Below are 144,179 nucleotides of genomic sequence, written 5' to 3'. Positions count from 1 at the left end.
AGATGAAAGCAGTGGAAACGTGTTGAACGCTGATGTTTCCAGCTGGGCGTTTTCAGAAGAACGCCTCACATTTGGCGGACACAGGCCCTAAGAGATGAAAGCAGTTGAAATGTCAGTTGAAGAGTAAGACATGAAAGCAGTAGAAATGTCAGTGTACGTATAGCCACTGAAAGTAGTTGTACTGTCAGTTGAAGAGTAAGATATGAAAGCAGTTGAAGTGTCAGTTGTAAGTTGTCACATGTAAGTTTTATAAACATTTGAAAAGTCAGATTGGAAAAGCTAGAGGTCGAAAGCTTGGGAAAAAGCTAATGTGTGAACCTTGAGCTTGGATTACTTTGGCAAACTATGTCCAATGTAAATAATCAACTTTCATGCTTAAGAGATCCATTTCCATGGCAACAGAGCAATCTTCATACACTGACGGTGACTTTCAGCACGGTTGAAAGTGTTGATGATGATTGTTTTGCAGATTTCTTTCTATCCCTCATGGCCGTTGAAAGTAAGATGAGAGGAAAAAACGTTTTAGCGATGACTGCCTTTGATTCTGGACCGTCTTAGTTCACCTAAAGCTAAACTAACAAGCAGAAGTTGCACTTGTTGGCTCCCTTCCAGGCTAAACATTTTGAAATCAGCTTTTCCAACAATTAATGATGAAACAACACGTTAACAGAACATGGCTGAGTATGGATGGTGGCTAAACTGAATTTTTATAGAATGTGGTCTTGCTTGAACAGAGCCGCAGAGCTTTTAATCATTGCCAAGTCTCCAGGCAGACACACAAGATTCTCATGTAAAAAGAAGAAGAAGGGGCTACATTTTGATCTCCTGGAGAGGCCTGGAGGCTGTGACACAAGAAGCTGAACCTCACCATTCTGCCCCTCCATAATTCCATTGAGACCCAGCAAATGTGTCTCCCACAGCTGGCCTGTTCTCAGACGTGTTCAGACAGTGGATAGAAAGAGAAATCTGCAGGCTAATTATCCCTGACCTGGGTGGATTTGGAGGACCTGCCAGGCATCTTCTGATTGGTCCTTTCACCGGTTGTCAAGACCAGGATTAGTGAGGACAGCAAGGGAGGTGGACAAACCCCTGCGGTGAGCCAGTCAGACCTCCACCCCACCCGACAAGAGCACCAATAGGCCTCTTTATCAGGGTGCAGATGGAAGTGCCTGCAGAGAGGGCAGAGTGTGGTATGTGGCTACCTATTATGCTCATCTTTTGTTGAAAAATGCCACTGGTGTGGAGAGTGATGGGGGATTTCATATTTTTCTAAGGCAGCCTTGCAAGCCTCAGAGTAGAGTGTGATCAAACTCTAACTCCAGCTGAGTGTTTGATACCAGGGGCCTTCAGAGGTCCAAAATACTACCTGTGACTTATCTAGGATGGGCCTCATCCAGTTTTGGGGTCTGAATGGACCCGATTGCAACTGGAGCTGATCTTGAACAGAGTTAGAGAAAGGATTCTGTTGATAAGGTTCATGGTGCAACATGTTGGGATCTAATAAAGACCTTTATTATTTTGGCTTTAGAGTGCCTCAAATGCTTCACTCTGAATGGTTAAAGGTCCTGATACACTCCAAAAAAACGCCACGAAAGCAGACAGTAGACATACACACAGATGTCTGAATTGGTGGATAGGTTGACGTATGTATGTGCAGCTGGTACCTACAGTCCATGTGGTTTTAAATGAAATTACATGAAATTTATGTAAATTGGACAGAGCTATTCTACAGCCCAACATATTTCAATTGCTTCATTAGATTTAATGCAGGCTTGCTGTAACTACGTATGCACCGTGCGGCTGTATTGGGGAAAAAGAACAAAAGCGTATTCAAAATCTAAATCTCAGCAGATACTTGATGTTAAAGGATTAGGGTAAAAATATGGACTTCCCCAGCTTGTAACAGTGACTTCAAAAGGAGGCTCTTGCTTAGGGGCCCCCTGACTCGTTGGGACATAGTAATCCAGTTGGACTTTGTTGTAATGATGTTGCCGTGCTCCTACAGTAGAGCTAAGAAATTACTTCAGTCAATATATTACATAGCAGATAAAAATGGTGGACAAAACTACAAAAATGAGACCCATGTTGTAATAAACTAGACATTTCCTATAACCTCTGTTGTCATCGTACTTCAAATCAGCAAAACAAAAATTTGTAATTTGAACTGAACACTTTGTTTACTGGCCGATTAATAATGGAGCCTGAGGTTGAAGGAAAACGTTTGTATTTGTACAAACCTAAGACAAAATGAACCTTTTGGGCTGTTTGGGTCAGGTCAGGTCTTTGGTATGACCCTGCATGTATACATAGGTATTGGCCAGCCTCCATTAGTAGACGTCCTGTCCCAGTCCTCAAAACTCCTCAGAGACTCAGCAGGGTAATGAGCGCGGCCCTCAAAGTAGCAGGTTAATGTGTTTTTATAGCCGTGGTGAAGCTAATAGAGTTGTGATGACTCCACACCTGCCACAGGCAGACATGGGGGGAAAGGAAAAAAAGCCACCATGAAGTATCCCACAAGGCCCAGGGCTGTCTGTGGGCAAGAGTGCGGCTGACAGATAAAGCATTTGACAGTGACACATTGCAACGAGATGACAACAAAAATGACTAGAATTTTAAAACACACATTGTCTCTCCCCACTACTCTCTCCTCCCTGCTAGCTTCTTCCAGTCGTTTCTGCGCTGGCTTGAATTTTGCATAAACAAGTGGAGAAGAGAGGAACTTACATCGAGACACAGACATTAAGGGTCTGTCTGTGTGAATTATTCCATCCCTATTTCCTCTCACAGACATAATTTGGCTGATTTTCTTCACGGACGACTACTTTTCACTAATCCACCCTCCATAAATTCTCCAATTATTGAAGATTACATTACCCTAAAATGCTCTTCATTAAGGTTATATCCTATTGTTCAAAATAATCTTAACACCACTGGCAACAAAGTAATACCACAAATGAAAAGGCCCAGATTACCTATATGGCTTCATTCTCTTCCAGGCAGTCACAGTGAGGGTTAGGAAGGGTTACTTTCATAGTGTCATCTGCTACACCACACTGAACACCTGCTTCAAATGATAATTAGTAATGGAATGGACTGGTGAACTAAAACTCCAGGGTAATCTCATTACTTTCTGCTTCTGTTGGATCACTTTTGTTCCAAAATCCATAGATATGCAGTTAAAACAACATTTAATTCTAATTTACAGGCCTTATTGTGGAGCACATTAACACACTCTACGACCACTATCAACTATTAGCCTATTTCAAGATGGCACACTTACCATCTTTTCAATTAGATTACTAAGTGTGCTCATACTGCTAATACAAAAAAGCTCTATCTACCCAAACAGCAGGCACATACCCCCCTCCCAAAAAGCAACAACATGCAAGCATTCACTGTTGTTATCATGGCGTGCTTACAAGAGTACATTTATATATACCTGCACTGTATCATAAATATTTAAGACAGCTTTTCAAGCAAACATTATCATCGTGTGTAACTAGAATTATAAAACAGAGGGGGACAATAAACACAAAAATATCTAAAGAGCAATTCCTGAAGGGGACACCAAAAGCACCACCAGAAGCAGTTAATAATATATTAAATGCATATAAAGAAAACCCCAATTATTACTGTAGTGTCTCCTGCGGAAAGTCTGAAACCTCAGCCAAACATAATTTGTTAGAGAGGTAAAGCCTCGTCTGTAACGTTTTGAATTTGTTAAATGGTACAAATTTTCATTTTTTAAAGAAAAAAAATAAACCACGACTGTGCATGTCACTCTCCAGCCACCTGCATGTTCGGCGTTTGATATTTTTCATTATGATTTAAAACAGTCTGTTAATATCTGGGTAACATACAATCAGTCTAATGATTTATTTAATATTAACTGATGGCGCATTGTGTACAATGACATGATGACAACATGCTTTCAAGCAGAGAGGTCATTTGAATTGCTACATAGATATATTTAGATATATATACCAGACCCCCCTGTTTTACAAACAATTTTACAATAAAAAATAAGACATGTTTCAAAACATGACCGAAAACTCCACAGATCACCTTTAACAAACATTATATAACTATTAATTGAGGACATTGAATCAAAGTAACTTTTTTTTACATTTTATTTTGACAAAATAGTATTATCATAGTAAGTTTTACCAGTTAAGCAAAGTCAGAGAGGGGAGAGGAATGCCTGGAACCATCAAAACCGCCGTTTCATAGAGCAGCACAGTGTTTTGGGTTGGAACTCCAGCAGTGTGCAGGTGTGTAACATAGAAGTTAGTTGTCAGATTAGTTTTAATTCCATTCCAGCCCAACTAAGCCCTGTATGACAAATCACTCAACAGTCGCATGACAAGGTTAGTTTTACACGGCACCAAAGCAATGTGAGGTTTCAGCGAAAAAAGTTTCTCTTGCCAAAATGTAATCAGGTTGGAATTTATTTAATCCCCGATTCATAGGGCGAATAGTAATATGTCTTTTCCTTAATCATTGTGTCTCCTGCAGAGTTCAATAGCATGCTACATTCCTCCTCCTGACGTCTCAGCCTGTGTGCACAGAAAAGCCTTTCATTCCCTGTCACATCACTTTGAAAACAGTGTAAAATGCATGGAACATCTAAGCACAGCCCAGCAGTCCTACACAGTGTTGGTTCAGCCCCAACAATAATCCACCTCAGATCCTCCTAATTCTGTTAAAACAACAGATCAGGGCAGCCACGTCTGACGGGAAGATTTCAACAGCTTATCTTCCACCTTTCCAGTGATAGATTTGAAATATATTCTTCTCTATTTTGGATTGTTTGATTATGTATGTCTGTGTGTGAGGACTCGTGTATAGAGTCTACATGTTCTGCATACATTATATCCACTTTTACAGTGTTTATCCAAAGATGTCTTGTTTTTATTTTGGCAATGGCTTTAAGCATTTTATGATTGTTTAGTTATGGTGGCATTTGCTGTTAACTCTTGCTAACTTTGTTGTAGAACACAAATGATGCTGACATATTTTACATCAGTAAAATATCAAAGATGCATTCATCGTTTCTTTTTGGCCACTTGGAGGCAGCAGAATAAGCTGACAACACAACAATGACATATTATCATTTGGAGTATTGTATGTCATCATCAGTGTAAGTCAAATATTCACTTGCCTTTTAACTTGTTTTGGTCTCCACCAACTGCTGAGAAAAATCTGGTTCTTTAGCTGCTAAATTCTCCACAATGTTTTCCAGCTATTTGCTAACTTTGTCTGTCTGCTGTTTGGAGTTGGGCAGATATAGTACAGTCAGTTCATCTGTGCTTTTTCAGTGTAAACCGCTGGCTGCTCCTGCTGGAAACAAGGTTGAAGAGAAACTAAACCAAAACAGTAAAGTTGAGTAAAGTTGTCAAAACAATGAGCTGAAAGAGGCTTGAAAGCTCCATAGAGCTGAGGGGAAGCAGAGTTGGTAATGATTCTTTGTGGGTCCATGAGAAAGTCCATGGGTGTCCTTTACACATTACACGTGGTAGCATCAGTTACCAAATATTAGATTAGTACAGCTTTAATGCTTTTATTTTGTAGTACCAGCTTTCTTTGTGAGATCACAGATACAATGACATACTAAATGATTGGATGTTGAGACCAGCAGACATTTCAGAGACAGATATCCCACGACCAGGACAAATAAAACCAAAACTATCTGCACAGACAGACATGTATGTTTTTGGGTGAACTGATCATTTAAGTTGCTAGAACAGAAAATTCAAAGGCTGTTATGAACAGTTGAGTTATGTCAGTCATGGTTGTTGCTTAGATTTTATACATTTCATACAGGAGGTAAACAGAAATTAAGTTTATTTTTTGGCCTACCCTTCAAAAACATACTGCAACCTGTACTAACCTGGATCAGTCTAATTAATTTGAGTGGTAACTGCAGGTAGATCTGCATGTAACTACCCTAAACACACATACGCACAACACACACTTACACCTGCCTGTGTTGCAGTCATGAAATCCGCTCAGCTTAACCTGCATGTGCCCTGTTGGTTTAACAGATTGCATTCATATTTTGATTAGAAGCTCCCGGCATCCTGGCTCCTCTCCCCTGGTGGAAGCATTTGCATTGTCTGTATTCAGTCACGGAGGATTCTGGATCCTGGATCCTCTCCATGCTGTTTCCATCATGCCCTGCCTTCATAAACTGGGCCTCAGTGCTGAATAGCACCCCATTGAACGTACTGTGGTCAGACAGAAAAGCTGGCTATTTATCTGTGTTTGCCTTGAATTCCAGCACTGTTCAGAACCCCTCCACTCCTCTGAAAGTGGGATTATTTCTCCTAAGGGGCCGCTAAGTCTCTAAACCCCAATTACTGTGCTACCATTTGATTTATGGGTTTATTTTTAATGACACATTAAAATGCAATTAGCATCTGTATCCAGAACAAACTGTGTGCATCCAATGAAGGACTTTCAGAGAAAAAAAATGACATGGATTCCCTTTGACTACATCTACAACAGACTCCTGGCACACTAGCCTTGCAGTATTTTAGCACTTACTTTAGATGAAACAGCTCTGCTTTTAATGGGAGTCTATTAAAGCCTCATATATTGACTTCTTTAACAGTACTATGGTATAGAGAAGTTCATCAGATGAGAGTACTTTCAGACTGCAAGCTAAAAAAGAAATCGAGTGTGATTTACTTGGCCAATATTCCTCCATTTCTTTGTTTATCTCTTGCTTTGCTTTCCTCAGTAACACACCCACACCCAAAACCTGTAAATAGAAAATCAACCACACACACACACACACACACACACACACACACGCTCACTCACACACGCTTGGTACACATTTAAACTGTAGTAGTGCAATTGTGTTGAATGAAAACTCCAGTCCAACATGGATGCAACAACTTCTCCAACCCATGACCTCAGGAACTATCAGTGGCTTTAATATGCCTGAAAACACTCTCAGTCAATACTGCGACTGATCTACTCTACCACGGCAGATGATAGTATGCTTTAGAAAGTCCGCTTTAGACACGGTGAAAGGCAGAAATAGCAGCGAGGTCAGCAGCTTGCATTCCTGCATGCTGTGCTGCATGCTGATTGAGTTGCCAGTATTGTATTCTCATAAAAAATGGATTGGCTTTATACAAGGTAGCAGACGGACTATGTTTGATAATCTTCCTCCTCTCTGGTTTTAGAGCTGTTTTATAGGCCTCTTGGTACTGCTTTGATATTCAGGCTAACTAACTTAGGCTAACTTAACTCCTTAACAGCTTCCAGGAACCTTCTTGGGCCCAAGCACATGAGTTTACATGAAAATGGTGATTGACTTAACATTGCTCCATATGGCCCCTAGTGGTCAAAAACTGCACAGTGAACATGAATTGGTTTTAGTGTTTATTATTTTATTATAATAGCATGGTTCAGGGAAAACATAAAGAAGCTTGGAGAACTATTAGACTTACCAGCACTAGCATGTTCCTGGTTTGCTTTAGCAGCGGTTCAATAACTAGCCTTGCAAGTAGTCACTATGTCACCAAGCCTCAAGCACTGCTTGGTTTGAGAAGAAGCATGAATTAAATTCCTTAACACTGCACTAGCGCTTTACTTTAAAGAACAATAAAGCAGTTTTATGTCTTTATATTAGCTGAGGGCAGAGAGAGACCACAACCACATCATAGACCCCTAGGCCACCAGAATTCCCCAGGAAGCTTACTTTGTCGCATCTTTCCAAGGGAGGTCTACCTGGCCTTGCCAGCATACTGCTTGCTACGTTGCAGAGAGGGCAGGAAGTGCCAGCAGATACAATGTTGAAGCTCTATCAGCTGTGATCATCAAACAGGAGCAGTGTGGCTGTAAATGTGGTAGCAATCTTAAATAAGGATGAGTTGTACTAACGTTTAACCTGCTTGATACAATCAGGTATGTGAACATATAAAATGTGTTAAAACTTTGCACTTTACTTTATTTTCTTGCTGGACAAGCTCTTGATTTGGTGTCTTTGTGCTGAACTTCATTTTATTACATAAAATTAACAAACATGGAATCTTTGAATGTTTGCTAACATCATGTCATATGAGACAATACAGGAAAGTGGGAGGTAGGAAGTGAGCATGGGGTGAAGCATCGCAGAGGTAGCTGGTTAAATGGACAATGTTTTTTATGTTTGTGCTCTTTCATAGCGCGCACACCCTTTGAGAAATGATCTCCAGATCTATAGTGATGGTGAAAGGTAAAAGTGGAGTCTATCCTTTGATCGGGGCATACTGAGCCATCTTCTCTTTGAGTCGTCTTCTTTTCTACTTGCTTACACTGTTCATCGATACTGGTCCCAGCCGAGACCTTAAGATGTAAACCTCCTGTTGAGATAAGTTGGCTGTTCTTATCTGTGTAAAGTATCTCCTGTGTAATGTCACAGCACTTTCTTTTGCTATCTCAGAAAGTGTCCAGTCCAAAAGACCCTTTCAACTGAATGAGGATTGTTTTTTTAGATATCTCCAAATATAAATTGCAAAATGCAAACCAACAATTACTAATATATCTAAACTGTAGGGAAATACTGGATAGCAGTGTTTGACCTCTCATTTACGTTGTGGACGATAAAGTTACCAAATGTTCAGATACCATTGATTTGTTCTGCACCTCCCCTGAACTGCAGAGAGTGCATCTGGCTACATCAATATCAGGTCAGCACATTATTTCATAAAATGAAGCGTATCATTCCTAAATGAGATATCCACCATTAGAAACTAAATTACTCTTACAAAATAGCTTTATGGGTCACAATTGGGGGAGTTTTTATCTGAGTGTCTAAGGACAGAGGTTTTGATTTGTGATATTGAGCTAAACCAAATAAAATTGACTTGGGTTGATTTGAATTAAAGCTATGACTCAGCTCATGACCTTTACTCAGCTGAATTGAGGACTGAATTGTGTGTGGATGAGGCCTTACTGAGCTGCTTTACACACTGGCAACTCCAAAATGTGACATTTTGTGTATATCACAGATGCTTTGTTCTTACATAATAAAATAGTTGTAAAATACAACTGTAGGTTGATAATAACCTACTTAAAATTGCATTTAAGTCTTATTAAGTAATATGACCGAATTCACTTACTTTTCCACTAGAATCTGAACCAGATTTAACCGTATGATGAACTAATTTCCTATAACATATTTGTTTTGGATGCTTCAGAGTTTGGTATGTCAATAAGGATTTGAATATGTTAGAATCAGATTTGGAGGCATCATGTCCAGTTTTGCAACTGTACTACACAACTACAGATCACAGTGGGAGTAGAGATGCAAAAAAAATATCTGATGGGTCAAGCAGCATGCTACCAGTGAAGGCATCATGCTAAGTAGCTTAACATATTGTTAGTTGGTTGTTGTTTGCTACCATTCTGTTACCTGATGATGTCTGGAGGGCTTTGTTGAGTATATGGGTGCAGGTAGAGAGGGGGCTGGTTCTGCACTCCCACACTCACACAGCTTCATATGGAAACCATGGCTTTCAGATGCAGTTGCCAAAACATAATTTAACATGAATACTGGGCTTCCATAGGAATGCTCACGCAACTTTTGGCACATTTCATTGTGTATTGATAAAGGTGCTTGATTGCCAAAAGATTGGACTGTGGTTGTAAAGGTTATCTTTCAGCTGTGAAGGTTGCTGGAAATAAGCATTCATGTTCAGAAAATCTTCCCTGGTTAAAGGATCAATTCACCCAAATTACATCAAAACATTTTCCACTTACTCCTAAAGGATTCCGTCACATATTTGTCTTAGAGGCTTCTGCAGCATCTGTATGTATGTATGCTGTCAAACAGATTTGCTGTAAGTTTCTAATTTTAATACAGGTTTAGTGTAACCCAGGTATACATGGTGCAGCTGCATTATGATGGAAAAAAATAATATTATAGAGTAACGAAGTGGGAGGACTTATTTCAGATGGCTCTGATTGCAGAAGTAAACGTCCCATCCACTCACAGCCGGAGCACTTTGATGGCTTGGGTCGGCATGAAACTCTCCTGGACCTCTCATCAGTCCAAAAGATTAACGAATGTGTTAAAAAATATGTGGTTCTTCTAAAAATTCAAAAGTACAAGCTTTTGTACGTAAAACTTTAGGGGAGAAGTTAACTACGCCTCCCAATGTGCATTTCGGCAAGAAACATCCAATCATTGAGCCTAAAATGATGTCAGCTGTGACACTAACAGTGGGTGCAGCTTAGTTCACTTATCATTTCTGGGTCAGTTTTTGATTAGAATTAATCAACCTGGGCTTCATGTTTTGTTCTTAATTGTAACAACAAAGCATTTTGAATTTGCAACTGCTTCTATTCATGCCTCTCACTGGCTTCTTCTTCTCCAAAATGACGGACAAAACCTGATTTTTTAGAAACAAAGTAGAAATAATTGAATGACTGCTGTGACTACTGTGTTCCAATGTTAAGTAACACTGAGGATATAGTTGAAAGAAACATTTAAAATGCTAATGCAGAATGGGGAAAACTCTTTAGGAACCAGCGGTCTCTGACTTTTCCAACTCTAAATTATATCACATCATTCATGGTATCTTCGGATACTTACAAGTACTTGAAGCAAAAAAGTCATGATCATTTTGGAAAGTCAAAAGCCCTTTGAATTTCATAAAATAATTTATAACACCACGTCAGTATTCATGCGAGTTATGCATACATCCCATCCTACTCATAAAACATAAGGCTGGCAGCTACCATCAGAGTGCTCACAGCCCACAAATGTTTTACCCAAGGACACCAAGGAGACAGCTTGAACTTTGTGAATCTCACTTTTTGGGACCAAATCCTACAAAAAAAAGCTGCAATGACAAAAACTGATTTCTCTTTCATATCTCAAATTATGTCAAAATACACAGTCGTTTTTTAATGCAGGGGGGAAAATTACAGTGGTTATGTTTAGGAAATCAGAAGCAACAATGAGAAATGACCAGGGTGAATGTGTGGGAGATCATACGACTGAGTTAGTGTGTGGTGACAGCTCGAGTGAGAGGACTGACCCGCTGCAAGACAGCACCGTCAGCGGAAATGACATGAATACGATTGATTTTGGCTCCGCCGTTGGTGCGACCTTGTATATAAAGTCTGACAAAGGTCAACAGCTTCTTCCAGAGAGGGGCTTCTCTGCTCTCAGCTCCAGATGTTAAAAAAAAAAGGAAAGCCACTTTAGATTGGTGACAGGAGCAGGAAGCTCTTCATGCAAGTCCTAAAGTCCCCCTGTGCTACCATTAAGCAATTAACACAGGTGGAACATATGGGTGCTGCAGACTAACATAATCACTTATGCAAATGCACGAAATAAAATTTGGAGGATTAATTGCAGCCCGAACACGTGCCGTGAGAGATGTCACGATTATCTCATGTCCAGATGGAGATCAAGACGATGTTTTCGTCAAGCGTGCTTGTCTCACAGTTTGCATGTTCACTGTCCCCTTTAAAAACGTGGCTGGCTTTACATTTGTGATCACATTTCAGATGTATGCGAGTAGAACTGTGATTCAGTTGCAACACCTATTTGAAACTCTCTTGTAGTAGCTATTCCTGACTGAATGTAGACAAACACTACATATCCAAACTGTATCACAGCAACATTTTTGGAGGGAAAATGTTAATATTGTAAGACATACCAACTTTAAACAACATGGCTGTAAGCGCTAAGACCCACTGTTACATGTTCTCACAAAATCCTCCAGAAACCAAAAAATGAAAGAAATATATATATATATTTTCTTGATCAGAGGCTTGCTAAAAACTGTTTAAAAAGTGGAAAAAAATCTACATTAATAAAATCAATTTCTGGGTTTCAGAGGGATATAGCGCTTTTAAAAACATGGTTATAAAGAGCTTTACAAAACACAAGCTAATAAAACTGATGTCACCCCATTTAGACCCATGATAGAGACAGAGCTAACGTCCCTCAGGGGACAAACACTGATTGCAGGAGCTAACAATGACTCAGCAGGTTTTAAATTCCTATCTTTAACAGAGGAATTTAACACTGCATTTTTTCTTTGACATTCAAAGATTATAAGAATGCACCCAGACTCCTACGAACTCCAAAGAGTGTGTTTAGCGTTACTCTTTAAATAACACTTAAACCCTTCTGAATGTGGGTGACTCATTCCCAGCCAGTTATTAGGATGATTAGGATGTTATCCCCAAATCAATATATGAAAAAGATAATGTTTCAGAGGAAGTGATATTTGGAGTCTTTGGTCAGAGACTCCTTCTATCAATCATACAAATTACCCCTCACCTTGCAATATTTATGATAATGCAGCCAATGACACAGTGTTAATTGCATTCATTCCTCACCTCTTCTGATGGTCTGACACACAGATCAGGAAGAAGCCAGTTTCCTCTCGCTGCTGCTCACACTCAATCCATCATCTTCTATCTTTTGTGTGTGATGAATGCTACATTTATGGGGCATTATTTCAGTTGTTTGTACCCCTCTGCCGTTCCAGTTCAGCTGTTCATGTGAAATCTGAATTCTGTTTGGTAAACAGATACAAACAGCAACTGTTGTGTTCAAATGGAACTATTTTTCATCAGCCAAAATCTGTTTTGGTGGGAATGCAGCGTCGCCTGTATTATGTTTTGTACTTATCTGCAACGACATTTCCTATAATCTTCAAATGTATATACCTGTATGGATATCTAGGTATTGTTAAGAAAAGGGTAAAGTCAGGCTACTAGGCACTTTAGGAAGACTGCGGTCATGATTAAATAATAAAAATGTTAACGTGTAAATGCAAAACAAGTGGTGTAACGTCCCAATCAAAAGCATGTGTGAAAATATCAGTTCATAAGAAAGCAGCAGACACAGCTGCTATTTTAAAATTGTAAGGAAATGTGATTTTACACCGCACTACAATATATAAACTTGATGCTCCTTCCTGCATTGGCACTGAGTGTTTCCTCTGAGGAGAGGTTGTTACTGCAAAGAAGTTCATGTAAAAGTAAATCTTATGCAGCGGGTGTAGGGGTAGGGATAGAAACAAATGACAGAGATCCCAGACCATTTTTAAATCAAGGTAAATAAAAATATGCACAATAATGCTTATGCTCATTAAAACACTCTTTTCCTGTAAAACAGTTTCCCCTTTTAAACTTATAAAAGTCAAAGAATGGGATTTATGAGGTTTTCAAAGGCATCATTCTCATTGAACATTTCAACACAGACAGATAGCAGGTGGAAAGAAATCACTGGCTTTGTGACGGTCAAACTGGGGGGAAACTTTCACTAATCCAGTTATTTCATGCTTTAAAATCACATCAAGTATAAAACTTACATGAATTATTGCCTGTCTTGCAGTAATGTTGACTTAGTCTTTTATTGGTCTAGGAAAGAAGAAAGCAAAACTTCTGCTTCCTGAGCCGACTCACTAAACATCAGCAGAACAGCACTTTAATCTTCAGGCAATCATTTTATCATGCATTTAGTTGACCTTTCCCATAAATCACAGCTGAGTGATCTAGTCGAACTCTGCAGGATGTGGAAAAGTTTGCAGTATGATGCGGAGTATCCTTTTTGTGTTGGAAGGCATCTCTGTGCGGCCTGCTGCGTGTTCTCTCTTCCATATACTCAATTTCCCTGCAGATGTGCACTGCAGCTGACAGCTGCGCCGGTGGCTGAAACAGAATGAGCAATTGCAGGCAAACATTTCTTGTTAACAATTACAGTTGAATAGTGATCTGAAGGTTAATTTGGTAATCAGTGAATCTGCAGTAATGATAGCTGCAATAAATTATGACAGGAGACATCTATCAAAAGAAGAGTGCGTTTCCCAGCTGAAAGTTGACAGAATATAAAAGTCCATTCTTTGAAGCTGAGGATGAAACATGGAAAATACTACATTTCATTAGTTATTTTGAAATTGTATCTCGTTTTGATTTATTTTTATTATTTTGTCTCTGTTTCATGTCTTTCATTTCTCTTTTATTGGTGTATAAATAATGATAGTAAATTACCATTCTAAAGGTAACAGAGGACACCCTGTCGGACAAAATCCTGACTCCCTGCCTTTGAATTGTGAAAGTTATAAGTCACACTATTACACATTATTCTGGGATATATATAATCTCTGTTAACTCCCCAAGAAGACTTAAAGTATTAAAGTATGGTAACTTGATGCAAAATGTGGTTTCCCAGATGCCCATCCACCACCCTGACCTCCACACCCTTATTTTCCTCTTTGCTATATAAAGGATGGACTAATTCCTACATCGACACTGAATGTTGGTACTGGACATGAAATGCGTAGAATAGTCCAATATGAAAGTATGTATGTACAGAAGACTGGGCTGATATATGCCCAGCAGAAACGCCTTAATTAACCTGCATCTTTGCCACCCAAGCCTGATCCAAATCAAACCAGGGGCTGCCTGTTTATCTGGCCTTAAGACTGACAATGACCCTTTAGCATTATGTACCACGCTTTATGCGCAAACATACTCTGAAGCCTAGTTTACATTCACTATACCCCATCAAGGTCATTAGGGGACATGTAGGCTGTATATCATAGCTGGTGGCTGTGAGCACTTATTCAAAGGGGGAACAAAGCACTCAAGGGCAGCCTGGTTTTCCAGCATGAGCCTCCTCAGCTGCTCTTGTACTGTACTGGCTCACCTCTGCGCAACAACTCTCCTCACAGCTGCTCAAATAAACATCTTCCAGAACAGTTTTGCGAGGGCCGTGACAAAGTGAACACTTCTGCCCCAATGTGTGATCCAAATTCTGAGAGTGAAGAGCACTTTTTCCTTTTTTTTCCACTGCAGACTTTTCCATTAGACCCATGGGGTGAACACCATGCTAGGATCAATACAGGCCCCATTAGGGACCCCTATTGGGTCTGGCTTCTGAGCATCGACCCACCCACCCCGGTCGCCCCACAGGCCCCACCGGCTGCTGCAGCACTCGTCCATCCCTCTCCCATTGAATTGCAGCTCCTAAAGGTGCATCACGCACATTACTAACCTCTCATGCATTCTAGCTGAGCAATGTTATTATTACAGTGATTACTGGATACTGTGCGAGGCATGTTCATCTGCTGCGTTTATCGAAATCAAGCTTTCTGCGAGAGAACCGCCAAGCAGCTGTTTGCCAGCAGGACCGGACCATTATTCGTTCAGGGTAAGAGTTGCAATGAATTTTGGCTGATTTCTGAGGCGTTCAAATGTTATCTGCAAATGTGTGCAAATAAAGAAAGGAAGGGACAGATGTTAACAATAGCTGTTCATGTTATGAAAATCTGCACAGTCTAATCACTCCTAAAGGGATGGCATATCATGCGCGTTATATATCAGTCTGTAAGTAATCTCCAGGCGGCGCTTCTACTACAGCGACTGCATAAATACTCATCTATTGTTTTGTTTTCCCGTCTCCACTCACCCAAGCCTTTTAGATCCCCCCATCTATTCATTTGCCATGAATAATGTGACACATCTCATGTCAGATGGAAAGATAATAGTGACACAATACTGGCCCCATATCTCCGCCATTCGGTGATTTCCCCGCCACTTCATGCCTCACAAAGCTGCCCAGTAAGAGGGTGATTTGCAGAGAGGCATGTCCGACCTTACACAGGCTTACACCCACACAAATCACTCTTGTTGACCTCTGACTGCTGGGATGCTACTGATCAGTCCTGATTGGACTGGTTTTGTTCACTTCCTGCTGCTCTGCTGACAAGGTGCTGAATACAGTGTTGCCTTAAGGGAGAATCACACTGGCTGTTTAGTACATACAATGCCAATGAACCTTGCTCTTGATGAACCAGGTGTTCAAACGGTTCTGCAATGGAAACAATGAAATATTGCATGAATCATCCTAGACTTGTCCTTATCTTTTTTTTCATATATTATTTGAAGCATTTGACCTTCGGATCAGCATGGGTGACGTAATATCTTGAATCAAGGCCTACTTGCAAGCTTTTTTATGAGCTTTCAGTGGCGCTTCTCTGTCTTCAGCAGCAAATGGAACCAGCTTAGGTGACAAGTGTGGAAAATCGGCCATGTGATAACAAGTGCTTGCATCAGTGATGAAGAAGATAGAGAGGAAAATAGATTCAAATTACAGGGGAGCCAGGGGGGCTTAGCTCCCCCAAAAGAGCCCTAAACTCCGAGTTTGGGGGGTCTCGAAAAACTGATCAACCATTAGCATTTCAATGCTGGAATGAATGATATGAGAAATACATACATTCAAATTTAAATCTTTCGTCCTGTTGGTAAGTTTAAATGTGTGTGTGCAACAGTGTATCCGGCTTTATCTTCTGTCAGTAATGTGTAACATGATTGATCTGAACAATGTGCATACATTTTGTATGTATCATGGCTCATGGGCTGCTCTCATGTATTGTTTTGTACGCCTCTGTGTAATTATTATTGTGAATTTGGTGTCAGATTGGCGAATCTCAACGTCCGGTCCGTGCAGTGTTGGCTACTGCAGCGTACTTCCTGACAATGCATCCAATCAGCAGCCTCTCTCTTATCATTTCTGTTGCGCATTAAAGCTGAGTATCCCTTCTGTCTGTCAGCATGCATCCTTCCCAATCACAGACCTTTGTGAAGCAGATTTCTCCCTTATGTCAGACCCAAAAAAAAGATTTCAGAATGTATGTAGGAAACACACTCCTATAGCAATTTTTCTACGCAATGACAAAGTAGTTATGTAGAAACAGGCCCAAATTTCTCATTAAATGGCGAGTTACATTTTTTATTATTATTTGGTATTAGAGGTGTTGATGGCCTAATAAAGTCTCTCTCATTGTCCACCTCCCCCCCTGAAGCTGTCCAGAGTTCTGACAAGTTTTTAATGACGGATGTATCGTCTGTATCTGGAGGTCAAATCTGACCGTGGAATAAAGTTACATTTGAACCTTAATTAAATGCCGTATTTCAGCTATGTGGGCCTATCAGCTATATTCTTTGTTTTTGTTTGTATGAGGGCTGTGTCCACCCCCGCGCATGACAAGAGACCCCTAAGAAAGCCACAGTGTAATTCGACCACTGGTTCAGACATTCAAGTCCTCCCTCAGGATGAACTGTAATTACTTTGATGATCCCTCACATCATCAGGTCAACATTTTAATTTGTCCAATACCTGCAAAACTAATGACATTCCCTACAGCCTTAGCTAGACTTTGTGTTTAGCACTAAATAGGAAATGCTAGCACGTTAACGTGCTAAATTAAGGTGGTAACCATAGTAAACAGTATACCTGCTAAACATTAGCATGTTAGCATGCTGACGTTAGCATTTAGTTCAAAGTACAGGCTCACAAAGCTGCTAGCAGACTGTGAGCCTGTACCATGTAGTGGGACTGAGAAAGACGACCATCAGCCCCTGACACACCGGCTGTACTGTGCCTTTAATGTATGCATTGTTTCTAATCCCACATCATATCGTGCCGCTGGCCACAAAAAATACCAAAAGTACATCAGCTCGCCCTCAGTGCAGTGGGCATGACACTCATCACACTTTACCTTAATTCACAAAATGTTTTAAATACCATTTACATGTTCAATATAATGGCTTGGCTTTGTTTTAGAATTTGTTTGCCAAGTGATAAAAACCAATGCGCCCACATGTATTAGGAGGGATGTAAAATCTTTTCAGTTTTTATCTTGAAGAGGTGTAAGTAAAGACTTTTACTGTATCATAATGTTAATGTATCTACAGAACGTTACTAGGATTGTTTATCAATACCAATAACTTAGCAATTACTTGACCAGGTCTGAATTGTCCACATATTTAGTATGTTGTTATTGGGTATTACTTCTGAACTGCTCCTGTGTGGTGAAAAAAGGGATGCCTGTGCCGCAGAGACCTGACAGAGCTGTTACAGATGAGGAGGGTTTTTTTTTTTTTTTATGAAACTCATTCAATCCACTTTGAGTTTGAATCCAAACACACAGCACTTGTAATTACAGTTAATATCAACACACAAACTATTCAGTTTTTTCCAAATGTCACTGCATTGTTGCCAAACCAAGTGAATCTGTTGAACTTTTCCAAAAATCACTCTGTGGTATTACAAAAATCATTCAGTCCGATCATCAACAGACTGCTCTGCAAGCTGCTGAAGTTGGTAAAGATACAGTGGCCTAAGACTGCTATATATTTGTACTTATTGATAATACAGCAAACATATTCTTTTGTTTGTGCAGCTACAGTACAAGTGCAGTAACTGTATTTCTTGCTGCTTACACTGTCGGGCCCCTATTAACCCCCCATTTCTCCCTCTCTTTGTACCATGTGTTTTTCTATGATGGGCTACTATCTGGTCCCAGATTTGCTGTGTGGTAATTTGATTACATTTGCAGCATATTAAAAATAAGACTGGTGAAGGTGTTAAAACAAAATGTGGACACAGAGAGTCTCTTGAGGTCACAGTGTCAAGATTAGGTAATAAAATGGAACCCACCTTAAGGCCCTCATCGTGTTTGTTGATATTGTATTTTCGTGTTGCATATTCCAAAAACAGATTTTAAAATGAACAGAAACCAGTTGACACAAAATGGTATCATATATAAGCTACCAGTAACTCTAGCTTTATAAATGCTTCCTGTTTATATTTTACATGCCTCATATTTAATATAGTAGGTGGTCTAATGTATATTGTATTGTGTTTTTAAAGGTTACTAATATGTACCCTACCAAGCGCAATACTGCATCTGCGCTTGTATTTCCTCTTGCTGCTGTGACACTTCAGTTGGATCAATAAAGTTAAACTTATCTTATCTTAAATCATCAATTTTACGCTATTGTTCTGAGAGATTTAAGAGCTAATTTTCACGCAAAAATAATAACAAAAACCGTATGAAAATGTCCCACTCAGTACTTTAAGTATACATAATATCTATTTAAATACTGTAATACTGTATTCTAGTTCTGGTGGTGATTATTGGTTTGGTTTTATTTTATCAAACAATATACACATACGATACTTGTAAAAAATAAAAATAAAATAATGAGATAAAAATATCATGGCAATAACACAAACAGGAGGCTGTTAAAACATGACAGGTTAAAACGTTACTTTACTTATTTCCGTAGTGATTGGGGTTATAATTGTTATTGAATCTATATACTGTAATAAGATTTCCATGTCGTGCATCAGTTTATGTGGTGGAGTTTTTTAAGGAGCCCCTACTGAGCTGGAAGCAGAGCTGAGCTACTCTCAGCAAGCAGCACGCTAATAGCAGCAGCACCATCACTCATTCTGCTCCACTGTGTCTTTGAAGAAACCATTGTATCTGCCAAATCCATCAACCTTTCCCACAGAGGCATTTGCCAGCCTGTAAAACTGATCATCTACCTTAGGGATTGCGGACCATAGCGGGGAGAGCCATATTTTACTGCCTCCTTAAAAACTTAATGCAGGAAGGTGCCATGGGCCTGACCATAAAAAGGACCCCATGAATCTAAGGCGGCCAGGCCACTCTCAATCAGCCCGAAGCATCCTGAGACACTCTGAATACAGGCATTTGATGAATCCGACTATAGCTGCAACACTTAATCAAGATGAAATTTAGTTTCAGGAAGAAAAGCAGACGGGTGAATGTAGCGTTCTTCAAGGTACGGCGGTCAGATTTGCATTAGAAACACATTATCCTTTGATTTGCCCGGAACAAATTATTGTAATCAACTTGTGGTGTACTTATCTGTACTTTTCTTGGTGAATAACAATATCTACTTTAGGCAAGTTTCCCCTTAGGAAAAGAGTATATTCCCATTATTGTACATGGAAGCACATAGACTACAGTTATTATCCGGAGATTTGGATGATAAATAGACTTTAGATTTACTATTTAACACTAATTTCTTCACCAAGAGTTTAAAACCCCTCTTAGTCTGCTATTTCTTGAATGATGTGATACTCAATCTCTCTATAATAGCTGAATAATAACCAGGACATGCATTTTTGGTGAGAGGTAACTTAATTAGAACGATTATTCTTTCCACTTTAAGAAAGTTTTGAAAATGTGCAGGATCCATAAGTGTATGGGTAAGTACTTCGAATGTAACCCAAATGAAATAAAGTATTTTGATTTGGTCGGAAGCTTGTTTTTTTAACGAGTTGTGGGAACTGCTGTACCAGGAGGTGGCAACATAGTGGAAATGGCATCGAACTAAAGCCATAGCAACAATTTCAGCTCATTATCCCTCATTATGACCATATTGGACAATGATTTATGTGCCAACGCTCAGTGTCAACACAGGAGTTTGCAGAATTGTCCAGTTTGACGTTCTTTTGACGTCTGGCAGTGGGTTGGATAATCCTTAACAGAGCTGCTTTCTCAGTCAAGAATTTAGTCTTTTGACAGTTTTAGCTAAGAGCTTTCAGAATTATCCAAAATACAACCTGAATAATGAACAGTCGTTTTTGCTGGTATTACTGTCTGGACCCGTAACTACTTAACTGAAAAAGTATACAAATAAAAAGAATGGTCTCACGGTTAGGACGTATTTGGTTGGCATATGTTTGTCCAGGGGTGGAGATATCCCTGATATCACTCCCTGAGATTTCTTCCTCCACCCCAATACAATGGAGGTGAATGGAATTGTGGACAGAAGGGATTATTTCCGACATGAAAACAGCGCCGTCCGTGGATTATCCATTCACCTCCATTATACTGAGCTCTGAATTGGAAGGAGATACTGCTTCTCAATACAGTGAGAAGCACAAATTAAATCCTACTCACCTCCATTTCATTGCACAAATAGATACCACTAGAGGTTAGAGGAAAAAAAAATACCAGGAGGAGAGAGGCTGTGTATTTGAGGAACAGATAAGTTCACCTTAGTGAAGTCCCAAAACACAATAATACAACTCCAAATATTAATATGCATCATCCCAGAGATGCTGACAGGATCGATCCGGCTGCTGTGTGATGACTACAGGTATTTATTAAACTCAAAGGTGAGAATCATACTTTGAGTTTGTTGTTGGCAACAAACAGTTACATTAGCATTGATGTTTCTGAAAAATCTATCGATATATTTTTACATGGAGAAGTGGCTTCCTCTCGTTTGGTGTGAGATATGTTTGGGCAGCGTGAGAGTCTGAGACAGAGCCTGGAAGTGGGTGTCTCACAATAAAAGTGTGAGAGTTGGCAAGCCTGATTTACACATAAAGCAGAAACGGAGAAACATTAGCATGTATTTGAAGTTGTGCTGACAGATATAAATCCAATATTCACTTGCCTTTTAGCCTTGTTTTGGCTTCAACAACTCCTGAGAAAGAATAGTTGGCTCTTTAACCGCTAAATGCTCAACTATATTCACTAATTGTTTACTTTGTCTGTCTACAAAGTAAGCGTATGCTGGATTTATCAGAAACTTTGGGTGGGTAGCGTACAGCTGCTTATAACTTCATCTTGAATAATAATATTTATTGTGTATTTTTCCACCAACTCTTTCTCTAAAGATCTGATTATATGAACAGAGTTTCTGTTCAGATGCCCTTTTAACTGTCAGCCAGGCTTCTTAATCACCTCTGCCATAATCCTTTTTGTTTTGGGGCGAAAAATATGATATTTATCCTCCTAATGATGAAACCAGAGAGAAGATTAAACCGGGAGACGATGTTAGATTTTCAGATTATTTTGTTGACATCTGACGCATAAAGCCTGAGTAGCTTCTTTTACTCTAGATTACAAACAGCATTAAACGGAAAATCAAGGCAAAGCTCTGCTGTTTACCGAATAAAAAATCACCTCATCATCTTCAATACTGCACACACAGAAGTATTCTTAGTAGAAATGTACTTCCCAAGCATCCCATATTAGTGTTATTATTAAGTAATTTTACTGTTAGTAGTAGTGTCATTTGTAGCAGTGATCATATTTTTTAAACTGATGTTTTGAATATCTTAATCTGTAATGTAACTCTTTATCATTGTGTACATAGTATGCATGCATATACATGTCAGTGATCAGGGCCTCGCACCCACCCTATGTGTAGGATGAATCTTCCATAAACTGGGGGGGGGGGGTCAATGTTTTCTTCAATTTTAAAACATGCAAAAAACAAAAGCACTGTATTTACAACTTGGTCCAATTAGCAACAACTCGTTGGAATTAGAAACTTTCACAACATAATGAGAATGGATTGATGCTCTCTTCCCACAGGCCAGTCAATGGCTTAACTTTAGATGAATTTCTGAAGTACTAACTCTTTTTTTTTTTAGGATACAGGGCCCCTTTCCCCAGGAACCACCTCTATTTTTCATCAAGACAAGAGCAACAGATTAGGTGTGAAAAGTCTAGTTTGTTGCATTTGTAAATACCACATTATATTTCCCCAATGGATACCCCTGAACTGTGAAAAGCAAAGCCTTTGTTTTCTAAATGGGTCATGATCTGCTTTCCCTATGGAGTCCAGCAGGTAAACCATTAGTCAGGCATGCACGTTCCTCCTAATCAATTTACACAGTTTAAAACCATTCATCTCCATATCCCTGTTTGACTTCTATATTAGATGCAAAATGTCAGATACTGTAATAATGGGGAAGCAGGGCTCAGGATTATTGCAGAATTGCCAAATACAAATTATTTCTTCCCCTGTTATCTTCCTCTGGCAGTCTGCCAGGTTCCTCTGTTTTTCTGTGGCAGTACATCAGTGTATTGGAGAGATGTACTGTATATGAAGACATTTTGTACTCTGATATATAATATGAGCCATTACAGGGTGGTGATTAGCTAACAATTGTAACATAATTGATGTGAATCTAACCCACCATCTGAATCTTAAGAACATGACTTTTAAGATAAGATATATTGGGAAAAGAACCTGTTTGCTGTTTTACTGAGAGCCAGAGGAGAAGATTGATATGAATGTCTTTTCTGTGTGTTCAGTGCAGAGGTCGTTTGGGGATTTAGTTTAGCTTAGCACAAAAGCTGAAAGCAAGCTGCTAACTGTCTAAAATTTAAAAAAAAAGCTAAAATGTCCAGAATGTGAAATTATGACTAGCTTGATAGCTAACAAGCACAGGTATATAGTATATAAATGTTGGTGTATAAGTAAAATGAAACAATGTGCAATGGAAACAGACCTAGAAAATAATTTGTGACTTACATAAAGTATATGACTTAAACGTAACCGGTGGGCAGACGGAAATATCAGATCCATGTGGAGCGACGAGGAGACGGTAATGTTCCTAAAATGAATACACGAAATAAACATGCCAACTTTCCATCACGTTTGTCGCATTGGTCTTCTATTGTTCTGACTGGAGTTCTTTTAATTACGCCATGTTGTTGTGTCCCCCTCTGCAATGTTTTAATTGCACTGACTGGAGATTCCTAATATTCACATAACTGTAGTGGAAGTCACGACAGAGTCCATTTAATAGCTGTTCTGGAGCTTTCGATCATATCACATGATCTTCATTAGAAAATGGAGTCCGCTCAGTCATGGAATTGAACAACTGCTGTAGCTTTTCTTTCTCTCTGTGTTAGTTGCTTGCTTGTGAGAATAGTTTCCATTGGAACTACTTTCTACCAAAGAAATAGTCCCTTTCAAAACTGATGAAAGTGTATTTTGTTGATTAGCCAGCGTAATGGGGACCCTGTTTCTGGAAGGAGACATTGCTGTTAATTATTTTAAATGACATTGGTAATTTGGGTGAACCGATCCTTTAAGCTTCTTGCCTCCCAAGCAGCAGCTTGACTAAGTCATCTAACTTCTCTCACCCTGAGATTTATTTGACAGTAACAACTAAAAAGAAGGCACAGTGGTTCTAAAGTGACACATATTTGGTCACAGATTAAGAGTACCTCATTTAACTACTGACAATTAAGATAAGTATCCATCTTTTGATTTTAAAGCCAGGCCCTAAGACAAAGCACCAGAGCACAATTTTCTCCTGCACCTTCAGACTCTTACTGAAATACTTCTGCAGATGATCTGACCATTTAAGAAGGATCAGGCTGTACAGCTTAAGTTAATGGGAAGTGAGGAGTAGCCACAGAGAAATACATGGAAGGAAGACAAATCCATGTGAAAACCAAACTTGTGTTTCCAAGAGACAGTCGAGCAGGCTTGGAGACAGCATGTTGAGCCACTACTGGACTTACCAAAATAAATACTAAAACTGCTGAGAGATGTGATCAGGAGGAATCCATTCAAGCTCCTTCAACGAATTGGAATTTCTGCAAGATTAAAGAACAAAACAGGGAAGTTTGGAGGGCTGTTTGGACAGCTCTGTCTGTATTATCATGTATGCATGTACAAACAGGCTTGCAAGCATGTGCACACGGTCTCACAAGCGCATACACACACTCAATGGTAGCTGTAAATGTAATCCAGGATAAGATAAATAATAGAAAATACACTATCAGGTTTAGGATATATCTGCGAACAACCTTTCTTTGTGTGACATAGATAAGACGTTGACGAGATGAAACAAACTTCATGAAACAGGAACTAGCACTACTAGTGGTGAAAAACTACACAAGGTACCTTTAACCACGGTTTATTTGACATAACCATGATGTTTTCCTAACCTTAACTACACTGCCATTGGTGTTATGGAAATCTGGAAAGAGAAATCATCAACTCATCAGTGAAGGAAGTGGTCAGAAGCCTTGATGTCTTATGCTGGACGTATTTATTGAAGCTTGGCCAAGGAGAATGGAGAGATTATCAATACAGTAGTTACTGCAGGAGCCTCCTCACTTCTGAAGTTCAGGTTCCCTGTGGTCAGACTTAAAATCCTCAATGAACATGCCACAAACATCACAAGCCCAGAAATGGTCAAACTCTATGCACTAATAACAGGTGTACATTAGTCTTAATAAGCATTAGTCCGTCAAGCAAGAAAACATGTTTACCTGAAATAGTCGAGGTTATGTCTGCACATTCTGACCTGGAGACATACATCAACTCTGTCAGCGTAACTGCACTTCTTCGTCTATCTTCTGGTGTCTAGGGAGTTCAGGCAGCCACCGCCACTGTCCTCGGTTGCTACAACAACTTATTATCTGAATGGCTCCTGTCTTTCCCAAACACCACAGACAAGCTTCTCTGGAGCTCTCAAGTGAGGCAGGCAGTGGCTCCTCCACTGAGCTCTATCACTAACCTAGTACTGACCTCAAAGCTCAGTTTTCCACCCCTGCTTCTGACCCCTAGAGGACAGAGACGAAGATAAAAAAAAAGGTTGGTATTGGGTATAATTTGGGGTTTTGCAGAATTGTCCAAAATCAATGTTCTTGTCTGGCAACAGGGATGCAGTAGCACACCTGCAGTGCAGCACTAACAGTGCTGGAGCCTGGAAGTAGCTGCACCATCTACAGCCTTTGAAAAGAGTTGTGTGGCCAAGTGGGAAGGTGACAAGAAAATAAATCATAGCAAAAAGCGGAGCTTGGCAGGAAAAAACGGATATATGTTTGGACCCACAGAAAGAGCGAGTGTGTAGTAGTGCTGGGAAAGATCACGACGGTATCTCGGGTCTGTAACTCTGAAACAGAATTGGAAAGGTTCAACAAATGTATTGTACATAGTTTGATTCAGTAAGGCTGAACACAATGTTTTCAAAATTACACAAACAAAAATAGACAAAATGCAGTTTGTTAGCTAAACACTGTGGATGTCTGGTTTTGTGTTTCCAAAAAAATCTCCTTTTCATTGTCTTTAAATATTGTTGCCCATCTAAGAGCTGCACTCTTTAAAAGGAGTTAGTTCAGGTGTGCTTTTCTGATATAATCTTCTAATATTTTCTTATTTTCCTGTGAGTATTCCCTTTGCTGGTTTCATCTAAAAATAAATACGCTAATCAGAACAAGTTTTAATGTCTGGATGTGTTCCATAAAGCGGTACCACTTTCTAATAAGGTAGCCTTCAAAAAGGTTTTATGAGTTGTACCTACTGACTTTAATAATGGGTAATACATTATTTTCCTGAAGCTTTATAGATAATAATTGAGCACTCTTGCTAACCACAATATCTTACAAATATTCTACCTATGAAATTAAAGTGGGGCAAAACGTTTAATAGAGTAGACAGTATGGATAATTTCCAGTGAAGTAATCATTGTACACACAGTCTATACTCTTGAAGCAAGTACCTACATTTCATAATATGTTGTATTCAAATGACAAATCTCCATCATAATGTCACAGTTAAATGCCATGGTATCTGTTTCCATTGGTCTGATAACTAAACATTTGAAGTGAGTTTGGTTAAACTGAGTTGATTTGGGCTTAGAGACTTGTTGCTCTGGCAAAAGCAGTTCAAGATCAATTTTGAGCTGGCTTTGAAAAACTGAACAGAGCAGATCTATAAAGTCGCGGCTAACATCGTATAAACCCTTTATAAAGGCTGCTTTATTAGAAAGTGGTACCCTTAAATTCTGTGACATCAGACCGGACACCCTCTCTGCATTCTGAGAAAGAAGCATTCTTAAATCTGACAACCCGTAACTTTTTGGAATGAAATCTGTCGGGTGGATTTTAACCTGGAAGTCTCACAAAAATGCTCATATATGGTTCAAAACTAGCCTAAAATATATTAAAGTTTTTTGTAAACCTTTATTAATGACTAAAGAAAGGCTAAACTAGACTAAAACATTAGTGGGTTTCTTTGACTAAGACAGAACTAAGTTTTCATGGACAACAAATTGACTACAAATAAGAAAGATGTTGTTGACTATCTACGACCAAAACTTACATGGAATTCTGATCTCAAGATTATAAATCTAAATAATAGCTGATAAAATGAACACTGCCCGGGTATGAAAAATGATTAAAACACTGCAAAGGACACCCAAAACTTCTATAGAGATTGTATTATATTTCCAAAAATATATGTACAGTCTATTACAAAGGTTACAAAGCAAAAGGAATTGTCTATGTAACAAGAAATCGTCTAATTAAATGATCTTACAGTTCTACTGTTGGGGAAAATACTTTTGAACCAGTGAATATTCTCAATACTTTCATCACATAAAAATAAATAATAAATTGACAATTTGTATTACTGTACAACAAACTAAAAGGCAAAATCAAAACCAAGTCAAAGTAAAAGATGGAAATCCTATCAGCCGTCTTTGGTCCTAAATGAAAAATTATGTACAACTGAAATCTTGTGTGTGACAATAATTCATCTGCGAGATAGAAAAATATAGTGCATTTTCAATGTATTCAGAGCTCTCTACTGAGTAATATGTGTAAAAAACAATATAAATAAAATTTACAAGTTTTACAATTAGAACATATACAAAGATCCCCTCAAACCTTGGCTCTCTCTGACACAATCAACAGTGCTGCACTCTTTGGAATTATCCACCACCTTGCCAAAGCGGTGAAACTAATTTCCAACTGCTGAACCACAAGATTTGAAAAATAACTTCATACTCTATCTACTATTCCTGATTCCAACCAACCCTCTATATTCTGCAGGTTCTGTGTTTTTGTATTTTGTTGTTTTGTTTTTGTCTTTTTTAATGTTTTATTCTTTTTTGTGTTTTTGTGAGTCACAACAAAACTTTTTCTTTTTTTGTCCAGAGTTGACCAACCTGAAGTTTAAAATGTGGATGAAACAAGCTGAAACAGACAGTAAAGTGACTTTTGTTGGTGAAGGTTACAGGTGATTTGGACGTTGAATCGATTGTATCCTGGCCTTAATCTCAATTTGGCTCAAACTGCTGTTTCCCCAGCACAGGAAAAAAGGGGACAGAAGCATTCTACCCTGGGATGTGAGGGGCCTCCAGGGGCCCGGTTTTAAAATCAGAGCAGGGAGTGGGGGTGAGAGAGAGTGTGCTGCCTGTGAACTGCAGAGTTTTGTGCTGACTGAATGACTTCATGCCGGTATTCAATTCAAAGGTCTGGCCAAGGCCCAATTGCTGAGCTCTGCTGTATGGATAAAGGGAGGGGGTGTGTGACACAGGGGCTCAGGGCTGGTCAGGGCTAATTCCTGGTGTCTCCTCACAAAGGTGAGTCCCACAGTGGAAATGGATCGAAACGTACATCCACACTAAGCTGGATAATTCTGAAAATACAGTTAATGTCTAAAAATGACACGCATCCACATTAGCTTTTCAGGTAATTGTCGTTAAGAGCTCTGTCCTCACTAGGCAGCTAAACAACAGGAAAACAGCGACATTTCATTGTCTTGGTTGATAAACAGCGGTACAGACAGCCTGGTTAGTCTGCTGAGTCTCAAGTAGTTAAACCTCCTGGTTTCTGTGATCATTATTTTACAGTATTTTAATACAGCAAACTAACTCAACAGTTAGTAGTCCTTATTTACTTTTTTCTGTTTCTGTTGTCAGACCAATTGCAATTCAATTTCAGACATTTTATAGACCAATCAATTCATTGAGAAAATAATCGGCAAGAGTAATTGATAATCATGATACTATTTTCATGATAATCATGAAAGTTGTCGGGCAAAATAAACACAGATTAATGACAACACCTGCATTGTGTAATCAGCTGTATTCCATTTCAAATGAGTGATCACAGAGAGGGTTAAATGGTACTTTCCCCGTACCCCCGGACTGTCTGCAAATGGCTCTATCTATGACTATATGTACGAATGTGAACTTTGCAGCCGAGCATGTCTGCATCTCTACATCCATTTCAGGACTGTAGCTACCCCTTTAGAGGTGACAGACTTCACTCAATACTGTCTAAGCAGCCTTACATCTTCCTTGTTTCCCTTACTTTTCAGATTTTTCAAAAGGCTCCACACCAGCTTCGTCTGGAGGGCCGAAATGGAGAGAAAAAGATGCGTCTTCAAATGTAGCTGGCTTAATGTGGACGCAGTTTAAGATACAATGGCGAGAGTGAAGAAAGCTACAAATGGATTTCCTGCTCAAGGTTGGTTCCTGATGTACTTATGCTTTCTCTGTGCATGTGAGATGTGAAAAAGTGAAAAAGTGAAAAAAGAAATGACTAGCTGCGAATACATAGATTAATCTCTTACAGGGTGAAAACAAAGAAGTTATAATGGTTTTCTTTTTCTTCCGTGAACACCACCCCTCTTTACATGACAGCTGAATAACGGCATTTTCTTATCAAAGAATACTGCACTAAAACGTACTCAACATGGAAACTTGATCTTTTTTCTTGCATTTGAGGTGGAGACAGATGGCACTGAATAGGTTGATTGGCTTTTAGCACATCTTCTGCAAAGCCCCCTCATATCTGTTCTCCATACAAAGCCGTATGGAAGAAAAGAGGAGCACTCTTAAGAGACACTTTAATGCATGTTCCGTCACATCTACGCCTGTGAGGGATGAGCGGCGGAGACGCGTGAATAAACAAGGAAGCTGCATGGCTGCCTACAGAGCCGGGACGGCGGGATTTAACAGCATGATCTGTATCTGACTTGGGCTCCATCGTTTGGTCCTGCATTTTCAGACCCAAACCCTGAAGGGGCTCTTTGATTTCTGGGTGGCATGTTGGTGTCAGAAGATGATGTCAGCATGGCTAATTGGCACCTTTGTACTGTGAAGCGAATGGTGCCTCTTTCATCTCTGCAGCCACTCAATTCAACATTTCCATGCCATATTAGATTTCCATCAAATGTTTAGCATATCATAGTGGCAAAATACGACATGATTATTTCATTTTATGACTTGGCACGGCAGTTTTCCAAGCACTTTCCAAACCGTTTTTAGGTCAAAGAGGTACATTCCTTTCCTTTCCGGCGGTGACTGAATCTTTCCAAAAAGGTTTGTCTCAGCATAGCACACATGCGAGACAACCTAGAACCTGAAAAATCTCAGGTGAGGACCATTTCTACCTGGTAATTATTGCTCTGTGTAGTCCATCTCTTCTTCGCTGATTGTGTCACTTGTGGCATTAGACTGTGTTGGTGCACTTGATTTCACCAGTTCAAGTTCCAGATAAGAAGACATCACTCAACAAGGAAAAAAAAAAAATAGGGAGCTTGTCCACCCTTGAAATGAACCGCAGAAAGCATTACCATTGAAGTGCCTAAAATAGTGGCAATACTTAATCTAACAAATTTTAAGGCAATATTACGTCTACACCTTTCTTGGATCCACCCTTAAAAATTGTATTTGCAGCTGAACAATGCATCAAAAACAAACACTGTGTGCAACATTTTAGGCAAAATGATGGCAAAACAATTCACGGTGGTTTCAATTTCAATACAATCTTTCAACAGTGCTGCAACATTCTACTCAATAACCAAGTAACTGTTCTGCGTTTCCTGTAGTGAACACTAAGACAAAGGATATTGCTACTCTGATATAAAAGTCTGGTGATTTGAAGAACAATTCGCCTCCTGCATCTCCTCAGTGTTGCATCCTTCGGAAAATTCCTTAATAAAAAAACTTGAAAGGTTTAAACCACATCAAAAATCCACTCCTGTATGCTGCAAACAAGCATGTAAGGATTACATTTTCACTTCAACAGGACATGAAGGAAAACACGAGTCACTGCAAACAGTTCAAACAGTCCAGCATGTGTCAGCACAAAAAGTACCTTTGAGTCTGCACCTAAAAAGTTCACTCTGCGTTTGGATAAAAGAGTTTACCCTGTTGTCAATCCAAATAGAAGAGAAAAAAAACTGCTGTTTTGGCCACAACATGACAATGTGGCGGACAGAAAGAAAATTAACAAATTAGAAAAAGGAACAAGTGAAACCACTGCAAGTACACCAGTTTGTTTGTTTTTTTGTTCTTTTTAAAGGAAATCCATAGCCATGGTGTGCACTTAAATCATTCATTAAGTTAAAGAAACGTAAGCGTCAAACTCCTTTTCAATGCACCATTTGATATGTGGTTGAGTTCGTAAGCGCTTCTAAAAATATTTTTAAAAAAGTAACAAAAAAGGAAGTTGTCTCGTCCAGGTAGTTTCTTTTTTTGTTGCAGTTTTTTTTTTGCCCTTTTCCTCTCTTTCGTGCCCTTTGAAGAGGCGGACCACAATCCTTCACTGAGGAACAAAGGAATGATTTCACTCCAGACACAGCCGGAAGAGTCAGACATAACAGATGTCCGTTTACTTTGACGATTATCCCGGTTACGTCCCAGGCACTGCTCCAGATAAGTTCTGTTTTTGTTTTCGCCCTGTCCGCTGCGGCCTGTTGCAGTCGGTCACACCTGGACACCCGTGCCGTGGAGATGCAGCATCTGGGCTCTCATAGTCTGTATGCTGCTCATGATCTTTTTTTGATGGCCCACCAGCGTGATCCCCAAGCTCATCACGTCCCTGGAAGACAGGACAACACATCAATCAATGCACCAGACCACAGTAAGGGGCAAAACAAGTGAGATTTACAGCCTCAGCCTTTTCATTATTGTGAGAAAGGGGCACAAAAAGGCAGCTAAACACAGCAGGCTTGTCTGTGAATCTTAATAATAATTTTGAGCATCAACTTCAAGAATGATGTAGCAAAAAGTATGATCTGAAGTGGTCTATAGTTAATACTAATAAATATGTCTGTAAAGTATATTTTAACCCTTGAGCATTTTATGGGGATGTGGGGACTTGATGTCTGATGGTCACTGGACATTCTGAGTAACAACTCAAGGGCAAGCCACAGTTTGGGCTGATGCTCATATTCAGCTGTAAGAATGCAAAAAACAGCAAATTCTTGTTCACACAAGCTCATGATGCTTAAGATGGGGACACACAATATGAGAATGTTTGATATGAAATTGTGGGAGACACCATTCTTAAATGGGTGTTCCAGTTGACCCCAGCAAATCAAAACAGGAGCAGGATGAACAGGGAGGCTTCTTACTAAAATATGATGCACAGTAATAAAACAGGGAAGTAGTAAAGTCCGGTCTCTGATATAAACCTGTTTCAAATAAAGGCCTGGTTCTCTCTGCAGGTTGGGTAAATAAAGGCCCAGGCCACTATTTGAAACTTGTAAGCCTCATGGGATGGCAGTCTACCAAAACTCTACCATAATGCAAAATGAAACAAAGTCGATTTGTTTACTCAAGTTTGGATGGAAGGAAGTAAAGTGTAGGTGATGATGATGATGATGTGGCGGGTATTAATGTTCTCTACTGATGCTTAACCACTTGAGGACTTCATATCTACTTACTCGATTGACATCCTGGCCACAGATTCCAGGGAACTGTAGCCAGCTGCTGTAAAGTTGTCTCTGTATCGCTCCATCTTGATGGCTTCCAGCCACTCTCCCACTGAGCGGAAAGCAGTGAAGTCTGGTGTGCTCTGATCTAACAGTGGACTAATTGGTCTGCGGGATGAGCACAGAAAGATGTTTATGTCTTATGTGAAAAGGAAACGTTCCAGTGAAAACACAATCAAGCAGGAGACGAGACAAAAAGACAACGAAAGGCATCCAGCGGTGCAGTAAATTGCGAGAAGGGGAATAAACTCGTTGATTGGAGGCTTCAATCAATACAAAATTCACAAACAGATGCAGCATGTCAGCTTTCTACTTCTGAAAAATATTTTTGTCAATATCGTTTCAATATGAATACATTCACCCCATACAGTCTCCATATAATAAAGTGCTTCTTAACCAGTTGTAACCTCTGAGTCTCAATATCACCTCGAGGAAGTATGTTCTGACTGCAAATAGAATTCATCTGACAAGCTCAAGAGTGAGGTCTGGAGTTCCCACTGCACTTTAAAGTACCATGAACTCATTATAGAGATTGATTTAAAAGCCCTGCTATTGACCATAAAGCCATGGAAGCTGCTTTGGGGTATCGATCCCCCATGATTTATCTTTCATCTGTCAACTATAGAGGCTAAATCATCCACTGGACACTTTGGATCATCCACTAATGCGCTAAAATAAAAGTTAAAGTTCTCCATTGTATGAAGCTACATTTTAAAATGATTAATTTTATTTCCTCACCTTGTACATGTTCCCACAGGGGTTTTCAAGGTGTTAGGGTTGCGAATCATCTTATCAAGGATGCCAACTATCTGATCAAATTTGGGACGTTCGGCTCTGTCTTTCTGCCAGCAGTCCAGCATTAGCTGATGCAGGCCTGGTGGACAGTCCATTGGGGCTGGAAGACGGTAGCCCTCCTCTATTGCCTTTATGACCTGGAGAATGCAAAACAGATGGAGTCATTAGTATCAGCCTTTGGTATCATCCTAACACTAATCCCCAACCTCCTGACCCGAACTCTTTAATATCAGCATTTAGTTTCACCCAAACCCCTAACCCTTCAGTATCACAATGTACTACTCTTCATGCACATTTCATCCTTTAACCACCAAGTTTATAAACAGCAGTGTCTGAGTTTAATCATGTCTTGGTTACCTACAGCAGATGTTGTGCGTTGAGGAATAAAGGGCCTAACCTGATCTGATGGTTTTGTGCCAGTTTTGTTGCAGTGAATGAGAACAAAGCAAAACGGTCTAAAGTAGCTCCACTGATGAGCTTTGAGCAGTAATTGTGGAGCGACAGGTTTCTCATCATACCCCAATTCCATTACAGCAATATGCCTCTCAGATACTAAGTATTTCATGTCTAACAGCTCTATCGAAATGAGGCTGCTGAGATACTTCTACTGTATTTGCCCCTGCTAGAGTTATTAATGATTTCCATTTCAATCTGCGAAAGAACTGCCTGAAAGAAACTGTTTTAAAGGGCAACTTCACAGAGTTACATTTTATATCTAAGTCAATTTACTCATCAAGGGGAGTACTACTCTGTTTGTATAATGTCTTCTTTGGCTCTAGAGGACCTATGTCAAGTTTGAAAATAATTAGTCATGTGATATCAACCAGGTATTGCAGAGATCTTAAACAGAAGGTCTGTGTGGCAAACTGGCAAACTGGAGGCATGGAGTTTGAAACAGCATTTTCCAGGCTGGGAGAGTCTGAACAAAGACACTTTAAAATCGTATCAGGGAAGTGTAGGATCCAGCCATTTTGGAACATGAACCCATCGTAGGGACTAAAAGTCGGGATAGCTTTGCTTCTGCAGCATCAATTCTGACTATTTCTTTTAAAAATCCTCCTACAAGTTCCCCCAACTTTATGGAAGTGTGAGACTGAATTGTTGGAGAACCCCTTTAAGAAATTTTAGTCATGGTATCCATCATTTCTATTAGTTATGGCAACCAGTTAATTCACCAGTTTCACCATCGCTGAGATCTGGGGGCGCAATGACACCAGTAGATAGTCCAGAAGGGTAAGCACGAGCAGTCACACATTCTAATAAGTGTTAAACAAATCCCCACTTCATCCTAATTATTTAAACCCAAAGTGTCCACTGCAAATTCACTGCATAGTTAAACTGCATGTGCATAAGTAGCTATCTGAGATCTAGTTGAAGTTTACAGATTGACAGATTGGGTAGGGTCTGGTTATGCTCAAAGAGAACTAGTTCATAAGATGCGTTATCTGACCATGTCTGAAATCAAAAGTGCTCATAGTTTTTCTGAATGGCCACACTGGAAGGCAGAGTGAAAAGCCCAATGTCATGACAGTCTCCCCTGGAAGGTAGAGAGAGAAGTTCAAACCCTGCTTACTTTCGAATTGTCGGTTTTTATAAAGTTACAGAAATGGTTGGACCCTTCCCTCTGTAATCCAGTGTTGGAAACATGTGGGGTAAGGGGGTTTCCAAAGCCAACAAGCAGTTGTGAGTATACTGCCAGCGTAACTTTAAACTTCTGCATTCATTTTCACTTGGATAATATGGTTGAATTGTCAACTTATAGCCTGACTGTTGACTGTAGACTTTTGTCCTATGCGCTCTGTTGTCCTTACATCACAGCAGTGTTTGTGAGCAAAATGTTATAATAATTAATGGCCAAAACTAAGGATATGAGATCCAGCATGTAATAAGAAAATGAACTTTAATTTGATGGTCATGTTAAAAAGGTTGTGTAATTTATTCAGCTCAGGCACATCAGACCATTTCTCTCATTTACTGATCCTGAAAAGGTTATGCATGCTTTTATTTTGCCTTGATTATTGTAGCTCTCCTCTCACTGGGCTTAGTGGGAGAAAACAATCTCTCAAGTTAGTGCTAAAAGCTGCAGCTAGGCTTTTAAACAACTCTTTAGGAGAAAGGCTCATATTACACCCATTCCTTGTCTCTCTTTACTGGCTGACTGCAAGTTTTAGAATTGATTTCAAGATTTTACTGATAACCTTTAAGGCACTTCAGGGTCAAGCTTCTGATTACATTGTAGATATCTGGTATGTTATATGCCACGATGCTGACTAAATTGTTTCCGTCAGATTAATTTTCCACAGTGTTCATGTGTCTAAACAAAAAGCTGTATTATATCTATATAATCTTTTTCTATAATAGAAAAGCGGGCTTTCTGCAGAGCCTTCAAACCAAATTTCTTGTCAATCCGCATCATGCATGCAGTTTAGCACAGAGTTCGTTAAAAGTCAATGCAGTGAGAAAAGTAGGTGCAGCGGGCACTTTGATTTGAGCCCCTAGCTCCCCTTCCTTTTTGTGTGGATAAGGAGCTGTGTATGTTCATCATCTATTTCTGTCAGGACTGCTCAGACAAGAATGAGTCATGGAGGGAAAAGGTGTCAAAACACTGAAGTTATTGGGGAAAATGCAAATAATGTTCTTCCTCCATCCCAGGAGGATGTTTGCTGACGTCTTGACAAAGCGCAAAAAATTCTGACAGTGATGTCTGTCAAGTAGCAGAGCGTCAAAACACCACATACACCACTTTAATGCCTGGCCATCTTGTTTAGCATTTCTAACATCTGATTGTTTAATCAGCGCGCCTCTGCTTTGGAGCGCCACAGAATCTTAATCACGGGGCGCCATATAGGAATTTTAAGGCCAGAACTTACTCGCCTTCTACCATCAATCAAAATATGTCAAGTGTCCGACAATAAGGAACAGCTTCAAGTGGTCTGGCGCAGTTGGACTCCCTCAGTGGGAGTTGGCAGGAAAGCAGGCAACAGCACTCAGAGAACTGCTGGTGAGTCAATCATTATAGCAATTTGTGACATTTGTAAAAAAAAAAAAAGAAAAAGTGTGGGTAAATGTGTCCTTTGAAGAAGAAAAGTGTGTGCAAGGTCAGGAGTCAGCTCTTAAAATGTACTTGGTGGTAAGGCAGGATTTGTGCAAGAATCATCATCTTGATTATGAATCATGGTTAGTTTCAGAAATAAAATGAGTTTTCTCCTTCTGCACCTTAATGATACATTATCTGATTTGATTACAGGACCTAATAGAAATCTCCAAATTTCACTTCCAGTTCTAGAGCATTGAGTTTCATAACATCAGTAGTCAGGTGGGAGAAAATTCTTTGAGACTTTGAAGCACTGTGACTGCTTATGGTGTGTGTATTTTTTCAGTTTTTTCAGTTTTTCAGAGCTGCATTGCTGTATTGTGTTTTGCATTACTGTATTGTGCTTGACAGAGGTTTGACTTTATTTATAGTGACTCCTATTTAAAAGTATCATTGCATTACTTTGGGATACAGCTACACCCTGATGTTGTTGACTCATTTTTAGGTTTTGTGCATATCCAACATAAATCTTATTATATACAACAAGAAATATGCAAACTAATTCCCTTTCTTGCAGTAAGAGAGTGTACTGAGGCCTTTATATGTTTTACTGAAAGGTGTCAAACACCTATAAAAGGGACAATTAAAGAAGTACTCCGTTGTTTTGAAAAGCAATTCCATAAAGTTGGGGTTTTGCAAGACAGATAAAAAACAGACGTTATATCCTGACTTTTAGACACAAGCATGGGTCCAACTCCAACAACACTGGATCCTACGATTCCCATAATGCAACCAATAGCTTCTTTCATTGGACCCTCCCTAACTTTCGCACTCCACACCTCCACAGTGTGCTTTCTTTTAAAAAGTGCAGTCTCTCAGTCCAAGCTAAGATAACCTTGATGACATCAATATGACATCATCAGTGTATATATGTTATGTTGAATCCTTGACTTGACAAAGCAACAAGCGCAATGCAAACTGCAAAATATGCATGAGTTGCTTGCTGTGTAATTGGTTCAACACTGCTACTCACGATGGTAACATTAGCATAAGTCATTACAAACTTTTAAAGACATTTGAATTTAAAGCATACAGCATGACAAGTGTTTTCCACTGTTATTAATATTAATACCAGCATCAAATCCATGTTCTCAGGACTTTTTATGCGGGTCCCATTTCAGGACTGTTTCTCCTTCAAACTGCGTGATTATAGCAAGACTTCTTGAACTAATTAAGCCCAAGGTTACATCCCCGTCGAGCTGTTCTCATGAGGGTCCTGCAAGAAAGCCTCGAAGAAGAACCACAAACTGAGATTTTTGTCTGTGATTTTTCTGTGTTTTAGTGGGATGACTTCATTAGGGATAATTAGGGATGAATCTGGGGAAATCTTATATTTCACATAATTCATGCCCCCTTTTAGATGGTAATTACTAAGATAGTAAGATTGGAGGTAACCTCCACTGTACTGGCACGCTTTAACTTAGCTTGTTATTTGTGAGCAATAAATGAGATATATATGGTTTAGAAATAATAAAAATGCCAATTACAAGAGTCTGCCAACAAAAACCCAAAGATAATGAATATAAAATGATATAAAACAGAAAGAAATCATTTCATTTGACATGTTGGAACCACTGAATGGTTGGTGTTGTTGCTTGATAAATGACCTCAACATTTAATCAATTATCAAAATTGTTGGCTATTGATTTGTACATGTAAAAATCTACTAAATCTTGAGTGCAATTGAAATAATGTCTTTTTACTACAGATTATGATCCTTGGTTATGAGGTAGTCCATCAGCAGAATGACAAACTTATTGTGCTGGTAAGTTGACTTTATATCAGGTAGTAACTCACATCTTGATTGGACATATCCCAGTAGGGCCGTTCCCCATAGGACATGACCTCCCACATGACAATGCCATAACTCCACACGTCACTTGCAGAGGTGAATTTACGATACTGTATGGCTTCTGGCGCGGTCCATCGGACGGGTATTTTGCCGCCCTGTTCAGTAAAACAAAGATCAAATTCATTATATGCCGCACCTTCCCCTAAAACATCAATCACACCAAGTTTTACAATTACACACAGGGTCAAAACACAAACAAACAAAAATCCCCAAAAACGTGAGCAGGGACACTGGCACCACTTTCAAATAAGGCACCCCTTGTGGAATGGTTAGTAAATGATCTGTTACTGCTTTACAGATGAGTTATAGCTCATTGATAAGAACAACAATGTGGTGATACATCCCGGGTGTTGCTGCAGTCCTGCAAAGAATCTACACAAAAATTTAGTTAGCAGCTTTTTTACTTTTAAAACTACATATTTTATGGATTATTGTAAATGACTTAACAATTATGAATGCAAACTTAATGGATTATGAGAAAGTAAGAAACTCATAACCTTTAATGAATGCCATAAATTACTTACGTTTATCTTCCTTAGAAGTGCATTGAAATATAGACCTGATATTTTGTGTAATATTACTTGGGCTGTTTTTTTAAGTATTTATTTACTCATTTAAATGTCAGAAAATACATTTTTGCTTATTTTGTTCAATCAACTGTCCAAAACTCAAAATGATGTCAAATGCAAATGTCTTGGCCTTTTTGCCTGAAAAATGACTTACAATTAATTGATCATGAAAATAGTTGATTCATTTTCTGGCCATTGACAAATCATTCAGTTGACTATGGTCCATGATCCAAATGTTGTATTTGTAAGAAACTTACAATTTACTTACTTACTATTTTTTTACTGCACGTGATAACCAACCAAATTCTTATTGTTCTTATTAATGGCTTATGACTAATTTATGAAGCATTAGTAAATGAGTAATTACCCATAAATATGGCATTAGTTACAGCTTATAAACCCTTTTGGAAACGGTGCCTTGTCAGAAAGTTGTGCCGAAAAATAGCTTGTTTTACATATTAAAAATGGTGCAGACTACTTGGGCGTGCACCAGCACTTCTGCTCTATTTTCATGCACCGAGTGTGACTTGATTAAAGAATTCAGAGAGGGCTCTGGGTAGCGAGAGCAGGCGCTTTAATTGACTCACAGTTGTTGTGTAGACAGCCTCGGGATCGTCGTCTATCACCCTTGACAGGCCGAAGTCAGACACTTTACATACGAGATTGCTGTTGACAAGGATGTTTCGCGCAGCCAGATCTCGATGGACGTATCCCATATCAGAGAGATATCTCATTCCTGCCGCGATGCCCCGCAGCATCCCCACCAACTGGATGACTGTGAACTGACCGTCGTGTTTCTGCGCGGCACAGAGAAAAACAGGCAGGTCAGCCATCCTCACTGACCATGAGGGAAATGTAGGTCACAGCACTGCAGCAGCTCTAGCACAAGAGTTATGATATTTATGCGATGCACAGATCCTACTGCAGACTGCCTGCTGTCTGGGACACTTTACAGCAAATGCAAAGAAAAGTTACAGAAGATGCAGCTTTGAGCCTCCTGCGCTTCGAAGGTGATACTCACCCTGAGGAAAGCATCTAATGAGCCGTTCTCCATGTACTCGATGACAATCATCACCGGTTTTCCTGGAGAAAAAAAAGAATAAAAGAGATGGACCAAAAAGATTAATTGATAGCTGAATTTTGTTTGCTTACATAATGCTTCACAATAAATGGCTATGCCTAAACTGCTTCCAAGTTATTTTTAGCTGTGTTTCATTGGCTTTTAATTAAAAGTAACCATCTGCTCCTTTTATTACAGTGTCTAAATGAGAAAATGTTAAACAGGGAGTGTGGCTAATTTAATCAGATATAATGTCACTCTAACTATGGCGCTTTTACCTCCCAAAGCTAAATATACTATAGGATCTCCAACCTGTCTCATGGCCTTCATAGTTTATATTTTCACTTCACCTTCAAGTGTGTGATTACCTCTCGTTACGACTCCCTCCAGATGAACGACATTAGGATGGTCGAACTGTCCCATAATACTAGCCTCGCACAGGAAGTCCCGCCTCTGCTTCTCGGTGTAGCCCACTTTTAATGTCTTGATGGCGACCGACACGTCTCGCTTTCCAGGCAGCTTCAGCCGGCCGCTGCACACCTCCCCGAACTCTCCTATGTGGGATGAAACCATTCATGAGTGAGGGGTGGGTGAAAAAAAAAAAAATCAAGCACTTCACAATGACAAATTTATTAGTGTATTTTGAGACAAGGCAGCTGTGCAGTGGTGGAATACAAATTGGAGTGCGACATCTTGTTATACTCAGGGGAGTGTAACCAAGACCTATAATAAGACATGCTAGAGATGCATACATACTGCCATTGACCGCATCTGTAAAACCCATGTGGCAGCAATTTTTCAGCTGTGGAAATGTGACTGCCTCTACCACACGCCCCCCCACACTTTAATTGCAATGAACTTTTCCCCCTCTTACCCCCCTCGAAATTGCACTATCAATATACAATGCATAAAGCGGTGTCCCTATTCAAGGTGTAAATATGTGGCTGTCAGCGTGATATATGATAGCACAGAGTGACTAAACAGTTAGAGGTAAGAGACACAGGATGGGCTCACCTGCTCCAATAACTCGCTCAATTTTAATGCAGGAGGCATCCAGCTCCTTGGCAAATTGATGGACAGCCCTGTTTGGGTCCTCGTAGGTTTCAGGGTCAATGTAGGTTTTGGTGCCTGGAAATTTAACTGTAGAAAGGTAAGAGGATTACTGTTACGATTAAATATGCACACTGCGCACCAGCGGGTGCTTGACAGGCAAACGATTACTAAGACCAGTGGTTCAGAGGGAATTGCTGAACAGTCAGCGTCCAGTGTCAGAAGGGTTTTCACACAGGAAAATTCCTCACAAATGGGAAGCAAAGATTTGAATAACCCGTGCACGGTGGTTTTATGAGGGCTGTCGGTTACCTTTCACCTCCCTGCAGCTGAGACTACCTCACTGACGAATAATCTGTCTCACCAGCCGCGTTGGTTCATACTCGTACTTGGTGGTTTCATGACACATGTCATAAATTTGTGTGTCACATGCCATGTGTGTCACACATATTTATGACATATATATCAGGGATGGGGGGGTGTTGCCCTACATTTTCAAAATCTAACAGGAAGTATACATTTCTTATGGCAGCAAAGAAAGTGTAATAATTAGAATTTTACAAGCAGCTGAAAACCTAATTGTGAATCTTGTTGAAATCTTAATTCCAATTTTTAGCCTTAGAATATTAACTTCTATCTGAATGTTTGTGGTTAAAATCCCTTCTTTGAAACTTCCAGACGGTCAATTCAAGTTCTGCAATTACTTGATTTTGGAATTGAGAAAGAATATGTAAGTATTTCCTGTCTGCTAATGATCAATTTTTAATTTTGGGGTCTGAATTGAACCAATCCAATTTGAGCAACCTGATTTGACGTTGACTTGATGTGAACCTACAAAAGTGACAAGAAAAATGTGAGCAACTGGAATAAAGTTGAATTTTCTATCTGAATTTGTGAACCCTAAAAATATACACTAAATACTTGAAATAAAACGTTTTGAAATTGCACCACTTGAAAGGACCTTCTAGAAATGAAAAAGAGGTGAATTCAAACCACGCAAATTCAGATAGATTGGTTTTCAAAATAAAATATTTAAATGCTATAAATTCAGTGCTCATGAGGTTCAAATTCTTACAGAATTTCTTTTCATCCACATCTTTATTTATATATTTATTTATTTGTCCTGGGCTGTATACAAGTTGTCATATCATGACCTACTGTATATGTTAATGTTTCTGTATAATGTTACTTGAAAAATAAGCTAAAACATCAATCCAAGATAAGGTAGAAAAGGACACTGCTCTTTTACAGACGCAAATACAACATTTTCTATCATTAAGTATTAGGATTTTGTGGGGAGACTAATTCTTTTGTTAGACTGATGCCTCGGGCAAGACATCAGGGATTTTCTTATAAATAAAGTCCATGCAATTTCAAATCACACGGATGTGGTAAGAGTTCATGAATATCCATGAAGTGAGAGTAGAAGCAGTTGGTAGAAAATAAGGAAAACAAACAAGGTTAGAGGAAGGCCAGTAAAGGGGGTAGGGGGTTACCATTTTGCACAGTGCACCAAATTAACAGCAAATTACAGTATTATGCATTATTAAGTGAACAGACCACTCATGGGGGCAATTACACTGTGCACTGATAACATTATAACCTGTCAACTTTAACATTTAATCAGGTAGTGCACCCATAATACGCTGGATAAACACTGGAGCAAAACCACAAAATAGAAGTGCTCATCCAGCTGGAGAGACATTTATTCTCTGCATGGAGGACAGGCGTGGTGGCCAATCCAACAGTGTAAATACAACAAATGCATTGTGCTCCAGCGAGGGGACACCAGTTGAGATTTCCTTCCACTTGCTCCCATAATTGCTTCGTCCATCCAAGATGTCAGCTGATCTGATAGGAGATGTCTTATCACGACTTCCTCTCCGCTACATGGCAGACAAATTGGGTCTACATGTTGAATTTGCCTGCTATCTAGCTTCTGTCACACTGGCAGCCTCTCGTCATTTGATATTGCACAGCGAATCCCTCCATTAAGTCTGACACTAGCCTTGTTTGTGTTTTCTCCCATTTTTTTTTTAACAGCAGGTGGGACCTGTGAGCTGCTGAGGTGGATCTGTCAGGTACTTAGCAGTAGCCAACCTGGGCTCACCGGCACTGACTCTGCTTCAGCCCTACACTCTGTGACACCCCTGACCCTTTGTTTCCAAATCAGCAGTTTGCCTACAGCGCGGATCATTACGGCTCCACTTGGGGAAGCTGTCTGCAGCTGTATCTCCAGGGGCATCATTAGGGTTGGTGTATCAGTGTTAAAAAAAAATCCTCTTACTGATAGAAGGCGCCTAGAAGCAGCCCCCACCACGGAGCAAACTGTGTGTACACCAGATACTCTGTCGTTCTCTAAAACCATCTGAGTTACGGCTTTTAATTTTTTTAAGGAACACTCCTTCCTCAGGGGTCAACCTCTACTCCCTCCCTGACAGCTGTCACATTCATGCATTTGTAGCTTCCTAACTTCTTCATCTCCAAAGACTGTCTAGCCAATCAGCAGCAGATGTTAGCCTGATTGTTCCCAGCTTTGACTCAAATCAAATGAACTGGGATCAAACCATCATGCCTGTTGGTGCTAATGGGTTTTAAGGCACACTTCCTGTTCAGTATGCAGTGATTGAGATGTCTCTATCTGTGTGTGTGTGTGTGTGTACATATATACTATCTGCATGTGCATTTGGGATGATGAATGCAGACACTCACACTGGAAGTAGAGCTCCTCATCTCCCTCCTGGTCGGCTTTGCTGTACCCGCAGTGCCTGCATGGGGGGAGAGGGAGAGAGAGGCAGAATCAACTGATTGTGAGGGAGGAAATAAACGCCCTAAATTACAAGAATTTTAATGCAGCAACTAATGCCGCGCATGACAAATCTCTTAAGAAACCCAGCTGAGCAGCAGGAGCTGTGAACCAAACAGCCGATAGCCTGGGAAAGTAGCTTGAGTATTCATGTAACATATCAAATAATAAATGCAATGTAAAGGACTGTTCAACATGTCTTGTAATATTCATTTGTAATATTAACGTGTTGAAGAGTTGGTTTTTGAGCACAAACTGAAAAAACGGCTGACGGAAAATGAAATAAGCCACAATTGATGGACATGCACTTACTGGCCAATGGCATCATCACTATGTCTTAGCTAGGCACGCCACATGTTTACCATGCCTAGATATTCTGAACTATTTTGGGCTCAGAAAAAAAAAAGCTAGTGACCTTGAGTTAAGATGTTCACCTTAAGAAGACCTTTCATGCTCAAGCCATATATATTTTTTGTTTTCAGAATAAATGATACGACTGCCACGGTGCATCCAATCACAGAGTTTACAATTCTGTTACATGCAGAGCTAATCGTGAGCAGAAGCTAACAATTGCCATAAAAAAACCTGACAAGAAAATAATCAAAACTGATGGCCATAACATAAATCCATAATGGCATTAGATTTACAAAGAGACTCCTGCGTTTCAATGATGAAGAACACTGAGGGTATCACTAAAAAAAACTTTACTACATTACTTCACTTAAGTCACACAGTGATCACACAGGAAGTGTAATGTTCCCATGGAGTCAGTTAGTTAGCTGTGAGCTACACTTGAGCCCAGTTTCTGTAGCCTAAAGATGGTATATAACTGGGAGGCATTGTGTTTTGCTAGGTCTGCATCAGTTCCTGCTTGTAATAAATCGGATGACTGTAAGGCAAGATCTGTGGCTACAAATCCTGTCTCTTTTATATGATTTCTACACAGATTTATGTTTTTTTTTTTATCTTCGACTGGCTGATCTGTATGTTCTGGTTTGACTGAGTTATGACTCAGAGAAGAAGGGGAACAATTTTTGACGCAAAAGTATTAAAGTATTAAAACGGTGCCAGGGAAGGCTAATTCTGATAAACCCGCCATTAAAAGCAAGCTCTGATGAAATGCCATTCGTGCAGATGAAAACACAGATGAAGTATGTGAGGGAACGGTGATAATGACGATGGGCTCGGTGCTTTGTGATGGTGGAAAAATAATCGGTGCCATACTTCATCCTGCCCTCAGGATCTCCACACACTCACACACAGGAAAGCAGAGCCAGAGCTTTCTCGCTCTGGAGTACTTGTCTCATAATGGCTATGCAAAAAATTTTGTTGGGGCTGGGTGAATAAAAAGAAAAATGATGCATCACAACCCATTAGCACAGCATGCCACAAGATGATGGGTGCTCGTGTGTGTGCATGTGACGAGTCCACAGACGTGGAGGCCTGTGAGTGACAGAAAGGCTAATTGACAAGCGCAGACTCACAGGAGCGGAGAGTCAATGGGGCCCGCGAGAGCGTACCTTCTCCCGATGATGAAGCCGAACACCATGAACACCAGGATGATGGTCCCCGCCACGGCCACAACTGCAATGATGATGACGGGGTTCTGCTCGCTGGAGACAATCGCAGCTGATGAGACGGACACACACATAAACACACACACGGACAGACATGCAGAAAGACAGAAATGCTCAGTGTGAACTCCAGCACATCAAAGACTACAATCTGCAAGACATGATTGAGCCCAATGAGAGGCATGGAGATTGATAACCCCCCCCCCTCTTTCCCTCGGAGGGAGTGGAGGAGGGACGCTTCTATTTTTGAGCCATCCTTATACACACGGCTCTACTGTTTCAGAAAGTGGGCTTAATAGTCCCAGACGGCAACGGCAATGCCCTTCATCTCAAACAAAGACACATTCAGGTTGGATTGTTTCCCATTCAGAGCTCTCACAGTGCTCAGGCTGTTTGGAGCAATCGGCAGTTTGTCAACGCAAAGAATGGCTTTGCCGTAGCGTCACATAAAGTCAATGTGAGTTGTGTATGAGGGGGAAAATTCATGCATTTTAAATCAAGTGGATCTGCACTGTTTAAATGAAAGGTAATGATGTTATTGTGGCCTGTCTGGGGAGGAGTGGGGGGGTGGGGGGTTGACATTCGATCAGCTGTTACTCAGTCAAGCTTCAATATATCTCACCAATCGTCTATTTTGTCTTATAACACGCAGGAGTCCCTCATAGGCTGTCACAGAGGAGGCTAGTGGTTCACTGTGCTGGTCAAGGACACTTTAACTGGACTGCAAAATCTAACCTTGTTACAGGACACACTCTGCATGGGGTATGAGTAATTAACGTGTCCTTTTATGAAGAAACGTTAGATGTATGGTGGGAGGTGGTGGTGGGGAGTTTGGGTGGCAGGTTGGATGTCGGGGCTCAAAACTAAGGAGAAATTAATGAAACAGTGACTGGGGTTTTCACAAATTAGAAGGGAAATCTAATATAATAAAAATATAAAAAGATATCAAGAGTAAAAAAGATTCCATGTACAACTTTCTAATAGTCTGAAAGGGGTTAATACATTGGGAAAAAAAGCTTTATTAATGCTTCATACATTATTTACTAATGCTTTATATATCAGTTATATAGTTTGTGAAAAAACTTGACCCACTGAAAAAGTGTTACAAGAGTATCTGGACCAAAATCCATTTATTATCACCTCATTAACATTTACAACAAACCTGATTCTGATTCTGTGTGTTAAGTAGCTGGTAGTAGTCATGGTTAGCATAGCTTAGCATAAAGACTGGAGGCAGGGGGAAACGGCGAGCCTGGCTCTGTGCAAAGTGAGTACTAACATCCCTAAATCTCACCAATTCAGTACGTTACAATACGTGTTATTTGTTTAACCCTTGCAAGACTGAAATGACAGATTGTGGTTTCAGGGGGGGTTACGTGCTGGAACTATTTTTGGACCAACAGCAGCCGGGCTCTGTGTCCAAAATCACTCCCTCATTCGCTTATTCACTACTCCCTAAATAATAGACGCTGAACAGTTGACTTTGGACACTGATCATACAATAAAGTATCCCGGCCTTCATTTTGATCTTGACGACACACCTGTAAAGTTTCATGACTTGTTGATAGGTGGTGACGCTATCACATTGACAAAATCTGTCCCCAGACAGACAGACAGACAGACATATGAGCACCACACACAGACTCGCAAGGTGAAAAGCTAGACTAACCACATCCTGTCTATACTGCACAGATTGATATCAATCTTTCTTCTCATGGGGAAGAAAACTAATAAGTATATTCCCCAAAATGGTGATATTCCTTTAATGTAGCACATGTAGTATTATCACCAAAACATTTTATAGAGGAAGCCTTATTGGAAAGCTATACCAAGGCTCAGTAACAGTAGTTTCACTTCTGGAAGTCTGAAAGTTGATGAAGAGAATCATTAGACATTTTTGCCTAACCTCGTGTATCCCTGTTTCCAATATCTTATAATGTTAGACATTATGATCCATAGATCAAACACCTCACAGCAGCATCCCTCATCTAAACTCACAATAACACACTGAGACACTCAGGGCTAAAGCTAATGTAACTGATTAGATTTAAATGAGTTTATCGTCATGTCACTACAGTAGCTTTGTCCTTGTGCTTGGTGATTTTTCCCATGACGTGTTGTCAGCATAAAAGTCAAAGCAATCTCTGTTTGCTTTGCTCGAGAGCAAATAATTTCCCTGGGCTATTACTACAGTAGCTGAAAACATTACCAGGTTGTGCATAAATTTGGAGTCGAAAACCTGCGTTCCAAAATGATGTGCTGATATATTTCTGTGGTCAAACTCTCCCTCTGTTAGTTTCACTTTGTTGTGGCCAGTTGCACCTAACCTCTTTCATACAGATTTTACTTAAAGATGGTTTTAAGAGGTTTAAGATTAGAATCATATATGTAAATAACCTAATTACAAAATATACTATACATTAAAGGTGTACTGCAAAAGCTAATACAGTAAGTTTCTCGAAATCGTCTCTCGTGTTTCCTTTTCTGTGCTCACTTTTTTTTCTACTGCCACATATACTCCATACTCCTCTGTATTTTTTAGCTGCAAAATATATATATATACACATAATATTTAAACCATGTACCTAAATTAATGTATTTGTCTAAATAAAATATGTGCAACTGTTGGTCCAGGTGGAAATGAATAGAATGGAAATAGAACGGCGGGAGGTGCCGAGCTTCAACATCTGACCATGAGGTAAAAATAACTCGTGGAACATCAGTCAAGTTTCATCCTGCATTACACAAGAAAATCTACTGATGTAAAGTCATTGAGGACAAACCACACCCAGCGTCTAAATATTAAACTTTAAACTATCTACGAATATGACTGCACACATTCAGATGCTGTTTGTATCTGCTCAAAGCCCATTTTCTTTGTTTATGTCTGAATAATGTATTCATTTGTTACCGTCCCTACAATACATAAAACATATAATGCACAACTAAAGCAGTAGTACTTGAAACAGTGTGTGTTCCTGCATTTGTACAGTATCTCATACCTGTGGCCTCTTCCTTGGTGGTTATCTCCAGTCTGGGGCCGTAGGTGCCATATCCCGCCTCTGTGAAGGCCCTGATCTGAAACACGTAGGCCGTGCTGGGCTTTAGGTTGTTCACTGTGGCTGATGTGGACTTGGACCTCACCGTGGAGTAGATCCGGTCCTTCTGATCCTGCAGAGGGAATCAAATCACATTTTATACAAAAATGAATTTTCAACATTCAACTGCTGTGTGTGAACGTCTGGTTTATAACCTCATTGAAGTGTTGTTATCTTAACGTCTCTGCTTGGAAAATACTGCAGAGGATGTAATTACCTGCCCTTTGTAAATGGAATGAAAGTGATTTAACAATGTTTCATCCAACTAGATACACAGCGTGGCAATTTAAGATGAAACCATTCAAATTTAGAAGTCATTTTTACATTCTGTATATGAATTATGAGTTCTAAAATAGTGTATTATTATTAATACTTTATTTTCCACAGCTGCTGTGACAACTAGGCCTTTATTTAAAACAGGGTGTCATTAGAGAGATGCCTTAATTTTAATTTTTAATACTACTACATCTGTTTTTATTAAGTATAAGCTCCTGTTTTAGTTTAGTTTAGCAGTTGATGCCACCTTTATACCTGTTGTCTTGATAACTGCTACTCCGAGTTTCTGTTTATACTATTTTTCTTTACAATTCAATTCCAATTGCTTTCAAGTTTTTTTTATTGCTGCTACCCTCAATGAAACTTCCTGCACAGATGTTTCACATTAAAAGCCTTCCAGTGGTTTAAAGGGCGAAGTCCCACCTTTTCATGGTAGACCTTTAAGGTGACACACCAGTTGAAAGCGCTGCGTTTCACTGACAGTAGCTACGAATCAGTATTTCTGTTCTGTTAAACTGAAAACTTTTATTTAAGAATTTACGGTATTAAAGAATGAAAATAACTTTGACTAAACATGTTTCTTATCATGCTTGTACATTATGGAACATCTCTAATTTTAACTGAAATTATTAGCTTACCATTAGGCAGCCTGACACATAGAGAACATAAACACATATGAAAATATCTTCTCCATCAAGGTATCCCTTTGGATGTCAATGTTTTGCTCCAAAAGGACGAAATGGAATGCCAGGGTCTGTTAGGGGCGTAGTTGTTGTTTCCAATTTTCCACTTTTACAGCTGGGCAGACCACAGCCACATTACGTGACACAGGAGACTGATTCGTCAGTGTTTGCGAGAGGCTGTGGCCGGCAAGACTGGCATCAGAGCTCTGCTACCCTGCCTTTGATTTGCTGGGTTAAATTCGCTCCATTAAACCTTGCTGTAAAACGCTGATGTATTCAGACTTGAAACACAGGGAAGCAATGGTACAATCTATGTGGAAGGGGAAAGGAGATAACAGTAACAGATTGCTAATTCTGGCAGTGCAGCAGCCACAGATAGTGTGTGTGCTAACATGTGCGTGGGGGCGGCTGTGAAGGACTACAGCCTGATTAAAATCTTATGAGCATCTCATTCATTATTGCAATTATGAGACAAAGAAGGTACTTCCAGAAACTTGTGAATTCCACTCACAGCAGCATGCAGATAGAATACAAAATGAAGAGTCGGCAGAAGTGACTGTGATATGAGAGATGGAGGGAAGAGGATTTTGGAAAGAGGCAAGGACACAAACAAATCTACCGCAAACTTACTTTTTCGTAGTATTTGATTTCATATTCTGTGATGACGCCGTTGGGTTGGTGGGGCTCCTGCCAGGAGAGCTGGATGCTGCGCTGCTGCACTTTCTCCTTGATGACCTCGCTGACCTGAGACGGAGCTGTTTAGACAAAAGCATGTCAATAAGCGAAGGGCAAACCTCTCTCTGCAAGAGCACGCACACAGCCAGCCACTAATCATTCGGCGGGGCCCCCGCGAGCTGACAAATATTCACGGGGACGCTTGTTTACACCTCATGATCAAAATTTCAATTACAATGCAAACAGCCGAAGATAGCGTTGCCCCCAGCCCGTGGAAAACTGCAACATGTAGATTATGAATGACAATTCAGTTCAATTAATTCAAACATTTCCATCGGAACGAGCAGGCACTTACTCTCCCTGATGACAGAACAATTCAGAAAGCCTCTTAGAGGGAGAGGGGTGTACCTGTAACCTTCTGACACCAGCCTTATGCACACCAATTATCTCTGGCTCTTTGCATGACTCATTTTAAGTGTCTGGCTGCCTGGATTAAGTGCTACCACATTTAGATTTGCTAAACAGTGCACACACACGCACACACACCCACAGAGTTATATTTTTTAAGTGAGGTAAATCATGGTACTGAACTTAAAAAGCTTGTGTAGATGGAGCTTAATTCTATATTGGTGCCATGTAATGTCTCGGCACACAGCTCTTCCATTTACTGTAACTACTATTAATGCTACTGCTGCAACACCTGCTATAGCCACTGTACTGTTAGTGTTATTACTACTATCACTGATGTAGCACAAACTACTGCAGTGATACTCAACTGATGGCCCACAGGGTGCCAAGTGGCCCGTCGACCATTTTCTAATTCACAATGAAGATAAATGAAATGTTCAGTAATGTCTCTTGGCTTTTACTTGGGAATTTGCATATTTGCATATTATCAGAAGCAGTGACACCTGCACGGGTCATGTGGGACAGGTTTGCCTTCAGGGCTTTCACCCATGAGACTGCTGTTTGTGTCCTGTGTGAAACCACAAGTTAACTTAATATTTTAACCCAAACCATGATCTTTTATTTGTGGTGCCTGAACGTAACCAAACTGTGACCGTTTCTGGCAGAAAAGGCCTGAGGCCTATTAATGTTTGTTTATTAACTGGCCCCTGGCCCCCAATATCTGTATTTCAACCTGTTTCCAATGCAAATCAACTTTTTTCAAGTATTTTCTAAAATTCAGGTTTGTCTTTTCTTGATTTTCGTGCCGTGACTGTCATATTTTGTTTGTTTCAGGATATACACACTCTTTCCTAGAACGCTATTGAAACAAGTCGATTTCTTCACTTAGTTATAGACAGAATGACTTGAGAAGAGATGTTTCACGCTGCTACTAGTTCTGCAGCTGTGCCTTTTGCTTCTGGTACAAAATCCATTACCTATACATCATTATCGTCATCATCTTGATTATAATCACCAACATTTTTACAGCACTTTCCTTAAAGACCCCAGTGAGAGAAAAAAAAAAGAGGGCAAGCTTTTTGGGTTACTAAACCTCACCCCAAGGAGACGATGCTTTCAGAAAATATGTTTACTGCAAATCTGCACTCTAAACAGCCCCAGAAATCCTTTCTGTAAACATACCGTGAAATCTTGATGACTCGTGCTGCTCTTGGGGCAAAACATATTAATTAACACGTCTTAGCAAGTTTGAAAAGCAGTCCTGGGGACAACTTGAAGTCTGAGGTAAAAGCCACTTGTCAGGAGCCGTGCCTTTGATTTCTGTTTCCTGGGTCTTTCACGGATCAGCGGAGTGCTTTCAAATGAAAGGCAGACTTGTGAATGACAAATTTACACCAAAGAAATCTGCAAATTGTACAGTCTTAACCACGATTTAAGTGACATATCCATTATTTTTTTGTACTGAATAATCAACAAGGGACAAAACCCCTTTCCCTGGACTATCAGATGCTGCTGAAGTGCTGAAATGTCTGTGCCATGCTCAGTGACCCAGTGGGAGTGGACCTCTGTAGCCTTAATGCAGCCTGACCCTAGATTGTTTTAAGATGACCTGCCACTAATGACTCCGGCTGGATTAAAACCTCATTAGGCCTCATCGGCATTCTTGACAGTAATGCTCACGACAGCGGACACCTAAGGCCCTGTCAAAAACCTGCTGTTGTGACATGTCCCCTCATAATCCACCCAAAACACAGGAACAATGCATCCTTTCTCAACGCAGTCGGCTGGTCAAAGGGACGATTGAGTTTTCTACTCCCCAGTCACAACAAGCAGTTAGTGCAGTTTAGCTTCATCCAATTTGGCTGCTTTCTCTGCCCCCATCCAGACGGTATCCTTGAAATATGGACCTCTCTCTTCCTGATCCTAAATCTGGTTAAGGTTTATAGGCACTAAATGATGCTTCTTGTCTGTGCTTACAGCTTTTATCTGACATTTGCTTTCATCCTCTGCAGATGTCTTTTTCTACCTTGCATGGAACTCTTGGACTTTGGCAAATGGATGTATTTAGTTTCATATTGTGGACTGGTTCTATGATGTTGAAATGCTGTTTAAAAAACAAACCAAATTACTAATTTAATGGCAATTATGGTTAAAGTTTATACAACATGATGCGTCAAAGACAAATTACCTTCTGAACCACAACGTGTATATCTTTTGTTGTCTTTGTGAGATGCTTTGGCAATTTTTTGCCTTTTTTCCCCTCTTCTCTTTTGAAAATCAATCAGTAACAGAGAAAAGGACCCACATGCTGTTTCTAAGAAAGAAGTACAAAAACAAACATATTGATTCACCTCAACACTGCTGATGATACAATCCAAATCCAACTTGCTTTAATCTGTATTGCGTCCTACTGTAGACAAAACATGACTTGCTCCTGTAGCCAAGCAGTACGCTCATTAGTTTTCAAACTCTGGCCTTTTAACTATTCAAAAAAGGTTTGAAATGTTATACATGTCTTAGTCTAAGAAGAAGGATTACTTGTCATGGACACAAATTATATTACAACGATACAACACTATGAAGTGCATACCCCAGCAATTCAGTACTGCACTTCAATAAAGTTGGGCGACTCACAAGAGACTGATTAAAAAAAAGGGTAAAAATTGATGCAGCAGTGGCTTTAAGTCCCTCTTACAGTGCAAGCTTCAAAAACTGCACTTCTGCACGTCCCATGATGCAACTCAGTGTGTATGGTTAGACCAGGGGGACCAGGTGTCTCAAACTACTGACTCTGGGGCCAAATATCCTGAGATATTTGAGATATCCTGACGTTAAGCTCCTAGTATGGGTCAAGCCCTACACATGCTGGATCCTACACTTCCCATGATGCAACCGGCTCAGTTCACGGTCTGCTACCGGCCCAGTGAACGCTCCAAAAACGCTGGATTGGTTCCTGTCATAGACAAAACTGAAGTTGTACATATTTTGGTCTTTTCTGCCTCCAACTTTGGGCTTTCACTTCCTCAAATAAAAGTTTGAAATGTCATACATGTGGATATGAGTTTTGTCACCCTTGTACTAATTAAAAAAATAATTACTCTTGCTGAGAGAGGACGCAATCTTCATTTCTAAAAAACCACATACTTATATCAGAGATACATGGTTTTCAAGCACCAGCAGAGATATTCCCTGAGCCTCAGATCTAGCGCCAAGTATGATGAGCTACTTTCCCACTCAGCTTCTTCTCCCTCAAGAGTGTGACGCAGGCTCAGGCACCAGATCTGCCCCATTTACACCCCTTTGGGTTGTAGTAGCAGTGACTCAGCCCGGCCCTGCCCCATCCTCCACTCCTTTACCCCCGCCACGGGTGACAGAGAGACGGGCCCTGTGTTTCCACAGAGATCATGAGATCAGTGAACAGTATTAGCATACACAGTGTTCCACGGGGCTAAAAGGTGATCACTCCAGGAAGGTGATTTTCGGAATGGAAAAGCAGTCATTCTCGATTTCTGGGGGCTGTGAATGAAGACCGCGTTAATTCTAAGAAAACCCTGCTCCTCTGGCTCTCTCGGTCTCCCCTGCAGATCACTCAGGTGCCCCTGTGTGACAGCCATTAATGACTGACCTGATATCACGGAGACCAGAAGCAGCCAGCCACTGTCAGACTTTTAACATACCTCTGGGGCTTAGCACGGCGGAAAATTGTATAATTGTTATGCCGGTCTTAAAGAGACTGTTTGGGAAGGCATTTGTGCATTCATTTTGCAATATTAGAAAATGTGTTAGTGACCCCAAACACCTTCTCCTGTAAAGCTAACTGATCCAGAAGCCAGTCGCCACCGTGCTCTGCATTTGAATATCTTATGAATACATTAGACAGTGCGTTTTAATATCCTCTTCTTTCGCTCAGCCGGCTGATTCCAACTCTGAGGCGAAGAGCAGAGCCGAGGTAGTTCATTACAGAAGCATCTTTCTCTGCCTCTGTGCTTGCCTCATGGACCGTACCAGTGCTATAAAGTCATATATTAAGTATTGCTGTTTTCAATATGTGCCGATAGTTCTTTTTTTTTAGGAGCAAAATATTGCAGTTTAACAGCGTTTTAAAGGTTTTTAACAGGTTTTTAATTTGAACAGATGACGTGTCCTTGAGATAATGATCAAAAAGTAAATCCTTTGGGCCCAATAAGAACCTGAGATTTTTGCGCAACAACTGACACTGTGTGCTGGAGAAAAACAAATGAATTGTTAATGCAATGATTAAAGCATTATATGTCTATTCGGTTTCCTCCTTCAACCCTGCCGAGCTGAACATTTACAGTGCAGGGGAGTCTGGTTGTTAGACTGAAGCCTTTTTAACACATCATCTCCAGCAGCCTGTGAAACAAAACCCTGGCGACAGTTTGGTCCCAGGCTGGGTTGACACTAACGAGGTATGACATAATCAAGATTACTTCTACTTGATGTTGTGACTCTCATAACCGAGTAGAAAGTGACTGCTGTTAAATGTTGGCATCTTGAGAAACGAACGTTTCAGGAGTGGTCTCTGCGTGATACCCTAAAAATAATGATTGTTGTGGACGCAAATAATCCTCCTTGAGGGGATTAGAAGACATGAAATTAAAGGTGCACTCCAGCTATTTAGTGTTACACTTCCATTAAGTTGGCAGACTCACAAGAGACGGATTAAAAAAAGAATGGTAAAAAATTGAAGCAGAAGAGGCTGAGATATGACATTTAAGCCCTAGTAAGAGGCTACGAGGCTCGAAACTACCGGATCCTATATTTCCCATAATGCAATCAATAGCATACTTTTGTTCGATTGCCCTACCTAGTAAATGCACTGCTCATAACCCGGGCTTTCTGATGAAAATTGTAGACTTCAAGCCTGAGCCGAGATAATCTTGATGACATCATCAGGGGGTTATTTTCTCAGACTTGAAAAGCTCCTGCAGAGCCACAGACTAGCAAACCTTTATGTGTACAATTGGTGGAATTCCCCTTTAAAGCCAAGGCTAGGCAGTTTGGTTAAGCTTTGCTCATGGTTAAATGAAAACCACTTCAGCCGAAAATAAAGACTTCACTCAGGCTCAGAAAACATGCTTGCATGAGTTGGGTCGCTGGATTTGAAGGTAAATGTGTCGGAGCAGTCTGCACCCCCTCTGACCTCCGCACCCTCACTTTCCACGCCTCTGTTCCAGTGTGCCTGTCTGCTCCTAGTCGTCTCTCCTCCATATAACCGTCTCCTGGGGGGGAATGTTTGTTTTGCCCTGCATGGAGGATGCAATTTGCATTTTAAGACCACGTGATCATTTCACCAAATTTCATGCGACCCCAGCTGGTTTTTACAGCTGGAATGCCTGCGTATGTTTGCGCGTGGGTGATTACTTGTCTGTGTGAACCCTGTAGAAACTGTGTGTGTGGGTGGATATTATCTGCCCCCAACTACTCTCCACCTGTCTCTGGAGCTGGCCAGACTGAAACTAGCTTGCAGCTTAGCTCTGAAGGCCATTCATCCACTCAGTGGGCAACATATGTTGAGCAGTATTGAATTAAAAGCAGAATTCCCTTTTAACGGTGTGCACTCGGAGCACTCTCGGTGAGTCGCAGATTAAAGGGTGGAGACAGTTTCTCACTTTTGGGCTACAAGGCCGGCCGGTGTCTCACCGGTGGCATTGAGGCTCTGCACGGCATTGCTTTTCATCAGCTGCTGCCACCTGGTGCCATGTCAGCTCTGCTTAGACCAAAACTGATGCAGTCATTTTGTGAGGGGATCCAGGCTTTGACTTGCATCCAAACATCCAACGGTAGAGTGTTTCAAAGAATTTCAAGGCCTCGTCCAAAGACATGATCATACTTTTGTCATCAAATGAATGTGCAATGCCAAAGGTGTTTCTCATATTGACAAATTATCACATGGCTATTTCAAGCCTTTTTTTAGCTCATTCTTTTGGTTTTCTGGCCCACAAACTCCGCTCTCATCACGCTCTTTCCATTAGCAACAGGCCGATGTTCTCAGAGAGAAAGGTCCGATAAACTTCTCTATAACTTCTATGTGTCACCTCGCTTTTGAAACCAAACCTTCACTCCTCGTGGGTAACTCTATTTATCCAATCTGGTCAATCTAATTCAAGTACAAGTTCTCCATTTGAAAGATCATGTGGATTTTGACCAGACATTGCGTCCAGCTGCAGCGGCTAACGGTATAATTTTGGGAATATTCGATAGCCTGATGATTCCTATTCACCGCAAACACTTCAGGTGGAGGTGAATGTAATACCCTTGAACTAAGTATGTTTGAATATAGAGTTTTAAAGAGTCTGGTAGAGGACGGCGTGCTCGCTGCATAACAATGCCGGTCGAGGCAGGGACACCTTTGGTGACCATGCGGGAGGTCAAAGGCGGCTCCGTTTGAAAGCAATTAGCTAGGCCTGATTTGAAGGAGACCTAGGCTGGGTCTTTCATGTTCTATAGGGCTGACAGCTCCAGAGGTGATGGGATGATTATTGTTACATATCTGATGCTTTCACCACTGACAGCTCAACACAGCCATCACATTTCCCCTCATTATTTCTTAGTTCAAGGACCCCACTATCATATATTCACATGAATTCTCTGGATCAACATAAGAGGTATCAAATCCAATTCTGTTTGCCTCAGAGCTTTTTTCTTAAGAGTAACAGTCAACAGGGAGGTCTGATACAGACGTGCTTACCAAATGATGGTGGTGATGTGCTGGCCATAAAGGAAGCACATTAGATGTCAATGAGAATTTCTTCAGCTAATAGAATCCCTCCTTGAATTCTCCCTGCGCTCAAGCAAGTAAATGTTTTTTGGTGTATGATTTGCTGAGTGCATCACCCACACCTAACAGCTTAAGTATAGCCCTGTGCGCTACTGTGAAGCCAGGAATCAGAATCACAGTGGAAGGTCAGCGGGGAAATTGCATTCATGCTACACTGACATGCACACACAAAGCGCACTGTGCATGATTGCCCCTCCAATGCCTCCTGACAGGGAGTTCATTTTAACCCCCAGTGGTGTTCCACGCTACGTGCTCTCGTATAATATCAAAATGCCATTCAGTAGTGTAACAGATGCAGAAATCATTGGTCAGCTTTGTTACATAATTGTTAAGCCAGCAGGGACTCCACTTATTGAAGAAGCACTCGGCTTTCCTGTTGCAGTGTCCAAATTAGGGAGTAGGGCTGGCAGCCTATCATCAGCGGCTCTGAGCACACCCCCTGATTTCTTCAAGTCAGCTAGAATTGTGCCCCCCCCCATATAGAGCAAGAATAGAGTCATCTCAACTCTACTGTACCATAGCCAAAATGTACATAATCATACCCCAGTGATGGTGAAATGGTGGCTCTGTTCACACTGGGCACTCTGTATCTTGGGGGGATCCTTTCACAAACAGACAGGTTTCCATTTACATCCAAACCAAACTGACAAGATATAAGGCTTTTACAGATTTTCACATATTTTTAAAGGCCAGGTTTGAGTCATTTTTACCAGATGAAATGTCTCAATGCAGGACGGTGGGCAACATGGATGAAATCTTGTAATGTAATTTTTCACAATTAAGGCCTTATCAATCAAATGTATATTTGATAGTGATATTGATATCTGATATTTCAGTGATATTCATTTTTTCTTTACATAAACAAATATTTCTGATAAAATAAACTTAGAATTTTTTGTTTGCTAAATTACCTTAAACTACCTTTGGCATTTCTGCATTGTATTTTCTTGTTACTTATCAACCTGCAAGCTAATATTGGGCAATATATCACCCAATATTAGTATGTATTTGTATATATAATATATATTGGGATTATATTGCGATATATCGGATATATAGGATAAGCTCGCTGGACTCAAGCCAAATTCTGAGATGCACAGAGAGGCATGTGATCACATATACTAAAGCCACGGCAACACTCTTCTCTAGCTTTGTTGCCAATTGCAAGAGTATGTTTATCTCTTTTCACAGTTTCCCACAGATAACATAAAAAAATATGAGCGGTGAAGCAAATCTGATCGCAAGCAATGAGTTGAGACGTATTTTAATAATGCCAGGTGTGAACTGTAATTTCCTCTTCTGTCTCGCAGAAACCAGGTCATGTTTAAGAAGGTCATAATGATTAGCTGGACAGATGGGGAAACAGCAATATGTCTCAGAGGACAATGACATGGAACATAAGCTAAATGTGTACTGCAGCCTGATTGTGCCCAAACCGTCTATTTACCACGGACATAAAACTGAGCCTCTTGATTTAAAATCCTTAACCGTTCACATAAGCAACACAGGGCCCAGTTGTTTGTAATAAACGTCCCTGGCAACCAAATAAGAACATTTGTTGACTTAATCTGGCGATCATAATTATAGTGACAATACACAGCAGGCCAGCATATGTGTGCGGGATGTAATGTGGCGAGGTGAGATGCAGCTAAACGCTTTGAGGTGCAGGTTTGTTTCAGGGAGGTCGCTGGAAATAAATGACAGGGTCAAAAACAGAGGAAAAGCTCTGAGAGTTTGTAAATAAACCTTGGTTTTGCTCACAGACCATTTTCCATCTGAACCCACTTAATCAGAGTAAATGTCTGAGAGGTGCCTGGCTGCATGTTTCCTGGGATCTGCAGAATTCATCGCTCAGAAAGTCATGATGAAGTCATAAAAACATGTCATGCCTGTCCGTATCCCTTTTGATGGTGAGCTGTGTTATAATGATGCTATCTAACTCTGGCTCAGCACATGGACTGTCAGAGGGAATACACTGTGAAACAAACAGGCACAGGCCAGATGAGAAATGAAAGCACTGGTACTTGTTATAATGTACACGCTTGGCTTTGCTTATCCGCCGCCTCGCTGACCTTTCTGCTACAAGCAGCTGCAAGGCATGTCTTTTCAAATACATGACCAGGCTAAGCAGAGATATGCGTTTGCATACACAGTGGCTTTATCATTTATCTTAATAAAACAAAGACCGCAGAGTGAAAAGGCACAGAGCCGATTACAGCGAGAGCCCGGCGCGGTGACTGTGGATATTTACAGGAGCTGCTAAGCAGCCAAGCGGCCTTCCACCTCTTTGCTTCCCTTAAATGTCAAAGCACAGCCTCGGGGCCCTGCGCTCCAATCTCAAACCCTGATTGGACATCTGAGCTCTACGGGGATTGATAAGTGAGATAATTCACAAAATGCATTGTGCTGCAGACTGATGGTGCACACTGGGTCAGAATCCTGAGGCACTGCTATTATTTTGAGGTTTCAACCCCTATAGTCACACTTATCTGTGGCTTCACACAGAGGCAGCTGCTCCTCACACTTCCTTCGCTCTCGCTTATTGGCAGCATATCATTTTAATGTTTGGCATCCTGCATGAAAAATATTAAAATTTCAAATTAAACCCACCACCGCCGTTTTGTAGAATGTGGGGACATATGATCGCTGAGCTTCATAAACATCCATTTTTTATAAAAAAGGCCTCTGTCATCAGGAAGATGATCATATTAATCAGCGCTCATATGCTCTTTAATCACAGTCTTGGACAGGCTCCATCCCAGGGAAATCACATCTACGGCCCCTCCAGCCGCCTCAGTAATTTTTGTACGAAGAAGTTTAGGCCAAGACGCCGCTGGTTGCCAACAGATCCACGCCAAGCATGCGGCTCTCCAAGACACCGCACAGTTAAATCAGATCAGAGCCTGAGACCAAGTCCAAAAAGCACTGAAAATGACCCCACTCACACTGCTGTGGACAGTCCCCTGGCGCTACAGTTGGGTTGCGTCGCGTTTGGTGACTTCAGCACTGGGCTGGTGTTTTGATATTTCATTTAGCAAGAAGACAGAAAACAATCCGCCACACAGGAAGTGGGACAAATCTACAAGAGTGCAAACACACCTTGTTCTAGGGGGATCACCTTCATCTCAAAAGTGAAAATAAATCAGTGGGAGACAACAACAACACAAAAAAACCCTGTTAACCTCTTTCACCCCCAACTCTAGGCAAATTATAAGATGCCACATATGGAGAGCTGAAACAATTAGTCATTTAATTGATTTGTTGATCAACAGAGAATCAATTGGTAAAAAAATATTTATTGTTACTAATTTTTTAAGCAAAAATGCCACAAATGTGTGTACTTTACTGTTTTTTAGTCCTCTGGGATAGTAAATTGAAAAACGTGGGGTTTTGGATTGTTGCTCTGATAAAACAAGCTATTTAAATATGTCAACATGTGCTCTGGGAAGTTGTGACGGACACTTTCCGCTATTTCTTTTGACATTTTATAGGACAAACGGCCAAGCTGTAAAAACATGCACCCAGGGCTCCCATGTATAAGATAATGCAGAATATACTATATGTGAAACTGTCAGGCAGTGTGGAATAAGATTATCTTAACAGCCCCTGAAAGACTTTTAGAAATGAAAGCATATTTTAAAAGATGGAGAATTAGGAGAGAGGAACATCTCTAATGAAGCAGTGACTCCTGATGCCCTTGCGATTCTGACGTCTCTATTTTAAAAAGTACCTCATGCTGAAAGGTATTAATGCTCAGGTCACATTCATGCACTTTTTTTTTTATAAATCCCACACTGATCCAATAAATGCCTGCTTAAAAGCACCGCCTAGCAACACCTAATTCTGCCTAAGAAAATACAAACTGGATGGTGATAACGACCTTACACGAGAAGCGTAGAGCTCATTTGACTGCACACTCGGCTTGAGTCAACCGAGTGCATCTGCAGGAAATCGAGCGGCGCATAGCTGGAGTAAATGCACCTGGTGATACGGGATAAGACTGGAACGCCCAGCCGACTCAGCAGCAGCCCTGTAATCAAGGGGACGACCTGATGCTGGCAGCTCGAGCTTGTGATGAGTAACCCCTGGGCCAGACACTCCAGACAGGCCTCCAGCCAGCCGGCATGTGGGAGGAAAAAAAAAAAAAGATTGCACAAAAGCCTACTTAGTGGCTGACTGTAGTTTTGGGGATTGGCTTTTTGTGTGTGTGTGTGTGTGTGTGTGTGTGTCTGTCATCAGCGTTGAGCTCTTCTATCACTCATCTGTCTGCTATGAGCTCACTTGATGTCTTCTTTATGCGCAGACAAAAAGCAAAATGACAGGACGTGAAGGGAACCAGACGCTCACGACTGGGTGTGTCGCTTCACACTCCACCAAAAAACCCGCACGCCAGGCATATTTGTCCCGGAGCAATACTTTACAGTGACGACAGCTCACGTGTATGACTGCGTGGAAAGAGATGATCCTTTAAACGATCGAACCTCCTGAGCCACATCTTTTCTTTCATTATGTTCTGTTAACTTACGGAAGCAGCTAACTGATTGTGATTAATAACTGTTAACTGCACAGACAGAGACAAGCAGTGGCTCCATCATGTAGGCCTTATGGATATCGTGGGATTAAAAAGAAAAAGCTTGAGAAACAATTTCAGAGCTGGTTTGCCACAACTCAGTGCTTGTAACAATCTGTTTGGATCAAATTCATAACTATGATTTATCATCAAGTGTCATGTAAAAGCTGTTTGTGGTGTTAAAAAGCGGCAGAGTCTAACAAGAGCTGATTATTCCCAGAGTCTGGATGACGCAGCCGGCCCTCTAAGCCTCCAAACAGTTTTCAACCGAAACTGCGCTGAGTGATCGACTGCTTGTAGAGACAAAGCCAGCTCTCAGGTTGCCCGGCTGAACTCGCCACAGATTGGCCCCCTGCTCCCTCTGCCCTACAAAGGCACGTCCACTGTCCTTTGTCCCACCCAGGCCCTCCCACCCCCCTCCAGTCAACAACTGGCTTCCAGGGTAAGTGACTGGCTGTACCCGCCGGGCACAGAGTCAGATTCGTTGCATGGAGAGACGCCTGGTGATGCTGTGAACACCTGCTAGATAAACAAGTGGGCTCCCATTCTTTTTCTGGGGGAAGAGGGGATCACAATGATGCCAGGGTTTGGAAATTACCAAATATGACCTTTGACCTTTGAGAGAGAGAGGAGGGCTCGCTGAGGTGGGAGACGCTGCTGTTTGACACTGTGCTTTGTTTTTTTGGTATTTTAATTCATTGCAAACTTTATAGGAAATGTTCACTGCTAACAAGGCAGGTCATGTATTATTAGCTAATTTTGTGGCCAAGAGGGGGCCTGTGTCAAAGTCTAAGTTTTAAGACATTAATGTTTTATTTTATATTTATATGAGCTGATTAGGGTGGCTAATAAGAATAACATATTCTATCATGGTATACATCATTTTACATCTAAATTAGGCCTGCAACTCCTGATTATTTTCAGCATCGCTTAATCTAGTGATCATTTTTTCCAACAAATCAATGAATTCTTTATTGTACAAAATGTCCAAAAGTTGGGCCAAAGGCAGCACTTTCAAATCGCTCAAATTATTAACAATGATGTAAAAAAAAAATACAACCATGAATCTCCAAAAACATTTATTTGAAAAAAATGTTAAGGCTTATTTTTCATATTCCAACAGGAAATTGGTCAGAAGTGCATAATAACGAACAAAAACGTTTCAGTGATCTAAAACGTGTTTTTTTTTTTTCTTCTTTTAAACAGCTGCCATTTTACACCAGCGTTCGACACGCTCACACAGGGAGATATCCAGTGGTAGAAGGGACAGAGGTACCAGCCACAGACACAGGGACTAGAGTCCCTCGCAGCCACACCAGACTATTTCAGTCAGGGTCGTGACTTTCACTTTCCCTCTTACTGTTGCTCTCTCCACCTGTGCATAAAACCCACAGCTGACAGCAACAAGTTCGCACCTCCTCTCGGTGGGCTGTCAAAAAGTCAGGGAAATGTAGGAAATCAATTACTCAAGGCAGGTTGAGGGAGCATCTGTGAATACCCCCCAAAAAATAAAGTACAATATTTCATTACGGAATATGTTCGGTGAACATAGTAATAGTATCTGAGCACGTTGTGCTTAAATTCAAAAATCTTTGTTTTAGTTTTTTCCTGTAAAATGATTTGTTGTCTGTTTTCATGGCAGCATGTGTGTGAACAAAGCTTCATTCTTCAACAGCCTGAGCCCTGGCTCACTCTCATTATAATGATGTCATTATTGCGAGATAATTAGCCTTGAAGATGTATCTTGGGAAACAATCTCATAGCTTGTACTTTCTCCATCGAGCAAAGTGTCTCAGTTTGGCTGCCAACTATATATTGGACTCGATAATGACTCTTCTTCTTTGGCTGGTTACAGAAATTTACTTTACAATACCCACCGTGATCACTTCGCCTCAGTGCCGGTAATACGAATAACAGACACTCTAATGAGATGTCAGAGATCATCAGTGAAGCTGGGGGAGAAAATAACGGCAGTGTTTTGAAGTCCTTCTCAATATCACTGTGAGCTGCGCAACATAATACACCCAGCTCGCTCAAGGTGGCACCTCGTGGCATTAAGCAATGCAGAAAGGTAGTTTCTGTAACGGCTCTATTAGCTGTACAATGTTTTCTCATTTTGGCTGTTTCATGGCTTTGTGGTGAGCTTATGGAGAGCAGCTTAAAAACGACAGAAGCAGGGAACAGTCGCATAAAACTGCGGGCTGAGCAGATGAATCGCTCTCCCTGCTGGGTAAGAAAGAAGCCTGTGGAAAGCACTGTACCTCCTTGAAGTCGGCAGACTGATTAAAGTTTGGAGATTGGCCAGACAAAAAGAAAAAAACTCAATCTGTACTTAACTGCGTTTTTTTTTTTTCTTTTGCTGGGAATCGTATTTCTATTATCTTTAAGAGAGGGGAAAAGAGGTAGGTACCGCACAAAGAGAAGCTGTCAAAGTGGTGCTTTACGGAGAAGAAATTTAAAAAAGGAATAAAAACATATTTCTGTATCTTTCCCCTTCAAATCCCATGTTCTGGTCAAAGACGTTCTCAGCCTCTACATGAAAATAATCAGCAGTCAATACCTTGGACACATTGTGTTGTCTCCTAAAACGCAACTGCCATTAGTCACACAGGGACAATTAAAAAGCTGCCCCAGCCTGTCCTTTGTAAATCTGTCTGAATTGCCTTAATCCTTCACTATTAAACTCAAGAATAGTTGGTGGGACCATTCATATCTATATAGGCGGGTGCTCTGCGCCGCAGCCTAGCAGCGCTGTGTGGATTCAGGCTCAGAAAGCAGCAGCAGGGGGTAAGAGGAGGAGGAGGGGGGTGGCTGTTTTTGATGCAGATTGCCTACTAGAGGAGGACCACCAGGAGTGTGGAGCACAAACACACACATACACACTCGCACAGTGCGTTGGTGTGTCAGTATATCAGCCTGAGCCCTGGCCTTGTAGTAGAAGTCATATATCAGCCAGTCAGTGTTGTTCCCCGCTGGTGTGATGGAAGGAGGTTTAGGATTTTTCTCAGCGGCCGGCCGAGGTGTCAGTCTGTCTCAGCCGGCATTAACAAGCTGAGGAAATCATTTAATTCATATTGGTGTTAATGAGCGCTGGGTATCAAATCTAAATCCTTTATATGTCGTCAGCACTGAGCATTACTGTCAAGTGTTGAAATTTGACAACGAATGTCTGGTCAGATTCCTAGTCTTACTTATTCCTTGATCAGGTAGTTCATGATATAAACACTTTTTTGTTTTGTTTAGTTTTTCTAATCTTTGCCAGTTTTGGACTACTTCATTTGGCAAAGTTCTTGCGCAGATGCTTGCAGCTTTTTTATTAAATGAAGAGTTCTGTCAAAAACATGTTTCTCGAAGTAAGCAAAAGTCTTTCCGGTATTGGTACAGATACTCAGGTATTAGATCAGCAATAATCAAATTCAAATAATACCTAGCCCTACTGTTTCAGGACTGGCCACATCACAAGGTGGCACAGCGAAGTTGATCCAGGCGTCTGACATCACTGGGCTAGTTGGTGAACTATTGCAGCTGGTGAGCTAACAGGACAGGATGCTCGCACAATAGCTGTCGGTTCAGTAGGTTCAGTTTGTACTTTAGAAATGTATGAAAAGTTTTCATGATACTCACACGGCTGTGAGTATACACACACACACACACACACACACACACACACAAACTCCCTGACAGATGGTTTCTCTCCGAACAAAGTCCAAATAAAATAACACCATGTGAAATTGGGCCAAAGCAGCTTAAAGTTGCGCACCAAAGTGAGCGACAGAGGGCTCGCAAATAGAGAGATGAAGCCCGACATCCTGATTAAGGCCGGCAAAGGTGTCACATCATTGTCAGCCTTTGTGTATTGGCCGCGGGATTTGCCATTACTGTAATTGGTGATTTCTATCTGATAGGGAGACGAGGCTTAAGACTTAATGGGAGGGCCCGAGTGAGAGTTTTCTGGGGGGGCTGAACTTCTCCAAAACCTCATCCCAATTACCCCGGGAACAATGACAGACAGCGGCTTTTGCCTCTTTGTGTCAGACGTCCGGTATGTTTACTTAGCGTATCTCCAATCCACTTTGTCACCGGTTAATTGGAGAGCGGCGAGTTATTCTAATGCAAATGCCAGACATGTTCACACAATTTGAAGCGAGCTACCTTCAGTTAGCTTGAGGTGACAAAATAACACAAAGTGTGTTGGCAGTCTGGGGGAGAAGTCTTCCCCTCCTGCAGCACAACAGGAATGCATATGCTTTCAGTGTGTGTGCGGGGGGGGTTGACTTTTCAGTATGCACTCGTCTCCAGCTGCTGTCAGATGCTGCACTCTTTGGACTTCCAGACTGAATTCATCTTGCGTTATCAACTGCGATTTAATTTCCAGCCAGAAAGCCGAGGATGTTATCTGTAATGTGTCAGATTAACAAGCCCACACAGCTGAAACGCGTCCAGTCAATGCATTAAGTCACTGAATCTTGCATCTTGCTAGATAGTAATTTAATTTTGCGTAGTGGACAAAATCAAACGACGTCATGACATTAATAAGTGATTATCTTTCTTCCCGAACACCAGAGGAGTGTTGAAACAAACCTGTTGAAAATACAGGGGTCTCTGCGGGCCTTTCATTTCATCTCTCATCTAGACGTCTACTGCCAAAGTATACTGGTCTTAACACATTGTGACATACTTTTTGGCAGCGTTCGATGGCGAGTCACCAGCGTGATAGGGAGATGATTTGGGAGGAATTTACAAATTTAATTAGCTCGGTCTCTAAGGACACAAGCGCTTCCAACTTTCATTTAGATGTAATCTTTCTTCGGAGAGTACATTTCAGCACACAGTTCTCACCAGAAGAATAGCTCTGCTCAGTCTCAATACTTCTCGACAAGCAGTAGAAGACACTGGCTGCTTAGTTCCAGAGAAATAACACCCACCCACCACGGGAATGTGAATGAATTAGGGGTGTAACGGTATACAAAATCAACATTTTGGGGCTCATGGTTTGGTGCGTTTTTTGGCATTGTTATAGAGAGCAACTACCAATTCAGTGGATAATTCCTGACACCTGCGTCTTGTTAAAATGATTTGAAATGTGAAAGAACATTACAGTGGGGCTCAATCCCTAGATGCCTCTCGATGATGCTGTGGCAAAAGGTTTAAGCATGTTTGACGTTTCCAGAGACATGCCAGTAGTTTTTGCCCCCATTGTTGCAGTATTTTGCTGGGAAACCATAATGCTTCCAAATGACAGAGCAACAACACACAACAACTGTTCCACTGCCAAAACTGTGGAACTCACAGTATGTTTCGGGGCTGCAACGATTATCGATTATCCTTTGGTTGAGAAAAACACCCAACTGTCCAAAACCCAAAGATATTCAGTTTAAAACAAAGAAAGGCAGCAACTCCTCATTTGGGAAGCTGGAACTAAGTAACGTTTGGCGTTTTTGTTTTAAAAACAGTTAACTGATTATCAAAATAGTGTGCTGATTCATTTTCTTTCAATTCTTATTTGATGGTATATTTTTCTACTGGCCAGAGTCGACTCTGCCAACACAACAATACAGGCTGTGATCTAAAGTAAAACTTCAACACCGGACATAACTATAGACTTTTTATCTAAACTCGCTATTTTGCACCAACATTCAATTATACGGAAAGAAATTCATCATAAATAGTAATAGTACTGTGTGAGGTGGTAATGAAGCATTCTGGGAAATGTAGGAAGTGACTGAGTAAGTTGAAAGTGTCCAAGGATGTATTTTTTTTCCTCACAGTAATATGCAAATATTCACTTTCCTAAAAACATGTTGTTTTTTTCTCCACAACCACCTGCCTGCTTTTTCTCTGAAGGTAACTGATCTAAACAGCTAAAACGTGTTGTACTCTTGCATTTTGTCGACAGTCTTTGAAATCACAAGGTTAAATTTGCAATCATTTTCTCCCAGCAGTACTTTCGACTAACTCTTCGTCCCAGCTGTCTCAAGAATGCAGCAGAATGAGCGGTGAGGACGGACGGGTGGACATCATCTGATACAAAAGGGACTGGGAGACTTTGCAAAAGCTCTTGGCCGTGTTACCTTGTCACAGCATCCCTCTTGCCCTCACTAACTTCCTCCAGTCCAGATGTGAGGCCCATCTGCTCCGCAGCCAACACCAACGTCCTTTCGGATCCTCGGCTGCCACAATCTTTTTACTGTTGTTTTATACCAAATAATTAAAAACAGCCTACCAGATGGCTGTCATGCACTCCCTCTGCTTTGATAACAAAAAGGTTTTGGTAAAGCAGTAGAAGTGCAGCTGAGGAAGTTAGCAGGTGTGCAGGACTAAACTAAGTCTTGGTCAGGCCCTGAAAGAATTTGAGGCGACAGCTTTCGAGGGTCAGAAGGTTGTCTGTAATTGCCAGCGGCCTGTTTGAGTGGAGGCAAATGGACTTTCTGAAATTTTTTTCCCTTCCTGTCTGCAATGCCAAAGTGGTCTGCCACAAACTCATTATGATTTCCAAGTGTGATGATCTGAATAAAAGGGGAGGGGGGTGAAGCAGGGGGTTGAAGACATAATTAGTTTTCCTCACTGCAGGAGACAGTATGCTGATGAGACAATGAAAGACAAGAAAAAAAGCTGAGCTGTCAATCTCCCCCGATTCTTTCATCTCACAAAAGCACCAGTGAGTAATGCTCACAGACCCCCAAAAAAGTCCCCACACACCCTGCGACCGCAATGCACGGCTGTGTTACGCAATGCAAACCTCTGCCAATTCTGCAACCATTTCATAGACTTTGGGAAGGAAGAAAAAATTATGTTTGCTAGAAAGCATCCTCTTACAAAAAGTGCTAGAAATGAACACAAGCGTTCAACACCACAAATCTGTATCCGACAGCAGGTTACATTTTTACCAAAGGTCTGATAACCCAGACCCTCAAGAATGCTTTGAAAGCCAACTTAACGAGTACAAAGTAAAGGTCTTCACAAAATGTGAAGAATAAGACACATTAATCAAGCAACTTACTACTACTAACAGCAGCTTTGAAGTGATCACATGATTAACACATTTATTCCTCAAAAGACAATTAGATTATTGAATTTAATCCTATTTGTGTGAAATCTTTAAGACTTCCAGTAGCAGGTAATACGTGGTAAGCTAAAACTGTCCTATTCGAAATTATACATATTGCTTCAGATATTACATTGGTCATCATCACCAATACTTAAATACACAGTCATTCCAAAACATGTCTCAGAGGCAAAGCTGGATTATCACTGAGTGAAAGTAGGCACAGGTCCCCCAACGCCCCAGGTTCACTGTGTGGCAATAAGATTGTGGTAATTTGATTCATTGCAAATTCTATTGGGAATATGCTCCACTAAAGCACAATATAAACCAAAATGATAATGTCCTTAAAGTGGTATGCATCCATACTATTACTACAGCTCCCTTATTTGCCCTGGAGCCCCTGGCCATGCTCAGTGGTGATTGCACATTGATTTCTGTACCACAGCACTGGCTATTCTTAACTAAGTTTAGACACCTCTCGAGCTGTCTTAAAGCTGAATAAATTGTGTTTTTTTAGACACTCAGTGGCAGCAGAATAAGATAAAAACAAAACATTTGATGTATTATCATTTTATAAATGTGTTAGGGTTAACATGTTTCTTGCTACCCAACAAACGTCAACATTCGTTCTTTTTTTGTTGTGATCTCCACCAACCCCTGAGCAAAATATCTGCACTAGCTAGTACTTTGTCTGTCTGCTGTTTGGTGCTGGGCAGGTAGAGTAGGAGTAGTAGTGTAGAGTGGCTTTTTGCACAAAAAACAACCCAAAAAACATAGTTAATAAGAGAGGAGTGTTTGTGTGTGTGTGTGTGTGTGGGCCGGGAAACCAAAACAATCAGCCAAAACAGGCTAAAAAGGCTCAGTAGAGTTCTGTTCAGAAATATTCTCTGTGGGTTTTTGTCGCTCCAAGCAACACCAGTCACACTGCAAACAGTAACTGGATCCATTGGTTAATATAAAAATATTGATTAGTGCCGCTTTAAATTCAAGTATTTTCTTTAACAACAACATACGATGGACAGTATGACAGACTGTTACTTTATCTTTCACTTCATTTTGAAATTTGACTTTGATAGATGCTGGCTCAGGCACACTATGTGTGTGTGTGTGTGTGTGTGTGTGATAAATGAAATGTTCTCTCTCTCTCTGGCTAACATGCTAACACTCTCTGGGCTACAAACAATCCCTCTGCACCACCAGACAAAATACCATCGCCTACAGGAAACAGCGATCAAAGTTTAGCTATTGACTGGGGATTGCTGCTGTGTGTGTGTGTGTGTGTGTGTGTGTGTTGTCCAGTAGGGGGAATTCACTGCTATTGGGCAACCCTGGCTTGGCTTTTATTACCCTTGGAAGTCTTTTTAACTCCTTCAGCAGGAAATGAAACACTCAAATGGCTCTATTGCGAAGTGCCGGAGCCATTTGCAGCCAGGGCTGTGACATTCCCGAGCATGTGTTCCATATAAAGCGAGGCTCTGGGAGTCACAGGTGCATGCTGACAGGGGTGTGTGTGGTATGTGTGTGTGTGTGTGTGTGTGTGTGTGTGTTTGATTGAATGTATATGAGAGCAGATGCGGAGCACCAAAGAAGTGTGTAGATAAAAAGAGAAAAGGAAAGAAAGTATTTCGGTGTTTACTGAGGCCTTACAGTCACCCGAGGGCAGTAAACGGAGAGCGGCTGCATTCCACAGCCAAAGCCAGCTGCCTTCACTGACCGGTCAACGCTTGAAAACACACAGGGCAACTTTAAATATGGAAGTTGAAGTTCACTTTTCAGTTAGAACTTTTAAGGGAGGAAAACAAAGGATGTCGACTGCTGTTTCTCTTCTGATTTATTGTTGGCTGGAACGTTGCAACGAACTGCTACCTGCTGCTTACTTTCCTGATTACTCGATTAACAAATGAAACGTGTCAATAACAACCTCACTCAGCCCATGATGACCTCTACAAATAGCTTGTTTTGTGTGGCCACCAGTCCAAGATATTCAATTTACAATATATATATATATATATATTAAAAACCTTCACAGCTTCTTCAACTAGCTTCCAAACCGCTCTATTGTTGTTATCAGATTTTGTTTCTGGAAATGAAACTTTCTCACAAGCACCGGAAAAAAAATCATCAACATTTAAAGAAAGATGATGAATAATCAGGTGCGTCACTCTGCTACAATGAGGCCCGTCGCTAAACTTGAGCACATTGTGTGCTCCGAGTGCTTCCTAGCGCTGCTAAATATGTATATCCTCATCGCAGCTCTTTTGTTCTCAGGTCACACTGTTATTTGTCCCACGCTTCATCTGCCGCACCAGACTGACTACCTTAATTAGTGGCACTCACTGAGAGACATTAATAAGTGTCCAAAAAAAAAATCTGAGATGGAATATATTAGAGTTCCATTTTTGTCGACAGTGACATTTCTCATCAACTACCCCTCAGGTCTGTAATTTCACTGAGCTGAATACTCTCTGCTCGTGATCTGTCACCCCGTGGTGCTGGCGTGGAGAGGGCTCCGGCGCTCACACCTTCATCTGCTCACGCGCTGCCATATATGCATGGAAAAATATCCAAATCCGAATTCAGACGGAAACACGTATGTGTCTGTCTGCTCTTCTATCAAGGGCAGCTGATGCTTCTTCAAAAAGCAAGCTCATTTAAAAACATTAAAGGGGACTAGAGGGACAGAAATCACACAGATATATACCTCGAAAACTGGACATATTGTAACAGGGTGAACCCACCCTTTGACATACTTGCATGGAGAATGTCCTTATTTTGGACATTTGAAGTATTTGTCCTGAGGATTGCGATTCTGTAGGAAAACGAAACCGGCTGCTCAGCTGTAACATTCTGCTTGTTTCCTCAGAGGAGTTTATTTTGCTTCCTTGTAAAGGCAGATTTGGTGATAGAGGGATCATAATAATCTGAGCGTTGCTGACAGTTTGATAACTCTGCACATTTAAGGCATTTGACTGATCGTGTCGTCTAGAGTGACTTGCAGCGGCAGCTCCGTGTCTTGCTTTAAGACACTTCGACAGACTGTCCTGTGAGGTGAACTCGCAACCTTTACGCTCTAACCACTCAGCCAACCTGTCGCCAACATGTAAGCATGCAGCGTCTCTAGACAAACATTTCAATAACTGCGCTTCCTGCTTTATGCCTGCAGAGAAATCCTTATTTGTTTACAGAAGGGTTTAAGATATTGTAAAAATACACACACACACATTTAATATCGCCCAAAAACCGTTGATAAGTGCGACAATGCTTGGGGGAAACTTGTTTAGTGGCCAACCTCTGCAAAAAAAATGAGTTGTCAAATGTTCTGGCTGATAAATGAGAGCGGTGACGTCTGTGAGAGAAAAAGAAGTGATTCCAGAGAGGTGAGGGTCTGACTGAAAAGCCGAGTCTCTCTGTGGAAGGTAAACAGCAGATTGACTGCCAGAAAAAAAAAAACGTTGCCTCAATCTATTTCTGCGGCTTCGCAAAAGGTCTGAATAATTAAAGCCGAGTCTGTGTCTGCTCTGGGGGGGGGGGGACACAGCCTATAGGATGAAGCTGAATGCAAATCAGTGCTCCCTTTTCAACTTCCACATATTCCCAGCTGAGCCCGAAACATCAGAATGCTGCAACTTTTCAGACAGTTTTCAGAATGAAGTATCATCGCTCTCTGCAAATGTTCCAAATTAATAAGACGGCATCCAAACACAAACAAGCGGGGTTGGAGACAGTTTCTGAGGAAATAAACTAAAGTAATCCGCAGAAAAATAAGGAAGAGTCAAAGAAAAACATGAAATTAATAACGAGTTACTGGAGTTGCAATTATAATAACAGCAACACTACTATTAGAAGTATATCTGCTGAGGTACACCACGAGTAAAAATATAAACATAATGTGGATTTATCGGATTCTTTGATGTAATTTAGGGTCAGCTTTAACTCCTCCACTCCTTTATATATATTTGAGTGAATATTTTAGTTGCCTAACCAGTAGAACCACCTGTTATTCAGCTGTTGGATCAAAGGAACAAAGACATAAGGATATTTCTGTGTATGTGAGTGTCTGAACTACACGTCTTCAATCTTGAAGCCATTTTTGCTGATGTCTTGGTTTTTCCTTTGGTCCACAACAGGATGCTGACTCCTCTTTTTTTTCCCCTGATTCCCTGGAATATTTAGTTGCATATTGTAGGCAGTACAGATACTGCTGCAGACATCTACATCTCTGTGATCCCCAAGAGGCTCTGAAAGTATTACGTTATATTGTTGAGATGTGAAAAGAGATTGCTACAGCTGATTGATTCCTTTGAACTTCACAGGCTGTGTTTCAGCTGAAGGGCCAGATATACTCTCTAAAAAAGGGCACGGAGGGCACCGGGCAGACAGCAGATGCACATGCGGTTCTGTTTATACTACGTCAGAAATGTCCTCGCATGTACAGACAGAGAGTTCAGGACAGGGTCAAAATGTATGTCAAGGGGACCCTCACAGACCTAGTGGCTACAGGGGCACCATTGGGGTTCCACTGTATCTTGAAAATAAATAATAGGATCTGGTCTTGGCCAAAATATCAACTTTGCTGTTTACTGATCTTTTCCTCACTGATCAGCATGAACTATGAATTCTTTTAACAGAGATTAACACACATTTGGTGCTCTAGCGAGTATTTCTGGCAGCAGGTGGGATCGAGTCAAAATAAGCTACAGTGTGTGTGTGTGTGTGTGTGTTCATGGTAATGAAGGGCAACGGATGTGTTTTCAATAGTTTTTAGACAACAATAGAGCTCTACGGCACAGACGAAGAAAATATATCAGGCTGCGGACACACACATCGTATTTGTTAGGTAGGATACAGTTTGTTGTCAAGAAGAAAAATACAGACGCTGAATATCAACAGAAAATATCAGCTATCTGCAGCTATCAGCCCTCTAAACCCATACTGCTCGAGGCCTATTCTTGACTACAGCCCCGCATGGATGTGTTTGCCTGTGTCCTTTCCAAGGCAGTGAAACAGCCCGTTGCTCTGACAGGCTGCCTGCGCCGAGAGAAAGGACTATCCAACGGCTGCGATAGGGACCAAGTGAAGGGGAAAGAGGCAACGCCAGCTTCTATGAGGGAGGGCTCATTCAAGCACGGCAGATTCGGGGGGATTTAGGGAGCTCGTCTGCCAGCAATAAAAGGCTGAAACAGGATACTTGGTGAGATTAATTACCTAGATAGGCCACGATAATGCCATTTAAATGGGAAAGTAATTAAAGTGCACCTTCCATGAAAATTATTCATTGCTGACGGATTGGGTGACAGACAAATCAGGAGGCATTTACAGAAAAGCTACAGGTTAAGTGCTCCGAGATGCTGCTCTGAGACCACCACAGTTTTATTGCAGCTGTTGAATCTTACTGCTTTGCCCAGCTCTCATCAAATTACTGCGAGCATGTGGAGCGGGGGGGGGGGGGGTGGCGGTGAAAAGAATGGGCTCCCAGGTAACGTAAAACCGGGGACAAATGCTACAAAGGAGGATCCGCTTAACTAGAAAATTACACTGGCTGGCACTGGTCAGTGGGGACTGCTCAGAATCAATCAATCCTTCTGTTTAAGGCCACCATGGCAGATTAGAACACAAAAAGGGATAAATCAATGGCCTTATTGTTCCCTAAGTGTTACTTTCACAAATGCACTGAACAATATCCATTTAGAAATGATAAAGTGTCAATAAAGTGGCCGTATAGATTACGAGGCGCTGGGGTATCAATTTGCACCCATGAACATTTAATATTTTAATGACCATTGCTCTCTTGTAGAGGTAAATAATCATCAAATCATGCAACAAACTCTCAGACTACCAAACTGCTGGAGGACAGTGACGCAGACTTTGACTGAAGCAGCCAAACAAAACGGGAATATTTGCTTCTCACGCAATGCAAGGGCAGAGAGGCTTTTCAGATCAAAGTGAGATGCTTAGCTTACATTCTTGTGTGCCTCAATGCTTTTTTTTTCTTCTTCCTTTTGCATTGAGAGATTGCACTAAAGGGAATAGCTTGTTGTTCTCTTTGAATGTTTAAGTAGGTTTGTACTTGAGGGGGACTATAACATCATCCTACATTCACACAGTGTTGCACAACAAATGAAGCGAAGAATGGCTAAAAATAAAACACAAAAGATAACTGTTGAAATATCTCCGATGTAAAAAGTGTGAAACTTGTATCTTACATGAAGCCTGATTCAAAATTCAATATGGTGACTCTTATCTTATCATCTGTATGCTATCATGTATGTTTTAAAGTGACGGCCATGGCACTCGGAAAACAATCTAGTCTTCAGCTCCCTTCAGAGATTCAGACTCGTTACGGAAATGGAATGACAATTTTGGTTGGTTTCATGTTTCATGCGCCCGAGTAACTTTTACAGAAAAGTCACCATGACAACATTTCAACAGATAGATTCAGTCACAAAGACAGATTTATAATTTGAAAATGATGTCTTTATTTTAGCAAATGTTTTGGAATGATGACTATGGCATTCTTGGCCACCACAGTCTAAAAATGCATCTGGCTACGTCCTGTTTTCTGCTCTGACTCACCCATGGAGCCTGCGAATAAACTTTAGAGCACAGCTTACCATTGTAAAAGTTGCTATCTGAATGTAACAGGCTTTGTGCTGCTGGCTAATACAAGCAGTCAACATTAAAATCAATTTCCACAGGCTCTTCCTTTCACTCATATTGTTTATAACTCTTGCTGATCGCACCTAAACCCCATTTCACTGGTCTCAAGCTGAACATGTGCACACAGCATGTACACACACACACACACACACACACAGGTCCTGTAGCCTTTCCCATAACCAATTTCAAATCCTATTTTTGTGCCCTTCTCCACAGTGATTTTTCTGGCTCAGAGATGTGAACACCCGCTTGAATAAATATTAATGGTTATTCGATGAGCAGTGCCCACTCACAAGTGTGCTGGAAGAACAAAAGGCCTTGTTTACAAGTGCGCTTGAGGAAAGCTAAGGCGCGGAGGGCCTCCGAGGGCCTCCGAGGGCGGCTCTGTGGCACTGTTGACTCACAATGGAGTGCTGATTGGAACACACTCTTAACTTCCAGCGTACGGTGGCAGCGAAGACGGCAAAAATCCTGAACACGACGAATTTCTATTCAACCGCTGCGAGGATGGAGCTGGAGAAATCAAGCTTACAAACTCACAGCCTCTACTTAAACTCATTTAAGACAGAGCTAAGAGGTAATTAGGTTTCTGGGAACAATAACCACTCAGCACCTTGTGTAGCTCCAGCCTCGCTCCAGACATTTCCTTTGGTGTAATTAGGGGAGGTGTGAATTCCTCATCAGATGGATCACCATCTGCATTCACACACTGCATGTTCATTCCCCCAGTCCCCAGCTACGAGCCTATGTTCATGCTGATTATCATGCAGGAGGTGGAGGTGGGGTGGGATGGAGGAGAGGGCTTCTTTTTTAAGGTTCTTTCAGTGCTATGGGGCTGCAGCACCTCGCCATTGCAAAGGTTAATCAATTCTGAATGATGAGCCATAAAAGCTTTAATAATGCAGTCATTCTCTAATGAGTGGATCTGCATGCTTGCTCAGGAAGGACCGATTGTTTTAGGAAGCTCCGACGTTCCAATTACAAAGCGCTCAAGCATTTCCTAACAGCCCAGAGAGCGCTGGACACAGTGAGGGTCCAGTGAGCAGGACAATGAGCCCTGCAGCCTGGAGCTAATGTCTGCTCAAGATGGGAAACAAGAGAGACCCAACACATGGCCATCAATATCAACCTAATGCTGAACATTAAATTGCGAGTTTTGACTGTAGTTCCACCGCCTTTCTCAGATCCCAGAAACTGGCTTTCCCTTTTCCTACCATGACCACAACCTTTCCCCGAAGGTAACCAAATAGTTCTTCTTGACATGACAACAAAAGGCCCCTAATCTTAACAAAGTACTTATTTCAACCCAAACCACGGTCTTTCCCTAACCCTAATCAAGAGCGAGAAAGGTCATTCTTGACCTTGGAGACAGTACCACCACCTCTTATGTCGTGACTGACGTTCTTAGTTACTTAGGTCACGTGATGATAACAGAATAATTTCCTTGACATCTGAACAACTCCGTTTGCTGATGAAATCTGTGGAAAAAGCTCATAAGTGGACTCAAGCTAAGATGATTTTGTAGTTGACCAAACTGACCAGGAAAGACTGACATGGGTGAAGGCAATTAGAAATGATATTTCGGAGTACTTGTTGCCAATGTGGTATAATCCTGGACCATATATTGAAACGGATTTTAGCTTTTAAATGGTGTCACTTACTCAAAACAATAAACATGACACCATCTTGGCCAAGCACGCCACTTTCTTTCACAAGAGCTAATGGCTAAATATTCCGCCGAGTTAACTGAGTAATTGTCTGTTGTCAACATGCCACGTAAAATAATGAGTGACTCTAAAAGCATGTGTTAATTGTTTTTTTTTCCTGCAGCTTGTCCTCTTCCCGCCATCCTCGTGTCCTTGGTCAGGCAACCCCTCGGCATATTCCAGCGCGTGTCTCTGTCACGAACCGAGCATCACGAAATAAATCATCTCACACGCATCCATTCAACGGGATGCCTCTTTCTTCCTTTCCGTCTCTCTCACACATACAAACAGCCTGTAAACTGAGATATTTACTGTGTAATTAACTGTTTTTGGTAGTAAACCACAGCCCCTGTATGTATACAATGATAACGTGAATCTGAATGCCTAAACTAATATGATGAAGATGTCAAAGCAGCAGAACATGATTGGCCGTCACATGGCAGAGGGTACGTGTAGTTAGCCAGAAACAGAGAGGTTATATATCCAGCTAAAGCTTCAGTACTCTCTCTGCAGCCTTCTTTTAATCACCATAGTCAGAACACTCTTTTGGGCCAACTGTGTTTCATGGATGCTCAAGCATGAAAGAGGAATCTTGTTGGGTGGATCCATAGAAATAATGAATAAAAAAGGCTTTAGAGTTTGTCATCGCAAAATACAGCATTTTAATTACGGTAGATTCCCTTGAGACTGAGCTGCAAATACAGTACTGGCTCTTTAGGTACCACTGGGAGTCTGCATCATTGCTAAGTTAATAATGTTTGCCACTGTAGTGCTGATATACACATTAAATTAATCCGGGTAATATGCATACTGGATATATTATGGATCATATCAGAGTATGGTCATTAATGCTAATGGGGAATCATTACCGTAGTTTGCAAATGAGAGGTTTTCAAAATTAAACTGTCAATCGCCATGTTCCTGATGCCTAATGCTCTATCAGCTGGAGCAAAGGGTGAAGTGTGCATAGACTGGTGTGAGCCAAGCATTTTACAATTTCAGCTTTCAAGAAATAGTTCAACATTTTGGAAACTCTCTTTCTGAGAGTCAGACAAAAAGGTCAATAGCAGCCTCATGTCTGTGCGTACAAAACTGAAGTCAGGTTAGCCTGGCTTAGCGGCTAAGATGACTGATTAACACAATTGAACTTGTATGTTTAATCCACTATTGAACAGAAATGTAAAAACAAAAGTTTACTCTTTCAGGGGGGGTTACATGCTGTAACACTTGACGCATAACAGTTTAGCTTCCAGTCTTTTTGCTAAGCTAGGCTAATTGCCTCTTGGCTTCACATCAACACACAGATATGAGATTGGTATCCATCCTCTCACCTAACTCTTGTAAAGAAAGTGAAGACGTGTCTTTCCCAAAATGTTTAACTATTTCTTCAAAATGAAATAACCTTTGCAAATATCAAGAAAATACCTTTCCTTCCGTAGCAATTCAATAAAAAAGCGCGAGTGCAAATCAACATCAATAAACTGTTTGATGTAGGAGTCCTTACCTGCTTGGCCAGTAGCGATGCTAACCGCCGCAAACAGCCTCTGAGTGCGGCTCAGGTCTGACACCCCGTTGACAGCCTCAACCTCAAAAGTGTAGTTGGCGTGGGCGAGCAGATCCATGATGGTCACATAGGTGTCCACTAATCCTGACTGTGCGGGATGGTATCCCACATTCGGCCCACATGGAACACACTCCTCAGGTTCCCAGCTGCAACGCCGGCATATAACCCTGTAGGTGACGTCGTTGCGGCCGCCCGTGTCAGCCGGCGGGCTCCACTCCAGGCTAACGGTGGTCTGGTTGATGTTGTAGACCAGGTTCTGTGGCGCTGAGGGAAGTCCTGTCAGAGGTGGACACGAACAAAACCAGAATTAAATAACTGGGTGCCAAGGAAAGTGACAGCCAAGATTGTGCATTGACTGGATCTGTGCTTTCCCTGTTCTCTGAGAGGAAAAAACCCCACCATAGGACATGCCAGGTCCAGCCCTAGAGCAAAACACTCACACTCAATTATAATAAGACTCAGACCCAGAAAAAAAAAAAAGAGTACAGGTACACTGAAAGGAAGTCAGCTCTGGCATGCACCAAGGTCAGTGTTAGAAGGCTGTGAAATCAAGGAGTGGAGCCCAGAGTTTCAAAGGGAGAATAATTTCATAGTCAGAGTTCATGCAACACAGTTTTTATGTAATTTCTTTTTTTTTTATGAATTGTCATTACAGGCACAGCACACCCATCTAACCCCCTCACTTCCATTTCCTCTCATCGCTCCATCACCATCCTTCACACTGTAAAATATCATCATTAAATTGATTAAAAGATTTCACAGCTTAAAGCTTTTAAGTCAGGTCCACTTCAATTGTTTAGTTATGCATTGTATTTGGCTTTAAAGTCTTCAGAAAGCCTTTGTTCTTTTGGTATTTGTCATTTTGTTTCATATGTCAAAGCACCTCAACCATCGATCTTATAATTATGCATTAGCACTGATCCTGACTTAAGTTAGCTGCTAGCAGTACAGCAAAAGCTGTAATGATTAGGCAGGGTGGCAAATCAGGGATCTGACTTGAAGCTGCTTCACTTGGAAAGAAATATTACTAGAAATTAAGTAGTACTAGCAACTCTTGTAAATGTAACTAAACAGTTATTAGCTAGCCTTAGTTTCTTAAGTCTCTAACTTACATTTTCAAATTCAGTTAAATTAAGTCCAATTAAATTTTCAAAAAAGTTCAGTTAAATCAAAATTTCAAAGCTACTTTCATCTTTTCTTTTGCCCACTTGGGAGCAAAACTTGGACCCAAAAATAATTATTATATGATATTATGGCTGTGAAAAGTTGACATGGCTATCGTGGTAGCAAACTACTGCCTGTTTACTCATTCAGTAGACACAGTGCAGATACAACGCTTGATTAACTCTAATTTGGAGTTATGTGTTGTGCCACCTGATGAATGTTAGTCCAGTATTCACTCTCCTGCAAGATCTGTTTTGGCTTCCACTCCTGAGGAAAATATCAGGCTCTACTCTGTTCATCAGCAGTTTCTGCCTTTTTGAAAACATTTTTTTTACTTAATTTACTATTTATTTACAGTGTACTCACGCATGCAAACATTGCTGGTTCATCCAGATGGACTAAGGGTTTTGTTTACATAGCGATTGTTAACAGCATAAAATCTGCAGCTGCCATGGGAATGACTGAAACATGGTTACATGGACAGACAAATGCTTAGCAGGGAATCAGAGGCCACAGACTCTCTAAGTCTTCTTGTTCTCCAAAAATATACAACTATCCCAGCTGGAGACAGAGGCTTTACTGGGCTTCCTTGGAAAGGTATATCATGTAGACAGCAGGACACTTAAAGTTAATGTCTTCCAAAAAAAGACTGACTCACCCACAGAATTTAGGAACAAGATTTAAAGCTGGATTATCACCGCCCTGTAACTGCCATATACAATTTCTCTCTGCATGCAATGACAACTAGCTCCATGTCATCAAAAGTGCACGGGACCACAGACCATTTGCCTGTAAATGTTCACGTAATGGCGAAGAGATTAGCTCATCTCGTAAAAACAATGAATAACAAATTGCTGCTTTCATCTTTCAAATTCCAGGCTGTTTTTCTTTTATGGCTCAGTTGTTGATATAAATAAACTCCCCTGAACGCAGTAAAGATGATATGACTTGTATTCTTTGTTTGTGAATGTTTTAAAAACATCTTCATTTTGTTCTCTGGGAGATTTAAACCTTTCTGTTTCCTCAGGAAATATTCTTTGAGGGAATCTTGGGGAGGGACCTCTCGACTCATTAAATTTGTCACATTAACTAACAAAACAGGTCATGCATATGCATAGAGCCAAAACTGCTATCACAATATTCAGGCTCATTAATACAGCACTTAGTTGTTTTTCCCTGTTCCACCCATTAGAACCGAGGGCTCAACGGAGACATCCATATTCATGATTATCGGGTAAGATAAGAGACAGGCTGCGGACTGGGAAGATGAAAGAGCCACCTGTGGCAGGTGAAGAGGAGACGAGTGACTGCTGATAGCGCCACTCGACTTCAGCCTTGGCATTGACACTCGACCCGCGCTCTCAATCTTCCTTGCGGACAAAGGGAAGGTGTGCCTCGGCACATATGCACCAAGACGCCCCCGCACATGTGTGCACTCACACGCCTCCCACCTCCCAGCCTGAACCTCGGGGATCTTTTATTCTAGCATTTCCATGGTCACCGTAAGCGATGATAACATCTCAATCTGCTTGTGCCACTCTCATTTTGGTCTCAGGTGCCACAGATCAAAGCGGCGATTTCTCTGCAACAAGAGGCAAAATGAAATTAGATTAGACTGACCCTGGATCTGTGTGACCTTTGGCTTTTGTCTTTTGTTTGTCAGATGAACACTATCCTGCAGGCTTTGCCTTTCTTCCTCTAAAGAACTCAGTTTCCTTCAAACGAAGGGCTTGTCGGACCGTTTAACAGTGATAGTCGTGACAGACAATCTAATGTGTGTATAGTTGTGACAGTAGACAGTAAAGCTCTCTTTATCATTTGTCATGTTTCTTATGTGCAACGCAACATGTGCAATGCCATGAATGCTTTTGAGGGGAGAGTGAAAGTGTACGATTTGTCGCATCAAGACTGCAAAGACACGCAAAGGACAGAGTTCTTGGAGATAGATAAAGGCAGTGGAAGGCTACGGAGGCCGGCCTTGTGTCCAGCCTTTGAGTGGGGCCACTTATAAAAGGTATACACATTTTTCCCTTGGGACGTGGTAGGATGACATATCATACGACCCAGCTGATACGTAACGCCTCTTCTCTTTCTTCTTCTTCTGCCTTGGCGTCACTTTGTTTCACCGAATATGCTCTGTCTGGACTCAGAAATATGTACCTCCTCTGCCCCCACTTCACCTACAGCATAGATTTGCACCATATCCTGAGCCCTCCGCTGTCTGTCTGCTCATCCTTATAGCTCAAGGGCTTGTCGCTCTCCCTCTTCTTTTTACTCTTTTTTTCTGTCTCTCACTCCCCCACTCTGTTATCTTCTCGTGTTCTCTCCTCTCACCCCTCCTCCCAGTCAAGTTTCATTTCACGGATTAGCCTGCCAGAGCCCCCACAGCCTGAAATGTCTCAATCACTTGCTAGCTTCCCTCCAACACTGCCACTGTGACCACTCATGGGTGAGTATGTGCGTGTGTGGGGGTATTTTTGTTGTTGTGCATAAATATGGAATATGTGCATGCACAGTTTATGTTTCCTGCTACATCATTTGCATGCTAACATGGAACAGATTTTAAAGCAGAACCTGTGATTTTGTGGAATAAACAAAAAAACTCCCATGTGTAAACGTGGTGGGAACACAGTCTTCAGCTGCACAGAAGTATCATCTAATTATCTACCATATAGAAAACATAGTATAGTGATCATTTCTAGGTCATGTTTCAAAGCCCATCTCCACTTAATGTAGACTTGTGAGACCTGTGTAAATCCAAGCTTAGGAGAGAAGAATCCAGCGCTTATCGGCCTTGAGAGGGGTTTGGGGCTGCCTTAACCCTCCACAGCCTATTAGCTGGCTGTGCTCTAATTGGGGAGCTGTGGGGAGAGGGGCAGCAGGGGTGAGTGGTATTCAAATCGCCCATGAGGTAATCCTCACTCTACAAATGTGTGTTGTGACCCCTTGACCTAGCCTCTAATGATGTGGCTGCAGTAGAACCTGTATGAGGGAAGCCATGCGGAAGAGGAGAAGAGCTCAAAGACACATTTTTTTAGCTGAAGGGCCTCTGACTGCTACAGTACCACACAAGCACAAACCTCCGGGTCTGAATAGTGAAGCCAATCCGGAAGTGCCTGAAACCTGCATTCTCTCTAATGGCCAACAGGGAAAGAAGTCCGATTGTATAGAAGTCTATGAGAGAATGACCCTGTTTCTCACCTGATTTATTACTTCAATAAACATTTAGTTAGCAGCCATTTTGCACGGCGTAGCCAGGAGACAGGTGCAGTCAGGCTGCCGGTATAGGCTGGCGTACATGGTGTCCTCAGGTTTATCTATAATATATGTAATATGGTTACTTCTTGTTCCAAAAACCAAGATGGCGACGGCCAAAATGCCAAACGTGAGGCTTTCCAAACGGTAGTCCACTAGCCAATGGACGACATCACGGTGGCTAGCCTATGGTACCACACTGAATTCAATATTTGCCATGTCATGCCTCAGAACCAAAGTAATTGCTGAAATCTGAGCCTGAGCTTCAGTTGAATGAAAAAGAAAACGTAGTATAAATGTTTAGACATTGAGCATAACACGTGTTCTGATATCTGGTTGCAACACTAGCCTCTACATTCCCTGCACCCTAGCAACTCCAGGCAGGATTGACCCTGTGACGGACGTCGACTTGTTGAGGTGGCACATTTTAAGGCCGGGGGTGGGGGGTAGGCGGGGGCTGGGAGCAGAAGACGACTGCTCACAACTGCCCTTTGCATCCCCTAGCTTGCGCCAGCACTGCTCACAGCTGTTGCATGATTGATGCTCACTCCCCTGTCAACAACTCCAGTCTGCGCCCTGCTTCTGGAGAAAATGCCTCCCCATGGTTGTCCCCATATATCTCATTTTCTTTGCATATCAATGGCGTGGACAAACATTCAACAAACAAAAGCATTTCTTCCTTCCGCCCCCTCTCAACACATACCACATGGGAAACAATGTATTTGGAGCTATGTTTCTGGAACTTCTTCCCTCATCTTTATTCAAAGTGGATTTGGCTTTTCATGTCCCCACATTACAACTTCATCTCATTTTCTCTCAAATCCTCATAGACACATTCTTAATCTCTGTGTGCCAGAGATCCATCTCACTGTTTTGCTAAGGCCGACGATATGGTTGCTTTACAAACCCCTATTTAAAAAAATCTGTCAATCAAGCTATTTGTTCAGGCAGTGCAAATTCATTTTCAATTACTATTCACTCCTGGTCTGGATAAGGCTTGAAAAAAGAAAATCACAGTGACTATTGGTCACACTGACTTAATCCGGTGATGAATGAGGAAATGCACGTACAGAAAGCCGTGCAAAGATTGTGCTGAGCGAATGAGGAGGAGGGCGAAGCTATTCATACAAGTTAAAAATACATATTTACATATAATGGTATGGGGTCATCATGTGTAGACTCGAAGTTAATGAAAATGAATAATGGAAAGTGTGCATTAGGCAACTTCAGTAATTACTGCGCTACTTGGCCAAGGTGATTACCCAGAAGGGAACAGCCAGAGGACACTGCAAAGAAGTGGGAACTTTCTCCTGTTCTTAACACTGCATGTGAGTCCTGCCCTTGATCAGTAGGAGATGTTAGAGTGAAGCGTTAACATCCGATTAGGATGGTTGGAGAAGTGAGTAATGGACCTGTCTTTTAGAACAGGATCTGTATGGTTGCCTCTGTGCTACACTGAGAGATTGGTGGTTTGTGGTCATTGGCCGGCCTCAAATTTGCTTAGCCTGAGTTATGTCCTTGTTTGTGTCAGACAGTGATGGGAATGGAGTTAAACAGACACAGCTGAGCCCTTTAATATGTTCAAATTGAGCTCACTGATTTCATTCACAAGACACTAGTCGTTTTCAAATTCTGCTGTTTGAAAACATTTACACAACATCTTACATACGAGCTACATTGTGTGCCTCTTCATCTAAAGCAAGACTGTGTCACTTTTTTTTCTCAGAAGCAGCCACTGTAGCCACAAATGACAATTATGGGACAATGCCACATCATTTTCAAAGAGTCAGTTGCTTTAAAGACATCATCATTAGGAGGCCTGACGGAGCAAAATGAATCTTACCACAAGCAGCAAACAAACATGTCTGCTGGTAACGGTACGTTTACCACTCGTTTTACTCGTGTTCATTTGTGACATGCTAAATGTAGTGTAACAGCAGCAGAGACAAGTCATGAAGTCAGCAAACTGACTCAGCGATGTCAGTTACAATGCAACACACAATCTCTCTAAAGTTTGCTAACATTAGTTAACATTAGCCAACCTAAGCTACTGGTCATACCACACCAAGTAAGGCTGCTGCAGCAAAACCCCCAAAACCCCCGAGTGTGTTTAATTTCTTATAAACTCAACTTTTCATTTGTATATTTTATATTTTCTTTTACATAGAGACTTCCAATGAAGCGATAATGATGCCTGCAAGCTATTTTGAGAAAACCAAAGGAAAGGGTGTGTCTCACATGGGTTGCTATATTTTAGCATGTAGACACACATTCACATGTGATGGGACTCCCAGGCAGCGCTTCATAGTGGTGTCACATCAACAACATTTCTACTCAGTTATTTAAAAAATAAAATAGCTTTGGGCTCCTATCGACCCCCAAACAGCACCAGCAGTGAGTCATAAATGTTTTTTTCAAAGATTCATTATTTCATTCATCTGTTGTTGGTGCTGTTGCCACATTTGTCACACCACATTTTCTTTTTCATTGTAATGTGGTACAATATGAATATTATTGTTTATAATAAAATGTGGTTTTAGTTGGAATGCCAGCATTTAAAAAAAAAATACCTGTTTTGACACAACATATGCTCAAAACATGATTATAATAGGTATATAGTATGAGAGGGACCTCAGAAAGCTTTTCGGGAGAGCATAAATCCAGCCTCCTGGAACCATTTTAGCACAGGGGCATAAAGGAAATGGCTGACTCTCTGGACGGTCCACAGGCTAATGTACTGAGAGAGCCGTTAGAGACACACCTAAATACAGAGAACATTTCTTCTATTTTTTTCAAGCATAAGGTGGAAAATAGACAATACTTAATACTGGGAAATCACAGCTCATTATTACATTATTAATGCGAGAGGAAGAACTTTCTTTCTATAAGTGACAATCTTGACAATGTTTTCTTGCAACCTCTTACCCACTGTTTTAATTAAAATATTATGTATATTTTTCTTTTCTTTCTTCCTGATAGTAGATTTTCAAAAAGGTACAAACTTCTGAGGCTTATGCCAAATAATTCATGACCTGAAGAACACACTCCTGGCAACCGTAAACACACCTGTGCACTGATGATAGGTTGAAATAAAGAGTTCTGGGGCAGGCAGAGACGGAGATGTTGCTCAATGAGCTGCTTTACAGGCGCCCATAAATGACAAAGAGTCATTCTTCATATGATATTTATAACATTAAATCCAAACGCCAATCCGTATAATCCTCTCTCTGATTCTCTGATTTAATGCACAGACAAGCCAGTGCAGCGCTATAACATTCCTGTATTTGCATAATATTTCACCAGCAGTCCCTCTCTGTCACACACACACACACACACACACACACATACATTAGAGATTCTGACTTGGCCTACTTTGAGTGTTCAGGGAAAAAGCAGCACTGCTCAGGATGTGAACCAGGCATGCTGATTTTCCAACATATGCATATCTGTTTTTGTTGTTGCTACAAAATAAATTACCACAATCTGAAATGTTCATTTATCCGCTCTCATTCTTAATAAATGTGTCAAAAAAAAAAAAAAAAAGAATGAGAGAGGTGCGTGTGTCGAGCAGCCAGAAGCCCGTGGGCCTATCTAGGTGTTTAGTGATACATTATCGGTGGAATGAAGGCACACAGATAAGGTGCAGAGATTATGTTTAGGGGTTCTGTTTACCTCCAGAGATAAGGCAGAGTGCTAACATTGCCCCGCTGGGGTGTGCCACTCCCCCTGCACAGTAGCTGAAGGCTACGGAAAAAAGAAAAAAAACATACAGCAGCACATTGAAATAAACATGTTTGGATTTGGAGGCAAATTAGCCCCACCCTTCAGCCTAAATCCTCCCCGGCCTGTGTAAATAAGCCATCAATGGCTGTCACAGAACTGTTACACTGGCCAGGACAAATGAAGATGCAGGGTGCTGCCTGGGCTGCCGCTGCTGACTGTAATTGCAATCTTTCAGACGGGAAATGGCAAATTGCTCCTCTCATCATTAGCAACCAGCTAAGACAAAAAACAGACATGCAAGCCTGCAAACATAATTATAATGACATACTGGGAGGCAGAGGAACTGCCATGGAACACATCTGGGGCTTTCATGAGACCACTGCAGACTGACTGAACAGGTCTGCTGTGGGCTCCGGAGTGTGTTTTTTTTCCCCCCCTCGCATGTGTGGCTGTTTAAATTCAGATCCTGGGCAGGACGATCTGCGCCGTGTTTACCTAGCAACGGCATGGCAGACTTACTTGTGCAGGCCACAGACGGAGGGTCAGAGAGTGCTCGGTAGTAGCCGTCCTCGCAGTCGCAGCGCCAGGAGCCCTCGCGGTCGTTGAAGCTGTGCGCCGGACAACGAGAGCACTGCAGGTCCTGGGAGGAAGACTTGTAGAAACCACGACCGCACGCTGCAGAGAGGAAGGGAAAGAAAGAATGAGGCAAAGGCGAAGAGAGAAAGACAAAAAAAAGCAAAGTTATAAACCCTGTTTACACAGACAGTATTATGTGGGGATCTCATGTAATTTATGAGTTAGCCCCAAATCTCAGCATAATGAAATCTGCTAAAATGAAAAACAGGTGGAGTGTAGTGCTCAATTTTACAATTTGTCATGTTCCACTTTTGAAAATGAGTTGTGAACAGAAGTGATTTTCCTTTCAAAACGTCTCAGATTGATTCATTTGAATAATAAAGAGTAAAAAACAAAAAACAAAAACTCGCCCAGGGTCCTCTGGTGGTGAGGACAGCTCAAAATGTACTTCCAGTGATACAAAGTGAGGACATTTAAAGTGATACCAATATCAATAACATGAACACTTCAAAGCTCTTGATAAGGATCCCTTAAATTTAGCTGTCACAGAATTGTGACCAAGGTACAGTTTGTCCTAAGTGGCACCTTTAACAGTTGAAAAATGCTCTTTGGGGCAAATTAAATCCAACATGTGTTTTGGCATTTGTGTACAATGTCTTGTTAGTTATTGGCCATGCCAAAAAAAGCCAAAATCTAATTATACCCCGCCTTAACCCAAATCTCAAAAGATACCTGGAATTCTCACAGCAATTTTCAGTAAAGCAGCTAAGCCAGGTTCACACCGGATTCTCTTCAGTGATGATCTCAACAGTGATTACAAATCTTTGAATGTCTCGAGGTGATATTAGTCCTGTGCAAACACAGTCTGAACGAGTCTTTCGCTTCACACCTGATTTCCCATCATGAAGAGGGCATGACAGAACAAACCATTGTGTTCTCATCTTGAAGCAGCCGGTATTTGAATAACCCTGCCCCCTCGGGCCTCATCAAGCAGGCTGAGCTATGAAACGGCATCGCAAAACCTCACGTTGAATCATTCGCTCAGGGGTAAACTGCAACCTCTCACTTTCAGAGGAAAATAACAAGGCTATTTTTATTCTGATGAATCCTCAGGTCAGTAAAGAGGTCCGACTTGTTTATAACAAGTCCTATCTCTGAGAGGAAACATTCTTCAGTAGAGCAGAGAGATTAGCATACATATCGAGCACAAGCACATGGATCATTTCAACTCTGTACCTTTGACCAAGATGGTAAACAAACCTAAGACTGATAATCAAGGAAGACTCATCATTGCCTGTGTGGTGAGACAGTAATCTAAGAATTACGCTCAAACCAAATAATTCATCCACCCGTCATTTTTCAAAAGTTGCAAATGATTCTAAGGTCCCCAAAGAGCCATGAAAACAAGTAATGACAAAAGCAGAGCGTAATTGGCAAACGAAACGCAGTGATTCATAGCAAGCTCACTGTGAATCACATGCATTTGTCGAGTTAATGCTTAAACACCAGTAAGGAGTAAAATGTCTATTCTGGGTCTGGCTATTTCAGCCTCGAAGTCGACTAAATCCACAGTGACCGGCTGTGTGTGTGTGTGCAAAAGAGAGCTAAGCCTGGTGAAAAACTGCAATCTAGGCCACATGACTTTTTTTTCTTAAACAATCTGCAAGAAATCTATACTTCTGTGAATAGCTCTGCATACAAACGATCAAATTACACCAAAAAATGTATTTTTCATGAGCCACTGGGGGAAATGAGCAATGATTTTCAAACTGGGATCCCCCTCCAATTACAGATCTCGGTTGAGCTATTTTTTTATTTCCTTTTTTCCAGGGGAATACATTGGCCACCACCTCCTGTGACAGGTCCGGAATAAGAAGGATAGAGGCATCCGAGTTTTACACTTCCAGAGCGGCATGTAGAGGAGGCCAGGGCTCAGGGTATCCCCATTTCAGCTACACGAAAGCCCTGTCATTCTCCATTTATCGCGCTGCCACAGCCTCGTGAAACAAGACCTTTTTTTTTTTTCAAGAGGAAAGACATGATTTTATCTCTAATCTTTCTTTACCTTTTTGAGCTGGTAATTGAAAACAGAGCCACGAGGAGGCTGCGTTAGCGGTGGGTCTTGAATGCTGACCAGGCGAAACATATACACACAGTCTACAAGTGCTTGCTCGTCATATTTAGCTGCTTATTACAGTATTTACAGTTCTGATGAGCTGCATCAAAGGAAACCATATCTCGTTGCAGTATCTGATACGCAGTGTAACCCCCCCCCCTGGATGTTGATAATGACACTGAAGGGCTTTCTGCAGCAGGTTAAAGATTGGCAAGATCGCACTTAAAGACGATGCTTTCTCCCGCCACGCCGGGGCTGTTTAAACATTCTGATAAGCCAATGCGTCTGTTTGCCTTTGGGTTTCTGAGAGCTCATGCAATGGGTGGCCGGTATGCAGAGGGGGAAAAGCCCAGCAGGATCTCCCACCGCGACCACCACTCCAGCAGACAAGAGGATCCACATCCCAGATTAAGATGAGTACAAGGCCGAGGAGGGGAGGGCTTTCGAAAGTAAACATTTTATCGAATAATTCCAGTTAATTACGACGTCACTTTGTTGTCATATAGCTTTCACAGAAGTTATGTATGTCGATGCTTTTTTCGCCCTCGATACTCTGTACTGATCCAATACCATTTTTTTTACCAAATTTAAAAGCTGTAAACATGTCTGTGTAAAACTGATTAAGATCATTAATGCGTAAAGTAATATAAACCTGTAGTTCCTCATTTTCTGAGCTGTTGTCATTTATCAAGCTTTTTGAAAAAAATGTTCTGAAAACAACCTCCTGACAAATGTGAAGAAAATGTCTAAATCTAGTACTAAAGTGTAGTTTTTAAGTTTAGTTTAATTACACTTAGGGGACCATGCACAAAAAACATTACTGTTATACCAAGAGACACCTTTTGCAAGTTTAGTGTTATCAATAATAATGATGGCCCAAACTACAAAAATAAGACCCGTTTTAATAAACTGGACTCGCCCTTTAACTCAAGCTCACGAGCAAAACACAGTTCATTTTCTATGCTTTGTTTTTTTTTTTCAGCAAAAGCCCAGTGTTTATCAGTGCGTCAGACTGGGTCTGGCACCCGGAAATATTTACAGAAGCAACAAGGCGGCAAATGAGGCCTCAAAAATCGAATGCCTGCATGACACAGGCAACTAAGTGTTTCTGCAGCTCTACCCACCACTGGCAGTGCATTGAGTGACAAGTACAAACACAGCCGTCCCGGCCCAGCATTCCTGTCCCAGCGGCGGCAGCAGCAGCACAGTGCACACTGACTCGCTGCTGGCGGGTTTCCGTCTCTGGCACCAGATGCTGAAGAGCCGCTCTTAGTTTGAGACACCAAGATAGGATAATAGTGAGTGAGAGGTTCTTTGTCGACTGTCCCTGCAGCAACGCTTTCCTTCTGAGTGGAAATATCTACGATGCAATTACACTTGCTCACCTTCAGTAGCCTTCTTAACTGACAAAATGACTGACACCTTACTGGCAAACACTGACACACAAACATGTTAAAACATTGTACAAAACCCCAGACTCTTTGACGAGAGGACCTACAGTCCAGCGTTTAAATACATGTATGGATGAAGTGTATAAGAGTGACTCCTTGAAAAAAAGGGCCCATTTATCTAAGTCTGGTCTTCTGGCACAGATAAAGGCCGGATAATGGCTTACGCTTGTTGACACGGGCCCGTTAAGAAAATCTCGGCGGCAGACACAACAGCCGGCTTATTTACGACACAGAGAAATTAGTTAGTCCTTAGAGAAGCGGGTTGAGGTTAAGCAGAGAGGAAAAAAATATGCAAGTCTTACATTCCAGCCAGCTCCTCGGCAGGCTACAGAGCCAGCATCTGTAATTTCCCTTCCAGTGGTCAAGCACTTTCATTCACTGATGTGTGTGTGTGGGGGGGTGGGGGGGGGGGGCAAGCTGCAGTCAGCAATTTTATACAGAGAGAGCAAGAGGAGCCTGAGAAAGGAGAGGTCCTCGGAGTAGTGGGATAGAGATAATCAAATGCTCCTGTGACTATAGCGTCTCAATCACAACACACACTGGCCCAGAGAATAAAACAAAGTCTTCTTATCTTATGCAGACACACATAAGAAAAAAAAAAGGGGGGGGGGGGGCAGATTTCTGTATTTCTGTAAGATCTCGGGTTTATTTCTTTTTCCTTGACATTCTTGAATTACATCCAATTTCTCTCACACTTTGGCAGTATCATGACACTCTGGGTGAGGGACAAAGAGGGAGGGGGCAGAGCGGCAATGACTCCTTATGCGACAGCCTGACATATCCTTTCCTGGCCAAAATAGAAAATTATTATTTCCCTTGTCTGGGGGTGAAGCCATGGCACTTTTTTGCCTCAGTTAATCTTGAGCCTTTGCTGACAGATCGGATTCCAAATTTGCCCTTTTCGTTTTCTGTGTGGCTTTCTAGTTTTCTCTGTGTTTGCTGGGGCTGGTTTGTAAAGCACCAATCATTATGTCTGTGGCATCTAATATGAGAATGCTTGGTCAGAATCTGAGATCCTTGTAGAAATACAGTATTACATATATATATATATATATATATATATATATATATATATATATATAGTATCCGACAAATTGTTCATAGTGGCACCAAAATGAATTAATCAAGGTTAGTATCCCTGTCCCGACCAAAAGCCACGGTGAGACACCATCTTAATCTTGTGCAAATTTGCCTTTCTTGTTTCTCGTTTATTCTAGGACAGGGTATTGAATCTCGATACCTTTTGTAGTACCAACTGTGTCAACTATCAAGACCTGTCAAGTATCGAATCTGACCAACAATGCTTGGTCAGATTTATAGTCAGATTCTGACCAGGTCTGGTTCGGTTTATACTACACCGGGTGTCTGCATAGGTGGATGTTTCCACAGACGTGCAGGGCGGCGTGTACGATCCATGTGTCCGGCCCATGTGGTTATATATTTTGGGCTGTATGCGGATGTCCGCAAAGACATTGGCGCAGACCCTCGTGGACGCAGCCAGATGACAAATTTACACGTTAGGACCCTTGTGGCTAAGCAGATGTGAAAAGTATCATTTGAACTTTAGGTATCAGAAGGCATCAAAAAAATATTGTTTTGGTATTGGTACCGAATCTCAGGTATTGGATTGGTGCCGGTATTGAACACTTCTAGCAATAGTCTTAGACAAACTGGAAACTGAGCTTCCTTGCTTGCTTACAACCCACAAATCCAAACTATTACTACAGAGGACGGAGAGCTGGTCCAAGCAGGGCAGCTGGGATATTGAGTTTCTTCCCATCTGTCTCAGTATTGCTGCGGACGGGGCTCAAAGTGAGCTGCAGTGTGGGAATGTGGGAGAGTCCCTCTTTTTTTTTTTTTTGCAGACTACCAGAGCCAGAGTGAGAATGACTAGTGTGGGCCTTTCTGTCTCCACGGTCCTAGCATGATGAGTCCTGTCAGGGCTGGACCTCCCCCCTTCTCCAGCTGCCCTCCCGTCCGGTCTGATTATGTGTTAAATCCGCCCGTGTGTCGAGATGGATGTGGAAAGAATGCGCACTGAAGGAGCCGAGCGGGGCTGCGGAGACCCGGAGAGAGCAGCCTGGAGATAGCACCCCATTAGAGTGATAAAAGAGGCAGAGGGAGGAGAGCAGCCGACAGGACCAACATGCAGGCCTCGCCGCTGATGAATGCCAGGTGGAACGGGTCAAGCGTGATAAAGGAAACAGTTTATTTTCTTATTTCAAAAAAACACCATTGCTTTCCGTAAAACTCTCGCCATGGCCGCTTCCACTCAGATAGGGAAATGTCTTTATAAATATCAACTCTAAACACAGGCCTGCTACGATGGGGGGCCTGTCGCCTGTGGTTTATAAGAGTATGTTTCCTCCCAGTGTCTTTTCATTTGTCTGCATGATCCTGACATTCAGTGCTGTGCCTGCCTCTATGCGTACCTCTGAACAGAGTCTCTTTATCTATATTTTATTACAGAGAGATTACGGAGTTTTGGTGATATCAAAATTGTACTTGTTTTGCAATACCTTACTTTGTTACAGAAACATTTTGCATTTGCTGAAGAGGGCCATGGGATGCAGTCAAAAGCTGCAGACAAGACGCTGGTTGGTGAGGCCCTGTCTAGTTTCAATGTGTGTTGTGGGTATATGTTGTAGATTCCTCAATTAATGTGTTTTAATCAAGTTTTCACACATTGCGTCTGTGGCCAGTTCCTTTCTAGCACAGGAATAGCCGACACAGAGTCCAAGACAGTGGGAGGAACAGGCGGTCAAAAGGGCTCGGCAGCTAATTTCTTTGCTCCTTGGCAGGTTAATGTTAAATGTTGTCTAAACACAAGCAGTCAAGACATTTGCCTAATTAGTATAAAACTGGTACAATTTCGATTTGAAACGAGGGACTACCCGTTTGTCAGAATAAGTAAACATGAATAATCTGATCAGAAATGCAATGCCAGCTTTTGGTACTTGACAATTCTGCAATACCCTGTGCTACAGACACATTTCAGTTGGTGCCAAAATAAATATTCATGATACCTTGTGCAATCCATTGTTAATACTGCCATAAACATTCTCCATCAGCTATTTCAAAATACCCTGTGTCTAGCTGGATGTTCAGACAACCATGAAAAGCTATTTAAAAACCCAACTCCTGCTCTATGTTTTTCAGTTTTACTTCCAGGGCATGCGATTAGGACCATGACCGTGCGTTACGACTATAGAGAAGGATGTCAATAGCTCACACAGAGCTTATTTCTTATGCATTAATGTAGCCTGGGGCCTATGTGTGTTGCTCTGATTAGATGTGACTTATGTTCTTTGCCTCAATAAATAGCAGCCCTCTGTGTGGACATTCATCAGGCTCTGTTTACTGGCATTTTATGCATGCTGAACTATGGCTGCATCTCTTTTATGGGCTAAAGCCTGTGGTGTTCTCCCCTGCAATGTAAGACGCAGTACATCTTGTGGGAAACTTCAGAGCAACACAGACAGGCAGACCTGAGAAAATCCTAGCTGAGTGTATTTCTTCTACTTGAAAAGCCAAAGGACAGCTCAATTGATCTCAACTTGCCGGTGATATGTAGCTGCAATAGTTATAGAGAAATCAAGTGCACCTTGAAGGAAGACATGAGTTATTTATTAAGCTTACTGCAGTGCTTGCTAACCCTTTGTTTATAGCTTTGGATCATCTAAATGGTATTCACAATATGCTAAAGTATGTTTGTGGTTTATACCTTTAATTTATCAAATTCAAACATGTTTTGTTTTTTTAGTCGGATCACAGGAGCAACAAAGGAAGCAGCAGGTGTTTGTCAAATTTTTCTTTTTTTCCTCCTGGCCCATTGCGCTGCTCTAAATCAGTTTTTTTTTTCTTTCAATAAAGAAAGAGATGCTCAGCAGCTGGGTTTTTTGCCTGCAGACATGTTAATCTCCCACCTATGAGAGGCGAGGCGCCTATCCAGCTCCGGGAAACAGTGGCAGAGCAAGACAAAGAAAAGGAAAAGAACTGAGGCAGAACTGAAAATCTCTTCACGGGACAGAGATAGAGTTTCAATGTCAAACCCCTTCCAAATAAGCTCATTTTCGAACACCTCCCGCTTTTGGAAGAAGGAGGGAACCTAGGACACGACTACAATAGAGCCAAAACAGAAGTCAGGCTAAAAGGAGCAGCTGAAACACAAGTTTAAACAGTTAAATTATCTGATGTCATATTGTGCTGGATCCTCCCTTCACCCCACACATACTTGGAATGGCTCTGTCTGGCTGCTGCTGCACTCCACACATTCAGACAACCAACCCATTCATCCGAGGTACCTGTGCTTAGCGGGAGATAAGTAGCTTTCCACGAGAAACAAAGAGAAGATTAGCATTCCCTTACACTGTGTTGGAGGGCACGCGGCTTTGCCCTCTGAGCAGAGAACACCCAAAGGAAGTGCCTGCTTGGTTGTTCACAGCAGAGATCAAAGCCAGACACTGATTAAGTTATAGTAAAATTTAAGCTAATGCTCCGGCTGTGGTGCTAAAAGTAATGCTACAGCCAGTCCACGACGTTTGACCTAAAAATGGGACAACACTTTATCAGGTCCAAATCATGATTACCGTCACTTGATGTAATCTATATTTATGTTAATTTACATAATTTACAGATTACCTTCGCTGTGAAACAAGTAACTTTAGCCTTGCTAAACATAGTCAGTTTCAAGCTGTCAGTTCAACCGACATTACAAAGAGACACACAATATTTCTAACCTCTAGTGGTATTTGAGGTCTGCCTCCATCCCAATACATTATCCAGATTAACCAAGACAGTGTTTCTGGAATGAGACATTGCTATTGAATTTTTTTAAATGTCCCTTTTCAATTCTCTGAGCGCTACAAATTATATTAACTCACCTGCAGTGTGTTGGGCTGGAGACAGAAATCTTAGAAACAGACACAAACCTTATAAAAAAAAAAAAACTATCTGCATGGCTAGATGCCTCTAGAGGTACGTGAAATAATTTTTTAATTGGGGTGAACCAACCCTATAAAGAAATTGGCTGATGATAATCTATATTTTTCTTATTGACAACAAATCCCATGAAAGACCAAAACCATAGACCTCTGTCTTTTATTCATAAGTCAATCCCTCGTACACCATCCTGCTGTTGTAAATACTCCAACAAATGTGTATTAGTGGTTGTGTTAGTAGGAACCAATGGGTTTGGGGCTGACGGCCACAGACATGGTAGCAAAGTCAGAAAGTACTGAGAGACAGACTAAAGTTGGTTTTGGTCTTTTCATGTGATTTGTTGACAAGAGGGATGTAGACTAATGCCAAGATATAAACTAAACCTTAATTTTCAGGATAAATCTAAGACAATGAAGCATCCACAAAGGAGGAAATAATATGATCTCACTAAAGACAACTGCTTCAGTTTCGTTAGAGTCGCTGCTGACACCAAAACAAATTACTAACAACAAACTTGAACACCTGTTTTGTCTTTCAGCTCTCCTGCTGATTTACTGCACGATTTAAAGGTGGGAAATGAAGGGCATTTTAAGATTAATTTGCATCTTTTACATCTTATTACATCAGTGAATTTACAGCCTCTCACTCCGTCTGAGCCAGTGCTGCATCTCGAGTCTGCGCACATCCTAAGAGGTCTCTACTTCTTTAAGCTATCATGCGGAGTGAGCTTTTTGAAATGGATTCTCAGTGACATGGAAAATGTCCCTACCTAATCGTCTTTTGTTTAGTTCATTTAACTCACATGGAAACAGGAGAAAGGGCCCTTAAGGCCAGCCAGGCGGCTACCTTTAATGGATGAGGTGGTCAGCTCCAAAAGAGAGCTGTGCTAACAGACACCGCAGATGAGGGGAGGACTCTGCATTCTGGGGATGAAAGCACAGGGTCCAAAGGTCTGACCGATCCAAAGCCCCCTGCAGCCCAAGCGAAATCGGCACTGAAAATGTCCCCAGTCAGCAACTGAGCATTATCTCTGAATTGTGCCAATGCTTACCAACCTTCCTGACCCAGCCCCCGCCCATCCCAATCCACCCCCCACCCTGGTCCCAGAGCTTTGACAGAAAGGAATGAAACAATGTCAAACTAGCTGCTCGTCATTGCTGTGGCCAGGCCCCCGTGGCCTCCCCTGACACACAAAGACACCGGCTTGGATGCCCACAAGTACTTGTTCAGATCTAGACTGCTCTTAAACGGTTATCTCATCCAAATAAAATTTCAAAAAACATTCTTGTCATTTACCCCTAACAGAATATTCTAGACAGGTAGACAGAGAATGAGTCATTTTCATTATGCCCTGGGAACTTATAAAGAGCATTGTTTGCAGTTTTCTGACATTTTATACACCAAACAATTAAAAACTAGTCTAGAAAATCACTGGCACATGATTAAATAATTTAAATAATCATTAGATGAGCCCTAAAGTTGTTTATTCTTCCACTCTGATTCTGAAAAAAATGGATAATCTCTCTTTTGCCAAGCTGTCTTCAGTTCAACACAACTCTCTTGAAGAAATAGCCGAATATCATTCAACAGAACCATCCGAAGCACATTTTAAGTTCTGCTTCCTCTGCCCTGGATGTAAGTGGGAAAAAGTGTGAAGTTATGTAATAAGTTATTGATTCTCCTCTTAAAGGAAGATTGAAGTACAGAGCCAGTGGTCTGGAGCCTCCCAGAGGAGTAGCTCCACTGACAACAGAGCCCTTCCCGCTGCCTCTTCAGGTGGCGAGACCCCGGGCCCAGTCACATATCACTTTCACCCTCATGCCACAGGGACACAACACAGAACACCAAAGACATTGTCTTCTGACATGGATTTCGCCTGTCTGATCACATCCCTCTCAAGCAGTCAGCAGGCAAACAATTACAAAAATGACATCTGTGCCACAGTTTGTATAGCTAAAGAGAGCAAAAGCTTAGAGGTATGGAAGCGGGGATCGATGGAGATGTCTGAACCTGTTAGTGCAAGTGGAGATGAGGGCCACTGCACCACGGGGAGGGCTCTTTTGTCATGCAGGGAGAAGGGGCCGGAGAGGTGACTCTTCTTGCGATCAGGGGTCAACTGCTGCGATCATCCATCTTCCGTCTTGACAGTGTCCTGTCAGCCGGGGCGCTCATGTTACTAAACACAACAGGCAGGCCTCCATTGTGGCGCTGCGCTGGTCTGCAGCCATGTGTAAATGAAGTTAATATTCACTGACCTCATGCATGGCCAAATGCAGACCCCTGTGTCACCTTGGAAATAACGCCATCTGACGTAAAGTCGCGGAGGTCTCCCTTTTTGGGGGGGTTAAGAAAGTCTCTCACCAGTATGGCTGACCACAGGCCTTTGTGTGAGAATGAGGACGGTTTACTTGGATTCTATCTATTCATGTGATGCAACATAGGGTCTCAAAGTTGGACTGGCAGGTCAAATTCCAAGACCTGGATACTGATAAGTCATCACTCCGGTTTTTTCCTGGTGACTTGAAATAGCATTAAAGAGCTGGTTGGCCCAATTTGCATCTAAAATAACACCCTTTCCTCTCAGAGTCCTAACTTAGTCCAACCAGAACGCACACACACTATGCACATTCTCCTGGAATCAGCACAAAGTACTAGCACTAGCGAGGAATATCAGTATCTCTGATTTGAAAGTCCTGTCTACATGGTCTTATGTCCTTGCATCATGTGTTGATGAACTGATGTTGTGTCTGAGTGGACTAAATTAAGACTGATGCCTGGCTTCATGTAGTGCCATAAGCCTGTAAATACAGAAAGTGGAAACTGAGCAAAAACAGCCCAGGGTCCAAGAGCTACGAGCAAAGAACCATAAGGTTGCTAGTATTTGGAAAACACCCCCATGAGATTTGTTTTTGATGCTCCTAACAGTGTTTTCTGAACAAGTTTTGTGCACCTACAACAGTTGAGTGGACTGAGCTTTTCCATCAGCTGCTTGATATTCATGTATGCATGAGTCAGTAGCTGTAGCTTATCCGCAGAGGTGAGAGACAAACCCATTACCAGTGCCCAGAGATTGGCAGCCTCGTGTCCTTCTTTAAACTCAGTTCTTGCTGCTTGGATTGTGTGTTTTAGACCCATCTTTACCTCCGTGTGATATCTATAAAACTGGAAACAAGTTGGAGCGAGTCATCAGTCATGACGGCCCTTTTGTTTCCTGGCCTTTGTTTCGGTGTATGAGCTGGTGCAGTTTATATGAGTGTAACTTGGGGACAAATATTTACCGAGCCAAACGACTTTGTGAATGAGCCTCCTGGTGAAAGTTTTTTCGTATGTAAAATGAGGCATTTGTATTTAATTTGACGTGTTGACAGGGCAGCTGGATCCCACAGAAAGTGCTGCTGGCACCAGCTCAAGCGAGTGTATCCCGGGAAACAACGTCTTCTTGCTTTTACTTCTTATTTGGAAGTGTATATTTAAAAAGGGGGGGCGCTTGATGTGGGAGTAAAATAAATACTCTTTATTACAGCTTGCCAAATCGCCATTTCAAACATTCTGACTTCTCTTCATCCTCTGAGGAAGTAACTGTGGTTTTAGTCTCTGCTAATGAGAAGGAATTAGACGGAGCAAAAGGAATACAGTAATATCTTCTGGTCATGACGACAAGTCTACATCTGTTCTCAGTAGAGTAACTCCAACACCCTTTTCATTGGCCTTTTCTGTAATTTGAACAACCATTGTTCTCTCTGCTGCAGAAACTTACTATGAATCATTATTCTTTGTTTTGTCCACCTACATACAGCATACAGTGTACCGAGAACCTATTTTTGGGGCAATATTGAAAATGTGGGACATCAGTACTGAGGTAGAGACAGTGGGTACATCAAGAAAGTGTATGATTATGCTCGATCACTCAACAGTAGAGATATGTAATCCATAATGAAAACTAATAATCCTGGACATCCAACTTAAACTCAAATACAAATGTATTAAGAGCTGAAAACAATAATTTAAATAATCGATGAATTGTCCAACAGAAAATTAATCTTCAACAATTTCATCAATAAGTATCTTTTAAGCAAAAATGGCAAATGTGAATATTTTCTGTTTTTCTTTTGTTTTATAATGATAGTACACAGAATATCTCTGGGTTTTGGACTGTTGGCTGGACAAAAGATGTCGCCATGGGCATTTTTTTTATTATTTTCTGACATGTCACAGACCAAACAATTAATTGATAAAAAAAAAAAAAGAAAATGCTTGATATAATGAAAATAAGATTTAGTTTTAGACAATCGTTATGATTGAAATGTCAGAAAATCGTAAAAAAAAAAAAAAATACCCATCACCAGAGCCTAAGCTGACGTCTTCAAATGTCTTGTTTTGTCCAACCACCAGTCCAAAATCCAAACATATTCCATTTACAATGGTATGAAACAGAGAAAAGAAGCAAATTTGAGAAGCTGTGATCATATAATGTTAGGAGTTTTACTTGATATATGAATTAAATAATGAATCTGAACATTTTAGTTCCTCCATGTCTAAAAGTCCTCCCCTAAGTGATCAATTTTGGTAACTGTGTTGGTAGTAACATCCTGAGCAGAGAATACCACATCTGTGTGTCTGACTGCTACCTGCCAAGCCAAGACAACAAGGAGGAAAAGCCCTGGGCTGTGGAAGAATGCTACTATTCAGACGAAGCTGACACTGGCAGTGACAGGACGAGCTCCCATCCATCACCAATTTATTTCAATCTTGAGTGATTTAGGTCCATTTGGGTCTCCTGTGGATTCGGCGCACACCTGTCATTTGCATAATTAAGCTCTGGAGCTGTTGTAAAAGACAGCCATTTGGTGTATTAAATTCACACCTTATCAATCAGGGGAGCATCAAGATGTATGAGGACCTCCTGACTCTTGGCTTCCTGGCTTCATTTGAAATGCTAAGTGCTGCTTTTTTTTCCAGGCCTGGAGCTGGGCCTCTCTGCCCGGGCCGCCTAGTGGCTTCCATACATGTTAGCTGTCGTGGTCAGACCCCAACTGCTCAGCCCCTTCCCTCGGGGGGCTCAACCATCAATCAGTCTCCAACTAACTTCTGTCCAACTCCCTGACAGTCAAGATTGATGGCGCCAGCATCTACAGGATGCTGTATCCTCTCATTAATTCTCTTGTTAGCATGCACCGATAGCTGCGAGATACGGCCTGTTTTATCTGTTTTCCACCAGATAGAGGCCTCTCCCTTTTTTAGTTGAGGGTCAACAGTTAATAATTTCTCGGGCACTGGTTACTTAGTACCACAATGATGTGATGTGTCAAAATCGGACAACATACATTCCCGGGATTGAGTGAAACAAAGACGCCAATGTCCTCCCACAAGGGCCCTCTCTCTGTCCAAACGACTATGTGGCTCCATTGCAACCAGTAGCCAGCGCTAAACAAGACCAGCGGATGAATGGGCGCTATTTTCACAACACGCACTTCTTCGCAAAATGAAGCCCGCGCAGGCTGCGGGGACACTTCAACTGGCCTTTTTCAACACCCATTACACTGAGACCACTGAACGCAGCGGGCGGAGAAGAAGAGTGACATTTACTGGCACAGATTGCCACACAAAGAGTTAAAGAGAGACACAGGGAGGGGGGGGCGTAGGGGTGAAAGACAAGGGGTCCCTCTTTGCTGACGGTGATGAATGAGTGGATCACAACACGTTTCGGAGGAGGCCTTTGCATCCACAGAGGGGGCTCCTCAAATTACATGACTGACAGCTCAACTCACTTACTCCACCTGCGCCCGCCCTCCGGCTGAATATTTTACTCGGCGGCCATGTTATAATCATAGCGCACTGCAGATACTAAAAAAGGCCAGTTAAGGACTGTTTTAAAGCATGTAGGGAGATCAAATCTACAGAAAATATGTTTGAACTGGTACATGGAAATGCGCTTTTGGTGGCTAGACAGAAATTTCAAAATCCTGGCTATGGAACTGATCCCTAAAGGTCTCAGATTGCTCCAAACAAAGAGGCTGCCAGATCTTCTAAAAGCATCTAAAACGCCCTTTACAATGATGGAATCGGGGGTTTGCAACAACTTTTGTAACTTTCCTAAAACAACATTCTGACAATTATACCCATTTTGTGCAGCGATGGAATAGGATGGGTTTGAACTTATGTCTCAAGCTCCCTTTTTTTTTTAATTCTTCATACAACTACTTCCACCACTTTTCATGTGCACAAACAAGTGCAACATTGACAATAATTCAGAGAAGAGACTGTTTGAAAGTGTGCACTGTTATCCCCATTTGCATCTCCCCCTTCTCTATGCTGCGTCTTCCAGTCTGGACATTCAAAACGGGTATTAAAACTTTTGTTTGGACCACACTTAATTTGAGTTAGTTTGTTTGAAGCATACTGAACCCTTTATAATAAAGGTCCAGCATCACCATGAGGCGCCATTATAAAGACATACCTTTACACCACCAAGACAAGCTAGTTTGAGGTCCAAATGCCAGTATTTCACATTTTTAACGGTCACAGCCACTTGGACTTATTGCTCTGCTGTTCAGCTGATAGAAATACTTTGAATAGCTTTTAGATTGTGCTGGGGGAAACTACTGAATGGACAATTTAATGTCAGTGGAGCTGCTGGAAGAAGTGCTGATGGTGCACCGTGATTCTCATTTTATTTAGATTAACTACCCCTTAATACAAAGGCTTCTCATGCCTCAGTGGAGATAAAGCTCATAAAGGTGCAGTGTCAAGACTGAATTTGATCCACATACACATTAAGGAGTCTTCTTCCTCAGGCTTTAAACAACTTGAAGGTAGGTTCACCGCACTGCTCCCTATTTCTAGGTATTTGTTTTAGTTGACACATGAACAGATTAATTAATAGAGACGCAACAGTCTTCTGTTCTGAGGGCTTTGCACCAAGACATAATAAGAAAAGGAAGCTAAAATTACTTTGACAAGCCAGAGCTATTGGTTGTTATGCCGCATTGCTCTCCCTGTGGAAATAAATCGGGGGCTTTCTTTCCACCAAAGGGCACAACTGGATCTTACATCTATGCATATTAAAACAACAGGAACAATAAAAAGCAGCTCCATGGGGTTGAATCAGCGATAGCCGGCTAACATTAGAGACATAGCACAACTTGAGGCGGGCTGTGTTGCTCTAAATTACATGGCCTAATATATTTCATTAACACACCTCCCTCAGTGGGGTCTCTAATGGATGACAGCATGGCATAAAAGCTTGTCTGCCAGGGACACTAATTTGTTCATAGACGCATTCCATTCAATTATTACTGGCTGCTGCTCCTCATCAGCTGCTTAAATTGAGGTTGCCCACTTTGCCAAAAAAAAAAAAAAAAGAGCCTTGGCTGACAAGGCAGGCCACTTCAGTTCTGTGCCCTAAGTCACCCCCTTTTAATCCATAATGGTTTTTATCTTTCAAGTCAGGGGGCCACTGAAAATAATCCTATGAGCGTTTAGAGTGACAGAAAGCATGTTATTGTCAATTGCAGCGGCACGATCCGGCACCACAACAATGCAAAAATGAGCCACAGCGAGGCTGCATTTGCCCTTCCTGTTAGGCTCCTTCATAAATATCCTGAGGCCTAAATGCCACGGTGCGGCAGCTATTTGTTTTCCCTCTCCGTCAGGGTCATATAGCCGGGGTAGAAAGATACTGAAAGACTGGCTGGACCTTCTCTAGACCTGTGTATCCTGCTGGTGATTGTCTTGGCTTGCTGCCACTCAGAAAGAGAGGAGTTTTCGAGCTGAGGAGCTAAACTGAAGTTATTATTTAATCCCAGTCTAAACAGAATCATGGCTATAAATTAAGAGCCTCGTAATCAATTAACACGGATTCCAATTATTACACAGGGGGTGTTTGGCCCCAATACTTTATCCATCTTTACTGCTGTCAAATCACCTGCTTTAATCCCATTTACCAACACAGTTATTCAGCCAGCAATGCCTCAATTGTCATTTACCTGCTTTGCATAATCAAATCACAGATACTCCTCGGTTTATTGCCTGTTTTTTTTTTCTTGGCACACCTTTTGTGTTATGAAATCCAGGATGCCCCTGACTGATTTCTTAAAGTTAATTTGACAAGAATCAACTCTGGGAATGTTAATGAGTCAATTAAATTAGGCCTACTACTAAAAATATGTTTCACTCTGATCGTGACAGAAAAGGTGCAGGCACTCACGTTCACATGCGTCTCCTTTCTGATGAAATCCAGCTTTGCATATACATTTCCCAATGGGCACCAGCCATTCCCCTTCGGCGCTGCAGTGCATCTTGGGAGAGTTGTCGGCCTCCTCCTCGGCGTCGCTCACGCACATGCCCTCGACCTCCACCAGCGAGGAGAACTCTGATCCCGTCACGGTGTCTGGGAACGTGGCCAGGTTCTCGATGATAGACCAACACTTCTTGTAATAAACTTTGACAGAGACCAGGGCGATACACGCTCCTACATCCTGGAAGGCCAGGTAGAAGCCCCGCCTGGACAGGGGGCCAATTATGCGCACTTCTGTATTCAGCTTCATCTTCCTCTCGCCCAGGTCGCCCTGGGTGAAGCTTTCATCTGCGGCGATTGTGTCAATTTTCACGTACTGGTTCTCCCGTAAGCTCCTGCCCACCTCTGAATCCGTTTCCTGGTAATACAAGTTGAACGTCTCCTTGCAAGTGCCCACCACGCCGGGTAGGCTGTTACAATCCCTCAAGGTAAACTTTAGTTCCACAAAAATTCTCTGGGCATTGCCCTTCTCTATCCAGTTAGTCCGAAGCCAGTTATTCTGATTGGGCTCCATGACTTGGCAAACCTGGTATGTGCGAATGGGTGTGTAGTTCTCATCCAAGCCGCTGATCTCTTCCCACTGAAAGAAGACATAAACGAACACATCCATTAAAGAATGTCGTCATGTTGAATTTAGATGTGAAACTCATCAAACTGAAATAAACATCTAATGATTTGCAATCAAACTGGAGGTGATTGCTCTGTAATGAATATGACAAAGGCACATGAAATATAGTCATTTCAGACAGCACTGTATGCCGTAAACTGCAGGGAATGAAGGGAGATTAGCAGTTGCAGTTTTATCGCACAGACACATATTTAAAGAATGATTGTGCTCAGTTTATCTGCTTCTGCTCACATTATTTATTTAAAAGGTTTCTCACAGCCTGCTTTTAATCAGACTAGCAAGTTGGAAGTGGTTTGCTTAAGGCCTTTGTGCTCTCAATGTCAAAAGCCGGGAGAGTTTAGCAGCAGAAACCACCGCTTGCATTCTTTATCTCGCATTCTGGAGAGACTTTTGTGAGCAGCGAAATAGAGACTACTGACCCTCGTGTATGTGTCATGCCTCTGTTAAATATTATTATGACTATCACAGATGCGGAACATCAGAGAACGCTGGGGAAAGAAATATAGATGTGAAGTACATCAGAGATTCTGCAGACTTACCCCATTGGGAGGATAGGAGATCCACTCCAGTTCTGTCTGCTGTGCCTTGGAGTCCAGCAGAATCACTAGTGACAGGAAACCAAGAGGCAGGTGGTTAAATCTCACCGGGGCACCGGGGCTGGGTATTACTGATAGGCCACACATCGATATCTATAGCGCATACACCAGTGACCTAATTTCTAGCAGCAGCAGTTAAAGCAAAAAACATTCATTAAGAATATAGACACTGCAGCAGACAGGTCCTAATGTCTGCGGGGGAACTTTCTGGGAGACAAATGAAGACACTGACAGTGTGCTTAAAGAAGAAATAGAGAGTGCGTGAGAGAATGTGTTGGGAATCATTACGCAAAATATATAAACGCACTTCTTCTGTTCAACGGGGATGATTACGCATCGGTTTATTAAAGCTCATTTTTGGGGAGGAAGCTGTTGCGTTAAGGTCAAACCAGCAGCTCCGAGGCACACACACACTACCCGCGCTTAAACGCGGAAAAGGGGATGTTTTTCAGCTCAAAACGGCCCGGAAACTAAAGTAAAACCATCCAACATGCGGCTTGTTTTGCAGTTTCAGTCTGTGGAGGAGAAACTGTCAAAGCGGTCTGCTTTATGTTCTAGAAGCGTGCGAGAGCGCAAAGCGGCACCCCGGTGGTTTTCATTAAAATGAAGTTGTTTAATTGTATTTAATATCAGCAGACAGTTCCATCAAGAGCGGGGGGGTGGGGGGGGCAGCAGCCAGGACGCACCGCCGTAAAAACAAAAAACAATAATGCTCCGGTTATATCTTACAGGAGACTGGCTGATATGGAGGTCTGCGAAATCCCGCATATAAACCTGCTATTTACAATTCATATCAGCTCTCACATCCAGCCCGCGCTCCGTTATTACACTGTACAATCAATATCTGCCCTGTGATTTCATGTTTTACAGATGACATAGGCCTAATTACATTAATTGAACCAGAATCCGATCAATTAAAAGTGCCAATTTTCAGCCCGTTGGACTTATTTAAATCCCCTCTTATTTTCTGTGTGTTTTATAGCCAACTTGAGCTGTCTGAGGCAGATTACGGCTCCGCATCAATCTGCTGTATTTTCCTTCCAAGAAACAAGACTAGACCGGACTACCAGAGCCGAGGCCACTTTGGAGGAAATAAACCCCCCGAAACTGCGTCCAGACAGGCGGCTCACTCACTTCCAGCGAGGCGAGCCCGCTGGGACGATCGATCCGCTGATGTTACCTGGTTTGTCGCGACAGATTGTTAATCTTTAACTAGCGGGGCTGGTTGTGCCGATAGCGCACGGGGCGCTGGAGTTAAATAAAAAACAAGAGCTCCTGCGTCTAATCCATGTTTCCGCGGCGTCTGACCGCCGTGCGTAAAAACACCGAGAGGTCCGGGAGCAGACGGCGCTGTCAACCCCGCACACACCGGCCTCATCTGACAGCACGGGGACTATAAAACATCCAACATTTTCACTTATTAAAACATCGCGTGGGATTTACAGAGAGGGTTGGAGAAAGGCACGGAGGCTGTCCGCCGGGTTTGGACACCTCTCTGCTAATTCTGGAGGACGTCTTCCAAATGCGGTGGGATGGAAGAGTCCAAACTTTAAGAACTTACCTTCCTTCGCATTCTGAGCTTCCCCGCTGTCCACACAACAGCATAAATGAAGGCAAAATGTAATCCAGAGACACGGGATAGACCTGGAGAGCATGGTGCAGCCGCGGATTTCAATCTAGACCGTAACTCGCTTTGCCACCGTCTCGTGTGCTTCCCATTGACGACACTAAACCGGTTCTATGTACAACAATCCGCTGGTCCCCACTCAAATAGCGTCTGCTGCCGCTGGGAGGAGACTGTTGCTCCAGTGATGCCAGTCAAGGAGACAGGCGGAGGGATTGTCCAATGGTAACACGGCGAAGGACTCGTCACGAAAACTGAGGGCCAATAGGCGCGTGGAGGTGGGTGGGTTTTAGGGGGAATGCACGGCGGAGGAAATGTTGTCTCAACGTGGGTCAGATATTTTTGGTTTTCTTCGGGAAAAGGACAAGGGATGCTCCAGCACAGCGACACACACACACACACACACACACACACACACACACACACACACACACACCAAGAGGTTTCTGAGTGGTTGAAACAGCTTCCCTGAAAAACAATGAGCTCTTTCTGAGTCTCGAGAGTTTTGAAGTTAGTTTCATTTCCCTGTTATGTTGTTTGTTTGTTTTTTCAAACTTGAGTTTTGATCAGAAACCCACAATTATTAATTTGTCTGTTTTAACACAAGAACCACTTTCATCCAAACACACATTTTCCATCTTCAGCCGGGATTGGAAGCATTTTCTTTCTATTTTGGTGTTTTTACTGACATGCGACAAACTTTATGTTTCACTGCTTCCTGCTACACGAAAGGTGAATTAGAGTTTTGCATTATTTCAGATTTAAACTGCTGCATGTCGAGTGGCCCAGCTATGTTGGTGGCCAGGAGGAGGAGGTGGGGTGCAATTGGCGGGGGCCAACCTGTCACAGAGGCAAACTCGGGCCTCCCCATGCACAACGGTTTTTTAATTTGTGTTTAATAAGAGTTTTATTTTAAAGATTATCTATACGCATTACAATTAAATATAGTAGTGTTTTTTTTTTGTAAAAAATGTATAAATGTAGAATATTTCTGAGTGGAGTTGAAGTATAAAGTAAATAACAAGTACCTCAAAATAATTACAGTACTTTCCACCACTGCATTTTGACAGTTAGGGTTAGAATAATTTGCATGTACACTGGTCACCTACACTGAATATATAACCATGATTATTTATTTCCTCCCCCACTGAAGACTTGGTTTGGATATTAACAGACTTAGACCCTTGATTCAGATAAGAGAAAACTCCACGAAAAAAACATAAAAATAAAAAATTTTAATGGAGAAAAAGGAAGAAAACTCAGGAAAGGCACAATCATAATGATAATATTAAGAAAATAAAGCACAAAGAAATAAAGATATAATCATAATTAACCAGTTAAAGAGTTTCAGACACAGTGGAAAAGGCCTCTCCGTTCAGCTCCTGGATTCTAATTTGTGACAGTGTCTTTAATGTTTGAGCCAAATATAGTGTTTGATGGCGAGACATTAAATGGTGTTTATAATCTGGGGAAGGTCACCTTAAGTACAGGGACAGTCCCACTGAGACAGGACCTGATTCATTATTGCTCTGCTGCTTGAGAGACTCTCACCGTAAAGATGCAACCGCCGGGCGGTCTTAAATAACAAGCGAAGATAAACAAAAAGACACGATTTAAAAGTCTAAAGTTAATTTCCCCCACTTTCTTGGATGACTTGGCATATCACTTAAAAATTAAAGCATAAAGCGGAGCTCATTATCCCTTTATACGTACAGCATTTGTTGCAGGTCACTAATTAATCTCCATTACCTCCCAACAAGCAAAACAGCTGTAATTATGGCCAACAAATAATGATTAATAAACTGTGTACATAAGAATGGACAGAATCAGACAAGGACTCACTTCAAGGTTTATTTACCTCTGCTTTTTCTGTGTTTGTTTGTTTGTTTGGCCTGTTTATTATGCAAATTGCAGCTAATCCTTTTTGCCCTTGATACACAGTCGAGTCCTGCATGGAAGTGTGTAACTAATGATGGTTGAATTAATCTGGATTAATGTTACCGTTATCATGACCTGTCTGTATGACACCACCACTACACCAGCATACGTCAGTGTAAAGCCAATGTGAGAGGCGGGATTTCAGAGGATTTGGTTTTCAGGCTTTTAATCAGCAATATTTGAATGTCGATTGTGTGTGTTCTCCCCTGTCAGCCGGGTTTACAGACAGAGGAAGGTTCCCTCTTCTTTGGAAAGTGTTTCTTCGATGAAGGCCTGCAAACATCTTAGTGGCCGCAGACCCTTAAAGGATCATTCCAGTTTATTACAACTTGAGTCTTATTTGCATGGTTTTGGCCATCATTTCTCTCTGTGGTTACCTTGGTGTCTGATGTCCGCAGTAATGTTTCTGGAAATATGGAGATTTTTAAGGAGCTGAGGGGCAGCACATGTTCCACAGTTACAAAACAAGGTACACATGGTACGTTTTCTTTAAGGAAAGATGGCCAGAACTATTAAAGTAAGAGCCAAGTTTTAAGAAATGGGAATTATCATTTAAACTGTGTACAGCAGCGGTGCAGTACATACACTCTGCACTGCTTTTTAGGATTTCAATCAACAATACTTACATATCTTCTCCGGCTTTGCTTCCATTGTGACAGACGCAGGCGCCACTATTTTTTAAACGTGAAGTACCTGATGACGCCCAGCAGACATCTGAGTGATTGTATATCCTCACTGTTTGTCACTTTGTCAGTCTCTTAACAGCCGGACTGTCTTTACAGTAGCTCTAACTGCTTCACTGATGTAAGATATCTCACTAAATTGGAAGCTGTCTGTTTCACCTCCTAGTACCTAACCTAAACATGTTCGCTGTTGCCATGGTGTCCTCTAATTAAAGCGTCCCCGCTCTCCTCATATGGAAGTGACACTAAGCATTAGGGGTATTATGTTCTGCAGTGACAGTAATGAAGCTGCTATCGCCTTGCCTCGTGTTGTCAAATTGATTGGCTAACAGAGAAAAGTGTAAGTGTGCGACATGTCAAAGGTCACTCAGAGCTGTGAAACTTTGCGTGTCCGCGTACACCAGCTCTCTGCCAGCGGTGCCTTTTCAAGCTAATTTTAGGTTCAATGGGAGCTCTGTCGTAACAGGCAACAATGACGAGGGAGTGGCTGTATGAAGACACCACCGTTGCTCTAGCTGTTACTGCAGAAGAACACAGTGCCGCCCGCAGGAATCAGTCCTAAAACCCAGAAATGAGTTCCTTCGTAGGTTTTGTTCTACAACATAAAATGTGTCAGTAAATACCCCACTCGTAAATTCTGAAGGTTTTATGTGTCTTAAAAAAGGCGGGTGCTAACAAGTGGCTAAACGAGACTACGGAGGTTGTCACGGACATTAAACGTCTTTACGTCGAACACCGGAACTCGTTTTATTTTCTGCAATAATCCAAAATCTCATGGAAAAATCCCATCGGCTTTTTGTTGAGGGAACCAGGGCGATGCTAACTTCCGGGTTGGCCTACAAAAATACGTCACCCCTGCAGCACTCTAAACTTTTTGGTGACTAGTCTTGTGGGGCAGGGCTGGGGGAGGTGGGATGTTGGACTCATGACCTCTGTATTTCTGCCAGTGCTGTGGGTCACCAGCCATAGGAAATTCATCAGCTCTCGTGTCCAGTGATGGTCTAAATATTTTAAAGCCTTTTAATTCTCAAAATAATTGCAAAACAGTAAGTGGAGTACAGGTATATACTGCATATGAAGTATAAGTACACATAGACAAACATTTACAATTTGTATTCCTTTCCAGAGAAGTCTGTTAAACATTTATCCAGTGTCCTCATCAGCAGGCAGCACTTAACTCCTCTCCCAGTGTTTCCTCCCTCCAGGCTCAAATTACACTTCTTAGACAGAGTCCCACATACTGCTGAGACGTGTAAAGAAGTTGGAAATACTTATGTACACAGTTGTATCTTGTTTCCGTGCACCTCTCAGGCTGCAAGGGTCAGTAAGTAGCGAAAAAGCCGTCCACAGCCGGTGGGACTATGTGCAGGCTGATCCTGGCATCCAGTAGGCAGGGTGGGGGCAGTCTGAAGTCAGCCTGTCAGGCCCTGGAGGAAAACACCACCCAGAGCTTTAATAGCGACCATGAGAAGCAGCCCAGAGTCCCTGTCAAATGGCGGTTTGGTTGTGCAAGCAGGCAATTTGCTTCTTTTTATAGATTGGTAATATGGAATGGCGGTCCCAGAGGAAATCTCAAGTGTTGAAAACTCAACTGGTATTGTTGTGGGGCAGCTCAAAGCCATTTGCACCTGACACCGTTTTGTTGATATAATCACATTCCTGCTGGAGTCTGTCTGCGACTCCGGTGAAGTTTTAAAATGCAAAGCACCGGAGAAAGAGTAATCATTCCACACAAAATTTCCCCTGTGTTTAAACTCACATGTGCCTGGGGTCGCAATTATGAAAATTGGTTCATCAGGAGACAAGGAAGTACACCAGAAATCCACATTTCCTTGTGATCCAATTAGGAGAAGAGAGAAGTATGCAGTTGTATTTATTAAGCACATTTTTGTCTGGAATGTTGCTCTAGTTTTTAGTTATGTAGCTACAGCAGAAGACTGGTGTGTTGCGTCTTAGTTAATGGGTCACAGGATGTGTGATATTGCAACTTCAGTGTGAACAAGTTATAATTAACTAATTTTTGCCGCAGTACAGGAGAAAAATATATATTTTTTGCCGTAATTACAGGAAGAACAGCAGCCAGAATGGAGAATGAGACACAAACAGGTCTAATGGAGCCTCGGATGACTCAACATTCTCCCTATTCATAAAACACAACCATAGTAATTGATGAATCCACATTAAAGACAATCACGTGTAAAGACAATCCTTTAAATTCCAGTTTGATATTACCATGCAAATGAAAATTAATTAAAGCACTAATTAATCGGCCTCGCTCACATTAGAAGCTGCTTTTATAGTCCAATTTCAAATTATTCCAGGATCACGGCTCCTCATTCACTTTAAACTAATACAACGGCTTTACACAAAAAAATCACTCTCAGTTCGTGAAATGTCACAGTGCTGCAGTGTGCTGCTCTGATGACTGCTTCATTTCCTATGTCACTGCTCCATTCAGTGCTATTGTGGGATTGTTGAAATCATTGTTGACAAATGAAGATAGCCAGACGTCTACACTTATGGGAAACATGTGGTCAGTTTCACTCTGCATCATTCATGCGTGGCAACGCGACTGGCTCTTCCACCGTCATTGTGTTTGTTTGTTTATTTAGGAGACTTTCGTTTGCCCAGAATCTGAGACGTCTGAAAAGGAACTCCTGGTGAAACGTGAGGAAAGGAGGAAGTCAGGAACTCCTGTTTTACTGCAATTGTGTCCCTCAGCTACATGAAGGAAAGGTAGGTTTCTATGTAATTATTCACAACAATAGTGTGTGCATGCTATTATGCTATATTAATAGCTTGTGGTGTGACGCAGCATTACATCTTGGAGCATTGCACGGACAGTATGTTTATGCAGATATGGAACTCAAAATGAGCCAATACTAAAAAGAATGTGAATTAATTGTTAAAGAAATAAGCATATGACTGAATAGAGTAACCAATACATTGTGAAATAATGTTATTATTAGGCCTATGTTATGTTGAGTGTTGTTTCATGATTGTTATTTTAAGTTTAATTGAGTTTATTTCATTTTATTGTCGACAATTATATTACAAAAGTCTATTTTTCATTTCACAATGGTATTTCATATTTCATAATCCTGGCCTCCTCACCTTTCACTTGAATGCCCCCAGTCTCTCTTAGCAAGCTTAAATGATACCACAGTTGACTAGTTAGCTCTTGTTAGCCAAAAAAACAAACAAACAACAAAGCCAGAGTAGTTCTGAATCAATAAACTAGCTGCTACAGTGCTCAATAAACACAACACAATGACTAACCTCTCCTTAAAAACACCAGCCAGCCAGCTAACTGGCTAGCATCAAAGTAAAGAGCCAGTGCTGATGGCAGTTGGTTTATTCAGAATTACCTCGACATTGTTGTACTTCCTTAGATGTTCTTCAGACAAAGACACTCACTTACTCATTCAACTCACTGAAGAGCAAAATGACAAAGAGCTTTTCTCTGCGGTTGCTTTAGCCAATAGGCACTTTACTTTGCATCAATTAAATGGACTGGATTGTTTTTGCAGTCTGTGTTCTTATTTGTCACAAGCAGCCAATGTACTGTGCAGATGTCAGCTGTGTTTCGGCGTGTAAGTTTGTGTTCAGCTCATTCTCAGTTCCTGGTGAGTTCTGAGATCAGTCAGTGTTTTTTTTCCTGCAGAGCCATCTCCTGTTTGCTTGTCTCTGTATGAGTGGAGTCATTAAAAGCCTGGGGACAAAGTAGACCTCGCGCTTACATGCCTAGCCCTCATTTCACAGCGCACAGGGCACATAGACATTTGAAAAGGGACATTTAAAATAAGCTACAAGTAAGTTGCGTTAATATGAAAAAAAGGATTTCATATTGTTCATAATGTCTTGTCTGTTGATTCAGCATTGGCCACTTTGGAGTTCAATAACACTGGAGATGTCAAAGCACAACTGGAAACACAATTTAGTGACAGGATTGTACAGCTGCTCATTCAGCTATAAATCTCTTTTTATGAAGTGAAACAGGATTAACGAGGCTCCACGGGGCTCGTATCGCCCTGCTCAGGTACTGAACATATCAGACTGTTAGGTATACTGTATTTCACCCAGACCCAAATCTAGCAACAGTGTCCAGTTACTTAACTGTCTGTTATAAATGAACCTCCTCGTTGAGAGCTCAGTATTCAGGGTAGCCCTACAGGGTGAAGGAGTCACTTAGAGTTTCCATGGCTTGAAAGAGAAGAAGGTGGCCCCCTTGAATCTGAAGGATGCTCAGCAGAAAGGTGTTTTATTTCACTGTTTCTCCAGCTGCCTGTGCTGCATTGGTGACAGCATCCAGTTTAGGCAATGTTTGGCCTGCGTCTCCCCCGGGCAGTGTGTCCAACGGCTGTCCACCCAGACACAGCCTTCAGCCGTGCTGCCTGTCTGGCACTCAAGACCCCCGAGAAATAGATGTCCTCTTTTCTTACAATTGCTCTTTAATCAGCTGCCTGCACAATGGGCCAACCATTTTAACATGCAGCTGAAGCTGTTGTAAGCATGGGGAAATTAAATTCTGTGTCCTGCTCCTCTGCAACGTCTGATTTTGCTGCATTTTGCCGCTGAAGGAAAAGTTAATTTTAGTGCTTTTCTCTTTTTTTGTAACAACATCCAACAGGCAAAGACCATTTTGAAATGATAGTGAAGCACACATATTTTTACGTCCTCGGAAATACCAAAAACATGCAGTAAAGTTCATGTGCTATGTTCCTTTGACTCAGAGAGTCAGTTTTTGGGGAAAAAAAACGCTCTGGCTTGTTTTGTGTTTTGTATTTCTTTAAACAATAATTAGTAATAAGTAAATTAGTAAAGTATTTCTTTAAATCACAATTGTCTTGAGCGGCGCTAAGCCCAGGATGTAGCGATGGTGCCCTTGCTCAACGTTAACACGCAGATCGTCCGCTAATGGCAGATTTATCCCAACAGCCTACATCTGGTGACTAATAAGCTTGTAAACCAATTTTTATGTAAGAGGCCGGAGTGTGTGTTCCATTACAGTTACATTTCGCTTTTTTATAGTCTAACCTCAGCCTCTCCCTGACCTTAACCATACGATAATTGCCTTTTGCAGAAAGAAAAAACTAAAGAATGTAATCCGAGTGACATGCAAGTGATTTCACAGAATTTGTGGCATTCACCAGTTTTCTTGTACGGGTCCTTAAATGGCAACTTAGAGGCGTAGATTATGCTAATGATAAAATCTCGCAAATGCACACCTGCTCATGAACAGGTGACATTCATCAAGCTGAAATGGGTTTGCTCAGTTAAGGAAGTTTGGTGAATCTGACTTGGAAGACCCAAACCTCAAAGTAAGAGAGATTGAGAGATGAGAATTTAAAAATGTTCTAAAAATGAAAAAAAGAAATAATTTTTGTGCCTGAGACTGGACCTAAGTACTACAGCCCTGCAACGATTTCTCATACGTTTGACTGCTATGTAAGGAATTACATTAAAAAAATGTCTTCATCCTTTGACGAGTCGGAGACAACGTGTAGAATCCTCAGCAGGTTTCAGTCGGGCCCACAGCTTTCCAGCAGCGAGGCAGCAGCCTTGGGACAAACCCGCTATCATTATAACATCAATCGCCACTCGCCTCTCTTAAACACCTTCCTCATCACCACTTGTTTCAGCAGCAGTACATCAGCACTGACTGAGGTGGAATATGGGAGCAGGTAGTCATCCTTTAACACCGGCTCCAGCCTGTGTGTATATATTAATGAGACGCCACTGGCTAGCTCCAAACTTTTCGTCTCGTCTCTGTCATTAAAACACCCCATGTGCACTTTTGACTCCCGATTCAGTTCTTTTTTGCCCTTTAGGGAAACAAAAGGGGTTATGTAAGATTTATAGAGATCGGTCCACATCTAGCCGCGGTCCCTCCGTTCCTTTTTATCTTTTGATTGGGATAATTATCGGTCAGAGGAGCGAGCGGTGAGAAATGCTAAGTGGATCATGGCTTCGAAGCAGAGGACGGACAGCACTCATACACAGTTCTGCCTGAACGGGGAAATGGAGAGCGTCTGTCGCTTTCTAAACTCTTCTCCATTCTTTTTGAGCTTCTGTTTTGGTCTGTTCACCAGTGGCCCAGCTTACACGGTTTGTGTTTTGCATTTTTTGCCCAGTCTGTTTAGCCTATTTAAAATTCAAACAGTATCTTCAAATCATACTTAAAGAAATACATCACGATTTTGTGAAATATATGCTATCCTATCTATCCCCCTGCTTCTGGTCTTTATGCTAAGCTAGGCTAACAGTGTGCTGACTCCCGCTCCTTACTTAACACACATACATGACTGTCACTCTCAGAAAGAAAGCAAATAAGTGTATTTCCCAAAACACCAAACTACTCCTTTAATATTAAATACTGACATCTTGTGTACAACGTTTAGCATGCTAATTTTAATCTCTCCCCATTAAGATGCAAAGTTGTGGATATTGGAAAGTAACTGTCAACCTTTACTCAACTACTGTGTGTGAGTACAACTTTGTTTTGTTTCCATTTTATGTATCTGTAGCTCAACACACTGCTGTTAAAACCTGTTTCTGCTATTTTGATCATATCTTCTACTTGCTATGTGGTGCCCCCCTTAATACAGTCCATACAGATTATTTTCATACACACACACACACACATACATGCTTGTGATTTGTGACATTTGTAACATAGCACTCGTGCACCTTTGGTAGATTTATTTCGTCTTCATAGTAATATTTTCAGATTGTAAAATATATATTTTCTTTGCTTATAATTCACAACATAGTTACTGGTACTTCACTTTTTCTTGTGAATGAATCAAGTTATATCTCATCCTATGTTTATCTTTTTTATTTGACAACATATCTGAGGGAAATAATCGACCTTTCACCCCACGACTTTTATCTGACAGCTATAATTACTGGTTATTTTGTAATATAATGCATGCAGTAGATTAAACTGCCAAACTGTATATGATACTCAATTTGGTTGAGGATTGCACAATTTTTTAAATGTTTAAATGTTAATGCTATATTTATATTATTATACTTTGCAATTGTTCCTATTATCTACATTATTGCTCCTTGAAAATCTGAATCAATACTTCTGCACTTACATGTCCTGATTTAACTCATTTTACTGAGTACTGTTTTTAATAGCGCTGATCACTTTCTGATGCAGCGATCATTCAGCATAAACCCCTTTTTGACAGGTTTCTAAGATGTGCCCTGAAGCTTCATTCACAATTATAGCTGGGATTGACTACACTGACCTTTGGAATTTAGAGAATGCTCCACTGAAAACAAATATTAAACACTAACAGTATATCATTTTTATTCTAATGTAGAGGTTGCAGTTGTAATTTAGTCCTTTGACTATGTTTACATTGGCATTAATATGCCGGTGGCGTACTTTGACTCAGAGAGAGGTCACTGTTGCGTGCCCACTTCCCAGAGCGACTGAATTAGCATGTGGAAATATGCCACTTGTTAACTTGTGTGACTTTGGGTTTCGTGTGGCTGTCAGAACCACAGAAGCAAGACTTTGTTTGTTGTTCTGTGATGTAGATAAAGAGAGGGGGGAGAAGGGGGGGCTACAGAGAGGACGGAGTCTGAAAGATATAATAAAGAGTGTATGTGAAAGTTTGTCTGTGTAGTTTCATAAAATGAAAAATTTAAAAACACAGGAGAGAAAATGGAAAAAAGGACAATGGAATAGCACATAACACCTTAAGAGACTGTAGCATTTAGGTTTTATAGATAATGTACAAAGAACTGCAGATCACGACTTAAATCTTTTTTTTTTTTGAATTTACAAGTTAGAAGTGAATCTTCTCATGGTAAATGTTTTTTACACTGAACCCAGACGACTTTTCCACCTCCTTTTTCCAAGTCTTTTCATGACTATCTAGTCACATATGCTCGAGGCTCATTGGAATTAACAGCTTTACATGTTTACTTTACTTGCAGACAACTGATCGCTACAGATTGGAGAGTGAAGAAATGAACACACACTTCAGAGACAGAAACCTCAATGGTCTTTTGAAAAATACATTTCAACTAGAAAGAAGAACAAAGCCAAGAAAGGAATCCAAAAAGAGAAAAGTTAATAAGCTACCAAGCACAAATGAAGGATTAAAGAGTGATTAAACAGAGGTACAGGTAATTGGGAAAGCAATATATAAGAGAGGAGGAGAGAGTGGATTTTTATAGTCAATAAAATAATATGGACGTAAAGATGTAACACAAAATTAGTTCAACATTAATTTATAAATCCTAAACAAAGTACATAAAACTAAAAAAAGGAGACAGGAGAAACTTTTTGATTAATAATAAAGTTGTAAAGTAGAACCGTAAAACAGTGTTCGATAGAAGGTGGGGATAGGGAAGACTGTTCATCTTCCGGGGTCTGCAGCTGGGTCACCCACTCCCCCTGGAAGAGCGAGCCAACATGTTTTATTACTTCCCTATTGTAAATCCATATGGATTCACACCTTTCAATCCATTACAGCTCGCTGTCACCAAACATATCCAGTGTGAAATAGTGTGAAGCCCATAACCTTCCGTGTTTCGTGCATAAATCCCTCCACTATGCCAATAAGCATTTCCAAGAGGAACCAGTAATGGGTTTATTAAAGGCTGTTATGGGATGTTGAGAAGGAAAAGACAGTTTGTGACACCAGTGCAGCAAAGAGACTGTTATTCCAAAATGAGAAATATGCTTTATGAAATTCATTTCTTGACATCACATCACTTTGTTTAATCCAGCATGGATATATGGCTGCTTAATTAAATGTTGAGTCCCTTGTTAGCACATCATGAACTTTCTATTCATATGACAGACAAAAAAACCCACCTTAAACTAGAATGAACCTGCCCAGCAGGCAGCAGCGCCGAGAATCCCTGATGCAATAGAATGCGTTCCAATTGAACCTGTAAACCAAACACAATACCTGTTCTTGCTGTTATCTACTTATATTTTATGATTGTCTATCTGTCAAAGATATTTCTGAGTGCTTCCACGTTTCAGCTTCATTAGGCCGCGTTCAGATGCACATCAGCACTGCGTGAAAAATGTATTTAAATGAGGCCACTTTGATGGCACACTGGGGCTCTTGGTGCAGAGAGCTCCAGCAAAAACACGTCATAAAGTGATAATAAAGTGTTTTGCTGTCTGATAAGCCTCAAAATTCATGGATCTATTACCTAAACCAGCCTTCCTGGATTGTGTTTTGTTTTCTCACCAGTACCCGCAATGACATGCCCATACCAACTCACCTTATTTTGATGCAGGGCAGTTTTCAAGAAGCTAAATATTCTGTGACCTCCAACTGACTAAGATCGTTCATTCGGGTTTTATCAGTAACTATGGACAAAATCGGGAACTTAAAATATCTTTTATGCATTCCTGCTTGCGGTTTCAAACAAGAAGCATAGTTTAGTAGCTTAGTCGTGATGATTTGCTGACTATTTCTTATCTGTACAACTCTGAATCCATTTGCAGAGTTTGTGTTTACCACTCAGTGACAGTACATAAAGCTACACCTTATAGTTCCTAATTTTAGCTCCTGGTTCATCTGGTTGAAAGGCAGGTAAGGTTCCTAAGTTCTTACAAAGGTTCCTGGGTTCCTGGTAAAGTTCTTGAAGTGCACAATGGCTGATTGCTGCCCCATTTAGTTACTGATGCTACCAAACCTTTCATTCTAGCACGACATGTATGCAGATTTAACACTCCAAATCGTAAATGGTCTCACTTTAATTTTTGAAACAATGGGTCCTTGATTTCAGACGGAGGTAGAGAAAAGCTTTTCATTTTAGACTGTAACTCAATTCTGCAACTTAATATAAATCTGACAAATGGTATCATCTGTCCAATTAAAGTTAGCTGCAAGAGTTGGTAGTAAGCTAGTTAGCCAGGCATGCTAATATTTGTGGCTTGTTTTAGAGCAGACACACACTGATTAATAATTCCTTTCTTTCACTTGTTCTTTATAATAGTCAATATCTAGTCGGAGGACTCTTTAGATATTGACTATTATAAAGCGTCATGCTTCTTTGGTATATACAGAAATCCAAAGCTCGTCAGACTACTGTAGTTGCTAAGCTATGATTGGACAATCTCTGTTTTGGGGTAGGTATTCAGTGAATTGTCAATTGTTGACCTTGGCTAACAGGTAATTAGTGTCATTGGCAGCGGGTGGCTATGGAAGAGATGCAAAACAGCAGCTAACTTGTCTACAATAGGTCAGAGAGATTGCCTCTGTCTGCATCACATGATAATAACCTTAGTCTGTTCAGCTCTGATCAGACATTCTGTGCATTTGTCTTATTTCAAAGAAGCCCGAGGGGAGCAGACAATGTGGAATCAAAAGATAGAAGCAATAAAAAAGTGACAGTATGATTTGTGACTAAGAGGATAAGTACGAGGACGTAGACGACAGACACAGGATGAGATAAAGGCAGTGATCAGTTTATGATCCAAAAGATGCTCAAAGCTTGACCAGAGTCAGAACTGACAAGACAGGGCACCACGCATGAATTTACAATTATTGGAAAAAGCCATACTTTATACAATGTTATCAGATAATTAAATCTCTAAACAATTGTGCTTCACATCTTCTTACATGTCAGATTCAACATGTGAAATCGAAACTGTCAGTCCGACACACAAAAGGGTGAGAAGAGACACGCAGGCGCTTTATTTCCAGACATATCACAACATCAGAGGATTATAAAGAACAAGAGAGAACAAGCGCTTATTCTTCATTTCAAGAGCTTTGCTTAATAATAGCCGCCATATAACAAAGGAAGTGTGAAAAACGCACTTTATGGGTTGGAGCTGTTGTAAAGTTATATTTGCCGTTAAATTGAAATCCGGCTCCCTTGACATAATAGATAAGGTACCTGAAATCATAATAAGTCACTTTAACAGCTCATCAACTTTACAGTAGCCGCTGGCGCGCATGCTGCTCGACATTTTCGTGGCTTGAGGGATAACGTTTGACCTGTCAAAACTGCTGAAACACGAGTGACATCCTGTGACAGCTATTAAAACACATCGGCTTCTATGAGCAGCTCTCTCCACACAGGTTTATGAAGATGACGGAGCAGGGGGGGGGGGGGGGGTTCTGTTTTTTTAAATGCTCCCTCTTTTCCCCTTGGTGGTTTTGCAAAATAATTGTTTTTCCACACCCTTGGGCTAGTCATCAGTGTAGCTGCCACATCACCACATGATATTCATGATAATCCCATTAGTCTCTCCGCTGCAGTTTCTCAGAGTCTTAAACTTTTATGCAGAATGTGATACAGCGGATACAGTGTTTTTAAATGTGTTGATTGCCTCTTCGGTATCTTGTCAGGGCCTGGTGATCTTTCTAGACTTACAGCTTTTTTTTTTCTATATCTGATGACTTAAGGCAACAGTGGAGCGAGCTTGAACCCAAGTCGTGCACAGGCATGCTAATCACAGCCCTGCTCCTCCTCCTCCTCCTCCTCCTCCTCCTCCTGTAGCGACGACATGTTTTCAAAATATACTATGTATGCAGGTCACATCCATCCAACATGGCTTTCACTGGTCAAACAGAGCTGCCCGCTGTGCCTCATATATACAGTAAGGATACTGTTTCCCTGCTGCTGTACAGTTTGTGGCAGAGAAAATGTGTTGCATCCGCTAATGTATAACTAATTGAGAGCACTGCTGTGGTTCATTAATACTGCAGCACAAGTGTCAGCACTGACCGCTGCTGGAGGGAACGCTTTGCTTTGTAATAAAAAACTCGGGTGGGTTTTTGTCTATTTGTCTATTCATTAAATGCGTTTGTTGATAGTTGCTGTCACATTAAAATGACAGAAATACATTAACCCTGTCTCATCCTTCTAATTGAGAAAACACCTCAGCATCACTCATATATTAAAATAATGATATTCTAATATTTCATGGCACAAATACGCTAAGATGATGTTTTTAATAAAAATGAACATGTTCATTATATTTAATTTAATCCTTAAACTTCTCTTGAACTAAACCTGTTGTTCCCCTCACCTTCTTTTGTCCCTGTCCTGAGTGTTATTGTCGTTTCTCGTCTTTCAGATCCTGATAAATATCTCTCTCAGCATTCTTTCCTTTCATGACCTGTCACAGGGACTCAAGCATGAAAGCGTGAGCCGTAAGAGTGGGTGCTTCAACTTTTTGTGTGCCCCACCCACAGAATGTACACACAGAGACTAGTTGTCATCCTCTCTCTGTCCCTACTTGTCTTTCATTGCAACTGATAATCAGTTGTTTAGAATACCACGTATCCCACACTGACATCTGTCACATACAATCGTTCGTCTTTTTGATGTCTCGCAGTACTAAGCAGTTGAGACATCCCATCAGATTGCTGTCAGCTTTATTTTTACCTACAGTTTGTCATCACAAGAATTAGAGCGCACGCACGGATATAAACGCTGTAGCTTTCCTATTATTCCTTTGGATTTTATTCCAGGTCATGTTTCCCTGGCAAATACCAAAAATCTACTCAATTGCTGAGGTGGTGTTCAAATGTGAATAGGGGCACTTATTTGCAAGTCATGGACTCTAAGAGGGGCAGGGGCCAAAATCTCCATAAAAAGCACTGGTGGGATGTCCTGGTGGCTCAGTTTCTGGCCTGTAATTGTAACGTCTAAAGTACAAATTCAGCTTCAGACCTTTGCTGCTCTATTTCCCCATTTCCCTTTACATCTCTACACACTGTGAACTGCCTAATAAACCACAAATGTCATGAAAATGATCTTTGAAAGGGCAGTGCTTCAGAGCTGCTTGCAGGTCATGGGGATATGATGCCTCAGTGAGACCATTTCTTCCTGAAACAAGGATGGTGCTGGTCCAACACTTTGTTCATGAGCAAGAAATGTCAACAACTGCAGAGCAGATTGCTCTGAAATATGATATGAGTTTTAATGGTCCCCAGAGGACAATTCTTGAAGATGTTGATGACCCTCGCTGACCTTTTCTACAGCATCACTATCAGGCTACAATTTCAAAGTCTGATAGGTAGATCGAAATTACATTACTGACCACATTCATGCTCCCTAGACAATGAACCCAGGAGGGTTTACCTCGGTGGGATAAACCCTTTGACTTCAATGACCCAATGGCTTTTTCCAGCATCACCCTGAGGACAAGTGTATAATTTAGTCCACTGATCATAAGAATATAAAAATCATCACTATGTTCATTCTTTCCGTTTCTTCTGTGCTGGTGATCTGCCACCTTAAGTTTAGACAACTAAAACTACTTGACTGTGGTTAGTTATAGATCGTAGTCAAGGTCTGTCGGTAGGAGACAGTGGTGTCTGATGTCAAAGTCGGACACTTGGTATCCCCAACCATCCATGACTCCATCTGCCACCAGGCAACATTGTTGTTCTGTGTCTTGAATGGGCAGCAGAAGGACGCAACTCCCCCACTGGTGGCTACAGACCACCCCCGATCCTACTGATGGCCTGTATCATACTCCACAGGCTATGTTAGTCACTTCCTGAAAACTTGTTTTTTAATATAGAGGAAATGTTAAACAATAGGACATGATTCATGTAGCGAGTTTTGCAAACTAATAACAAAAACAGTGTTTATTGGCCTCTAACCTTGAAGCGGATGTTGCTCCAAGACCGTTACTCTTCATTGATCTGTCTGTTCTCTGCTGCTAAAAAGGTGTATATTCAGGCAACTCAGACACCAGAATAATAATAATAATAATAATCGTTTCTGTAGTTGCCATGGTCACAGAGTGATCCATGACGGCAAGATTAAAAAACGTGCGCCCGTCATTCACTCAGCTGTCACCAGCAAATAGCCGTGCACCTACACTAAAGTGGCAGCCACTCTTGCCTAGCATGGGCCTTTGGTGGCACGGCTGCCATCTTGTCTACATTGGAAACAATGGATGCAACGATGGCCACAACTGCTTCCTCTCTGGAAGTACCTCAAAAGATTAGCCGCTGCTATAACAACCTCACGCTACTTTCGCCTTGGCTTCAGAGCAAGCATTTCAACGAGCGACCAGCGCTGTCAGTTTTTTCTTCAATATCCACACCATGGATTCACCATCACCATCCACGTTTCATGGCAGTCTGGTCAGTAGCTGTCCAGTACTTAGACTTGAGTATTTGATGCACAAAGACTGATCAACCACCTCATTAGGCACTGCGAACCGGTTGAAAACCATAAACGACAAGAAAGGACTTCTTTGATGTTACTCTGTCTGGATTATCACTATTTAAAAAATGATAGTTGTGTTCAGTAATTAAAGTTTCTATTTCCTCCTCTTTTAATATGTTGCATGGAATTTGGAAGGGACAGATCTGACTTTGGCAACGAAATCAAGCCAGATTGGTTTACTTGGACGTTTTCCACTTCGTGTTATACCATTTTTTTAAATACAGTGTTCTGTGCTTATTATAGCTCATGATATTGGATCTTATCCAGGATGAAGGATGTCAATATGCTTAATATTTGCTGAACTGCAAATGTCACTTAATTGCTTGTCTCTTTTTAGAAATTAAAAAATTTATTCATATGAATAATACATTTCTCGTAGGATATTATTGGTGTATGGCACACTATTGCATATTTCACATTTTAGAATAAGCAGGATGACTGAATATAGGCTACTTGTAATTTCTAAAATGCAAGACAGAATTTCCAACCTGGCAAAGAGGGCAATAACCCTGGACCCTCAGGGGCCCGAAGGCTGTTGTTGTTGTTAATACTGTACGCTCCACTAAAACACATTATAAAATGAAATGATAGGGGCCTTCATGCGACACCTGCATCATTATCTGATCTTGTCTGGAGGCCCCATGTTGTTGAGCAGCAGTGAGTTAAGCATTAGTTTTACGGCCTTTGTTTTTAGAGTATATGTTGTGCTTACATTATTGATTTGTGTGTAATTTCAAATGAATCACTAATACATACACAGTGAACACGGTGAAAAAAATAACCCCTTCCACATGATTATTATTGGTAGATATAAGACAGTGCAAAGATAATTATGAATTTACTTTTATGTCTGACAGCTGGAACCAATCATAATTCTACTCACATTTGGATAATTTTGCAGATGTGTTTTAAATTAATACGTGCACCAGAATATGCAGAAACACATAATTCACTCAGGAATTCCCTGTTCTTCAAAGTGCATTACTTATTATTACTCCCGCACTTATAAAAAAGGATGGAATCTGAATATTGTTCTGCAGCTCTCACTCCGTGCTCATGTTGCTGCAAGATGTGCAGGATTTCTCACAGTAAGGAAAGCTGAGTGCGTCTGAGAATAAACATCCAGCCGCTCCTCCCACAGCACTTCCTTTGTTTGTTTGGGCTGCTGCAGGTCCACCTATGGAAGCTGGCTGCCTGAAGAACGAGAGCTGTTTATTGAACATTTGCTTCTGGTCTACTGCATAGCAGACAGGGGGAGGGGCTCAACACTGGCAGGACTTCCCTCTCCAGTTCTCCCAGCAGGTAGAAATGGACACTCTACCAGCCCAGTTTGCTGCTCTGTCCACCTGTGGCTCAAATCCCTCCCCTACTTGTTTGTACTCCCTGTGAGGAGGTTTCTGCATGTACTTGAGTGTGTGTATTTTAAAGAGCTGTACTCAGTCGTGCATCATACAACTTGTCATCATGAGCAGACTGCTGCGCCCTGTTTATGTCCTTCATCTGAGTAACATGAAATACATGACGTGAGCTTTCCCAAGGTGTGGGATCCACCGCAGAAAGCCTGACTTTGTATTTTACTCCAGTCTAGACCTGCATTCTAACTTCAGAGCGGCTAATACATTCATGACATGTCTCTACAGTATGACCCCTCCCTTACTCATTTGTCTGCTCTGACTCAAATCTACAGTATCTGTGGCTGAGAAGTAATGTGACTGGCTATGTAACAGGAAAAGGAAAGGTGTGTGTTTTCTTCATTAGGGTGTAGCTGTGATTCACTGGCGGTGTTGCTATGATGCTAATACAGTAGACCCTGAACAGCTGTGGTGAGGCACGCTTTATGGACAGACAATAACAGATCTCTACAAACAAGTATGGACCTGTTTGCTGAGATATTAGCACACAAAATGTTTTCACTGCCGCAAGGTGGCTACAATAAGGTGGTGGTTTCTTTTTAAGCTTTATCTTTTGTAAACAACAGCAATACCAGCAGAGGGGAAGAGATATCTGGACCAATAGTGAAGTCGTCATTTGTTTGAGTGTGATCATTCTCAAACAATACAGAGACACATGTTCAAGTATGACCCAATGCCAGCTAGCTAGACACGGTTTCTAATCTGTAATCCAATTTAAGAAGACACATTGTCATTCACAAGTGACATGCATACATACCTCAATGAGTTGAAATACTTTTCCAAACTTGTGGATAATGTCAACTGATACAGGCTTTTTATCTTATTTTATATTTAAAAGAAAACATTTTTGGAGATACCAGGTTTTCATCTGGCTGCTGCAATGGTAACATACAGCCGGAAAGAATGTTTCCTAATTGTCAGCTAATTAATTTAATTACCCACTATTTTTTAAAATGCTATAATTGGCTCTTAATTTTGATTATGTAAGAGTACTCTAAACTTTTAGCTCAATCTATGAATATGATTATGTCTGATGTTGATTCGGCATTTGACCAGTTTTGTCACTATAATCTAATAGATTTTGATTACCCAAAATTAAAGAAACAGACAGCACATCCATCTGTATTCAAATGTTACAGCTCAAAATGTCCATTAAATGTGCAGGAAAAATAGCACTTAATCTGTCTGAGTAGGCGATGATTATTTCATTATACACACGGCTGTCAATAATGTTGAAATCAGCAGAAGAAGACCAGTGATGTTTGTTAGCCGGCTGTACAACACTGGAGACCTAGTCTCTCTTCATTCAATTAATCCACACTCACCATGTGCACTGAGAAAATAATTGCGTTTTCATGTTCCATTATTCATAATTTTGTGCGAAAAGAAAAACATAAGCACTAATCAGGTTGAAATAAGCATGATCAAATAAGTGGAAGGGTGTATTTTAGTGTGGAGAAGACATTACAATAATGAGCGATACACTTGAGAGTTACAGGAAATCAGCCAGGGGCTTGTCTTATCCTAATTTATGCACTTCAGAGACCCCAGTGATGTCTGCTGGATCAGGCACTCTAGTCTGAACTCCCATTGGTCACATGGCACTTATCTCAAAGAGGATTATCATTAACCTCTGCATACTGGACAAATTCCCCACCCGGCTCCCTCATTGTCTCCACCTAATTATCCCCAAGTTTAATTGGCTAAATAAATCACTGCTTTGTCGTAACAACTTTGGTGTGGGGTGCATGTCTTGAACTAAATAGGCAAATAAGGATATTGAATCCCGAGGTCATCTGGACATATTGGAGAAACAGCAGGGTTAGCTGAGTTAGGATACTGTAGTTCTGTCTGTAAGTTCCATCTAGCTATAATTCCCCAGTCCCCAAGTCCCTGTCTAGCTTGCAAAAAGCCGAATCAGGGCATGCCGAGGTTGTGTTTGGACCAGTGGAGAATTCACTTCACCGAGGTGCAGTGCCGCTATGTTGCTAATGAATTTATAGTGCTGACATAGGATTTTAGAGAATCATCTGGGAGAAAGACTAAGGACTACCGGTGTGATGGTACACAAAATTTACGGTTCGGTATGTACCTCGGTTTTGGTTTTGTCTCACTGGCCACAATTCTTACTGTTAACAGTTAAAGCAATCAAATACTGGCATATTGTCAATAAGAAATATAAAAACATGTCTCTGACCTGTTGATAATTCCTGAGCTGCAGCTTGCATTCGTTTATACAGGGCAGGGTTAGAGTTATTTCTTTGGCACAGTCCAAATCTGCAGTGAGATGCTGCCTGAACGTTTTGGGGGGAAGGACCCGCCTTCCAGTCTGGTTTTGGCTCGTTTCGCTAATTGACATCAACATGTTGATGGGCGTCGTGGGTGGTGCGAACCCATCACAACATGGCCTTTAGTTAATGTATTGTTAATGTACACCAGGTTAGTTTAGCGTGTTAACATGCTAACATTTGCTAGTTAGCACTAAACCACACTACAGCTGAGGCTTAACTTTGCAGGTATTTAGTATTGGACAAATTGAAATTTTGACTTGATGGCACGAGATGGAAAGCTACGGATCATCCTGAGGAGAACATGAATGTGTGTAAACCTGTCTGATCGTCGGACTGCTTGTGTTTCTTGCCCTGCTGGACCTGGTATATGGCAGATCTTTGTAATTAACTTGGTGAGTGCAGCGCCATTGTTACTGACAGAAACTGGAATGATCCTTTAAGTGGGGTCTGAGGAAAGTGCAACGTTCACAGCCTTTGTATATATTGTGCATGCAAAGGATTACTCCAGATTGACGTGATTATACCTTAGCTTAACTCAAAATTGACTCTGAAAGGATTCTTAGATCCTGTGGATGTAACAGTGGTGAGAAATGTAAGTCTATTAGAACTGTTAGGTGTGCACTGAGCACATATCAAATGGTAAATACGTCGTCAAGCATGAACCTGGGATTCCACGGGCAAGATTGGAGGCACGAATTCAGTCTCATTTCTCTGCTGCAGTGGTTTAAACACTGTGAATAGCCCATATTGGCAGACCCGGCGCTCGGGTGAGACGCAACCTGCGGTGCATCTCTGAAATACCTTTCTAGATCTGTCACAGATGAAACCTGCGTTTAATAAAGGCAGTGTGTTGTCAGCTCATAACCAGAGAGAGGTTTTCACACCATAACGGCTTATCCAGGGGGATTTTCCTGCTTCTATGCATCTGCTTAAGATTTCCTTCAAGATGGAATTTTTTTCTTTTTTTTTGTCTCTTTGTGTGTCAGGAAGTCCACTGCTTAGGCGAACAGCATGAGTCTTGTTCTGTGTGGGAGTATATGTTAGGGAGTAAATTGCTTTGACACATACTTTACCAACTATTTCTTTGTGATAGAAACCAATGAATAAAAATCAGAAGCTATTTGCTGTCCAGAAGTGAACGGTGAAGGACAGAAGAGGCTCTTTTAATCCATGTAATGGGTTATTGACTTTGACCCCAGGGGGAATATATTTGCAGACATAGGATGACACTTTTTTACTTACACTACAGTTCAAGCAATAGAACGGATCTATGCCTCTATTTTCTCACCTTTACTCTCATACCTTCAGGGTTCAGACACGAGTGCACAAAAGCCATTTGTTGGAGAGGACTACAGAATGTCTTTTGTACCCCTTTGAACAATAGAAATGCAGCCTAGTACTCTTTTTTTACCACCGCTACTGCTTCTACTACAAGCTCAGTGTTAGAGTAATTTACAATAAATTGTGAGGGGCCTGCAAGCCATAATTCATTCTGGGCCTCTCACATTCAGTCTGCTTTCCCTCATACATACAGGCACTCTACTGTCAAACACATACATGTATTTTCCAACCCTGTCTCCTAAGAGTTATGTCCATATACGACAAATTTTCAACAGCAAATGCGTTTTGAAATCATCAGCAAAACGTTCAGTGATTTCATTTGATTTCCCTACAAAATCCACTCCTGGGAACTAAAGCGCTGTTAACGTTTTTCGGGTGGTGTTTGGAAATCTCAAAGCACTTTGTTAAGGTTAGTGAGAGACTGTGGTCTTGGAAAACAGGAAACATATGCTTTACTTGTTTAAATCATGATGTGCTGCTTGTGAAATAGCATTTCTCTACAATGATGATATTCAGCTTGCAAGTGTTCTTTTTGTAGAGAATAAGAGTGCACAGCTTTACTAGTGGCACTTTGAGCTAAAAATGCTAACATCGGCATGCTAACATGCTCACAATGACAGTGCTAAAATGTTGAAATGTTTTGTATCAAGTCAAGTATTGGACAAATTAAAACTTTGACCGGCTGGAGGCTTAGAGATCATCAAAGTTATTAGAGTTCATCACCGGGGGACCATGAAAGAACCCTGAATACTTGCTGAGAAATTTCAGCCTGGACCAAAGTGGCGGGCCAAAAACAACTGATCATCCCTAGAGCCACGCAGCTAGCATGGCTATAATGTCAACACTGACTTGAAGCATGAGACAGAACGTTACACTTTGTCACCAGGAACCAGGAAACATGTTTAATTCACGTCACGTGGCTTGTAGAATAGCAGGAATAGGAGTCTCTACAATGATGATTGTAGTAGGCTGGAAAAGTTGCCACCAGGTTTATAATATGCTATAACACGTTATAATGTAGTTGTAAGCATATATATGTTTTAGTTTTAAAGAGTTATTAATTCATCAACAACTGTAACTCCTCATGTCCATATCCATAGATGATAGACCAATATAATTCAGAATTCAGAATAAAAATTTAGCCACAACCAGGACCTAAACAGCACTTCAGAGTTCTGTTCATTGCAGAAATATATAAATGAGAATTGGCAGGATTGTGGGTGTCTTTGAACAAAAACTAAACTGAAGGCATGTAATTCTAAATAAATATGCAGAAGATAAGTAACACCCTCTTTTGTGAGGATTCTAAAAATACAACACTGCGTTCTGTAGTCTCCAATCAAGATGCATAAATTCAAATCCACACTTCCGATCTAGTTCGCCGTGTGCTGTCCACACGGCTAAAAGAGAGAATGTCGATATGAAAAAGAAATTACCTCTGGACAGCCATTAGCTGGCTATTTTCTAAGGTTGAATAGCATTTATGATGCTGTTAATTGCCACAGTCACAATCCTATGTCAAAGTTTGTTTTAATTATACAAAACAGGTGTTGCAGAGCAAGAGACAGATAACAGAACCATCAACTGCATTTGCAAAACAATGCATATAATGCGACAGATTTGTCCGTCATTTAAAAGACTTTGCATAATTATGCCCCTGTTGAATAATTCTCCATAATTACTCATGCACTAATGCTCACCAAGAATAGAGCAGTGTGAAGCAAACCGTCAGCGAGAAAGTATATTTGCTGTAATTGCCGTCCAGTCTTTTTAACCTCCAATTTGAGAGGCCAAATGTATTTAAATCTGCATTGTATTTTCAAATTCTCATTTGGACGTCACATTGTTAGACAAAATGCAGGAAATTATATCAAATCAAGCAAATGAAAAAGAACCCATTCCCACAGAGGCGAGGTGAAGCACAGTGGCAGTTTGGTACTGTCCACATAGGCGTTCGAGCTCACATAGGGATCGCCAACATGGCTGGAGCTTTTTCTTTTCTTTTTACTCTTGCAGTAATTGAAGGTTTGGTTGGAGTTCAAGTCAATTCAAATGCTATATGACCTGAAAGCACCTCTGCACTAACATCAGCCTTGTTTCTACATAGTTGGAGGACACACATCAACCTTTTTGAAGATAAATAAAAAGGACGTCAAAAGTTTCAAACTAGCGGCACATCGCTTAGCCTGTTAGCTGACGCACAGAGCAGGTTAGGACATCTTCATTGGGAAAAACTGAAACAATCTGATATTCACTGGGTCGCAGTGCATGCAGTTAGAAAGAGGTGTTATACTAGAAAAATGCATTAATTCAAGCATACATTTAAATGTAAGTGTATTTCCCTTAGAGCAGCAACAGAGAAACTTGTGATTAAACTGGTCTTTTTCCTGTCAAGGTAAAAGATAAATCCTGTCCAATTGGCCTGGAGAACCTGCTTAAGCCGTGGTCAAGCTCCAGTCAGTTCTTGGCAGCCCCACAGGGCCCACAAGGTCTGGCTGAGGTGTTTTTAGCCCCAGCATTGTCAATTTCTGATTCCTGTCTGGGAAAGGTAGAAGCAGACACCCATGTTTTTCCTTCTTTTCTTTCTTTGAGCAGGTGCCAACACCTGAAGGTAAACAACATACAGGAGGGCAGCGGGGTCAGAGCAGCGTCTGGACTCAGCCTCTCCCCACAGACCGAGCCTGTCAGAGCCTGGATCTGGCCTGTCTGGAGCCCTGAGAGGAGCTGAGCCACCACGGCACCTGGGCTTGACACCATGTCAAGCGCCAGGGCAGTGACTGTCATGGAGAAGGGGGCTGCCTCCTGAATCCCGGGCTCAGTGTTAGCATGCAGACCCCGTGCAGCAGGGCTCATGTTGTGGAGGCCCCTCCAGTCAAAGGCCGACAGCGGCTTTGCAGGGGCTAAACGGCCGGCCAAATGAACCCATAATCCCTCGCTCAAAATTTATGGGCGAGGAAAGTGAACAGGGGGCCTGCGCTGGCTCACAGGGTGGTGCCCGGGCGTATCAAGGTTGGGGACGACCGGAACCTCGTCTAAGCAATCTCATCTGTAGCCCTGCAGGTGCCCTCCCACGCTGCACACTACTGAGGAGGCATGCAGGGCTGAAATAACAGTGGCTGTGTGCTGCAGAGCGGAGAAACAAAATACACTGTCAAAATAGTCAGTATCAGTGTCAGAGTTATGGCAATCCATAAAACATATGAAGAGTGAATTGAGATGCTGCACAGCAACCTCCTCTGAATAGGCAGGGACACCGTCAGCGGAATAGAAAGCACATGAATGTTTTCCTCCAACTATTCACACTACATCACCTGCAAACAAGGCTTTGAATCTTTTCTCTCCTCATATTTCTCAATACTACAGTCAGACACACATATTCTGGTCTTCTTGAAGATGTAATTTATCACATCATGCACTTTACTCACACCGCTGTTAAATATTTTACACAGTGCATTCAAGGTTTTGTTTTAATTTCAACCATAACATTTTTTTCCTCAAAATATCATATTCCATATGTTGAGTTAATTCATTTCACTTGAGGGATTTAAAACATCTACCCGAAAAAGAATTAAGCCCTCTTGACAACAGCATAAAATTATGATAACCATGGGAAAGGAACTGTAATCAACTGAAGAGAAGTAAAGCTTTTTAGCTGTAGCTATAGACGCAAATGTCTGTCCGGGACTGGGCGAGTCATTGAGTGATGAAGCTACCCCACTGGTCCATCATTGGCCTGGCTCTTTCAAAATGAGCAGGTACGCACATTAGTTATAGCCCTCAAGGCTATAGCTAGTGGGTTCATCCATCGCAAGCGCACCACTGAAGACTTTTAGTCTATGGCCACTTACTACACCGGCCCCACCTCAGTCTCACCTTGTGTATAAGTTTTGCTGAGACCGGACAATCGGCTACCCAACACAGCTTTTTCTTCAGCTAGTTAAAGGAACCAGTGAGGCCCACAGGGTCCAGGCCCTACTGAGCCTGTCCAGTACTTCCAAGCACAAACACATACCCACTTTACAAGAAATCAATAACCAGTCCATAGCTTGGCAATGCATCACAGCGCAATGGCACATCACAGTACTTCATTTGCGCACAGATGGCACAGAGACAGTACAATACCTGATATTCACCATCAGGGAATGAAACAACATAAAACCTGCCGCTGAGGGAAGTAGAGACGATGGTTACGCACCGTAACAGTCCAGCATAGAGCAGAGTAGGACAGAAAACAGCTCTCCATGCAACAAGAGGCATGAGGGAGAGCGCACAGTTCAAGCACCCCAAATAACAATCACTCTGACAAAACACACAAAACAGAGTGAGTCAAAGAAACGAGAGACATCCTGCAGATGAAACGATTGAAAGAGCAGGGAAAGTTAATATTTCTATAACAATTTTAACTGATGTAAAGTGTCTTTGAGTAAACACAAAAGCGCTCTATAGTTATCCTGTATTATTGTTATCATATTAAGAATAGAATAGAATTAGAATAAGTCAGACGTCTTAGATATGAGTGGAACGTTTTGTTCTTGCAAGTGCAACATTTTCTAACTCAAGCTATTTTTAACATAACCACGTTTACCTTTAGTGCTTCAGTACACTTAAAGAATAAATATAACTGGGATCACTACAAGAAAATTGCAGATAATTGCATTTAATATCCAAGAATTGACATTATAGACACTGACTAGCCGTGTAACAATCTGCCAGCAATATAGCACCATACATGGTCTCGCCATACACTAGGTTTCCATCAAGTCTTGTTAACTGCAGGAACAACCTGTATCCTGGGATTTGCCTTAACTTGAAGAACATTGTGACTTTGGTTCAAGGTTCTTGTTATCTGTTTCCACTGTATTTTACAAATAGGGGCATTTAGGGAGTGCGTCACATGACCCACAACTTGTCCGATGATAAACTTTTCTCATTATCTACAGTAAGGGACTCATTCATAACCTTTAGACAAATGAAATTGAATTGAAAACAGGGGTTCTGTTTAACACAGAAGCACTTTTTCCCCAAATGTGACTAATCATTGTATTAACATCTTTTGTCACTTATTGGAAGAGGACATTTTGGAAATGGTTGACCAGCCATTCACAACGTAACTCCAAAGGTGAGAGGTTGGCTCTGTCTGAGCTCATGAATAACAGAAATCATCAAATAAATGAGTGGACACTTGATCATTTAGGATACAAAAATAAAAAATAATTAATTTTTACCCACACTTGCAGCATGAGACTGTCAGCCCGCCACTTTGGTCCACACTAAAAGGTCACAGGACAACGTTTTCACTTATCCTGTAAAATACCTTAAAATCCACTGGAGGTGAGGTGTGTGATCAGATACAATCATTTGTGGATTTAATATAAAAATGTTACCTAGGTTGAGAAACTTTTGAGGGGATAAATAAGTCCAAACTTATACAGTGTAGATCTTACAATGTATGTCATCATACTGACTTGAAGCCAGCTGATGCTGAGCTGAGCCTCCTGGCTGCGAGTTAACATCTCTATTATGAGATGGGACATATCCATTGTTCATCATTTTTTTACTCTGGCAAACAGCTCCCGACTTGCTCCTCCAGCTCCCACTCAGTCAAGAATGAATTGGAAAACAAAACAGCCGCACACAGTTTCTTTTCAGGGCAGTGACAATGCAACCCCAACACACACCCTCACACAGAAATATACACACTGCTATGCATAGTGCCAGCAGCTTGGGTCTCCTAAGGTCCACGGGATGTTGCAAAACATGTAATGGGTTGAGGGGGAATTCAATGCAGAAACAGTTGATTGATTGGATTTAACAGAGTAAAAAAAGAAGAAGTAAAAGAAAACATGTGAACTGGCCAGTGAGTTTGACAAGAGATCCCTGGGAAATGCAGTGAAAAAACAGCACAGTAATGATGCTTTGCATCAAAGATGTCACTATTGTAAAATAATAAAAGAAGAATCTGGGCTGTGGTAAATTATTGTAGATGCATGTTGTGATTGAATAGACTGATTTAGTTTGTTTTGTTTTTTCAAAGCAAAATTCTAGATATTTATATGTTTTCATTCTAAATTTTAAATACCCACATAAGACAACTGTGCAGCGAGTAAAAACATGAAACATGCAAATTTCCTATAGTTGCCTTTTAATACAAGGCAGAAAGACAATATAAGGGCAATAGTTAAAGTTGTCTAAACTTAAGTCTCTTGTTCCTAAATAAAATTAATATATTTTATAACTATATAAATAAATAAATAAAATGAAAGTAGGTTAAACTGTATTTTTAAAACTACTTACATAACAAGCAATGCTTCAGCCTATTGGTATAGCTCTAGTGTTGTGGTAACCATTTAACATTTAGACCTAATGATCTGACTGGGACTGAAACATTCTCTATTTAAATGAAGTTGTGGTTTGGAGTCAGTGTGTAGGCATTAGTCTTTTTATTGTAGCAGTTAATGTTTGCCATGTTCACCAGGTTAGTTTAGCATGTTAGCATGCTTTTATTAGCTAATTAGTATTAAATGTACTTGGTCATCTACTAAAGTGAAATTTTGACCTGATGGTGGAGCCAGAGGAAAAATCAGGGAATCAAAGTCATTGGAATTATTCCAATAGTGGTCGAGATATTTCAGTCTGGAACCAAAGTGGTGGGCCAACAGACTAGCACATGACTAAAAAGATTAATGTTAAAATACTGACTTTAATGACTGCAGGTTCGCAGCTAACCCTCATTGAACCCAGGCCAGACCAGAGGTTTCACACGTCTTCTGGGAGAAAGTGAACCAGCAGATTTTCCTATTCCCAGCAAGGTGGCCAGTAGCATGGTGTGTGGGAGATTAGGGCTACTTGTGTATCAGCTTTAACGTAAGGGACCGGACAAGCACCTCAGCCTGACCTTTTCACATCCCTAGTGAGCCAATTGTCCTGCAAATCACCAACATGGCAAGGATCATGTTTGAGCAAGAGCTTAACAGCTCAGGAGGCCTGCAGGACGGTACTTGATGACTTATTAGAAACAGAACGAGGCGTAGAGAATAGAATAGCTTTGCTCAGTCCCATCCTCCATACGGCTGCAGATGGCTCCCAGGCTCACCCTGTTCCCATGGTATTTGATTAGTTTGTCATGTTGTAATACAGACGTGTGGGAATGCTGACAGCTAAAGTGTGTAAATGAGACAACTGGCTACATCAAATGGTGTTTGGTTATCTTCGATGAGAGTATGTTAGCCCCTAGCTTTGGTTTGTTCAAACTCTGCAACCTTTTTCTCATCTGGGTTCATTTGGACAGATTAGAACAATGCAATTTGAACTCACAGCCTGCAGTTTGTTAGCTGAGAGAATTGGCTGATACTAAAGCTTTTCCACTCCTCCTCTTTTCCTCTAGCCTTACACATTTAGACCACAAATTTAGATTTGCTCATTGTGGCCAATAAAAGCACTGTAGGCATTTGCTTGGTGAGGGGTATTGTCAAGAGGTGTAAACAGAAAAGCTGTGGATCAACCTTTAACTAAATGAAAGAGAAAGTACTCTCCTATACTCAAATGTTAACACGTAGGGGAGAGGAAGTGAGGTTTTATTTTTATGGCTCTGGCCATCAGGTGTACTGGTAATAATAGCATTATACTAACCAAATGTCTGAGAACAATTGCTAAGATCTCGGAATGCCAAAAAAGTCCAATGCAGCAACAAGTACATGGGTGGGCAGCCATACAGGTTCAAAACAAAACCCCAGGTTAGAAGTGCAGGTGAATAACATATATCATCCATCACATTTTACATCTTGATTTCCTGGTTCAACTTTGTCCTGCCATAGGGTTTTCCCTCTAAATAAAGTGGTAGCTAATCTAGCTAAACTGCATTTAGGTGATCTGTCTGATCACCTAAATGCAGTTTAGCTTTTTCCAAGATATCAGAATTTACCAGTGGTCCTCGCTATGTTAAACTCTCTGCTTTGCTCAGTGTCTTAACCCTTTTATATATCCAGTTGTCAAATTTCCTCTAAACTACACACAGTACTGTATATTATAATACACAATAATGTATCTGAAACACTCCCTCTGAACGACCTCCTCCTGTTCCCAAATGCTAATGAGGGCCTGGACACATTGGTTGGTCCAGGTGTTCTTTGCTGTTCTTCTTTTTAAAATTACTAGACGTCCTGGTTGATAACGGATAAAGTCATTGTTACTGTTGTTATGTTTGTTGTCACACCCTGACTTAACCAAAACCCCAGAAAGTACCTGGAACTTGCATGTAGTATCATCTCCTGAACACACACAGTTCCTAAATGTGGTTCCAGGAACTCCTTCCCTAAATGGGTAGAGAACTGTGAAAACAAACAAAACATGATGAGAAGTTACTTCCTCTCCTGCCAGGAAGTAACACATAGGGGAGAAGAAATGAGGAAATGCTGAAAGGTAGTGGAGGAAAAAAGAGCAATTTTCAGAGTTTCACTTAACATAATAGGCAAGACATAGTAATGGAAACTTGTCCCTTCATGGGCATAAGAAGACAGAAATTGTCATCTGATAGCTAGCAGTTGCCACTTGAAAAGCTTAGCATAACAAAAGGAACTGAGTGCAGTTCCTAGTTTTGACTGATGCTTATAGTCAGCTATTTCTTCAAGCATGTTCAACATCAGAGAGTCTAAATTACCTGAAATAAGTCCATTATGCTTAGCTAAGGTTACAGACTGTGATCAGATTTGTTTTGACGTCTCTTCAATGGCCAGACGGAGCAAGGGGAGACACACAGGCAGGTATTCTGCCTCTTCAGCTCCATCACATACAAGATGCATTCCCCTGCAGAGCAGCTGTCATGATTCTTCTGCTGTGTAATTTGTAATGTAACGGCTCCAAGCACAGCCAAACATGTCTGTAGATCATCACTATTACCCCAGTTTAGACCTGAGCAACAACCTCAGAAAAGCCTCATTTGCCTTTTTTTGGGGGGGGAAATGGGTCAACAAGGTGATGTGACCTGGCTCAGAGCCCAGGGTTGATCTTCACTAGAATTTCAGTTCTGCCGGTTTGACAATGTTTGGCTGCATAGCATGAGTTTGTACTGACTGACCTGCAGTACAAGCAGCAGTGAGGTCTATGGGGTTCAGTTTAAGAAACCCCTCCTCACAGGGAGGCATAATGCAACAACTTACGTCAACGAAAGCATGAGGTTGTGTAATTCGTTAGATAAAATGAGGCTTAGAGGCCCAACAGTACAACATAGGCATGTTGTAAATAAGTGAATATTATTGTTTCAATTGCATGAATCATGTAGCAACCTCCAAAAATGACCCTGTGACTCTTGACCTTGTTGTGATCCACTGTGAAAACCCGATGGTATTCAGCACTTAATTGTGGCTGCCTGTTACGGCATTTTAGGCACCACATTTCTTCTGACAGCAAAAATCACAGCGTTAAGCATGAACGTTTCTTGGAAATTAGCCTGATAATCAGACTGAATTGCTATTTTGTTTCACTTCATTCATTCAGCCTGAAATTGTGTTCACGACAGCCCGTTTCCTGTTGCGGCTATTGATGTATCACCCACCAACGTCATTTTCAGTCGACAGTCTTTCACCACTTTGGTCCAGACTGAAATATCATCGCCATGACTTTTGCTGCAGGCATTTATGATCTACTGAGGATGGATCCTCATGACTTTGGTGATTCTCAGACATTTCCTCTAGCTTCACCATGAGGTATGTTTGGCTTATAGTGACATGTCTTGACAACTATTGGATGGATTGCCATGAAATGTGGTTCTTGGTTTATACCTGCAAAACTAATGATATTCCCATCATCCTCACTTTGTGTTTAGTGCTAGCTAGCAAATGTATGCCTGCTAAAGTAAGATGTGTCAGCATTTACACTGCTGAGCCTAAGTACAGCCTCATATAGCAGCTAGCACGGCTGCAGACTCTTCTATACCACATTGTTCACTTTTACTGACATCAGAAATTACAGCATTTAGTAGCTTGTGGATTTGTAAGACCTGGTGTAATTACATGCTTTAGCACTAATGTGTACGGAGCTACAATTACTGACATGGGTCTGTGTAAAATGTGACAACCTGGGATTTTCCCCGTGACCAACTATTTGTATGCTGAAACTTGTTCATGATCCCATATCATATGCTCGGTTTGTGTGTGAAAATGTCATGCTGATGCTGCATTGTAGTCTGCAGTGTTGGCCACTGTGACGCTCATCAGTGCAGATGTCGCTCCACTGCTGTAGGTGATCCACCACTTGGCAGCAGATAAAACGTAATTTTTTACTTCCCCTGCAGATTAATTAAAATTCATGTAAGCTGTGCCTGTTTCTCTTCATAATTTATCCATAACCCAAGACACTAAATAATAATAATAATCCTGCTTTAAAGGGGTGTAACTTTGAAAAATTCATGATATAATAATTAAATGTCTACGTCTTATTCAAAGCCGAAGGCGCTCTTATGCACTTTGGCCGAACCCTCAATTCCTAATAATGAGACTTCATTCCAGCCTCTGTATTGGCATCTATTATGTGTGTGCATGTGTGTAAATGTGGAAATACTGGATGTGTCTGGGGGGTTTGTGTATATGTGGGCGAGTGGGTGGGTGTCCTTGTTTGAAGTTGGGATCGACCCGACAATTAAAGCAACAAACAACTTCCATATGGGGGATGTGCTGGTGAAAAAAACTGAAAGTTGTGTTGAACAGTCAGGATCTTCAGATCTTTGACTATGGTGAGTTAAAAACGTAGAAGGCAGACAGAGTGCTTGACTTTAAAACAGTGACATCACAATCTCTCCACACTTTTCTGCAGTCAGTTGCGATTACAGCCACTGCAGGCAACAGTGCATAAACAGCTTAACTTTAATGTCTGGATAAGCTTCTGACAATAGTCCCATTGTGTAGATAAATACAAGCTGCATATTCACAATAGCCTTTTGCCCATGACCAAAAATACAATCATACGAAGCTCCAAAGCTGCAGGTGACAGAGGCAGCAGCTTACCACAGACAAATAAAAGTAAGTGACCCGTTGGGGTGCTTTGCGTGCTGGCTGTGGTAGTGAGTGGTAAGGGCACTGAGTCTTTGCTGCAGCAGCTGCAAGTCTCAGCACTTTGAGTTGATGTAGCAGCAGAGGATTGACGGGGAGGCCGCCCGAGCCCCGCCGGGCTGTTTGTTAGTGTAAGGCATCTGCTCTGTTTGTCAGAGAGATGCCCCTGGCACTGCACCCGCCTTCTCCACCAACACAACACTGTGCAGCATGGCAGCAGGTCACCTCTGCAGGGCCTACAGCATCCAACTACACACTGAGATACAGAGAGAGGAGGAGAATGAGAGGGAGGGAGAAAGAGAAGAAATGTTCACACGGCAGCTGTGTTTCGTTATTCTACCCACAGATACAATTTGTGTTGAAAGTTTCCTAATTAATATGAAGGGCAGGAACCTGCATGCAGCCCCATTTTTCTATTTTAGTCTTCAAACGTCAGCATTGACGACATCAAGAAACAACTGGTACAAAATTCCAAAAAGGCCACATACCACAACCAAAATGTGTTCAAAGAGCCTGATATCTCTGAATACGGTCTTATATATGGCAATAAACTCTAAATATAAGGCATGTTTTGTCACTAACCAGTGTGTTTCTTTATGTAATGAAGTAAGTGAAACTCTAACCAAAACCTCACCAGAATAGCTAATATATTTCTACTATATAATAAAAGAAAAACATTTTAAAGCTGCACTAATCATTGTTCTTCAAAGTAGTAATGGATCAAATGACAAAGGTGTTGCTTGTGACAAACTCACAGAGAATTATCACCACCGCTGCAGTTCCATTCAGCTCTACGGAGCATTTTAGCATCTTTCAGCTCATTGTTTTGGTTTTACAACCCGCAACTTTAATATTTTGGTTCAGCCTAACTGCTCTCATCAGCCTTGTTTCCAGCAGTAGCAGGCAGCTGTTTTCAGAGAAAAAGCTCAGATAAACTCACTGTACACTACAACTACCCAGAACCAAACAGACAGACAAAGTTAGCAACTACCTGGTGAACATAGCATCTAAAGAACCAGATATTCTTTCCCTGTAGTTGATGGAGACCAAAACAGATCTACAAAGAGTGTGAATACTGGACTTACATTCATCAGGTACATTGACCATCGTTGATAACACTGTACTCAATAAAGAAATTGTTGAGATCTCGAAACAAAACAACATCACTAAAAGAAGTCAGACAGGTCAACAAAAGCAGACAAACCAACAGTTAAACCGCATTATCAAAACCACTTTATGTGGAGGTAAAACTGAACACGAGCACACACAAAACCGAAATGTAAATACGTGGTGTAATAATCCCTCATTGCACAGGACAACTCAGACAGGAGTGGAGATCCTTTGTCGCTGCGCTAAATGCTAGTAGGCATAAAGTGCAATAAGTAGCAGTAAGTAGGATTGTATTGATAGGAGGCTGATTGAGCTCCAGATTGGCTAATCTGATTTATTGACAGTGCACATCGTCAGTGTGAGTGATTACGAGCTGGGTGTGTGTAGTCACGCCGATCTCCATGAGCTGCTGACACTACATCACACCGGACGTACGGCGGTTGTATATTCAGAGGATGGAACTCTGAGGCCGCATGTCAGAAAGCGGACGTCCATCTGGCATCCAGGGGACGTGCAGGGCATACCAAAGTCTGAACCTGAACCTCCTCGCTGGAGGATTGAGAAAACTTCAGCGTCGTTCACGCTCCGCCAACTTCCTGTCTGCTCTCTCAAGAGTTGCTCTGTGATTGAGCGTGGCTGGAAGGGGAAAGTGCGTGCGTGTCCGAGCTACAGGAAACATGAAAATCTCAGTTTGTGCTGAGAGCCGTGTTCATGTTTCTTTCCCAATACTCTTGACCTGCTGCAGTGATTTCAGCCAGTCCTCTCTCTGTCTGCCTGTCCCCTCCTCACTTACACATACCTGCATACACAACTCTGACTTAGGAAACATATGTTTATGTTTACATAAATCCCTGCATCCAAACATAAAGAATATTGATCAGCTTCGGCAGTGGGAAAGAGATACCTCATTAAATGTGATTTTTAAAAAAACAAACACCCCCTGCAGTTAAAATTGCAAATCAATGCTAATTGTCTTCTCAAGGTAAACACTAAATGATGCTAAAATAAGCATGATGTGACAGCAGAGAGATTTAATCTGCACTGCGAGGGGAATCTGCATGGTTTCCCAAAATAAAGCAATGCTCGAGGCAGTAGTTGAAGTATTCATTCATGTCTGACACGCAAGCTGTGTGACGTGTTGAAGACCTGAGTTGACTTTGTTTTATCGGCAAAGCTTAAGCATAAATGTCCTCAATAATTTACACAGGACAACCAGTTAACAGGTCTGCATGCTCAGGGCGGTGACAGTGGGGCGGCATTGTGAATAAAATTACACCTGACTGTCTCACATCAACTCATTTGAAGTGAATCGAATTGCTCAGATAGGGAGCCTTCCTCCCCCCACCTTTTCACTGTTTTCATTAATATTCACTTTGTTACAACTTGGCTCACCAAAGCAATTGCTAAGATCTGAGAACACAGCTCAATTTGCTAAAAACAACAATTCCAACGGAGCAAGAAACACAAACAGTCAAGACAGGTTGTAAACAAGCACTTTAGTCAGATTATCTAAACCACTTGAACAGAAACACTGTGCGCACAACTGCATTAACAACGGCAAGACTGTCAGGCCACTACAGGGAATCTGAAAGCATGGCCTTCCAACTAACGAGTCTGCAACCTAATGCTGGCTTCATGGTCGACACAAGGGGTTCAGGCGTAGCTTTTGATTTATAGTTAAGCATCACACTAGTGAGATGTTTCGTACATGATTAGGCTGTAACGTGTTTGGATTCGTTTATATTCCCCACAGTGGCTGTGTTTACATTCTTTCATGTGCTTTGTGATACAGAGCGACAGAGGGAAGGCCTGCCTCATTTCATTAATGAATATGAGATGCGTGCGTTTGCTGCACTTATGTTTCATTCATCGCAGGAGGGGTGAGCGCTGAGTAGAAGGTCTGCGGTGGGGATGTCTTTTCCAAATGCGTGTTACTGAAATGTAGAGAAAAAAAACAGAAGTAGTAAGTTGACCAATCAGAGCTCTTGTGGTCTCACCGTAGCCCTGATGTGTAATTATCTACGGAGCCCTACACACTTAGCTGCCGTACGTATGACATAATGATGTTCCTGTTTGTTCCTTGTGAGCGTGTTCTGTTTCCTTGGCCTGGGGAGGGCAGGTTTGACTCACCAGTAGCCACAGGATTGGACTTCATATCGCCATCGTGTGACGTGGCATCCTCCATCAAGTTTGGTGGTGACAGTAGCCAGCGTTCAAAGTTCACACTTTAACAAGAGCTAAAGTTCAGTTTGCACAGATTAAAATAAACTAGTTCACATTCACAATTTTGGAATAAGTTCACAGTCCCAAAAAATGAACCAGTTCACAATCATTTCTTCTTCAAGTCTATTTTATTCCTTTCACCAGAACCTCTCCTGCCTATCCACCCCAGCCCCCAATCAATGCCACTGCCCACTTCCCAAACTAAATGAATTACTGTATTCCACTACAGAATCAAGATTACTTTTAAAAGCCAAGAAAAAACAATGTGAGTAATGTTTTACCACTTAAACCATGTATCATATTGCGCGGAAAGAATCAAAGATACTAAACCGTCTGTGGTATACTGTAGATGCCAGTTGCCGTAAATCACTTTCATTAGTTGCAAACGGATACGTTCAGTTCACCGTTTACCAAACAAATGAGCATGTTCAGCATGCACAGCACTGATAGGAGCGGTCTGGCTGGGAGGCCTCGTCTGACTTCTGCCAGCCCGGTCTTCTCAGTTCAGCTTTTATATTGTGGGTCTGCCTGCCCCGGAACTGCACATGGAAAGCAGCTAGTAGCTAAATCTATTGCAAAGTATCTGTCGTCTTTGTGTGATAATAAAATAATATTAAAATGAAACTACATGGTGACTATCCAGTCCAAAACAACAAATCAAACACTACACACTACTCAGCAGCTCCCCCGTTGCTCTCCTGTATTTCTGGCATCAGTAGCTAATAATGAGTCTGACTGATCCCCCTCCCCCCTTTTGTGTTGTCAGCGCTGACCTTACAACATCTTCCTACCCTGAACTGCCAAACTAATATACTTATTGTAAAAGGTAGGTCAAAGTTAAACCAGGGAATTGGTTGGTCAATTACTACTGTACTGTTTGCCTTTGTTCCCAGATCTCAGCATTTACCTCGGTGAGAACAACGTTATTATTATTATTATTACCCTTTTCCCAAAAACATGATATTAAATGTTCAAATTCAGAAATTAGGAAGATGAAAACAAGCGTGGGAACCCGAGAAGCCTTGGTGTATCATGTCAAATGTGTCACACGAGGCTAGAAGCTCTTGCTAATGTTTTGCATCACTAAGAACTCTTTATTGTTTGTTTGAACTGCTTCCCTCTGAACTCGCCCTTCATCCATTTCATCACCTCTCAGAGAGCCGGCACATGAAAAGGA

At 41.4% G+C, this 144,179-nt stretch overlaps 1 protein-coding gene across 6 annotated transcripts; it reads right to left on the bottom strand.

Annotated features, from left to right (window-relative positions):
* Positions 1 to 31,111: 31,111 nt before the first annotated feature.
* Positions 31,112 to 104,456, bottom strand: epha7 (eph receptor A7). 6 transcript variants are annotated; one of them, XM_070925422.1, is made up of 16 exons: positions 103,838 to 104,456; positions 87,067 to 87,222; positions 78,346 to 78,681; positions 49,609 to 49,733; positions 47,924 to 48,092; positions 44,868 to 44,976; positions 43,256 to 43,309; positions 42,642 to 42,646; positions 40,506 to 40,619; positions 39,860 to 40,045; positions 39,453 to 39,514; positions 39,019 to 39,228; positions 37,808 to 37,957; positions 32,860 to 33,053; positions 32,074 to 32,229; positions 31,112 to 31,226 (listed from the first exon to the last, which is right to left on the bottom strand). In XM_070925422.1, the coding sequence occupies exons 1-16, from the start codon at positions 104,439 to 104,441 to the stop codon at positions 31,112 to 31,114; spliced, it is 2,745 nt and encodes a 914-aa protein (XP_070781523.1). In that variant the 5' UTR covers positions 104,442 to 104,456. The 6 variants fall into 6 exon arrangements, with proteins under 6 accessions (XP_070781523.1, XP_070781520.1, XP_070781521.1 ...); XM_070925419.1 differs by lacking the exon at positions 42,642 to 42,646 and having other exon boundaries at positions 40,506 to 40,631; positions 43,254 to 43,309; positions 47,912 to 48,092; XM_070925420.1 differs by lacking the exon at positions 42,642 to 42,646 and having other exon boundaries at positions 43,254 to 43,309; positions 47,912 to 48,092.
* Positions 104,457 to 144,179: the final 39,723 nt, after the last annotated feature.

Source organism: Enoplosus armatus, chromosome 19 (assembly GCF_043641665.1).
Source record: "Enoplosus armatus isolate fEnoArm2 chromosome 19, fEnoArm2.hap1, whole genome shotgun sequence".
Lineage (NCBI taxonomy): Eukaryota > Metazoa > Chordata > Actinopteri > Centrarchiformes > Enoplosidae > Enoplosus > Enoplosus armatus.
Note: the sequence above shows the minus strand (reverse complement) of the source record. Positions and strands in the feature narration are given on the sequence as shown.

Bases quoted from the DNA above. Each gene is read 5' to 3' on its own strand.
- epha7 (XM_070925417.1), bottom strand. From the start codon at position 104,441: ATGGAGCCCAATCAGAATAACTGGCTTCGGACTAACTGGATAGAGAAG. The intron at 78,682-87,066 runs GTAAGTCTGCCA...CACCTCTGACAG, and splicing joins TCCGTCTGTGGCCTGCACAA to GACTTCCCTCAGCGCCACAG. The intron at 40,632-43,253 runs GTGAGTGTCTGC...ACCTTTCTACAG, and splicing joins TGAGGAGCTCTACTTCCAGT to TTAAATTTCCAGGCACCAAA.